Genomic DNA, 140424 nt, shown 5'->3' with positions numbered 1-140424 from the left:
TGGCTGCCATCGGAGGCCCAAACGCGCCCTACAAAATGACATCTGCCAAGTGGGCTCTTGAGTTTGGCTTCTTGGGGAAAAGTGCCTCTTTTCAAAGCCAACTTGCCTAACTAGCCCGCGGCCCGTGCTGGGCTTTAGACGACAAAAATTCCATAAGGACGAGGATTTCTCCCAGACCAAAGCTGCCCCCTCCTCCAAACCTGGCTGCCATCGGAGGACCAAACGCACCCCACAAAATGACACCTGCATTGAGGGTTCTTGAGTTTGGCTTCCTGGGGAAAAGTGCCTCCTTTCGGAGTCAACTTGCCTGCGGCCCATGAAGGGCTTTTGCCTACAAAAATTCCATAAGGACGAGGATTTCTCCCAGACCAAAGCTGCCCCCTCCTCCAAACCTGGCTGCCATCGGATGCCCAAACGTGCCCTACAAAATGACATCTGCCAAGTGGGCTCTTGAGTTTGGCTTCTTGGGTGGAAGTACCTCCTTTCAAAGCCAACTTGCCTGCGGCCCGTCCTGGGCTTTTGCCTACAAAAATTCCATAAGGACGAGGATTTCTCCCAGACCAAAGCTGCCCCCTCCTCCAAACCTGGCTGCCATCGGAGGCCCAAACGCGCCCTACAAAATGACATCTGCCAAGTGGGCTCTTGAGTTTGGCTTCTTGCGGAAAAGTGCCTCCTTTCAAAGCCAACTTGCCTAACTAGCCTGCGGCCCGTGCTGGGCTTTAGACTACAAAAATTCCATAAGGACGAGGATTTCTCCCAGACCAAAGCTGCCCCCTCCTCCAAACCTGGCTGCCATCAGAGGCCCAAACGCGCCCTACAAAATGACATCTGCCAAGTGGGCTCTTGAGTTTGGCTTCTTGGGGAAAAGTGCCTCCTTTCGGAGCCAACCTGCCTAACTTGCCTGCGGCCCGTCCTGGGCTTTTGCCTCCAAAAATTCCAGAATGACGAGGATTTCTCCCAGACCAAAGCTGCCCCCTCCTCCAAACCTGGCTGCCATCGGAGGCCCAAACGCGCCCCACAAAATGACACCTGCATTGAGGGTTCTTGAGTTTGGCTTCCTGGGGAAAAGTGCCTCCTTTCGGAGTCAACTTGCCTGCGGCCCATGCAGGGCTTTTGCCTACAAAAATTCCAGAAGGACGAGGATTTCTCCCAGACCAAAGCTGCCCCCTCCTCCAAACCTGGCTGCCATCGGAGGCCCAAACGTGCCCTACAAAATGACACCTGCCAAGTGGGCTCTTGAGTTTGGCTTCTTGGGTGGAAGTGCCTCCTTTCAAAGCCAACTTGCCTGCGGCCCGTCCTGGGCTTTTGCCTACAAAAATTCCATAAGGACGAGGATTTCTCCCAGACCAAAGCTGCCCCCTCCTCCAAACCTGGCTGCCATCGGAGGCCCAAACGCGCCCTACAAAATGACACCTGCCAAGTGGGCTCTTGAGTTTGGCTTCTTGGGTGGAAGTGCCTCCTTTCAAAGCCAACTTGCCTGCGGCCCGACCTGGGCTTTTGCCTACAAAAATTCCATAAGGACGAGGATTTCTCCCAGACCAAAGCTGCCCCCTCCTCCAAACCTGGCTGCCATCGGAGGCCCAAACGCGCCCTACAAAATGACATCTGCCAAGTGGGCTCTTGAGTTTGGCTTCTTGCGGAAAAGTGCCTCCTTTCAAAGCCAACTTGCCTAACTAGCCTGCGGCCCGTGCTGGGCTTTAGACTACAAAAATTCCATAAGGACGAGGATTTCTCCCAGACCAAAGCTGCCCCCTCCTCCAAACCTGGCTGCCATCAGAGGCCCAAACGCGCCCTACAAAATGACATCTGCCAAGTGGGCTCTTGAGTTTGGCTTCTTGGGGAAAAGTGCCTCCTTTCGGAGCCAACCTGCCTAACTTGCCTGCGGCCCGTCCTGGGCTTTTGCCTCCAAAAATTCCAGAATGACGAGGATTTCTCCCAGACCAAAGCTGCCCCCTCCTCCAAACCTGGCTGCCATCGGAGGCCCAAACGCGCCCCACAAAATGACACCTGCATTGAGGGTTCTTGAGTTTGGCTTCCTGGGGAAAAGTGCCTCCTTTCGGAGTCAACTTGCCTGCGGCCCATGCAGGGCTTTTGCCTACAAAAATTCCAGAAGGACGAGGATTTCTCCCAGACCAAAGCTGCCCCCTCCTCCAAACCTGGCTGCCATCGGAGGCCCAAACGTGCCCTACAAAATGACACCTGCCAAGTGGGCTCTTGAGTTTGGCTTCTTGGGTGGAAGTGCCTCCTTTCAAAGCCAACTTGCCTGCGGCCCGTCCTGGGCTTTTGCCTACAAAAATTCCATAAGGACGAGGATTTCTCCCAGACCAAAGCTGCCCCCTCCTCCAAACCTGGCTGCCATCGGAGGCCCAAACGCGCCCTACAAAATGACACCTGCCAAGTGGGCTCTTGAGTTTGGCTTCTTGGGTGGAAGTGCCTCCTTTCAAAGCCAACTTGCCTGCGGCCCGACCTGGGCTTTTGCCTACAAAAATTCCATAAGGACGAGGATTCCTCCCAGACCAAAGCTGCCCCCTCCTCCAAACCTGGCTGCCATCGGAGCCCCAAACGCGCCCTACAAAATGACATCTGCAAAGTGGGCTCTTGAGTTTGGCTTTCTGGGGAAAAGTGCCTCCTTTCGGAGTCAACTTGCCTGCGGCCCATGAAGGGCTTTTGCCTACAAAAATTCCATAAGGACGAGGATTTCTCCCAGACCAAAGCTGCCCCCTCCTCCAAACCTGGCTGCCATCGGATGCCCAAACGTGCCCTACAAAATGACATCTGCCAAGTGGGCTCTTGAGTTTGGCTTCTTGGGTGGAAGTACCTCCTTTCAAAGCCAACTTGCCTGCGGCCCGTGCTGGGCTTTAGACTACAAAAATTCCATAAGGACGAGGATTTCTCCCAGACCAAAGCTGCCCCCTCCTCCAAACCTGGCTGCCATCGGAGGCCCAAACGCGCCCTACAAAATGACTTCTGCCAAGTGGGCTCTTGAGTTTGGCTTCTTGGGGGAAAGTGCCTCCTTTCAAAGCCAACTTGCCTAACTAGCCTGCGGCCCGTGCTGGGCTTTAGACTACAAAAATTCCATAAGGACGAGGATTTCTCCCAGACCAAAGCTGCCCCCTCCTCCAAACCTGGCTGCCATCAGAGGCCCAAACGCGCCCTACAAAATGACATCTGCCAAGTGGGCTCTTGAGTTTGGCTTCTTGGGGAAAAGTGCCTCCTTTCGGAGCCAACTTGCCTAACTTGCCTGCGGCCCGTCCTGGGCTTTTGCCTCCAAAAATTCCAGAATGACGAGGATTTCTCCCAGACCAAAGCTGCCCCCTCCTCCAAACCTGGCTGCCATCGGAGGCCCAAACGCGCCCCACAAAATGACACCTGCATTGAGGGTTCTTGAGTTTGGCTTCCTGGGGAAAAGTGCCTCCTTTCGGAGTCAACTTGCCTGCGGCCCATGCAGGGCTTTTGCCTACAAAAATTCCAGAAGGACGAGGATTTCTCCCAGACCAAAGCTGCCCCCTCCTCCAAACCTGGCTGCCATCGGAGGCCCAAACGTGCCCTACAAAATGACACCTGCCAAGTGGGCTCTTGAGTTTGGCTTCTTGGGTGGAAGTGCCTCCTTTCAAAGCCAACTTGCCTGCGGCCCGTCCTGGGCTTTTGCCTACAAAAATTCCATAAGGACGAGGATTTCTCCCAGACCAAAGCTGCCCCCTCCTCCAAACCTGGCTGCCATCGGAGGCCCAAACGCGCCCTACAAAATGACATCTGCCAAGTGGGCTCTTGAGTTTGGCTTCTTGCGGAAAAGTGCCTCCTTTCAAAGCCAACTTGCCTAACTAGCCTGCGGCCCGTGCTGGGCATTAGACTACAAAAATTCCATAACGACGAGGATTTCTCCCAGACCAAAGCTGCCCCCTCCTCCAAACCTGGCTGCCATCAGAGGCCCAAACGCGCCCCATAAAATGACATCTGCCAAGTGGGCTCTTGAGTTTGGCTTCTTGGGGAAAAGTGCCTCCTTTCGGAGCCAACTTGCCTAACTTGCCTGCGGCCCGTCCTGGGCTTTTGCCTCCAAAAATTCCAGAAGGACGAGGATTTCTCCCAGGCCAAAGCTGCCCCCTCCTCCAAACCTGGCTGCCATCGGAGGCCCAAACGCGCCCTACAAAATGACATCTGCCAAGTGGGCTCTTGAGTTTGGCTTCTTGGGGAAAAAGTGCCTCCTTTCGGAGTCAACTTACCGGCGGCCCATGCAGGGCTTTTGCCTACAAAAATTCCATAAGGACGAGGATTTCTCCCAGACCAAAGCTGCCCCCTCCTCCAAACCTGGCTGCCATCGGAGGCCCAAACGTGCCCTACAAAATGACATCTGCCAAGTGGGCTCTTGAGTTTGGCTTCTTGGGGAAAAGTGACTCCTTTCAAAGCCAACTTGCCTGCGGCCCGTCCTGGGCTTTTGCCTCCAAAAATTCCATAAGGACAAGGATTTCTCCCAGACCAAAGCTGCCCCCTCCTCCAAACCTGGCTGCCATCGGAGGCCCAAACGCGCCCTACAAAATGACATCTGCCAAGTGGGCTCTTGAGTTTGGCATCTTGGGTGGAAGTACCTCCTTTCAAAGCCAACTTGCCTGCGGCCCGTCCTGGGCTTTTGCCTACAAAAATTCCATAAGGACGAGGATTTCTCCCAGACCAAAGCTGCCCCCTCCTCCAAACCTGGCTGCCATCGGAGGCCCAAACGCGCCCCACAAAATGACATCTGCATTGAGGGTTCTTGAGTTTGGCTTCTTGGGGAAAAGTGCCTCCTTTCGGAGCCAACTTGCCTAACTTGCCTGCGGCCCGTCCTGGGCTTTTGCTACAAAAATTCCATAAGGACGAGGATTTCTCCCAGACCAAAGCTGCCCCCTCCTCCAAACCTGGCTGCCATCGGAGGCCCAAACGCGCCCTACAAAATGACATCTGCATTGTGGGTTCTTGAGTTTGGCTTCTTGGGGAAAAGTGCCTCCTTTCAAAGCCAACTTGCCTAACTTGCCTGCGGCCCATGCGGGGCTTTTGCCTACAAAAATTCCATAAGGACGAGGATTTCTCCCAGAACAAAGCTGCCCCCTCCTCCAAACCTGGCTGCCATCGGAGGCCCAAACGCGCCCCACAAAATGACACCTGCATTGCGGGTTCTTGAGTTTGGCTTCCTGGGGAAAAGTGCCTCCTTTCGGAGTCAACTTGCCTGCGGCCCATGCAGGGCTTTTGCCTACAAAAATTCCAGAAGGACGAGGATTTCTCCCAGACCAAAGCTGCCCCCTCCTCCAAACCTGGCTGTCATCGGAGGCCCAAACGCGCCCTACAAAATGACATCTGCCAAGTGGGCTCTTGAGTTTGGCTTCTTGGGTGGAAGTACCTCCTTTCAAAGCCAACTTGCCTGCGGCCCGTCCTGGGCTTTTGACTACAAAAATTCCATAAGGACAAGGATTTCTCCCAGACCAAAGCTGCCCCCTCCTCCAAACCTGGCTGCCATCGGAGGCCCAAACGCGCCCTACAAAATGACACCTGCCAAGTGGGCTCTTGAGTTTGGCTTCTTGGGGAAAAGTGCCTCCTTTCGGAGTCAACTTGCCGGCGGCCCATGCAGGGCTTTTGAGTACAAAAATTCCATAAGGACGAGGATTTCTCCCAGACCAAAGCTGCCCCCTCCTCCAAACCTGGCTGCCATCGGAGGCCCAAACGCGCCCTACAAAATGACACCTGCCAAGTGGGCTCTTGAGTTTGGCTTCTTGGGGAAAAGTGACTCCTTTCAAAACCAACTTGCCTGCGTCCCGTCCCGGGCTTTTGCTACAAAAATTCCATAAGGACGAGGATTTCTCCCAGACCAAAGCTGCCCCCTCCTCCAAACCTGGCTGCCATCGGAGGCCCAAACGCGCCCTACAAAATGACATCTGCCAAGTGGGCTCTTGAGTTTGGCTTCTTGGGTGGAAGTGCCTCCTTTCAAAGCCAACTTGCCTGCGGCCCGTCCTGTGCTTTTGCCTACAAAAATTCCATAAGGACGAGGATTTCTCCCAGACCAAAGCTGCCCCCTCCTCCAAACCTGGCTGCCATCGGAGGCCCAAACGCGCCCTACAAAATGACATCTGCATTGTGGGCTCTTGAGTTTGGCTTCTTGCGGAAAAGTGCCTCCTTTCAAAGCCAACTTGCCTAACAATCCTGCAGCCCATTCTGGGCCTTTGCCTACAAAAATTCCATAAGGACGAGGATTTCTCCCAGACCAAAGCTGCCCCCTCCTCCAAACCTAGCTGCCATCGGTGGCCCAAACGCGCCCTACAAAATGACATCTGCCAAGTGGGCTCCTGAGTTTGGCTTCTTGGGGGAAAGTGCCTCCTTTCAAAGCCAACTTGCCTGCAGCCCGTGCTGGGCTTTAGACTACATAAATTCCATAAGGACGAGGATTTCTCCCAGACCAAAGCTGCCCCCTCCTCCAAACCTGGCTGCCATCGGAGGCCGAAACGCGCCCCACAAAATGACATCTGCATTGAGGGTTCTTGAGTTTGGCTTCTTGGGGAAAAGTGCCTCCTTTCGGAGCCAACTTGCCTAACTTGCCTGCGGCCCGTCCTGGGCTTTTGCTACAAAAATTCCATAAGGACGAGGATTTCTCCCAGACCAAAGCTGCCCCCTCCTCCAAACCTGGCTGCCATCGGAGGCCCAAACGCGCCCTACAAAATGACATCTGCATTGTGGGTTCTTGAGTTTGGCTTCTTGGGGAAAAGTGCCTCCTTTCAAAGCCAACTTGCCAAACTTGCCTGCGGCCCATGCGGGGTTTTTGCCTACAAAAATTCTATAAGGACGAGGATTTCTCCCAGACCAAAGCTGCCCCCTCCTCCAAACCTGGCTGCCATCGGAGGCCCAAACGCGCCCTACAAAATGACACCTGCCAAGTGGGCTCTTGAGTTTGGCTTCTTGGGGAAAAGTGACTCCTTTCAAAACCAACTTGCCCGCGTCCCGTCCCGGGCTTTTGCTACAAAAATTCCATAAGGACGAGGATTCCTCCCAGACCAAAGCTGCCCCCTCCTCCAAACCTGGCTGCCATCAGAGGCCTAAACGCACCCCACAAAATGACATCTGCCAAGTGGGCTCTTGAGTTTGGCTTCTTGGGGGAAAGTGCCTCCTTTCAAAGCCAACTTGCCTAACTAGCCTGCGGCCCGTGCTGGGCTTTAGACTACAAAAATTCCATAAGGACGAGGATTTCTCCCAGACCAAAGCTGCCCCCTCCTCCAAACCTGGCTGCCATCAGAGGCCTAAACGCGCCCCACAAAATGACATCTGCCAAGTGGGCTCTTGAGTTTGGCTTCTTGGGGAAAAGTGCCTCATTTCAGAGCCAACTTGCCTAACTTGCCTGCGGCCCGTCCTGGGCTTTTGCCTACAAAAATTCCATAAGGACGAGGATTTCTCCCAGACCAAAGCTGCCCCCTCCTCCAAACCTGGCTGCCATCGGAGGCCCAAACGCGCCCTACAAAATGACACCTGCATTGAGGGTTCTTGAGTTTGGCTTCCTGGGGAAAAGTGCCTCCTTTCGGAGTCAACTTGCCTGCGGCCCATGCAGGGCTTTTGCCTACAAAAATTCCAGAAGGACGAGGATTTCTCCCAGACCAAAGCTGCCCCCTCCTCCAAACCTGGCTGCCATCGGAGCCCCAAACGTGCCCTACAAAATGACAGCTGCCAAGTGGGCTCTTGAGTTTGGCTTCTTGGGTGGAAGTGCCTCCTTTCAAAGCCAACTTGCCTGCGGCCCGTCCTGGGCTTTTGCCTACAAAAATTCCATAAGGACGAGGATTCCTCCCAGACCAAAGCTGCCCCCTCCTCCAAACCTGGCTGCCATCGGAGGCCCAAACGCGCCCTACAAAATGACATCTGCCAAGTGGGCTCTTGAGTTTGGCTTTCTGGGGAAAAGTGCCTCCTTTCGGAGTCAACTTGCCTGCGGCCCATGAAGGGCTTTTGCCTACAAAAATTCCATAAGGACGAGGATTTCTCCCAGACCAAAGCTGCCCCCTCCTCCAAACCTGGCTGCCATCGGATGCCCAAACGTGCCCTACAAAATGACATCTGCCAGGTGGGCTCTTGAGTTTGGCTTCTGGGGTGGAAGTACCTCCTTTCAAAGCCAACTTGCCTGCGGCCCGTCCTGGGCTTTTGCCTACAAAAATTCCATAAGGACGAGGATTTCTCCCAGACCAAAGCTGCCCCCTCCTCCAAACCTGGCTGCCATCGGAGGCCCAAACGCGCCCTACAAAATGACTTCTGCCAAGTGGGCTCTTGAGTTTGGCTTCTTGGGGAAAAGTGCCTCCTTTCAAAGCCAACTTGCCTAACTAGCCTGCGGCCCGTGCTGGGCTTTAGACTACAAAAATTCCATAAGGACGAGGATTTCTCCCAGAAGAAAGCTGCCCCCTCCTCCAAACCTGGCTGCCATCGGAGGCCCAAACGCGCCCTACAAAATGTCACCTGCCAAGTGGGCTCTTGAGTTTGGCTTCTTGGGGAAAAGTGCCTCCGTTCGGAGCCAACTTGCCTAACTTGCCTGCGGCCCGTCCTGGGCTTTTGAGTACAAAAATTCCAGAAGGACGAGGATTTCTCCCAGACCAAAGCTGCCCCCTCCTCCAAACCTGGCTGCCATCGGAGGCCCAAACGCGCCCTACAAAATGACATCTGCCAAGTGGGCTCTTCATTTTGGCTTCTTGGGGAAAAGTGCCTCCTTTCAAAGCCAACTTGCCTAACTTGCCTGCGGCCCGTCCTGGGCTTTTGCCTACAAAAATTCGATAAGGACAAGGATTTCTCCCAGACCAAAGCTGCCCCCTCCTCCAAACCTGGCTGCCATCGGAGGCCCAAACGCGCCCTACAAAATGACATCTGCCAAGTGGGCTCTTGAGTTTGGCTTCTTGGGGAAAAGTGACTCCTTTCAAAACCAACTTGCCTGCATCCCGTCCCGGACTTTTGCTACAAAAATTCCATAAGGACGAGGATTCCTCCCAGACCAAAGCTGCCCCCTCCGCCAAACCTGGCTGCCATCGGAGGCCCAAACGCGCCCTACAAAATGACACCTGCCAAGTGGGCTCTTGAGTTTGGCTTCTTGGGGAAAAGTGACTCCTTTCTAAACCAACTTGCCTGCGTCCCGTCCCGGGCTTTTGCTACAAAAATTCCATAAGGACGAGGATTTCTCCCAGACCAAAGCTGCCCCCTCCTCCAAACCTGGCTGCCATCGGAGGCCCAAACGCGCCCTACAAAATGACATCTGCCAAGTGGGCTCTTGAGTTTGGCTTCTTGTGTGGAAGTGCCTCCTTTCAAAGCCAACTTGCCTGCGGCCCGTCCTGTGCTTTTGCCTACAAAAATTCCATAAGGACGAGGATTTCTCCCAGACCAAAGCTGCCCCCTCCTCCAAACCTGGCTGCCATCAGAGGCCCAAACGCGCCCTACAAAATGACATCTGCCAAGTGGGCTCTTGAGTTTGGCTTCTTGGGGAAAAGTGCCTCCTTTCAAAGCCAACTTGCCTAACTAGCCTGCAGCCCATTCTGGGCTTTTGCCTAAAAAAATTCCATAAGGACGAGGATTTCTCCCAGACCAAAGCTGCCCCCTCCTCCAAACCTATCTGCCATCGGTGGCCCAAACGCGCCCTACAAAATGACATCTGCCAAGTGGGCTCCTGAGTTTGGCTTCTTGGGGGAAAGTGCCTCCTTTCAAAGCCAACTTGCCTGCAGCCCGTGCTGGGCTTTAGACTACAAAAATTCCATAATGACGAGGATTTCTCCCAGACCAAAGCTGCCCCCTCCTCCAAACCTGGCTGCCATCGGAGGCCCAAACGCGCCCCACAAAATGACATCTGCATTGAGGTTTCTTGAGTTTGGCTTCTTGGGGAAAAGTGCCTCCTTTCGGAGCCAACTTGCCTAACTTGGCTGCGGCCCGTCCTGGGCTTTTGCCTACAAAAATTCCATAAGGACGAGGATTTCTCCCAGACCAAAGCTGCCCCCTCCTCCAAACCTGGCTGCCATCGGAGACCCAAACGCGCCCTACAAAATGACATCTGCATTGTGGGTTCTTGAGTTTGGCTTCTTGGGGAAAAGTGCCTCCTTTCAAAGCCAACTTGCCAAACTTCCCTGCGGCCCATGCGGGGTTTTTGCCTACAAAAATTCTATAAGGACGAGGATTTCTCCCAGACCAAAGCTGCCCCCTCCTCCAAACCTGGCTGCCATTGGAGGCCCAAACGCGCCCTACAAAATGACACCTGCCAAGTGGGCTCTTGAGTTTGGCTTCTTGGGGAAAAGTGACTCCTTTCAAAACCAACTTGCCTGCGTCCCGTCCCGGGCTTTTGCTACAAAAATTCCATAAGGACGAGGATTTCTCCCAGACCAAAGCTGCCCCCTCCTCCAAACCTGGCTGCCATCGGAGGCCCAAACGCGCCCTACAAAATGACATCTGCCAAGTGGGCTCTTGAGTTTGGCTTCTTGGGTGGAAGTGCCTCCTTTCAAAGCCAACTTGCCTGCGGCCCGTCCTGTGCTTTTGCCTACAAAAATTCCATAAGGACGAGGATTTCTCCCAGACCAAAGCTGCCCCCTCCTCCAAACCTGGCTGCCATCGGAGGCCCAAACGCGCCCTACAAAATGACATCTGCCAAGTGGGCTCTTGAGTTTGGCTTCTTGGGGAAAAGTGCCTCCTTTCAAAGCCAACTTGCCTAACAATCCTGCAGCCCATTCTGGGCTTTTGCCTACAAAAATTCCATAAGGACGAGGATTTCTCCCAGACCAAAGCTGCCCCCTCCTCCAAACCTAGCTGCCATCGGTGGCCCAAACGCGCCCTACAAAATGACATCTGCCAAGTGGGCTCCTGAGTTTGGCTTCTTGGGGGAAAGTGCCTCCTTTCAAAGCCAACTTGCCTGCAGCCCGTGCTGGGCTTTAGACTACAAAAATTCCATAAGGACGAGGATTTCTCCCAGACCAAAGCTGCCCCCTCCTCCAAACCTGGCTGCCATCGGAGGCCGAAACGCGCCCCACAAAATGACATCTGCATTGAGGGTTCTTGAGTTTGGCTTCTTGGGGAAAAGTGCCTCCTTTCGGAGCCAACTTGCCTAACTTGCCTGCGGCCCGTCCTGGGCTTTTGCTACAAAAATTCCATAAGGACGAGGATTTCTCCCAGACCAAAGCTGCCCCCTCCTCCAAACCTGGCTGCCATCGGAGGCCCAAACGCGCCCTACAAAATGACATCTGCATTGTGGGTTCTTGAGTTTGGCTTCTTGGGGAAAAGTGCCTCCTTTCAAAGCCAACTTGCCAAACTTGCCTGCGGCCCATGCGGGGTTTTTGCCTACAAAAATTCTATAAGGACGAGGATTTCTCCCAGACCAAAGCTGCCCCCTCCTCCAAACCTGGCTGCCATCGGAGGCCCAAACGCGCCCTACAAAATGACACCTGCCAAGTGGGCTCTTGAGTTTGGCTTCTTGGGGAAAAGTGACTCCTTTCAAAACCAACTTGCCCGCGTCCCGTCCCGGGCTTTTGCTACAAAAATTCCATAAGGACGAGGATTCCTCCCAGACCAAAGCTGCCCCCTCCTCCAAACCTGGCTGCCATCAGAGGCCTAAACGCGCCCCACAAAATGACATCTGCCAAGTGGGCTCTTGAGTTTGGCTTCTTGGGGGAAAGTGCCTCCTTTCAAAGCCAACTTGCCTAACTAGCCTGCGGCCCGTGCTGGGCTTTAGACTACAAAAATTCCATAAGGACGAGGATTTCTCCCAGACCAAAGCTGCCCCCTCCTCCAAACCTGGCTGCCATCAGAGGCCTAAACGCGCCCCACAAAATGACATCTGCCAAGTGGGCTCTTGAGTTTGGCTTCTTGGGGAAAAGTGCCTCATTTCAGAGCCAACTTGCCTAACTTGCCTGCGGCCCGTCCTGGGCTTTTGCCTACAAAAATTCCATAAGGACGAGGATTTCTCCCAGACCAAAGCTGCCCCCTCCTCCAAACCTGGCTGCCATCGGAGGCCCAAACGCGCCCTACAAAATGACACCTGCATTGAGGGTTCTTGAGTTTGGCTTCCTGGGGAAAAGTGCCTCCTTTCGGAGTCAACTTGCCGGCGGCCCATGCAGGGCTTTTGCCTACAAAAATTCCATAAGGACGAGGATTTCTCCCAGACCAAAGCTGCCCCCTCCTCCAAACCTGGCTGCCATCGGAGGCCCAAACGCGCCCTACAAAATGACACCTGCCAAGTGGGCTCTTGAGTTTGGCTTCTTGGGGAAAAGTGACTCCTTTCTAAACCAACTTGCCTGCGTCCCGTCCCGGGCTTTTGCTACAAAAATTCCATAAGGACGAGGATTTCTCCCAGACCAAAGCTGCCCCCTCCTCCAAACCTGGCTGCCATCGGAGGCCCAAACGCGCCCTACAAAATGACATCTGCCAAGTGGGCTCTTGAGTTTGGCTTCTTGTGTGGAAGTGCCTCCTTTCAAAGCCAACTTGCCTGCGGCCCGTCCTGTGCTTTTGCCTACAAAAATTCCATAAGGACGAGGATTTCTCCCAGACCAAAGCTGCCCCCTCCTCCAAACCTGGCTGCCATCAGAGGCCCAAACGCGCCCTACAAAATGACATCTGCCAAGTGGGCTCTTGAGTTTGGCTTCTTGGGGAAAAGTGCCTCCTTTCAAAGCCAACTTGCCTAACTAGCCTGCAGCCCATTCTGGGCTTTTGCCTAAAAAAATTCCATAAGGACGAGGATTTCTCCCAGACCAAAGCTGCCCCCTCCTCCAAACCTATCTGCCATCGGTGGCCCAAACGCGCCCTACAAAATGACATCTGCCAAGTGGGCTCCTGAGTTTGGCTTCTTGGGGGAAAGTGCCTCCTTTCAAAGCCAACTTGCCTGCAGCCCGTGCTGGGCTTTAGACTACAAAAATTCCATAATGACGAGGATTTCTCCCAGACCAAAGCTGCCCCCTCCTCCAAACCTGGCTGCCATCGGAGGCCCAAACGCGCCCCACAAAATGACATCTGCATTGAGGTTTCTTGAGTTTGGCTTCTTGGGGAAAAGTGCCTCCTTTCGGAGCCAACTTGCCTAACTTGGCTGCGGCCCGTCCTGGGCTTTTGCCTACAAAAATTCCATAAGGACGAGGATTTCTCCCAGACCAAAGCTGCCCCCTCCTCCAAACCTGGCTGCCATCGGAGGCCCAAACGCGCCCTACAAAATGACATCTGCATTGTGGGTTCTTGAGTTTGGCTTCTTGGGGAAAAGTGCCTCCTTTCAAAGCCAACTTGCCAAACTTGCCTGCGGCCCATGCGGGGTTTTTGCCTACAAAAATTCTATAAGGACGAGGATTTCTCCCAGACCAAAGCTGCCCCCTCCTCCAAACCTGGCTGCCATTGGAGGCCCAAACGCGCCCTACAAAATGACACCTGCCAAGTGGGCTCTTGAGTTTGGCTTCTTGGGGAAAAGTGACTCCTTTCAAAACCAACTTGCCTGCGTCCCGTCCCGGGCTTTTGCTACAAAAATTCCATAAGGACGAGGATTTCTCCCAGACCAAAGCTGCCCCCTCCTCCAAACCTGGCTGCCATCGGAGGCCCAAACGCGCCCTACAAAATGACATCTGCCAAGTGGGCTCTTGAGTTTGGCTTCTTGGGTGGAAGTGCCTCCTTTCAAAGCCAACTTGCCTGCGGCCCGTCCTGTGCTTTTGCCTACAAAAATTCCATAAGGACGAGGATTTCTCCCAGACCAAAGCTGCCCCCTCCTCCAAACCTGGCTGCCATCGGAGGCCCAAACGCGCCCTACAAAATGACATCTGCCAAGTGGGCTCTTGAGTTTGGCTTCTTGGGGAAAAGTGCCTCCTTTCAAAGCCAACTTGCCTAACAATCCTGCAGCCCATTCTGGGCTTTTGCCTACAAAAATTCCATAAGGACGAGGATTTCTCCCAGACCAAAGCTGCCCCCTCCTCCAAACCTAGCTGCCATCGGTGGCCCAAACGCGCCCTACAAAATGACATCTGCCAAGTGGGCTCCTGAGTTTGGCTTCTTGGGGGAAAGTGCCTCCTTTCAAAGCCAACTTGCCTGCAGCCCGTGCTGGGCTTTAGACTACAAAAATTCCATAAGGACGAGGATTTCTCCCAGACCAAAGCTGCCCCCTCCTCCAAACCTGGCTGCCATCGGAGGCCGAAACGCGCCCCACAAAATGACATCTGCATTGAGGGTTCTTGAGTTTGGCTTCTTGGGGAAAAGTGCCTCCTTTCGGAGCCAACTTGCCTAACTTGCCTGCGGCCCGTCCTGGGCTTTTGCTACAAAAATTCCATAAGGACGAGGATTTCTCCCAGACCAAAGCTGCCCCCTCCTCCAAACCTGGCTGCCATCAGAGGCCCAAACGCGCCCTACAAAATGACATCTGCATTGTGGGTTCTTGAGTTTGGCTTCTTGGGGAAAAGTGCCTCCTTTCAAAGCCAACTTGCCAAACTTGCCTGCGGCCCATGCGGGGTTTTTGCCTACAAAAATTCTATAAGGACGAGGATTTCTCCCAGACCAAAGCTGCCCCCTCCTCCAAACCTGGCTGCCATCGGAGGCCCAAACGCGCCCTACAAAATGACACCTGCCAAGTGGGCTCTTGAGTTTGGCTTCTTGGGGAAAAGTGACTCCTTTCAAAACCAACTTGCCCGCGTCCCGTCCCGGGCTTTTGCTACAAAAATTCCATAAGGACGAGGATTCCTCCCAGACCAAAGCTGCCCCCTCCTCCAAACCTGGCTGCCATCAGAGGCCTAAACGCGCCCCACAAAATGACATCTGCCAAGTGGGCTCTTGAGTTTGGCTTCTTGGGGGAAAGTGCCTCCTTTCAAAGCCAACTTGCCTAACTAGCCTGCGGCCCGTGCTGGGCTTTAGACTACAAAAATTCCATAAGGACGAGGATTTCTCCCAGACCAAAGCTGCCCCCTCCTCCAAACCTGGCTGCCATCAGAGGCCTAAACGCGCCCCACAAAATGACATCTGCCAAGTGGGCTCTTGAGTTTGGCTTCTTGGGGAAAAGTGCCTCATTTCAGAGCCAACTTGCCTAACTTGCCTGCGGCCCGTCCTGGGCTTTTGCCTACAAAAATTCCATAAGGACGAGGATTTCTCCCAGACCAAAGCTGCCCCCTCCTCCAAACCTGGCTGCCATCGGAGGCCCAAACGCGCCCTACAAAATGACACCTGCATTGAGGGTTCTTGAGTTTGGCTTCCTGGGGAAAAGTGCCTCCTTTCGGAGTCAACTTGCCTGCGGCCCATGCAGGGCTTTTGCCTACAAAAATTCCAGAAGGACGAGGATTTCTCCCAGACCAAAGCTGCCCCCTCCTCCAAACCTGGCTGCCATCGGAGCCCCAAACGTGCCCTACAAAATGACAGCTGCCAAGTGGGCTCTTGAGTTTGGCTTCTTGGGTGGAAGTGCCTCCTTTCAAAGCCAACTTGCCTGCGGCCCGTCCTGGGCTTTTGCCTACAAAAATTCCATAAGGACGAGGATTCCTCCCAGACCAAAGCTGCCCCCTCCTCCAAACCTGGCTGCCATCGGAGGCCCAAACGCGCCCTACAAAATGACATCTGCCAAGTGGGCTCTTGAGTTTGGCTTTCTGGGGAAAAGTGCCTCCTTTCGGAGTCAACTTGCCTGCGGCCCATGAAGGGCTTTTGCCTACAAAAATTCCATAAGGACGAGGATTTCTCCCAGACCAAAGCTGCCCCCTCCTCCAAACCTGGCTGCCATCGGATGCCCAAACGTGCCCTACAAAATGACATCTGCCAGGTGGGCTCTTGAGTTTGGCTTCTGGGGTGGAAGTACCTCCTTTCAAAGCCAACTTGCCTGCGGCCCGTCCTGGGCTTTTGCCTACAAAAATTCCATAAGGACGAGGATTTCTCCCAGACCAAAGCTGCCCCCTCCTCCAAACCTGGCTGCCATCGGAGGCCCAAACGCGCCCTACAAAATGACTTCTGCCAAGTGGGCTCTTGAGTTTGGCTTCTTGGGGGAAAGTGCCTCCTTTCAAAGCCAACTTGCCTAACTAGCCTGCGGCCCGTGCTGGGCTTTAGACTACAAAAATTCCATAAGGACGAGGATTTCTCCCAGAAGAAAGCTGCCCCCTCCTCCAAACCTGGCTGCCATCGGAGGCCCAAACGCGCCCTACAAAATGACACCTGCCAAGTGGGCTCTTGAGTTTGGCTTCTTGGGGAAAAGTGCCTCCGTTCGGAGCCAACTTGCCTAACTTGCCTGCGGCCCGTCCTGGGCTTTTGAGTACAAAAATTCCAGAAGGACGAGGATTTCTCCCAGACCAAAGCTGCCCCCTCCTCCAAACCTGGCTGCCATCGGAGGCCCAAACGCGCCCTACAAAATGACATCTGCCAAGTGGGCTCTTCATTTTGGCTTCTTGGGGAAAAGTGCCTCCTTTCAAAGCCAACTTGCCAAACTTGCCTGCGGCCCATGCGGGGTTTTTGCCTACAAAAATTCTATAAGGACGAGGATTTCTCCCAGACCAAAGCTGCCCCCTCCTCCAAACCTGGCTGCCATTGGAGGCCCAAACGCGCCCTACAAAATGACACCTGCCAAGTGGGCTCTTGAGTTTGGCTTCTTGGGGAAAAGTGACTCCTTTCAAAACCAACTTGCCTGCGTCCCGTCCCGGGCTTTTGCTACAAAAATTCCATAAGGACGAGGATTTCTCCCAGACCAAAGCTGCCCCCTCCTCCAAACCTGGCTGCCATCGGAGGCCCAAACGCGCCCTACAAAATGACATCTGCCAAGTGGGCTCTTGAGTTTGGCTTCTTGGGTGGAAGTGCCTCCTTTCAAAGCCAACTTGCCTGCGGCCCGTCCTGTGCTTTTGCCTACAAAAATTCCATAAGGACGAGGATTTCTCCCAGACCAAAGCTGCCCCCTCCTCCAAACCTGGCTGCCATCGGAGGCCCAAACGCGCCCTACAAAATGACATCTGCCAAGTGGGCTCTTGAGTTTGGCTTCTTGGGGAAAAGTGCCTCCTTTCAAAGCCAACTTGCCTAACAATCCTGCAGCCCATTCTGGGCTTTTGCCTACAAAAATTCCATAAGGACGAGGATTTCTCCCAGACCAAAGCTGCCCCCTCCTCCAAACCTAGCTGCCATCGGTGGCCCAAACGCGCCCTACAAAATGACATCTGCCAAGTGGGCTCCTGAGTTTGGCTTCTTGGGGGAAAGTGCCTCCTTTCAAAGCCAACTTGCCTGCAGCCCGTGCTGGGCTTTAGACTACAAAAATTCCATAAGGACGAGGATTTCTCCCAGACCAAAGCTGCCCCCTCCTCCAAACCTGGCTGCCATCGGAGGCCGAAACGCGCCCCACAAAATGACATCTGCATTGAGGGTTCTTGAGTTTGGCTTCTTGGGGAAAAGTGCCTCCTTTCGGAGCCAACTTGCCTAACTTGCCTGCGGCCCGTCCTGGGCTTTTGCTACAAAAATTCCATAAGGACGAGGATTTCTCCCAGACCAAAGCTGCCCCCTCCTCCAAACCTGGCTGCCATCAGAGGCCCAAACGCGCCCTACAAAATGACATCTGCATTGTGGGTTCTTGAGTTTGGCTTCTTGGGGAAAAGTGCCTCCTTTCAAAGCCAACTTGCCAAACTTGCCTGCGGCCCATGCGGGGTTTTTGCCTACAAAAATTCTATAAGGACGAGGATTTCTCCCAGACCAAAGCTGCCCCCTCCTCCAAACCTGGCTGCCATCGGAGGCCCAAACGCGCCCTACAAAATGACACCTGCCAAGTGGGCTCTTGAGTTTGGCTTCTTGGGGAAAAGTGACTCCTTTCAAAACCAACTTGCCCGCGTCCCGTCCCGGGCTTTTGCTACAAAAATTCCATAAGGACGAGGATTCCTCCCAGACCAAAGCTGCCCCCTCCTCCAAACCTGGCTGCCATCAGAGGCCTAAACGCGCCCCACAAAATGACATCTGCCAAGTGGGCTCTTGAGTTTGGCTTCTTGGGGGAAAGTGCCTCCTTTCAAAGCCAACTTGCCTAACTAGCCTGCGGCCCGTGCTGGGCTTTAGACTACAAAAATTCCATAAGGACGAGGATTTCTCCCAGACCAAAGCTGCCCCCTCCTCCAAACCTGGCTGCCATCAGAGGCCTAAACGCGCCCCACAAAATGACATCTGCCAAGTGGGCTCTTGAGTTTGGCTTCTTGGGGAAAAGTGCCTCATTTCAGAGCCAACTTGCCTAACTTGCCTGCGGCCCGTCCTGGGCTTTTGCCTACAAAAATTCCATAAGGACGAGGATTTCTCCCAGACCAAAGCTGCCCCCTCCTCCAAACCTGGCTGCCATCGGAGGCCCAAACGCGCCCTACAAAATGACACCTGCATTGAGGGTTCTTGAGTTTGGCTTCCTGGGGAAAAGTGCCTCCTTTCGGAGTCAACTTGCCTGCGGCCCATGCAGGGCTTTTGCCTACAAAAATTCCAGAAGGACGAGGATTTCTCCCAGACCAAAGCTGCCCCCTCCTCCAAACCTGGCTGCCATCGGAGCCCCAAACGTGCCCTACAAAATGACAGCTGCCAAGTGGGCTCTTGAGTTTGGCTTCTTGGGTGGAAGTGCCTCCTTTCAAAGCCAACTTGCCTGCGGCCCGTCCTGGGCTTTTGCCTACAAAAATTCCATAAGGACGAGGATTCCTCCCAGACCAAAGCTGCCCCCTCCTCCAAACCTGGCTGCCATCGGAGGCCCAAACGCGCCCTACAAAATGACATCTGCCAAGTGGGCTCTTGAGTTTGGCTTTCTGGGGAAAAGTGCCTCCTTTCGGAGTCAACTTGCCTGCGGCCCATGAAGGGCTTTTGCCTACAAAAATTCCATAAGGACGAGGATTTCTCCCAGACCAAAGCTGCCCCCTCCTCCAAACCTGGCTGCCATCGGATGCCCAAACGTGCCCTACAAAATGACATCTGCCAGGTGGGCTCTTGAGTTTGGCTTCTGGGGTGGAAGTACCTCCTTTCAAAGCCAACTTGCCTGCGGCCCGTCCTGGGCTTTTGCCTACAAAAATTCCATAAGGACGAGGATTTCTCCCAGACCAAAGCTGCCCCCTCCTCCAAACCTGGCTGCCATCGGAGGCCCAAACGCGCCCTACAAAATGACTTCTGCCAAGTGGGCTCTTGAGTTTGGCTTCTTGGGGGAAAGTGCCTCCTTTCAAAGCCAACTTGCCTAACTAGCCTGCGGCCCGTGCTGGGCTTTAGACTACAAAAATTCCATAAGGACGAGGATTTCTCCCAGAAGAAAGCTGCCCCCTCCTCCAAACCTGGCTGCCATCGGAGGCCCAAACGCGCCCTACAAAATGACACCTGCCAAGTGGGCTCTTGAGTTTGGCTTCTTGGGGAAAAGTGCCTCCGTTCGGAGCCAACTTGCCTAACTTGCCTGCGGCCCGTCCTGGGCTTTTGAGTACAAAAATTCCAGAAGGACGAGGATTTCTCCCAGACCAAAGCTGCCCCCTCCTCCAAACCTGGCTGCCATCGGAGGCCCAAACGCGCCCTACAAAATGACATCTGCCAAGTGGGCTCTTCATTTTGGCTTCTTGGGGAAAAGTGCCTCCTTTCAAAGCCAACTTGCCTAACTTGCCTGCGGCCCGTCCTGGGCTTTTGCCTACAAAAATTCGATAAGGACAAGGATTTCTCCCAGACCAAAGCTGCCCCCTCCTCCAAACCTGGCTGCCATCGGAGGCCCAAACGCGCCCTACAAAATGACATCTGCCAAGTGGGCTCTTGAGTTTGGCTTCTTGGGGAAAAGTGACTCCTTTCAAAACCAACTTGCCTGCATCCCGTCCCGGACTTTTGCTACAAAAATTCCATAAGGACGAGGATTCCTCCCAGACCAAAGCTGCCCCCTCCGCCAAACCTGGCTGCCATCGGAGGCCCAAACGCGCCCTACAAAATGACAGCTGCCAAGCGGGCTCTTGAGTTTGGCTTCTTGGGGAAAAGTGCCTCCTTTCGGAGTCAACTTGCCGGCGGCCCATGCAGGGCTTTTGCGTACAAAAATTCCATAAGGACGAGGATTTCTCCCAGACCAAAGCTGCCCCCTCCTCCAAACCTGGCTGCCATCGGAGGCCCAAACGCGCCCTACAAAATGACACCTGCCAAGTGGGCTCTTGAGTTTGGCTTCTTGGGGAAAAGTGACTCCTTTCTAAACCAACTTGCCTGCGTCCCGTCCCGGGCTTTTGCTACAAAAATTCCATAAGGACGACGATTTCTCCCAGACCAAAGCTGCCCCCTCCTCCAAACCTGGCTGCCATCGGAGGCCCAAACGCGCCCTACAAAATGACATCTGCCAAGTGGGCTCTTGAGTTTGGCTTCTTGTGTGGAAGTGCCTCCTTTCAAAGCCAACTTGCCTGCGGCCCGTCCTGTGCTTTTGCCTACAAAAATTCCATAAGGACGAGGATTTCTCCCAGACCAAAGCTGCCCCCTCCTCCAAACCTGGCTGCCATCAGAGGCCCAAACGCGCCCTACAAAATGACATCTGCCAAGTGGGCTCTTGAGTTTGGCTTCTTGGGGAAAAGTGCCTCCTTTCAAAGCCAACTTGCCTAACTAGCCTGCAGCCCATTCTGGGCTTTTGCCTAAAAAAATTCCATAAGGACGAGGATTTCTCCCAGACCAAAGCTGCCCCCTCCTCCAAACCTATCTGCCATCGGTGGCCCAAACGCGCCCTACAAAATGACATCTGCCAAGTGGGCTCCTGAGTTTGGCTTCTTGGGGGAAAGTGCCTCCTTTCAAAGCCAACTTGCCTGCAGCCCGTGCTGGGCTTTAGACTACAAAAATTCCATAATGACGAGGATTTCTCCCAGACCAAAGCTGCCCCCTCCTCCAAACCTGGCTGCCATCGGAGGCCCAAACGCGCCCCACAAAATGACATCTGCATTGAGGTTTCTTGAGTTTGGCTTCTTGGGGAAAAGTGCCTCCTTTCGGAGCCAACTTGCCTAACTTGGCTGCGGCCCGTCCTGGGCTTTTGCCTACAAAAATTCCATAAGGACGAGGATTTCTCCCAGACCAAAGCTGCCCCCTCCTCCAAACCTGGCTGCCATCGGAGGCCCAAACGCGCCCTACAAAATGACATCTGCATTGTGGGTTCTTGAGTTTGGCTTCTTGGGGAAAAGTGCCTCCTTTCAAAGCCAACTTGCCAAACTTGCCTGCGGCCCATGCGGGGTTTTTGCCTACAAAAATTCTATAAGGACGAGGATTTCTCCCAGACCAAAGCTGCCCCCTCCTCCAAACCTGGCTGCCATCGGAGGCCCAAACGCGCCCTACAAAATGACATCTGCCAAGTGGGCTCTTGAGTTTGGCTTCTTGGGGAAAAGTGACTCCTTTCAAAACCAACTTGCCTGCGTCCCGTCCCGGGCTTTTGCCTCCAAAAATTCCATAACGAAGAGGATTTCTCCCAGACCAAAGCTGCCCCCTCCTCCAAACCTGGCTGCCATCGGAGGCCCAAACGCGCCCTACAAAATGACACCTGCCAAGTGGGCTCTTGAGTTTGGCTTCCTGGGGAAAAGTGCCTCCTTTCGGAGTCAACTTGCCTGCAGCCCATGCAGGGCTTTTGCCGACAAAAATTCCATAAGGACGGGGATTTCTCCCAGACCAAAGCTGCCCCCTCCTCCAAACCTGGCTGCCATCGGAGGCCCAAACGCGCCCTACAAAATGACACCTGCCAAGTGGGCTCTTGAGTTTGGCTTCTTGGGGGAAAGTGCCTCCTTTCAAAGCCAACTTGCCTGCGGCCCGTCCTGGGCTTTTGAGTACAAAAATTCCATAAGGACGAGGATTTCTCCCAGACCAAAGCTGCCCCCTCCTCCAAACCTGGCTGCCATCAGAGGCCCAAACGCGCCCAACAAAAGGACATCTGCATTGTGGGTTCTTGAGTTTGGCTTCTTGGGGAAAAGTGCCTCCTTTCAAAGCCAACTTGCCTAACTTGCCTGCGGCCCGTCCTGGGCTTTTGCCTACAAAAATTCCAGAAGGACGAGGATTTCTCCCAGACCAAAGCTGCCCCCTCCTCCAAACCTGGCTGCCATCGGAGGCCCAAACGCGCCCTACAAAATGACATCTGCATTGTGGGTTCTTGAGTTTGGCTTCTTGGGGAAAAGTGCCTCCTTTCAAAGCCAACTTGCCTAACTTGCCTGCGGCCCATGCGGGGCTTTTGCCTACAAAAATTCTATAAGGACGAGGATTTCTCCCAGACCAAAGCTGCCCCCTCCTCCAAACCTGGCTGCCATCGGAGGCCCAAACGCGCCCCACAAAATGACACCTGCATTGAGGGTTCTTGAGTTTGGCTTCTTGGGGAAAAGTGCCTCCTTTCGGAGTCAACTTGCCAGCGGCCCATGCAGGGCTTTTGCCTACAAAAATTCCATAAGGACGAGGATTTCTCCCAGACCAAAGCTGCCCCCTCCTCCAAACCTGGCTGTCATCGGAGGCCCAAACGCGCCCTACAAAATGACATCTGCCAAGTGGGCTCTTGAGTTTGGCTTCTTGGGTGGAAGTACCTCCTTTCAAAGCCAACTTTCCTGCGGCCCGTCCTGGGCTTTTGACTACAAAAATTCCATAAGGACGAGGATTTCTCCCAGACCAAAGCTGCCCCCTCCTCCAAACCTGGCTGCCATCGGAGGCCCAAACGCGCCCTACAAAATGACATCTGCCAAGTGGGCTCTTGAGTTTGGCTTCTTGGGGAAAAGTGCCTCTTTTCAAAGCCAACTTGCCTAACTAGCCCGCGGCCCGTGCTGGGCTTTAGACGACAAAAATTCCATAAGGACGAGGATTTCTCCCAGACCAAAGCTGCCCCCTCCTCCAAACCTGGCTGCCATCGGAGGACCAAACGCGCCCCACAAAATGACACCTGCATTGAGGGTTCTTGAGTTTGGCTTCCTGGGGAAAAGTGCCTCCTTTCGGAGTCAACTTGCCTGCGGCCCATGAAGGGCTTTTGCCTACAAAAATTCCATAAGGACGAGGATTTCTCCCAGACCAAAGCTGCCCCCTCCTCCAAACCTGGCTGCCATCGGATGCCCAAACGTGCCCTACAAAATGACATCTGCCAAGTGGGCTCGTGAGTTTGGCTTATTGGGTGGAAGTACCTCCTTTCAAAGCCAACTTGCCTGCGGCCCGTCCTGGGCTTTTGCCTACAAAAATTCCATAAGGACGAGGATTTCTCCCAGACCAAAGCTGCCCCCTCCTCCAAACCTGGCTGCCATCGGAGGCCCAAACGCGCCCTACAAAATGACATCTGCCAAGTGGGCTCTTGAGTTTGGCTTCTTGCGGAAAAGTGCCTCCTTTCAAAGCCAACTTGCCTAACTAGCCTGCGGCCCGTGCTGGGCTTTAGACTACAAATATTCCATAAGGACGAGGATTTCTCCCAGACCAAAGCTGCCCCCTCCTCCAAACCTGGCTGCCATCGGAGGCCCAAACACGCCCCACAAAATGACACCTGCATTGAGGGTTCTTGAGTTTGGCTTCCTGGGGAAAAGTGCCTCCTTTCGGAGTCAACTTGCCTGCGGCCCATGCAGGGCTTTTGCCTACAAAAATTCCAGAAGGACGAGGATTTCTCCCAGACCAAAGCTGCCCCCTCCTCCAAACCTGGCTGCCATCGGAGGCCCAAACGTGCCCTACAAAATGACACCTGCCAAGTGGGCTCTTGAGTTTGGCTTCTTGGGTGGAAGTGCCTCCTTTCAAAGCCAACTTGCCTGCGGCCCGTCCTGGGCTTTTGCCTACAAAAATTCCATAAGGACGAGGATTTCTCCCAGACCAAAGCTGCCCCCTCCTCCAAACCTGGCTGCCATCGGAGGCCCAAACGCGCCCTACAAAATGACACCTGCCAAGTGGGCTCTTGAGTTTGGCTTCTTGGGTGGAAGTGCCTCCTTTCAAAGCCAACTTGCCTGCGGCCCGACCTGGGCTTTTGCCTACAAAAATTCCATAAGGACGAGGATTCCTCCCAGACCAAAGCTGCCCCCTCCTCCAAACCTGGCTGCCATCGGAGCCCCAAACGCGCCCTACAAAATGACATCTGCAAAGTGGGTTCTTGAGTTTGGCTTCTTGGGGAAAAGTGCCTCCTTTCAAAGCCAACTTGCCTAACTTGCCTGCGGCCCATGCGGGGCTTTTGCCTACAAAAATTCTATAAGGACGAGGATTTCTCCCAGACCAAAGCTGCCCCCTCCTCCAAACCTGGCTGCCATCGGAGGCCCAAACGCGCCCCACAAAATGACACCTGCATTGAGGGTTCTTGAGTTTGGCTTCTTGGGGAAAAGTGCCTCCTTTCGGAGTCAACTTGCCAGCGGCCCATGCAGGGCTTTTGCCTACAAAAATTCCATAAGGACGAGGATTTCTCCCAGACCAAAGCTGCCCCCTCCTCCAAACCTGGCTGTCATCGGAGGCCCAAACGCGCCCTACAAAATGACATCTGCCAAGTGGGCTCTTGAGTTTGGCTTCTTGGGTGGAAGTACCTCCTTTCAAAGCCAACTTTCCTGCGGCCCGTCCTGGGCTTTTGACTACAAAAATTCCATAAGGACGAGGATTTCTCCCAGACCAAAGCTGCCCCCTCCTCCAAACCTGGCTGCCATCGGAGGCCCAAACGCGCCCTACAAAATGACATCTGCCAAGTGGGCTCTTGAGTTTGGCTTCTTGGGGAAAAGTGCCTCTTTTCAAAGCCAACTTGCCTAACTAGCCCGCGGCCCGTGCTGGGCTTTAGACGACAAAAATTCCATAAGGACGAGGATTTCTCCCAGACCAAAGCTGCCCCCTCCTCCAAACCTGGCTGCCATCGGAGGACCAAACGCGCCCCACAAAATGACACCTGCATTGAGGGTTCTTGAGTTTGGCTTCCTGGGGAAAAGTGCCTCCTTTCGGAGTCAACTTGCCTGCGGCCCATGCAGGGCTTTTGTCTACAAAAATTCCAGAAGGACGAGGATTTCTCCCAGACCAAAGCTGCCCCCTCCTCCAAACCTGGCTGCCATCGGATGCCCAAACGTGCCCTACAAAATGACATCTGCCAAGTGGGCTCGTGAGTTTGGCTTATTGGGTGGAAGTACCTCCTTTCAAAGCCAACTTGCCTGCGGCCCGTCCTGGGCTTTTGCCTACAAAAATTCCATAAGGACGAGGATTTCTCCCAGACCAAAGCTGCCCCCTCCTCCAAACCTGGCTGCCATCGGAGGCCCAAACGCGCCCTACAAAATGACATCTGCCAAGTGGGCTCTTGAGTTTGGCTTCTTGCGGAAAAGTGCCTCCTTTCAAAGCCAACTTGCCTAACTAGCCTGCGGCCCGTGCTGGGCTTTAGACTACAAATATTCCATAAGGACGAGGATTTCTCCCAGACCAAAGCTGCCCCCTCCTCCAAACCTGGCTGCCATCGGAGGCCCAAACGCGCCCCACAAAATGACACCTGCATTGAGGGTTCTTGAGTTTGGCTTCCTGGGGAAAAGTGCCTCCTTTCGGAGTCAACTTGCCTGCGGCCCATGCAGGGCTTTTGCCTACAAAAATTCCAGAAGGACGAGGATTTCTCCCAGACCAAAGCTGCCCCCTCCTCCAAACCTGGCTGCCATCGGAGGCCCAAACGTGCCCTACAAAATGACACCTGCCAAGTGGGCTCTTGAGTTTGGCTTCTTGGGTGGAAGTGCCTCCTTTCAAAGCCAACTTGCCTGCGGCCCGTCCTGGGCTTTTGCTACAAAAATTCCATAAGGACGAGGATTTCTCCCAGACCAAAGCTGCCCCCTCCTCCAAACCTGGCTGCCATCGGAGGCCCAAACGCGCCCTACAAAATGACACCTGCCAAGTGGGCTCTTGAGTTTGGCTTCTTGGGTGGAAGTGCCTCCTTTCAAAGCCAACTTGCCTGCGGCCCGACCTGGGCTTTTGCCTACAAAAATTCCATAAGGACGAGGATTCCTCCCAGACCAAAGCTGCCCCCTCCTCCAAACCTGGCTGCCATCGGAGCCCCAAACGCGCCCTACAAAATGACATCTGCAAAGTGGGCTCTTGAGTTTGGCTTTCTGGGGAAAAGTGCCTCCTTTCGGAGTCAACTTGCCTGCGGCCCATGAAGGGCTTTTGCCTACAAAAATTCCATAAGGACGAGGATTTCTCCCAGACCAAAGCTGCCCCCTCCTCCAAACCTGGCTGCCATCGGATGCCCAAACGTGCCCTACAAAATGACATCTGCCAAGTGGGCTCTTGAGTTTGGCTTCTTGGGTGGAAGTACCTCCTTTCAAAGCCAACTTGCCTGCGGCCCGTGCTGGGCTTTAGACTACAAAAATTCCATAAGGACGAGGATTTCTCCCAGACCAAAGCTGCCCCCTCCTCCAAACCTGGCTGCCATCGGAGGCCCAAACGCGCCCTACAAAATGACTTCTGCCAAGTGGGCTCTTGAGTTTGGCTTCTTGGGGGAAAGTGCCTCCTTTCAAAGCCAACTTGCCTAACTAGCCTGCGGCCCGTGCTGGGCTTTAGACTACAAAAATTCCATAAGGACGAGGATTTCTCCCAGACCAAAGCTGCCCCCTCCTCCAAACCTGGCTGCCATCAGAGGCCCAAACGCGCCCTACAAAATGACATCTGCCAAGTGGGCTCTTGAGTTTGGCTTCTTGGGGAAAAGTGCCTCCTTTCGGAGCCAACTTGCCTAACTTGCCTGCGGCCCGTCCTGGGCTTTTGCCTCCAAAAATTCCAGAATGACGAGGATTTCTCCCAGACCAAAGCTGCCCCCTCCTCCAAACCTGGCTGCCATCGGAGGCCCAAACGCGCCCCACAAAATGACACCTGCATTGAGGGTTCTTGAGTTTGGCTTCCTGGGGAAAAGTGCCTCCTTTCAAAGCCAACTTGCCTGCGGCCCGTCCTGGGCTTTTGCCTACAAAAATTCCATAAGGACGAGGATTTCTCCCAGACCAAAGCTGCCCCCTCCTCCAAACCTGGCTGCCATCGGAGGCCCAAACGCGCCCTACAAAATGACATCTGCCAAGTGGGCTCTTGAGTTTGGCTTCTTGCGGAAAAGTGCCTCCTTTCAAAGCCAACTTGCCTAACTAGCCTGCGGCCCGTGCTGGGCATTAGACTACAAAAATTCCATAACGACGAGGATTTCTCCCAGACCAAAGCTGCCCCCTCCTCCAAACCTGGCTGCCATCAGAGGCCGAAAAGCGCCCCATAAAATGACATCTGCCAAGTGGGCTCTTGAGTTTGGCTTCTTGGGGAAAAGTGCCTCCTTTCGGAGCCAACTTGCCTAACTTGCCTGCGGCCCGTCCTGGGCTTTTGCTACAAAAATTCCAGAAGGACGAGGATTTCTCCCAGGCCAAAGCTGCCCCCTCCTCCAAACCTGGCTGCCATCGGAGGCCCAAACGCGCCCTACAAAATGACATCTGCCAAGTGGGCTCTTGAGTTTGGCTTCTTGGGGAAAAAGTGCCTCCTTTCAAAGCCAACTTGCCTGCGGCCCATGCAGGGCTTTTGCCTACAAAAATTCCATAAGGACGAGGATTTCTCCCAGACCAAAGCTGCCCCCTCCTCCAAACCTGGCTGCCATCGGAGGCCCAAACGTGCCCTACAAAATGACATCTGCCAAGTGGGCTCTTGAGTTTGGCTTCTTGGGGAAAAGTGACTCCTTTCAAAGCCAACTTGCCTGCGGCCCGTCCTGGGCTTTTGCCTCCAAAAATTCCATAAGGACAAGGATTTCTCCCAGACCAAAGCTGCCCCCTCCTCCAAACCTGGCTGCCATCGGAGGCCCAAACGCGCCCCACAAAATGACATCTGCCAAGTGGGCTCTTGAGTTTGGCATCTTGGGTGGAAGTACCTCCTTTCAAAGCCAACTTGCCTGCGGCCCGTCCTGGGCTTTTGCCTACAAAAATTCCATAAGGATGAGGATTTCTCCCAGACCAAAGCTGCCCCCTCCTCCAAACCTGGCTGCCATCGGAGGCCCAAACGCGCCCCACAAAATGACATCTGCATTGTGGGTTCTTGAGTTTGGCTTCTTGGGGAAAAGTGCCTCCTTTCAAAGCCAACTTGCCTAACTTGCCTGCGGCCCATGCGGGGCTTTTGCCTACAAAAATTCCATAAGGACGAGGATTTCTCCCAGAACAACGCTGCCCCCTCCTCCAAACCTGGCTGCCATCGGAGGCCCAAACGCGCCCCACAAAATGACACCTGCATTGCGGGTTCTTGAGTTTGGCTTCCTGGGGAAAAGTGCCTCCTTTCGGAGTCAACTTGCCTGCGGCCCATGCAGGGCTTTTGCCTACAAAAATTCCAGAAGGACGAGGATTTCTCCCAGACCAAAGCTGCCCCCTCCTCCAAACCTGGCTGTCATCGGAGGCCCAAACGCGCCCTACAAAATGACATCTGCCAAGTGGGCTCTTGAGTTTGGCTTCGTGGGTGGAAGTACCTCCTTTCAAAGCCAACTTGCCTGCGGCCCGTCCTGGGCTTTTGACTACAAAAATTCCATAAGGACGAGGATTTCTCCCAGACCAAAGCTGCCCCCTCCTCCAAACCTGGCTGCCATCGGAGGCCCAAACGCGCCCTACAAAATGACACCTGCCAAGTGGGCTCTTGAGTTTGGCTTCTTGGGGAAAAGTGCCTCCTTTCGGAGTCAACTTGCCGGCGGCCCATGCAGGGCTTTTGAGTACAAAAATTCCATAAGGACGAGGATTTCTCCCAGACCAAAGCTGCCCCCTCCTCCAAACCTGGCTGCCATCGGAGGCCCAAACGCGCCCTACAAAATGACACCTGCCAAGTGGGCTCTTGAGTTTGGCTTCTTGGGGAAAAGTGACTCCTTTCAAAACCAACTTGCCTGCGTCCCGTCCCGGGCTTTTGCTACAAAAATTCCATAAGGACGAGGATTTCTCCCAGACCAAAGCTGCCCCCTCCTCCAAACCTGGCTGCCATCGGAGGCCCAAACGCGCCCTACAAAATGACATCTGCCAAGTGGGCTCTTGAGTTTGGCTTCTTGGGTGGAAGTGCCTCCTTTCAAAGCCAACTTGCCTGCGGCCCGTCCTGTGCTTTTGCCTACAAAAATTCCATAAGGACGAGGATTTCTCCCAGACCAAAGCTGCCCCCTCCTCCAAACCTGGCTGCCATCGGAGGCCCAAACGCGCCCTACAAAATGACATCTGCCAAGTGGGCTCCTGAGTTTGGCTTCTTGGGGGAAAGTGCCTCCTTTCAAAGCCAACTTGCCTGCAGCCCGTGCTGGGCTTTTGCCTACAAAAATTCCATAAGGACGAGGATTTCTCCCAGACCAAAGCTGCCCCCTCCTCCAAACCTGGCTGCCATCGGAGGCCCAAACGCGCCCCACAAAATGACATCTGCATTGAGGGTTCTTGAGTTTGGCTTCTTGGGGAAAAGTGCCTCCTTTCGGAGCCAACTTGCCTAACTTGCCTGCGGCCCGTCCTGGGCTTTTGCTACAAAAATTCCATAAGGACGAGGATTTCTCCCAGACCAAAGCTGCCCCCTCCTCCAAACCTGGCTGCCATCGGAGGCCCAAACGCGCCCTACAAAATGACATCTGCATTGTGGGTTCTTGAGTTTGGCTTCTTGGGGAAAAGTGCCTCCTTTCAAAGCCAACTTGCCTAACTTGCCTGCGGCCCATGCGGGGTTTTTGCCTACAAAAATTCTATAAGGACGAGGATTTCTCCCAGACCAAAGCTGCCCCCTCCTCCAAACCTGGCTGCCATCGGAGGCCCAAACGCGCCCTACAAAATGACACCTGCCAAGTGGGCTCTTGAGTTTGGCTTCTTGGGGAAAAGTGACTCCTTTCAAAACCAACTTGCCTGCGTCCCGTCCCGGGCTTTTGCTACAAAAATTCCATAAGGACGAGGATTCCTCCCAGACCAAAGCTGCCCCCTCCTCCAAACCTGGCTGCCATCGGAGGCCCAAACGCGCCCTACAAAATGACATCTGCCAAGAGGGCTCTTGAGTTTGGCTTTCTGGGGAAAAGTGCCTCCTTTCGGAGTCAACTTGCCTGCGGCCCATGCAGGGCTTTTGCCGACAAAAATTCCATAAGGACGAGGATTTCTCCCAGACCAAAGCTGCCCCCTCCTCCAAACCTGGCTGCCATCGGAGGCCCAAACGTGCCCTACAAAATGACATCTGCCAAGTGGGCTCTTGAGTTTGGCTTCTTGGGTGGAAGTACCTCCTTTCAAAGCCAACTTGCCTGCGGCCCGTCCTGGGCTTTTGCCTACAAAAATTCCATAAGGACGAGGATTTCTCCCAGACCAAAGCTGCCCCCTCCTCCAAACCTGGCTGCCATCAGAGGCCCAAACGCGCCCTACAAAATGACATCTGCCAAGTGGGCTCTTGAGTTTGGCTTCTTGGGGGAAAGTGCCTCCTTTCAAAGCCAACTTGCCTAACTAGCCTGCGGCCCGTGCTGGGCTTTAGACTACAAAAATTCCATAAGGACGAGGATTTCTCCCAGACCAAAGCTGCCCCCTCCTCCAAACCTGGCTGCCATCAGAGGCCTAAACACGCCCCACAAAATGACATCTGCCAAGTGGGCTCTTGAGTTTGGCTTCTTGGGGAAAAGTGCCTCATTTCAGAGCCAACTTGCCTAACTTGCCTGCGGCCCGTCCTGGGCTTTTGCCTACAAAAATTCCATAAGGACGAGGATTTCTCCCAGACCAAAGCTGCCCCCTCCTCCTAACCTGGCTGCCATCGGAGGCCCAAACGCGCCCTACAAAATGACACCTGCATTGAGGGTTCTTGAGTTTGGCTTCCTGGGGAAAAGTGCCTCCTTTCGGAGTCAACTTGCCTGCGGCCCATGCAGGGCTTTTGCCTACAAAAATTCCAGAAGGACGAGGATTTCTCCCAGACCAAAGCTGCCCCCTCCTCCAAACCTGGCTGCCATCGGAGGCCCAAACGTGCCCTACAAAATGACACCTGCCAAGTGGGCTCTTGAGTTTGGCTTCTTGGGTGGAAGTGCCTCCTTTCAAAGCCAACTTGCCTGCGGCCCGTCCTGGGCTTTTGCCTACAAAAATTCCATAAGGACGAGGATTCCTCCCAGACCAAAGCTGCCCCCTCCTCCAAACCTGGCTGCCATCGGAGGCCCAAACGCGCCCTACAAAATGACATCTGCCAAGTGGGCTCTTGAGTTTGGCTTTCTGGGGAAAAGTGCCTCCTTTCGGAGTCAACTTGCCTGCGGCCCATGAAGGGCTTTTGCCTACAAAAATTCCATAAGGACGAGGATTTCTCCCAGACCAAAGCTGCCCCCTCCTCCAAACCTGGCTGCCATCGGATGCCCAAACGTGCCCTACAAAATGACATCTGCCAGGTGGGCTCTTGAGTTTGGCTTCTGGGGTGGAAGTACCTCCTTTCAAAGCCAACTTGCCTGCGGCCCGTCCTGGGCTTTTGCCTACAAAAATTCCATAAGGACGAGGATTTCTCCCAGACCAAAGCTGCCCCCTCCTCCAAACCTGGCTGCCATCGGAGGCCCAAACGCGCCCTACAAAATGACTTCTGCCAAGTGGGCTCTTGAGTTTGGCTTCTTGCGGAAAAGTGCCTCCTTTCAAAGCCAACTTGCCTAACTAGCCTGCGGCCCGTGCTGGGCTTTAGACTACAAAAATTCCATAAGGACGAGGATTTCTCCCAGAAGAAAGCTGCCCCCTCCTCCAAACCTGGCTGCCATCGGAGGCCCAAACGCGCCCTACAAAATGTCACCTGCCAAGTGGGCTCTTGAGTTTGGCTTCTTGGGGAAAAGTGCCTCCTTTCAAAGCCAACTTGCCTAACTTGCCTGCGGCCCGTCCTGGGCTTTTGCCTACAAAAATTCGATAAGGACAAGGATTTCTCCCAGACCAAAGCTGCCCCCTCCTCCAAACCTGGCTGCCATCGGAGGCCCAAACGCGCCCTACAAAATGACATCTGCCAAGTGGGCTCTTGAGTTTGGCTTCTTGGGGAAAAGTGACTCCTTTCAAAACCAACTTGCCTGCATCCCGTCCCGGACTTTTGCTACAAAAATTCCATAAGGACGAGGATTCCTCCCAGACCAAAGCTGCCCCCTCCGCCAAACCTGGCTGCCATCGGAGGCCCAAACGCGCCCTACAAAATGACAGCTGCCAAGCGGGCTCTTGAGTTTGGCTTCTTGGGGAAAAGTGCCTCCTTTCGGAGTCAACTTGCCGGCGGCCCATGCAGGGCTTTTGCGTACAAAAATTCCATAAGGACGAGGATTTCTCCCAGACCAAAGCTGCCCCCTCCTCCAAACCTGGCTGCCATCGGAGGCCCAAACGCGCCCTACAAAATGACACCTGCCAAGTGGGCTCTTGAGTTTGGCTTCTTGGGGAAAAGTGACTCCTTTCAAAACCAACTTGCCTGCGTCCCGTCCCGGGCTTTTGCTACAAAAATTCCATAAGGACGAGGATTTCTCCCAGACCAAAGCTGCCCCCTCCTCCAAACCTGGCTGCCATCGGAGGCCCAAACGCGCCCTACAAAATGACATCTGCCAAGTGGGCTCTTGAGTTTGGCTTCTTGTGTGGAAGTGCCTCCTTTCAAAGCCAACTTGCCTGCGGCCCGTCCTGTGCTTTTGCCTACAAAAATTCCATAAGGACGAGGATTTCTCCCAGACCAAAGCTGCCCTATCCTCCAAACCTGGCTGCCATCAGAGGCCCAAACGCGCCCTACAAAATGACATCTGCCAAGTGGGCTCTTGAGTTTGGCTTCTTGCGGAAAAGTGCCTCCTTTCAAAGCCAACTTGCCTAACTAGCCTGCAGCCCATTCTGGGCTTTTGCCTAAAAAAATTCCATAAGGACGAGGATTTCTCCCAGACCAAAGCTGCCCCCTCCTCCAAACCTAGCTGCCATCGGTGGCCCAAACGCGCCCTACAAAATGACATCTGCCAAGTGGGCTCCTGAGTTTGGCTTCTTGGGGGAAAGTGCCTCCTTTCGGAGTCAACTTGCCTGCAGCCCGTGCTGGGCTTTAGACTACAAAAATTCCATAATGACGAGGATTTCTCCCAGACCAAAGCTGCCCCCTCCTCCAAACCTGGCTGCCATCGGAGGCCCAAACGCGCCCCACAAAATGACATCTGCATTGAGGTTTCTTGAGTTTGGCTTCTTGGGGAAAAGTGCCTCCTTTCGGAGCCAACTTGCCTAACTTGGCTGCGGCCCGTCCTGGGCTTTTGCCTACAAAAATTCCATAAGGACGAGGATTTCTCCCAGACCAAAGCTGCCCCCTCCTCCAAACCTGGCTGCCATCGGAGGCCCAAACGCGCCCTACAAAATGACATCTGCATTGTGGGTTCTTGAGTTTGGCTTCTTGGGGAAAAGTGCCTCCTTTCAAAGCCAACTTGCCAAACTTGCCTGCGGCCCATGCGGAGTTTTTGCCTACAAAAATTCTATAAGGACGAGGATTTCTCCCAGACCAAAGCTGCCCCCTCCTCCAAACCTGGCTGCCATCGGAGGCCCAAACGCGCCCTACAAAATGACACCTGCCAAGTGGGCTCTTGAGTTTGGCTTCTTGGGGAAAAGTGACTCCTTTCAAAACCAACTTGCCTGCGTCCCGTCCCGGGATTTTGCCTCCAAAAATTCCATAAGGACGAGGATTTCTCCCAGACCAAAGCTGCCCCCTCCTCCAAACCTGGCTGCCATCGGATGCCCAAACGCGCCCTACAAAATGACATCTGCCAAGTGGGCTCTTGAGTTTGGCTTTCTGGGGAAAAGTGCCTCCTTTCGGAGTCAACTTGCCTGCGGCCCATGCAGGGCTTTCGCCTACAAAAATTCCATAAGGACGAGGATTTCTCCCAGACCAAAGCTGCCCCCTCCTCCAAACCTGGCTGCCATCGGAGGCCCAAACGTGCCCTACAAAATGACATCTGCCAAGTCGGCTCTTGAGTTTGGCTTCTTGGGTGGAAGTACCTCCTTTCAAAGCCAACTTGCCTGCGGCCCGTCCTGGGCTTTTGCCTACAAAAATTCCAGAAGGACGAGGATTTCTCCCAGACCAAAGCTGCCCCCTCCTCCAAACCTGGCTGCCATTGGAGGCCCAAACGCGCCCTACAAAATGACATCTGCCAAGTGGGCTCTTGAGTTTGGCTTCTTGGGGGAAAGTGCCTCCTTTCAAAGCCAACTTGCCTAACTAGCCTGCGGCCCGTGCTGGGCTTTTCCCTACAAAAATTCCATAAGGACGAGGATTTCTCCCAGACCAAAGCTGCCCCCTCCTCCAAACCTGGCTGCCATCAGAGACCTAAACGCGCCCCACAAAATGACATCTGCCAAGTGGGCTCTTCAGTTTGGCTTCTTGGGGAAAAGTGCCTCATTTCGGAGCCAACTTGCCTAACTTGCCTGCGGCCCGTCCTGGGCTTTTGCCTACAAAAATTCCATAAGGACGAGGATTTCTCCCAGACCAAAGCTGCCCCCTCCTCCAAACCTGGCTGCCATCGGAGGCCCAAACGCGCCCTACAAAATGACATCTGCCAAGTGGGCTCTTGAGTTTGGCATCTTGGGTGGAAGTACCTCCTTTCAAAGCCAACTTGCCTGCGGCCCGTCCTGGGCTTTTGCCTACAAAAATTCCATAAGGACGAGGATTTCTCCCAGACCAAAGCTGCCCCCTCCTCCAAACCTGGCTGCCATCGGAGGCCCAAATGCGCCCCACAAAATGACATCTGCATTGAGGGTTCTTGAGTTTGGCTTCTTGGGGAAAAGTGCCTCCTTTCGGAGCCAACTTGCCTAACTTACCTGCGGCCCGTCCTGGGCTTTTGCTACAAAAATTCCATAAGGACGAGGATTTCTCCCAGACCAAAGCTGCCCCCTCCTCCAAACCTGGCTGCCATCGGAGGCCCAAACGCGCCCCACAAAATGACATCTGCATTGTGGGTTCTTGAGTTTGGCTTCTTGGGGAAAAGTGCCTCCTTTCAAAGCCAACTTGCCTAACTTGCCTGCGGCCCATGCGGGGCTTTTGCCTACAAAAATTCCATAAGGACGAGGATTCCTCCCAGACCAAAGCTGCCCCCTCCTCCAAACCTGGCTGCCATCGGAGCCCCAAACGCGCCCTACAAAATGACATCTGCCAAGTGGGCTCTTGAGTTTGGCTTTCTGGGGAAAAGTGCCTCCTTTCGGAGTCAACCTGCCTGCGGGCCATGAAGGGCTTTTGCCTACAAAAATTCCATAAGGACGAGGATTTCTCCCAGACCAAAGCTGCCCCCTCCTCCAAACCTGGCTGCCATCGGATGCCCAAACGTGCCCTACAAAATGACATCTGCCAAGTGGGCTCTTGAGTTTGGCTTCTTGGGTGGAAGTACCTCCTTTCAAAGCCAACTTGCCTGCGGCCCGTCCTGGGCTTTTGCCTACAAAAATTCCATAAGGACGAGGATTTCTCCCAGACCAAAGCTGCCCCCTCCTCCAAACCTGGCTGCCATCGGAGGCCCAAACGCGCCCTACAAAATGACTTCTGCCAAGTGGGCTCTTGAGTTTGGCTTCTTGGGGAAAAGTGCCTCCTTTCGGAGCCAACTTGCCTAACTTGCCTGCGGCCCGTCCTGGGCTTTTGCCTCCAAAAATTCCAGAATGACGAGGATTTCTCCCAGACCAAAGCTGCCCCCTCCTCCAAACCTGGCTGCCATCGGAGGCCCAAACGCGCCCCACAAAATGACACCTGCATTGAGGGTTCTTGAGTTTGGCTTCCTGGGGAAAAGTGCCTCCTTTCGGAGTCAACTTGCCTGCGGCCCATGCAGGGCTTTTGCCTACAAAAATTCCAGAAGGACGAGGATTTCTCCCAGACCAAAGCTGCCCCCTCCTCCAAACCTGGCTGCCATCGGAGGCCCAAACGCGCCCTACAAAATGACATCTGCATTGTGGGTTCTTGAGTTTGGCTTCTTGGGGAAAAGTGCCTCCTTTCAAAGCCAACTTGCCTAACTTGCCTGCGGCCCATGCGGGGCTTTTGCCTACAAAAATTCTATAAGGACGAGGATTTCTCCCAGACCAAAGCTGCCCCCTCCTCCAAACCTGGCTGCCATCAGAGGCCCAAACGCGCCCCACAAAATGACACTTGCATTGAGGGTTCTTGAGTTTGGCTTCTTGGGGAAAAGTGCCTCCTTTCGGAGTCAACTTGCCTGCGGCCCATGCAGGGCTTTTGCCTACAAAAATTCCATAAGGACGAGGATTTCTCCCAGACCAAAGCTGCCCCCTCCTCCAAACCTGGCTGTCATCGGAGGCCCAAACGCGCCCTACAAAATGACATCTGCCAAGTGGGCTCTTGAGTTTGGCTTCTTGGGTGGAAGTGCCTCCTTTCAAAGCCAACTTTCCTGCGGCCCGTCCTGGGCTTTTGACTACAAAAATTCCATAAGGACGAGGATTTCTCCCAGACCAAAGCTGCCCCCTCCTCCAAACCTGGCTGCCATCGGAGGCCCAAACGCGCCCTACAAAATGACATCTGCCAAGTGGGCTCTTGAGTTTGGCTTCTTGGGGAAAAGTGCCTCCTTTCAAAGCCAACTTGCCTAACTAGCCCGCGGCCCGTGCTGGGCTTTAGACGACGAAAATTCCATAAGGACGAGGATTTCTCCCAGACCAAAGCTGCCCCCTCCTCCAAACCTGGCTGCCATCGGAGGACCAAACGCGCCCCACAAAATGACACCTGCATTGAGGGTTCTTGAGTTTGGCTTCCTGGGGAAAAGTGCCTCCTTTCGGAGTCAACTTGCCTGCGGCCCATGCAGGGCTTTTGCCTACAAAAATTCCATAAGGACGAGGATTTCTCCCAGACCAAAGCTGCCCCCTCCTCCAAACCTGGCTGCCATCGGAGGCCCAAACGCGCCCTACAAAATGACACCTGCCAAGTGGGCTCTTGAGTTTGGCTTCTTGGGTGGAAGTGCCTCCTTTCAAAGCCAACTTGCCTGCGGCCCGACCTGGGCTTTTGCCTACAAAAATTCCATAAGGACGAGGATTCCTCCCAGACCAAAGCTGCCCCCTCCTCCAAACCTGGCTGCCATCGGAGCCCCAAACGCGCCCTACAAAATGACATCTGCCAAGTGGGCTCTTGAGTTTGGCTTTCTGGGGAAAAGTGCCTCCTTTCGGAGTCAACTTGCCTGCGGCCCATGAAGGGCTTTTGCCTACAAAAATTCCATAAGGACGAGGATTTCTCCCAGACCAAAGCTGCCCCCTCCTCCAAACCTGGCTGCCATCGGAGGCCCAAACGCGCCCTACAAAATGACATCTGCCAAGTGGGCTCTTGAGTTTGGCTTCTTGGGTGGAAGTGCCTCCTTTCAAAGCCAACTTGCCTGCGGCCCGTCCTGGGCTTTTGCCTACAAAAATTCCATAAGGACGAGGATTTCTCCCAGACCAAAGCTGCCCCCTCCTCCAAACCTGGCTGCCATCGGAGGCCCAAACGCGCCCTACAAAATGACTTCTGCCAAGTGGGCTCTTGAGTTTGGCTTCTTGCGGAAAAGTGCCTCCTTTCAAAGCCAACTTGCCTAACTAGCCTGCGGCCCGTGCTGGGCTTTAGACTACAAAAATTCCATAAGGACGAGGATTTCTCCCAGACCAAAGCTGCCCCCTCCTCCAAACCTGGCTGCCATCAGAGGCCCAAACGCGCCCTACAAAATGACATCTGCCAAGTGGGCTCTTGAGTTTGGCTTCTTGGGGAAAAGTGCCTCCTTTCGGAGCCAACCTGCCTAACTTGCCTGCGGCCCGTCCTGGGCTTTTGCCTCCAAAAATTCCATAAGGACGAGGATTTCTCCCAGACCAAAGCTGCCCCCTCCTCCAAACCTGGCTGCCATCGGAGGACCAAACGCGCCCCACAAAATGACACCTGCATTGAGGGTTCTTGAGTTTGGCTTCCTGGGGAAAAGTGCCTCCTTTCGGAGTCAACTTGCCTGCGGCCCATGCAGGGCTTTTGCCTACAAAAATTCCAGAAGGACGAGGATTTCTCCCAGACCAAAGCTGCCCCCTCCTCCAAACCTGGCTGCCATCGGAGGCCCAAACGTGCCCTACAAAATGACACCTGCCAAGTGGGCTCTTGAGTTTGGCTTCTTGGGTGGAAGTGCCTCCTTTCAAAGCCAACTTGCCTGCGGCCCGTCCTGGGCTTTTGCCTACAAAAATTCCATAAGGACGAGGATTTCTCCCAGACCAAAGCTGCCCCCTCCTCCAAACCTGGCTGCCATCGGAGGCCCAAACGCGCCCTACAAAATGACATCTGCCAAGTGGGCTCTTGAGTTTGGCTTCTTGCGGAAAAGTGCCTCCTTTCAAAGCCAACTTGCCTAACTAGCCTGCGGCCCGTGCTGGGCATTAGACTACAAAAATTCCATAACGACGAGGATTTCTCCCAGACCAAAGCTGCCCCCTCCTCCAAACCTGGCTGCCATCAGAGGCCCAAACGCGCCCCACAAAATGACATCTGCCAAGTGGGCTCTTGAGTTTGGCTTCTTGGGGAAAAGTGCCTCCTTTCGGAGCCAACTTGCCTAACTTGCCTGCGGCCCGTCCTGGGCTTTTGCCTCCAAAAATTCCAGAAGGACGAGGATTTCTCCCAGGCCAAAGCTGCCCCCTCCTCCAAACCTGGCTGCCATCGGAGGCCCAAACGTGCCCTACAAAATGACACCTGCCAAGTGGGCTCTTGAGTTTGGCTTCCTGGGGAAAAGTGCCTCCTTTCGGAGTCAACTTGCCTGCGGCCCATGCAGGGCTTTTGCCTACAAAAATTCCATATGGACGGGGATTTCTCCCAGACCAAAGCTGCCCCCTCCTCCAAACCTGGCTGCCATCGGAGGCCCAAACGCGCCCTACAAAATGACACCTGCCAAGTGGGCTCTTGAGTTTGGCTTCTTGGGGGAAAGTGCCTCCTTTCAAAGCCAACTTGCCTGCGGCCCATGCGGGGCTTTGGCCTATAAAAATTCCATAAGGACGAGGATTTCTCCCAGACCAAAGCTGCCCCCTCCTCCAAACCTGGCTGCCATCGGAGGCCCAAACGCGCCCTACAAAATGACACCTGCCAAGTGGGCTCTTGAGTTTGGCTTCTTGGGTGGAAGTGCCTCCTTTCAAAGACAACTTGCCTGCGGCCCGACCTGGGCTTTTGCCTACAAAAATTCCATAAGGACGAGGATTCCTCCCAGACCAAAGCTGCCCCCTCCTCCAAACCTGGCTGCCATCGGAGCCCCAAACGCGCCCTACAAAATGACATCTGCAAAGTGGGCTCTTGAGTTTGGCTTTCTGGGGAAAAGTGCCTCCTTTCGGAGTCAACTTGCCTGCGGCCCATGAAGGGCTTTTGCCTACAAAAATTCCATAAGGACGAGGATTTCTCCCAGACCAAAGCTGCCCCCTCCTCCAAACCTGGCTGCCATCGGATGCCCAAACGTGCCCTACAAAATGACATCTGCCAAGTGGGCTCTTGAGTTTGGCTTCTTGGGGAAAAGTGCCTCCTTTCAAAGCCAACTTGCCTGCGGCCCGTGCTGGGCTTTAGACTACAAAAATTCCATAAGGACGAGGATTTCTCCCAGACCAAAGCTGCCCCCTCCTCCAAACCTGGCTGCCATCGGAGGCCCAAACGCGCCCTACAAAATGACTTCTGCCAAGTGGGCTCTTGAGTTTGGCTTCTTGCGGAAAAGTGCCTCCTTTCAAAGCCAACTTGCCTAACTAGCCTGCGGCCCGTGCTGGGCTTTAGACTACAAAAATTCCATAAGGACGAGGATTTCTCCCAGACCAAAGCTGCCCCCTCCTCCAAACCTGGCTGCCATCAGAGGCCCAAACGCGCCCTACAAAATGACATCTGCCAAGTGGGCTCTTGAGTTTGGCTTCTTGGGGAAAAGTGCCTCCTTTCGGAGCCAACTTGCCTAACTTGCCTGCGGCCCGTCCTGGGCTTTTGCCTCCAAAAATTCCAGAATGACGAGGATTTCTCCCAGACCAAAGCTGCCCCCTCCTCCAAACCTGGCTGCCATCGGAGGCCCAAACGCGCCCCACAAAATGACACCTGCATTGAGGGTTCTTGAGTTTGGCTTCCTGGGGAAAAGTGCCTCCTTTCGGAGTCAACTTGCCTGCGGCCCATGCAGGGCTTTTGCCTACAAAAATTCCAGAAGGACGAGGATTTCTCCCAGACCAAAGCTGCCCCCTCCTCCAAACCTGGCTGCCATCGGAGGCCCAAACGTGCCCTACAAAATGACACCTGCCAAGTGGGCTCTTGAGTTTGGCTTCTTGGGTGGAAGTGCCTCCTTTCAAAGCCAACTTGCCTGCGGCCCGTCCTGGGCTTTTGCCTACAAAAATTCCATAAGGACGAGGATTTCTCCCAGACCAAAGCTGCCCCCTCCTCCAAACCTGGCTGCCATCGGAGGCCCAAACGCGCCCTACAAAATGACATCTGCCAAGTGGGCTCTTGAGTTTGGCTTCTTGCGGAAAAGTGCCTCCTTTCAAAGCCAACTTGCCTAACTAGCCTGCGGCCCGTGCTGGGCATTAGACTACAAAAATTCCATAACGACGAGGATTTCTCCCAGACCAAAGCTGCCCCCTCCTCCAAACCTGGCTGCCATCAGAGGCCCAAACGCGCCCCACAAAATGACATCTGCCAAGTGGGCTCTTGAGTTTGGCTTCTTGGGGAAAAGTGCCTCCTTTCGGAGCCAACTTGCCTAACTTGCCTGCGGCCCGTCCTGGGCTTTTGCCTCCAAAAATTTCAGAAGGACGAGGATTTCTCCCAGGCCAAAGCTGCCCCCTCCTCCAAACCTGGCTGCCATCGGAGGCCCAAACGTGCCCTACAAAATGACACCTGCCAAGTGGGCTCTTGAGTTTGGCTTCCTGGGGAAAAGTGCCTCCTTTCGGAGTCAACTTGCCTGCGGCCCATGCAGGGCTTTTGCCGACAAAAATTCCATAAGGACGGGGATTTCTCCCAGACCAAAGCTGCCCCCTCCTCCAAACCTGGCTGCCATCGGAGGCCCAAACGTGCCCTACAAAATGACACCTGCCAAGTGGGCTCTTGAGTTTGGCTTCTTGGGGGAAAGTGCCTCCTTTCAAAGCCAACTTGCCTGCGGCCCGTCCTGGGCTTTTGCCTACAAAAATTCCATAAGGACGAGGATTTCTCCCAGACCAAAGCTGCCCCCTCCTCCAAACCTGGCTGCCATCAGAGGCCCAAACGCGCCCAATAAAAGGACATCTGCATTGTGGGTTCTTGAGTTTGGCTTCTTGGGGAAAAGTGCCTCCTTTCAAAGCCAACTTGCCTAACTTGCCTGCGGCCCGTCCTGGGCTTTTGCCTACAAAAATTCCATAAGGACGAGGATTTCTCCCAGACCAAAGCTGCCCCCTCCTCCAAACCTGGCTGCCATCGGAGGCCCAAACGCGCCCTACAAAATGACATCTGCCAAGTGGGCTCTTGAGTTTGGCTTCTTGGGGAAAAAGTGCCTCCTTTCGGAGTCAACTTACCGGCGGCCCATGCAGGGCTTTTGCCTACAAAAATTCCATAAGGACGAGGATTTCTCCCAGACCAAAGCTGCCCCCTCCTCCAAACCTGGCTGCCATCGGAGGCCCAAACGTGCCCTACAAAATGACATCTGCCAAGTGGGCTCTTGAGTTTGGCTTCTTGGGTGGAAGTGCCTCCTTTCAAAGCCAACTTGCCTGCGGCCCGTCCTGGGCTTTTGCCTCCAAAAATTCCATAAGGACAAGGATTTCTCCCAGACCAAAGCTGCCCCCTCCTCCAAACCTGGCTGCCATCGGAGGCCCAAACGCGCCCTACAAAATGACATCTGCCAAGTGGGCTCTTGAGTTTGGCATCTTGGGTGGAAGTACCTCCTTTCAAAGCCAACTTGCCTGCGGCCCGTCCTGGGCTTTTGCCTACAAAAATTCCATAAGAACGAGGATTTCTCCCAGACCAAAGCTGCCCCCTCCTCCAAACCTGGCTGCCATCGGAGGCCCAAACGCGCCCCACAAAATGACATCTGCATTGAGGGTTCTTGAGTTTGGCTTCTTGGGGAAAAGTGCCTCCTTTCGGAGCCAACTTGCCTAACTTACCTGCGGCCCGTCCTGGGCTTTTGCTACAAAAATTCCAGAAGGACGAGGATTTCTCCCAGACCAAAGCTGCCCCCTCCTCCAAACCTGGCTGCCATCGGAGGCCCAAACGCGCCCCACAAAATGACATCTGCATTGTGGGTTCTTGAGTTTGGCTTCTTGGGGAAAAGTGCCTCCTTTCAAAGCCAACTTGCCTAACTTGCCTGCGGCCCGTCCTGGGCTTTTGCCTACAAAAATTCCATAAGGACGAGGATTTCTCCCAGACCAAAGCTGCCCCCTCCTCCAAACCTGGCTGCCATCGGAGGCCCAAACGCGCCCCACAAAATGACACCTGCATTGCGGGTTCTTGAGTTTGGCTTCCTGGGGAAAAGTGCCTCCTTTCGGAGTCAACTTGCCTGCGGCCCATGCAGGGCTTTTGCCTACAAAAATTCCATAAGGACGAGGATTTCTCCCAGACCAAAGCTGCCCCCTCCTCCAAACCTGGCTGCCATCGGAGGCCCAAACGCGCCCTACAAAATGACATCTGCCAAGTGGGCTCTTGAGTTTGGCTTCCTGGGGAAAAGTGCCTCCTTTCGGAGCCAACTTGCCTAACTTACCTGCGGCCCGTCCTGGGCTTTTGCTACAAAAATTCCATAAGGACGAGGATTTCTCCCAGACCAAAGCTGCCCCCTCCTCCAAACCTGGCTGCCATCGGAGGCCCAAACGCGCCCTACAAAATGACATCTGCATTGTGGGTTCTTGAGTTTGGCTTCTTGGGGAAAAGTGCCTCCTTTCAAAGCCAACTTGCCTAACTTGCCTGCGGCCCATGCGGGGCTTTTGCCTACAAAAATTCTATAAGGACGAGGATTTCTCCCAGACCAAAGCTGCCCCCTCCTCCAAACCTGGCTGCCATCGGAGGCCCAAACGCGCCCCACAAAATGACACCTGCATTGAGGGTTCTTGAGTTTGGCTTCCTGGGGAAAAGTGCCTCCTTTCGGAGTCAACTTGCCTGCGACCCATGCAGGGCTTTTGCCTACAAAAATTCCATAAGGACGAGGATTTCTCCCAGACCAAAGCTGCCCCCTCCTCCAAACCTGGCTGTCATCGGAGGCCCAAACGCGCCCTACAAAATGACATCTGCCAAGTGGGCTCTTGAGTTTGGCTTCTTGGGTGGAAGTACCTCCTTTCAAAGCCAACTTGCCTGCGGCCCGTCCTGGGCTTTTGACTACAAAAATTCCATAAGGACGAGGATTTCTCCCAGACCAAAGCTGCCCCCTCCTCCAAACCTGGCTGCCATCGGAGGCCCAAACGCGCCCTACAAAATGACATCTGCCAAGTGGGCTCTTGAGTTTGGCTTCTTGGGGAAAAGTGCCTCCTTTCAAAGCCAACTTGCCTAACTAGCCTGCGGCCCGTGCTGGGCTTTAGACTACAAAAATTCCATAAGGACGAGGATTTCTCCCAGACCAAAGCTGCCCCCTCCTCCAAACCTGGCTGCCATCGGAGGACCAAACGCGCCCCACAAAATGACACCTGCATTGAGGGTTCTTGAGTTTGGCTTCCTGGGGAAAAGTGCCTCCTTTCGGAGTCAACTTGCCTGCGGCCCATGCAGGGCTTTTGCCTACAAAAATTCCAGAAGGACGAGGATTTCTCCCAGACCAAAGCTGCCCCCTCCTCCAAACCTGGCTGCCATCGGAGGCCCAAACGCGCCCTACAAAATGACACCTGCCAAGTGGGCTCTTGAGTTTGGCTTCTTGGGTGGAAGTGCCTCCTTTCAAAGCCAACTTGCCTGCGGCCCGTCCTGGGCTTTTGCCTACAAAAATTCCATAAGGACGAGGATTTCTCCCAGACCAAAGCTGCCCCCTCCTCCAAACCTGGCTGCCATCGGAGGCCCAAACGCGCCCTACAAAATGACATCTGCCAAGTGGGCTCTTGAGTTTGGCTTCTTGGGGAAAAGTGCCTCCTTTCAAAGCCAACTTGCCTAATTATCCTGCGGCCCGTGCTGGGCTTTAGACTACAAAAATTCCATAAGGACGAGGATTTCTCCCAGACCAAAGCTGCCCCCTCCTCCAAACCTGGCTGCCATCGGAGGCCCAAACGCGCCCCACAAAATGACATCTGCAGTGAGGGTTCTTGAGTTTGGCTTCTTGGGGAAAAGTGCCTCCTTTCGGAGCCAACTTGACTAACTTGCCTGCGGCCCGTCCTGGGCTTTTGCCTACAAAAATTCCAGAAGGACGAGGATTTCTCCCAGGCCAAAGCTGCCCCATCCTCCAAACCTGGCTGCCATCGGAGGCCCAAACGCGCCCTACAAAATGACACCTGCCAAGTGGGCTCTTGAATTTGGCTTCTTGGGGGAAAGTGCCTCCTTTCAAAGCCAACTTGCCTGCGGCCCGTCCTGGGCTTTTGCCTACAAAAATTCCATAAGGACGAGGATTTCTCCCAGACCAAAGCTGCCCCCTCCTCCAAACCTGCCTGCCATCGGAGGCCCAAACGCGCCCTACAAAATGACATCTGCCAAGTGGGCTCTTGAGTTTGGGTTCTTGGGGAAAAGTGCTTCCTTTCGGAGCCAACTTGCCTAACTTGCCTGCGGCCCGTCCTGGGCTTTTGAGTACAAAAATTCCATAAGGACGAGGATTTCTCCCAGACCAAAGCTGCCCCCTCCTCCAAACCTGGCTGCCATCGGAGGCCCAAACGCGCCCCACAAAATGACACCTGCCAAGTGGGCTCTTGAGTTTGGCTTCCTGGGGAAAAGTGCCTCCTTTCGGAGTCAACTTGCCTGCGGCCCATGCAGGGCTTTTGCCTACAAAAATTCCAGAAGGACGAGGATTTCTCCCAGACCAAAGCTGCCCCCTCCTCCAAAGCTAGCTGCCATCGGTGGCCCAAACGCGCCCTACAAAATGACATCTGCCAAGTGGGCTCCTGAGTTTGGCTTCTTGGGGGAAAGTGCCTCCTTTCAAAGCCAACTTGCCTGCAGCCCGTGCTGGGCTTTAGACTACAAAAATTCCATAAGGACGAGGATTTCTCCCAGACCAAAGCTGCCCCCTCCTCCAAACCTGGCTGCCATCGGAGGCCCAAACGCGCCCCACAAAATGACATCTGCATTGAGGGTTCTTGAGTTTGGCTTCTTGGGGAAAAGTGCCTCCTTTCGGAGCCAACTTGCCTAACTTGCCTGCGGCCCGTCCTGGGCTTTTGCCTCCAAAAATTCCATAAGGACGAGGATTTCTCCCAGACCAAAGCTGCCCCCTCCTCCAAACCTGGCTGCCATCGGAGGCCCAAACGCGCCCTACAAAATGACTTCTGCCAAGTGGGCTCTTGAGTTTGGCTTCTTGGGGAAAAGTGACTCCTTTCAAAACCAACTTGCCTGCGTCCCGTCCCGGGCTTTTGCTACAAAAATTCCATAAGGACGAGGATTTCTCCCAGACCAAAGCTGCCCCCTCCTCCAAACCTGGCTGCCATCGGAGGCCCAAACGCGCCCTACAAAATGACATCTGCCAAGTAGGCTCTTGAGTTTGGCTTTCTGGGGAAAAGTGCCTCCTTTCGGAGTCAACTTGCCTGCGGCCCGACCTGGGCTTTTGCCTACAAAAATTCCATAAGGACGAGGATTTCTCCCAGACCAAAGCTGCCCCCTCCTCCAAACCTGGCTGCCATCGGAGGCCCAAACGCGCCCTACAAAATGACATCTGCCAAGTGGGCTCTTGAGTTTGGCTTCTTGGGTGGAAGTACCTCCTTTCAAAGCCAACTTCCCTGCGGCCCGTCCTGGGCTTTTGCCTACAAAAATTCCATAAGGACGAGGATTTCTCCCAGACCAAAGCTGCCCCCTCCTCCAAACCTGGCTGCCATCGGAGGCCCAAATGCGCCCTACAAAATGACATCTGCCAAGTGGGCTCTTGAGTTTGGCTTCTTGGCGGAAAGTGCCTCCTTTCAAAGCCAACTTGCCTAACTAGCCTGCGGCCCGTGCTGGGCTTTAGACTACAAAAATTCCATAAGGACGAGGATTTCTCCCAGACCAAAGCTGCCCCCTCCTCCAAACCTGGCTGCCATCAGAGGCCCAAACGCGCCCCACAAAATGACATCTGCCATGTGGGCTCTTGAGTTTGGCTTCTTGGGGAAAAGTGCCTCCTTTCGGAGCCAACTTGCCTAACTTGCCTGCAGCCCGTCCTGGGCTTTTGCCTCCAAAAATTCCAGAATGACGAGGATTTCTCCCAGAACAAAGCTGCCCCCTCCTCCAAACCTGGCTGCCATCGGAGGCCCAAACGCGCCCCACAAAATGACACCTGCATTGAGGGTTCTTGAGTTTGGCTTCCTGGGGAAAAGTGCCTCCTTTCGGAGTCAACTTGCCTGCGGCCCATGCAGCGCTTTTGCCTACAAAAATTCCAGAAGGACGAGGATTTCTCCCAGACCAAAGCTGCCCCCTCCTCCAAACCTGGCTGCCATCGGAGGCCCAAACGCGCCCTACAAAAGGACATCTGCATTGTTGGTTCTTGAGTTTGGCTTCCTGAGGAAAAGTGCCTCCTTTCAAAGCCAACTTGCCTAACTTGCCTGCGGCCCGTCCTGGGCTTTTGCCTACAAAAATTCCATAAGGACGAGAATTTCTCCCAGACCAAAGCTGCCCCCTCCTCCAAACCTGGCTGCCATCGGAGGCCCAAACGCGCCCTACAAAATGACATCTGCATTGAGGGTTCTTGAGTTTGGCTTCTTGGGGAAAAGTGCCTCCTTTCGGAGTAAACTTGCCAGCGGCCCATGCAGGGCTTTTGCCTACAAAAATTCCATAAGGACGAGGATTTCTCCCAGACCAAAGCTGCCCCCTCCTCCAAACCTGGCTGCCATCGGAGGCCCAAACGTGCCCTACAAAATGACATCTGCCAAGTGGGCTCTTGAGTTTGGCTTCCTGGGGGAAAGTGCCTCCATTCAAAACCAACTTGCCTAACTAGCCTGCGGCCCGTGCTGGGCTTTAGACGACAAAAATTCCATAAGGACGAGGATTTCTCCCAGACCAAAGCTGCCCCCTCCTCCAAACCTGGCTGCCATCAGAGGCCCAAACGCGCCCCACAAAATGACATCTGCATTGAGGGTTCTTCAGTTTGGCTTCTTGGGGAAAAGTGCCTCCTTTCGGAGCCAACTTGCCTAACTTGCCTGCGGCCCGTCCTGGGCTTTTGCCTCCAAAAATTCCAGAAGGACGAGGATTTCTCCCAGACCAAAGCTGCCCCCTCCTCCAAACCTGGCTGCCATCGGAGGCCCAAACGCGCCCTACAAAATGACACCTGCCAAGTGGGCTCTTGAGTTTGGCTTCTTGGGGAAAAGTGCCTCCTTTCAAAGCCAACATGTCTAACTTGCCTGCGTCCCGTCCTGGGCTTTTGCCTACAAAAATTCCATAAGGACGAGGATTTCTCCCAGACCAAAGCTGCCCCCTCATCCAAACCTGGCTGCCATCGGAGGCCCAAACGCGCCCTACTGAATGACATCTGCATTGTGGGTTCTTGAGTTTGGCTTCTTTGGGAAAAGTGACTCCTTTCAAAACCAACTTGCCTGCGTCACGTCCCGGGCTTTTGCTACAAAAATTCCATAAGGACGAGGATTTCTCCCAGACCAAAGCTGCCCCCTCCTCCTAACCTGGCTGCCATCGGAGGCCCAAACGCGCCCTACAAAATGACATCTGCATTGAGGGTTCTTGAGTTTGGCTTCTTGGGGAAAAGTGCCTCCTTTCGGAGTAAACTTGCCAGCGGCCCATGCAGGGCTTTTGCCTACAAAAATTCCATAAGGACGAGGATTTCTCCCAGACCAAAGCTGCCCCCTCCTCCAAACCTGGCTGCCATCGGAGGCCCAAACGTGCCCTACAAAATGACATCTGCCAAGTGGGCTCTTGAGTTTGGCTTCCTGGGGGAAAGTGCCTCCATTCAAAACCAACTTGCCTAACTAGCCTGCGGCCCGTGCTGGGCTTTAGACGACAAAAATTCCATAAGGACGAGGATTTCTCCCAGACCAAAGCTGCCCCCTCCTCCAAACCTGGCTGCCATCAGAGGCCCAAACGCGCCCCACAAAATGACATCTGCATTGAGGGTTCTTCAGTTTGGCTTCTTGGGGAAAAGTGCCTCCTTTCGGAGCCAACTTGCCTAACTTGCCTGCGGCCCGTCCTGGGCTTTTGCCTCCAAAAATTCCAGAAGGACGAGGATTTCTCCCAGACCAAAGCTGCCCCCTCCTCCAAACCTGGCTGCCATCGGAGGCCCAAACGCGCCCTACAAAATGACACCTGCCAAGTGGGCTCTTGAGTTTGGCTTCTTGGGGAAAAGTGCCTCCTTTCAAAGCCAACATGTCTAACTTGCCTGCGTCCCGTCCTGGGCTTTTGCCTACAAAAATTCCATAAGGACGAGGATTTCTCCCAGACCAAAGCTGCCCCCTCCTCCAAACCTGGCTGCCATCGGAGGCCCAAACGCGCCCTACTGAATGACATCTGCATTGTGGGTTCTTGAGTTTGGCTTCTTTGGGAAAAGTGACTCCTTTCAAAACCAACTTGCCTGCGTCACGTCCCGGGCTTTTGCTACAAAAATTCCATAAGGACGAGGATTTCTCCCAGACCAAAGCTGCCCCCTCCTCCTAACCTGGCTGCCATCAGAGGCCCAAACGCGCCCTACAAAATGACACCTGCCAAGTGGGCTCTTGAGTTTGGCTTCTTGGGGAAAAGTGCCTCCATTCGGAGTCAACTTGCCTGCATCCGGTCCTGGGCTTTTGAGTACAAAAATTCCATAAGGACGAGGATTTCTCCCAGACCAAAGCTGCCCCCTCCTCCAAACCTGGCTGCCATCGGAGGCCCAAACGCGCCCTACAAAATGACACAAGCCAAGTGGGCTCTTGAGTTTGGCTTCTTGGGGAAAAGTGCCTCCTTTCGAAGCCAACTTGCCTGCGTCCCGTCCCGGGCTTTTGCCTACAAAAATTCCAGAAGGACGAGGATTTCTCCCAGACCAAAGCTGCCCCCTCCTCCAAACCTGGCTGCCATCGGAGGCCCAAACGCGCCCTACAAAATGACACCTGCCAAGTGGGCTCTTGAGTTTGGCTTCTTCGGGAAAAGTGCCTCCTTTCAAAGCCAACTTCCCTGCATCCGGTCCTGGGCTTTTGCCTCCAAAAATTCCATAAGGACGAGGATTTCTCCCAGACCAAAGCTGCCCCCTCCTCCAAACCTGGCTGCCATCGGAGGCCCAAACGCGCCCTACAAAAGGACATCTGCATTGTGGGTTCTTGAGTTTGGCTTCTTGGGGAAAAGTGCCTCCTTTCAAAGCCAACTTGCCTGCGGCCCGTCCTGGGCTTTTGCCTCCAAAAATTCCATAAGGACGAGGATTTCTCCCAGACCAAAGCTGCCCCCTCCTCCAAACCTGGCTGCCATCGGAGGCCCAAACGCGCCCTACAAAAGGAGATCTGCCAAGTGGGCTCTTGAGTTTGGGTTCTTGGGGAAAAGTGCTTCCTTTCGGAGCCAAAATGCCTAACTTGCCTGCGGCCCGTCCTGGGCTTTTGCCTACAAAAATTCCATAAGGACAAGGATTTCTCCCAGACCAAAGCTGCCCCCTCCTCCAAACCTGGCTGCCATCGGAGGCCCAAACGCGCCCTACAAAATGACATCTGCATTGAGGGTTCTTGAGTTTGGCTTCTTGGGGAAAAGTGCCTCCTTTCGGAGTCAACTTGCCAGCGGCCCGTCCTGGGCTTTTGCCTACAAAAATTCCATAAGGACGAGGATTTCTCCCAGACCAAAGCTGCCCCCTCCTCCAAACCTGGCTGCCATCGGAGGCCCAAATGTGCCCTACAAAATGACATCTGCATTGTGGGTTCTTGAGTTTGGCTTCCTGGGGGAAAGTGCCTCCATTCAAAGCCAACTTGCCTAACTAGCCTGCGGCCCGTGCTGGGCTTTAGACGACAAAAATTCCATAAGGACGAGGATTTCTCCCAGACCAAAGCTGCCCCCTCCTCCAAACCTGGCTGCCATCGGAGGCCCAAACGCGCCCTACAAAATGACATCTGCCAAGTGGGCTCTTGAGTTTGGCTTTCTGGGGAAAAGTGCCTCCTTTCGGAGTCAACTTGCCTGCGGCCCATGCGAAGCTTTTGCCTACAAAAATTCCATAAGGACGAGGATTTCTCCCAGACCAAAGCTGCCCCCTCCTCCAAACCTGGCTGCCATCGGATGCCCAAACGTGCCCTACAAAATGACATCTGCCAAGTGGGCTCTTGAGTTTGGCTTCTTGGGTGGAAGTACCTCCTTTCAAAGCCAACTTGCCTGCGGCCCGTCCTGGGCTTTTGCCTCCAAAAATTCCATAAGGACGAGGATTTCTCCCAGACCAAAGCTGCCCCCTCCTCCAAACCTGGCTGCCATCGGAGGCCCAAACGCGCCCTACAAAATGACTTCTGCCAAGTGGGCTCTTGAGTTTGGCTTCTTGGGGGAAAGTGCCTCCTTTCAAAGCCAACTTGCCTAACTAGCCTGCGGCCCGTGCTGGGCTTTAGACTACAAAAATTCCATAAGGACGAGGATTTCTCCCAGACCAAAGCTGCCCCCTCCTCCAAACCTGGCTGCCATCAGAGGCCCAAACGCGCCCTACAAAATGACATCTGCCAAGTGGGCTCTTGAGTTTGGCTTCTTGGGGAAAAGTGCCTCCTTTCGGAGCCAACTTGCCTAACTTGCCTGCGGCCCGTCCTGGGCTTTTGCCTCCAAAAATTCCAGAATGACGAGGATTTCTCCCAGACCAAAGCTGCCCCCTCCTCCAAACCTGGCTGCCATCGGAGGCCCAAACGCGCCCCACAAAATGACACCTGCATTGAGTGTTCTTGAGTTTGGCTTCCTGGGGAAAAGTGCCTCCTTTCGGAGTCAACTTGCCTGCGGCCCATGCGGGGCTTTTGCCTACAAAAATTCCAGAAGGACGAGGATTTCTCCCAGACCAAAGCTGCCCCCTCCTCCAAACCTGGCTGCCATCGGAGGCCCAAACGCGCCATACAAAATGACACCTGCCAAGTGGGCTCTTGAGTTTGGCTTCTTGGGTGGAAGTGCCTCCTTTCAAAGCCAACTTGCCTGCGGCCCGTCCTGGGCTTTTGCCTACAAAAATTCCATAAGGACGAGGATTTCTCCCAGACCAAAGCTGCCCCCTCCTCCAAACCTGGCTGCCATCGGAGGCCCAAACGCGCCCTACAAAATGACATCTGCCAAGTGGGCTCTTGAGTTTGGCTTCTTGCGGAAAAGTGCCTCCTTTCAAAGCCAACTTGCCTAACTAGCCTGCGGCCCGTGCTGGGCATTAGACTACAAAAATTCCATAAGGACGAGGATTTCTCCCAGACCAAAGCTGCCCCCTCCTCCAAACCTGGCTGCCATCAGAGGCCCAAACACGCCCCACAAAATGACACCTGCCAAGTGGGCTCTTGAGTTTGGCTTCTTGGGGAAAAGTGCCTCCTTTCGGAGCCAACTTGCCTAACTTGCCTGCGGCCCGTCCTGGGCTTTTGCCTCCAAAAATTCCATAAGGACGAGGATTTCTCCCAGACCAAAGCTGCCCCCTCCTCCAAACCTGGCTGCCATCGGAGGCCCAAACGTGGCCTACAAAATGACACCTGCATTGAGGGTTCTTGAGTTTGGCTTCCTGGGGAAAAGTGCCTCCTTTCGGAGTCAACTTGCCTGCGGCCCATGCAGGGCTTTTGCCGACAAAAATTCCATAAGGACGGGGATTTCTCCCAGACCAAAGCTGCCCCCTCCTCCAAACCTGGCTGCCATCGGAGGCCCAAATGCGCCCTACAAAATGACACCTGCCAAGTGGGCTCTTGAGTTTGGCTTCTTGGGGGAAAGTGCCTCCTTTCAAAGCCAACTTGCCTGCGGCCCGTCCTGGGCTTTTGAGTACAAAAATTCCATAAGGACGAGGATTTCTCCCAGACCAAAGCTGCCCCCTCCTCCAAACCTGGCTGCCATCAGAGGCCCAAACGCGCCCAACAAAAGGACATCTGCATTGTGGGTTCATGAGTTTGGCTTATTGGGGAAAAGTGCCTCCTTTCGGAGCCAACTTGCCTAACTTGCCTGCGGCCCGTCCTGGGCTTTTGCCTACAAAAATTCCATAAGGACGAGGATTTCTCAAAGACCAAAGCTGCCCCCTCCTCCAAACCTGGCTGCCATCGGAGGCCCAAACGCGCCCTACAAAATGACATCTGCCAAGTGGGCTCTTGAGTTTGGCTTCTTGGGGAAAAAGTGCCTCCTTTCGGAGTCAACTTACCGGCGGCCCATGCAGGGCTTTTGCCTACAAAAATTCCATAAGGACGAGGATTTCTCCCAGACCAAAGCTGCCCCCTCCTCCAAACCTGGCTGCCATCGGAGGCCCAAACGTGCCCTACAAAATGACATCTGCCAAGTGGGCTCTTGAGTTTGGCTTCTTGGGTGGAAGTGCCTCCTTTCAAAGCCAACTTGCCTGCGGCCCGTCCTGGGCTTTTGCCTACAAAAATTCCATAAGGACGAGGATTTCTCCCAGACCAAAGCTGCCCCCTCCTCCAAACCTGGCTGCCATCGGAGGCCCAAACGCGCCCTACAAAATGACATCTGCCAAGTCGGCTCTTGAGTTTGGCTTCTTGCGGAAAAGTGCCTCCTTTCAAAGCCAACTTGCCTAACAAGCCTGCAGCCCATTCTGGGCTTTTGCCTACAAAAATTCCATAAGGACGAGGATTTCTCCCAGACCAAAGCTGCCCCCTCCTCCAAACCTAGCTGCCATCGGTGGCCCAAACGCGCCCTACAAAATGACATCTGCCAAGTGGGCTCCTGAGTTTGGCTTCTTGGGGGAAAGTGCCTCCTTTCAAAGCCAACTTGCCTGCAGCCCGTGCTGGGCTTTAGACTACAAAAATTCCATAAGGACGAGGATTTCTCCCAGACCAAAGCTGCCCCCTCCTCCAAACCTGGCTGCCATCGGAGGAACAAACGCGCCCTACAAAATGACATCTGCCAAGTGGGCTCTTGAGTTTGGCTTCTTGGGGAAAAGTGCCTCCTTTCAAAGCCAACTTGCCAAACTTGCCTGCGGCCCATGCGGGGTTTTTGCCTACAAAAATTCTATAAGGACGAGGATTTCTCCCAGACCAAAGCTGCCCCCTCCTCCAAACCTGGCTGCCATCGGAGGCCCAAACGTGCCCTACAAAATGACACCTGCCAAGTGGGCTCTTGAGTTTGGCTTCTTGGGGAAAAGTGACTCCTTTCAAAACCAACTTGCCTGCGTCCCGTCCCGGGCTTTTGCTACAAAAATTCCATAAGGACGAGGATTCCTCCCAGACCAAAGCTGCCCCCTCTTCCAAACCTGGCTGCCATCGGAGGCCCAAACGCGCCCTACAAAATGACATCTGCAAAGTGGGCTCTTGAGTTTGGCTTTCTGGGGAAAAGTGCCTCCTTTCGGAGTCAACTTGCCTGCGGCCCATGCAGGGCTTTTGCCGACAAAAATTCCATAAGGACGAGGATTTCTCCCAGACCAAAGCTGCCCCCTCCTCCAAACCTGGCTGCCATCGGAGGCCCAAACGTGCCCTACAAAATGACATCTGCCAAGTGGGCTCTTGAGTTTGGCTTCTTGGGTGGAAGTACCTCCTTTCAAAGCCAACTTGCCTGCGGCCCGTCCTGGGCTTTTGCCTACAAAAATTCCATAAGGACGAGGATTTCTCCCAGACCAAAGCTGCCCCCTCCTCCAAACCTGGCTGCCATTGGAGGCCCAAACGCGCCCTACAAAATGACATCTGCCAAGTGGGCTCTTGAGTTTGGCTTCTTGGGGGAAAGTGCCTCCTTTCAAAGCCAACTTGCCTAACTAGCCTGCGGCCCGTGCTGGGCTTTAGACTACAAAAATTCCATAAGGACGAGGATTTCTCCCAGACCAAAGCTGCCCCCTCCTCCAAACCTGGCTGCCATCAGAGGCCCAAACGCGCCCCACAAAATGACATCTGCCAAGTGGGCTCTTCAGTTTGGCTTCTTGGGGAAAAGTGCCTCATTTCGGAGCCAACTTGCCTAACTTGCCTGCGGCCCGTCCTGGGCTTTTGCCTCCAAAAATTCCATAAGGACGAGGATTTCTCCCAGACCAAAGCTGCCCCCTCCTCCAAACCTGGCTGCCATCGGAGGCCCAAACGCGCCCCACAAAATGACACCTGCATTGAGGGTTCTTGAGTTTGGCTTCCTGGGGAAAAGTGCCTCCTTTCGGAGTCAACTTGCCAGCGGCCCATGCAGGGCTTTTGCCTACAAAAATTCCATAAGGACGAGGATTTCTCCCAGACCAAAGCTGCCCCCTCCTCCAAACCTGGCTGCCATCGGAGGCCCAAACATGCCCTACAAAATGACATCTGCCAAGTGGGCTCTTGAGTTTGGCTTCTTGGGTGGAAGTGCCTCCTTTCAAAGCCAACTTGCCTGCGGCCCGTCCTGGGCTTTTGCCTCCAAAAATTCCATAAGGACGAGGATTCCTCCCAGACCAAAGCTGCCCCCTCCTCCAAACCTGGCTGCCATCGGAGGCCCAAACGCGCCCTACAAAATGACATCTGCCAAGTGGGCTCTTGAGTTTGGCTTTCTGGGGAAAAGTGCCTCCTTTCGGAGTCAACTTGCCTGCGGCCCATGCGGGTCTTTTGCCTACAAAAATTCCATAAGGACGAGGATTTCTCCCAGACCAAAGCTGCCCCCTCCTCCAAACCTGGCTGCCATCGGATGCCCAAACGTGCCCTACAAAATGACATCTGCCAAGTGGGCTCTTGAGTTTGGCTTCTTGGGTGGAAGTACCTCCTTTCAAAGCCAACTTGCCTGCGGCCCGTCCTGGGCTTTTGCCTCCAAAAATTCCATAAGGACGAGGATTTCTCCCAGACCAAAGCTGCCCCCTCCTCCAAACCTGGCTGCCATCGGAGGACCAAACGCGCTCTACAAAATGACTTCTGCCAAGTGGGCTCTTGAGTTTGGCTTCTTGGGGGAAAGTGCCTCCTTTCAAAGCCAACTTGCCTAACTAGCCTGCGCCCCGTGCTGGGCTTTAGACTACAAAAATTCCATAAGGACGAGGATTTCTCCCAGACCAAAGCTGCCCCCTCCTCCAAACCTGGCTGCCATCAGAGGCCCAAACGCGCCCTACAAAATGACATCTGCCAAGTGGGCTCTTGAGTTTGGCTTCTTGGGGAAAAGTGCCTCCTTTCGGAGCCAACTTGCCTAACTTGCCTGCGGCCCGTCCTGGGCTTTTGCCTACAAAAATTCCAGAATGACGAGGATTTCTCCCAGACCAAAGCTGCCCCCTCCTCCAAACCTGGCTGCCATCGGAGGCCCAAACGCGCCCCACAAAATGACACCTGCATTGAGGGTTCTTGAGTTTGGCTTCCTGGGGAAAAGTGCCTCCTTTCGGAGTCAACTTGCCTGCGGCCCATGCAGGGCTTTTGCCTACAAAAATTCCAGAAGGACGAGGATTTCTCCCAGACCAAAGCTGCCCCCTCCTCCAAACCTGGCTGCCATCGGAGGCCCAAACGTGCCCTACAAAATGACATCTGCCAAGTGGGCTCTTGAGTTTGGCTTCTTGGGTGGAAGTGCCTCCTTTCAAAGCCAACTTGCCTGCGGCCCGTCCTGGGCTTTTGCCTACAAAAATTCCATAAGGACGAGGATTTCTCCCAGACCAAAGCTGCCCCCTCCTCCAAACCTGGCTGCCATCGGAGGCCCAAACGCGCCCTACAAAATGACATCTGCCAAGTGGGCTCTTGAGTTTGGCTTCTTGCGGAAAAGTGCCTCCTTTCAAAGCCAACTTGACTAACTAGCCTGCGGCCCGTGCTGGGCATTAGACTACAAAAATTCCATAAGGACGAGGATTTCTCCCAGACCAAAGCTGCCCCCTCCTCCAAACCTGGCTGCCATCAGAGGCCCAAACGCGCCCCACAAAATGACATCTGCCAAGTGGGCTCTTGAGTTTGGCTTCTTGGGGAAAAGTGCCTCCTTTCGGAGCCAACTTGCCTAACTTGCCTGCGGCCCGTCCTGGGCTTTTGCCTCCAAAAATTCCAGAAGGACGAGGATTTCTCCCAGGCCAAAGCTGCCCCCTCCTCCAAACCTGGCTGCCATCGGAGGCCCAAACGTGCCCTACAAAATGACACCTGCCAAGTGGGCTCTTGAGTTTGGCTTCCTGGGGAAAAGTGCCTCCTTTCGGAGTCAACTTGCCTGCGGCCCATGCAGGGCTTTTGCCGACAAAAATTCCATAAGGACGGGGATTTCTCCCAGACCAAAGCTGCCCCCTCCTCCAAACCTGGCTGCCATCGGAGGCCCAAACGCGCCCTACAAAATGACATCTGCCAAGTGGGCTCTTGAGTTTGGCTTCTTGGGGGAAAGTGCCTCCTTTCAAAGCCAACTTGCCTGCGGCCCGTCCTGGGCTTTTGAGTACAAAAATTCCATAAGGACGAGGATTTCTCCCAGACCAAAGCTGCCCCCTCCTCCAAACCTGGCTGCCATCAGAGGCCCAAACGCGCCCAACAAAAGGACATCTGCATTGTGGGTTCTTGAGTTTGGCTTCTTGGGGAAAAGTGCCTCCTTTCAAAGCCAACTTGCCAAACTTGCCGGCGGCCCGTCCTGGGCTTTTGCCTACAAAAATTCCATAAGGACGAGGATTTCTCCCAGACCAAAGCTGCCCCCTCCTCCAAACCTGGCTGCCATCGGAGGCCCAAACGCGCCCTACAAAATGACATCTGCCAAGTGGGCTCTTGAGTTTGGCTTCTTGGGGAAAAAGTGCCTCCTTTCGGAGTCAACTTACCGGCGGCCCATGCAGGGCTTTTGCCTACAAAAATTCCATAAGGACGAGGATTTCTCCCAGACCAAAGCTGCCCCCTCCTCCAAACCTGGCTGCCATCGGAGGCCCAAACGTGCCCTACAAAATGACATCTGCCAAGTGGGCTCTTGAGTTTGGCTTCTTGGGTGGAAGTGCCTCCTTTCAAAGCCAACTTGCCTGCGGCCCGTCCTGGGCTTTTGCCTCCAAAAATTCCATAAGGACGAGGATTTCTCCCAGACCAAAGCTGCCCACTCCTCCAAACCTGGCTGCCATCGGAGGCCCAAACGCGCCCTACAAAATGACATCTGCCAAGTGGGCTCTTGAGTTTGGCATCTTGGGTGGAAGTACCTCCTTTCAAAGCCAACTTGCCTGCGGCCGGTCCTGGGCTTTTGCCTACAAAAATTCCATAAGGACGAGGATTTCTCCCAGACCAAAGCTGCCCCCTCCTCCAAACCTGGCTGCCATCGGAGGACCAAACGCGCCCCACAAAATGACATCTGCATTGAGGGTTCTTGAGTTTGGCTTCTTGGGGAAAAGTGCCTCCTTTCGGAGCCAACTTGCCTAACTTACCTGCGGCCCGTCCTGGGCTTTTGCTACAAAAATTCCATAAGGACGAGGATTTCTCCCAGACCAAAGCTGCCCCCTCCTCCAAACCTGGCTGCCATCGGAGGCCCAAACGCGCCCCACAAAATGACATCTGCATTGTGGGTTCTTGAGTTTGGCTTCTTGGGGAAAAGTGCCTCCTTTCAAAGCCAACTTGCCTAACTTGCCTGCGGCCCATGCGGGGCTTTTGCCTACAAAAATTCCATAAGGACGAGGATTTCTCCCAGAACAAAGCTGCCCCCTCCTCCAAACCTGGCTGCCATCGGAGGCCCAAACGCGCCCCACAAAATGACACCTGCATTGAGGGTTCTTGAGTTTGGCTTCCTGGGGAAAAGTGCCTCCTTTCGGAGTCAACTTGCCTGCGGCCCATGCAGGGCTTTTGCCTACAAAAATTCCAGAAGGACGAGGATTTCTCCCAGACCAAAGCTGCCCCCTCCTCCAAACCTGGCTGTCATCGGAGGCCCAAACGCGCCCTACAAAATGACATCTGCCAAGTGGGCTCTTGAGTTTGGCTTCTTGGGTGGAAGTACCTCCTTTCAAAGCCAACTTGCCTGCGGCCCGTCCTGGGCTTTTGCCTACAAAAATTCCATAAGGACGAGGATTTCTCCCAGACCAAAGCTGCCCCCTCCTCCAAACCTGGCTGCCATCGGAGGACCAAACGCGCCCTACAAAATGACATCTGCCAAGTGGACTCTTGAGTTTGGCTTCTTTGGGAAAAGTGCCTCCTTTCAAAGCCAACTTGCCTAACTTACCTGCGGCCCGTGCTGGGCTTTTGCTACAAAAATTCCATAAGGACGAGGATTTCTCCCAGACCAAAGCTGCCCCCACCTCCAAACCTGGCTGCCATCGGAGGCCCAAACGCGCCCTACAAAATGACATCTGCATTGTGGGTTCTTGAGTTTGGCTTCTTGGGGAAAAGTGCCTCCTTTCAAAGCCAACTTGCCTGCGGCCCGTCCTGGGCTTTTGCCTACAAAAATTCCATAAGGACGAGGATTTCTCCCAGACCAAAGCTGCCCCCTCCTCCAAACCTGGCTGCCATCGGAGGCCCAAACGCGCCCTACAAAATGACATCTGCCAAGTGGGCTCTTGAGTTTGGCTTCTTGCGGAAAAGTGCCTCCTTTCAAAGCCAACTTGACTAACTAGCCTGCGGCCCGTGCTGGGCATTAGACTACAAAAATTCCATAAGGACGAGGATTTCTCCCAGACCAAAGCTGCCCCCTCCTCCAAACCTGGCTGCCATCGGAGGCCCAAACGCGCCCCACAAAATGACATCTGCATTGAGGGTTCTTGAGTTTGGCTTCTTGGGGAAAAGTGCCTCCTTTCGGAGCCAACTTGCCTAACTTGCCTGCGGCCCGTCCTGGGCTTTTGCCTCCAAAAATTCCAGAAGGACGAGGATTTCTCCCAGGCCAAAGCTGCCCCCTCCTCCAAACCTGGCTGCCATCGGAGGCCCAAACGTGCCCTACAAAATGACACCTGCCAAGTGGGCTCTTGAGTTTGGCTTCCTGGGGAAAAGTGCCTCCTTTCGGAGTCAACTTGCCTGCGGCCCATGCAGGGCTTTTGCCGACAAAAATTCCATAAGGACGGGGATTTCTCCCAGACCAAAGCTGCCCCCTCCTCCAAACCTGGCTGCCATCGGAGGCCCAAACGCGCCCTACAAAATGACATCTGCCAAGTGGGCTCTTGAGTTTGGCTTCTTGGGGGAAAGTGCCTCCTTTCAAAGCCAACTTGCCTGCGGCCCGTCCTGGGCTTTTGCCTACAAAAATTCCATAAGGACGAGGATTTCTCCCAGACCAAAGCTGCCCCCTCCTCCAAACCTGGCTGCCATCAGAGGCCCAAACGCGCCCAACAAAAGGACATCTGCATTGTGGGTTCTTGAGTTTGGCTTCTTGGGGAAAAGTGCCTCCATTCAAAGCCAACTTGCCAAACTTGCCTGCGGCCCGTCCTGGGCTTTTGCCTACAAAAATTCCATAAGGACGAGGATTTCTCCCAGACCAAAGCTGCCCCCTCCTCCAAACCTGGCTGCCATCGGAGGCCCAAACGCGCCCTACAAAATGACATCTGCCAAGTGGGCTCTTGAGTTTGGCTTCTTGGGGAAAAAGTGCCTCCTTTCGGAGTCAACTTACCGGCGGCCCATGCAGGGCTTTTGCCTACAAAAATTCCATAAGGACGAGGATTTCTCCCAGACCAAAGCTGCCCCCTCCTCCAAACCTGGCTGCCATCGGAGGCCCAAACGTGCCCTACAAAATGACATCTGCCAAGTGGGCTCTTGAGTTTGGCTTCTTGGGTGGAAGTGCCTCCTTTCAAAGCCAACTTGCCTGCGGCCCGTCCTGGGCTTTTGCCTCCAAAAATTCCATAAGGACGAGGATTTCTCCCAGACCAAAGCTGCCCCCTCCTCCAAACCTGGCTGCCATCGGAGGCCCAAACGCGCCCTACAAAATGACATCTGCCAAGTGGGCTCTTGAGTTTGGCATCTTGGGTGGAAGTACCTCCTTTCAAAGCCAACTTGCCTGCGGCCGGTCCTGGGCTTTTGCCTACAAAAATTCCATAAGGACGAGGATTTCTCCCAGACCAAAGCTGCCCCCTCCTCCAAACCTGGCTGCCATCGGAGGCCCAAACGCGCCCCACAAAATGACATCTGCATTGAGGGTTCTTGAGTTTGGCTTCTTGGGGAAAAGTGCCTCCTTTCGGAGCCAACTTGCCTAACTTACCTGCGGCCCGTCCTGGGCTTTTGCTACAAAAATTCCATAAGGACGAGGATTTCTCCCAGACCAAAGCTGCCCCCTCCTCCAAACCTGGCTGCCATCGGAGGCCCAAACGCGCCCCACAAAATGACATCTGCATTGTGGGTTCTTGAGTTTGGCTTCTTGGGGAAAAGTGCCTCCTTTCAAAGCCAACTTGCCTAACTTGCCTGCGGCCCATGCGGGGCTTTTGCCTACAAAAATTCCATAAGGACGAGGATTTCTCCCAGAACAAAGCTGCCCCCTCCTCCAAACCTGGCTGCCATCGGAGGCCCAAACGCGCCCCACAAAATGACACCTGCATTGAGGGTTCTTGAGTTTGGCTTCCTGGGGAAAAGTGCCTCCTTTCGGAGTCAACTTGCCTGCGGCCCATGCAGGGCTTTTGCCTACAAAAATTCCAGAAGGACGAGGATTTCTCCCAGACCAAAGCTGCCCCCTCCTCCAAACCTGGCTGTCATCGGAGGCCCAAACGCGCCCTACAAAATGACATCTGCCAAGTGGGCTCTTGAGTTTGGCTTCTTGGGTGGAAGTACCTCCTTTCAAAGCCAACTTGCCTGCGGCCCGTCCTGGGCTTTTGCCTACAAAAATTCCATAAGGACGAGGATTTCTCCCAGACCAAAGCTGCCCCCTCCTCCAAACCTGGCTGCCATCGGAGGACCAAACGCGCCCTACAAAATGACATCTGCCAAGTGGACTCTTGAGTTTGGCTTCTTGGGGAAAAGTGCCTCCTTTCAAAGCCAACTTGCCTAACTTACCTGCGGCCCGTCCTGGGCTTTTGCTACAAAAATTCCATAAGGACGAGGATTTCTCCCAGACCAAAGCTGCCCCCACCTCCAAACCTGGCTGCCATCGGAGGCCCAAACGCGCCCTACAAAATGACATCTGCATTGTGGGTTCTTGAGTTTGGCTTCTTGGGGAAAAGTGCCTCCTTTCAAAGCCAACTTGCCTAACTTGCCTGCGGCCCATGCGGGGCTTTTGCCTACAAAAATTCTATAAGCACGAGGATTTCTCCCAGACCAAAGCTGCCCCCTCCTCCAAACCTGGCTGCCATCAGAGGCCCAAACGCGCCCCACAAAATGACATCTGCCAAGTGGGCTCTTGAGTTTGGCTTCTTGGGGAAAAGTGCCTCCTTTCGGAGCAAACTTGCCTAACTTGCCTGCGGCCCGTCCTGGGCTTTTGCCTCCAAAAATTCCAGAAGGACGAGGATTTCTCCCAGGCCAAAGCTGCCCCCTCCTCCAAACCTGGCTGCCATCGGAGGCCCAAACGTGCCCTACAAAATGACACCTGCCAAGTGGGCTCTTGAGTTTGGCTTCCTGGGGAAAAGTGCCTCCTTTCGGAGTCAACTTGCCTGCGGCCCATGCAGGGCTTTTGCCGACAAAAATTCCATAAGGACGGGGATTTCTCCCAGACCAAAGCTGCCCCCTCCTCCAAACCTGGCTGCCATCGGAGGCCCAAACGCGCCCTACAAAATGACATCTGCCAAGTGGGCTCTTGAGTTTGGCTTCTTGGGGGAAAGTGCCTCCTTTCAAAGCCAACTTGCCTGCGGCCCGTCCTGGGCTTTTGAGTACAAAAATTCCATAAGGACGAGGATTTCTCCCAGACCAAAGCTGCCCCCTCCTCCAAACCTGGCTGCCATCAGAGGCCCAAACGCGCCCAACAAAAGGACATCTGCATTGTGGGTTCTTGAGTTTGGCTTCTTGGGGAAAAGTGCCTCCTTTCAAAGCCAACTTGCCAAACTTGCCGGCGGCCCGTCCTGGGCTTTTGCCTACAAAAATTCCATAAGGACGAGGATTTCTCCCAGACCAAAGCTGCCCCCTCCTCCAAACCTGGCTGCCATCGGAGGCCCAAACGCGCCCTACAAAATGACATCTGCCAAGTGGGCTCTTGAGTTTGGCTTCTTGGGGAAAAAGTGCCTCCTTTCGGAGTCAACTTACCGGCGGCCCATGCAGGGCTTTTGCCTACAAAAATTCCATAAGGACGAGGATTTCTCCCAGACCAAAGCTGCCCCCTCCTCCAAACCTGGCTGCCATCGGAGGCCCAAACGTGCCCTACAAAATGACATCTGCCAAGTGGGCTCTTGAGTTTGGCTTCTTGGGTGGAAGTGCCTCCTTTCAAAGCCAACTTGCCTGCGGCCCGTCCTGGGCTTTTGCCTCCAAAAATTCCATAAGGACGAGGATTTCTCCCAGACCAAAGCTGCCCCCTCCTCCAAACCTGGCTGCCATCGGAGGCCCAAACGCGCCCTACAAAATGACATCTGCCAAGTGGGCTCTTGAGTTTGGCATCTTGGGTGGAAGTACCTCCTTTCAAAGCCAACTTGCCTGCGGCCGGTCCTGGGCTTTTGCCTACAAAAATTCCATAAGGACGAGGATTTCTCCCAGACCAAAGCTGCCCCCTCCTCCAAACCTGGCTGCCATCGGAGGCCCAAACGCGCCCCACAAAATGACATCTGCATTGAGGGTTCTTGAGTTTGGCTTCTTGGGGAAAAGTGCCTCCTTTCGGAGCCAACTTGCCTAACTTACCTGCGGCCCGTCCTGGGCTTTTGCTACAAAAATTCCATAAGGACGAGGATTTCTCCCAGACCAAAGCTGCCCCCTCCTCCAAACCTGGCTGCCATCGGAGGCCCAAACGCGCCCCACAAAATGACATCTGCATTGTGGGTTCTTGAGTTTGGCTTCTTGGGGAAAAGTGCCTCCTTTCAAAGCCAACTTGCCTAACTTGCCGCGGCCCATGAGGGGCTTTTGCCTACAAAAATTCCATAAGGACGAGGATTTCTCCCAGACCAAAGCTGCCCCCTCCTCCAAACCTGGCTGCCATCGGAGGCCCAAACGCGCCCCACAAAATGACACCTGCATTGAGGGTTCTTGAGTTTGGCTTCCTGGGGAAAAGTGCCTCCTTTCGGAGTCAACTTGCCTGCGGCCCATGCAGGGCTTTTGCCTACAAAAATTCCAGAAGGACGAGGATTTCTCCCAGAACAAAGCTGCCCCCTCCTCCAAACCTGGCTGTCATCGGAGGCCCAAACGCGCCCTACAAAATGACATCTGCCAAGTGGGCTCTTGAGTTTGGCTTCTTGGGTGGAAGTACCTCCTTTCAAAGCCAACTTGCCTGCGGCCCGTCCTGGGCTTTTGCCTACAAAAATTCCATAAGGACGAGGATTTCTCCCAGACCAAAGCTGCCCCCTCCTCCAAACCTGGCTGCCATCGGAGGACCAAACGCGCCCTACAAAATGACATCTGCCAAGTGGACTCTTGAGTTTGGCTTCTTGGGGAAAAGTGCCTCCTTTCAAAGCCAACTTGCCTAAATTACCTGCGGCCCGTCCTGGGCTTTTGCTACAAAAATTCCATAAGGACGAGGATTTCTACCAGACCAAAGCTGCCCCCACCTCCAAACCTGGCTGCCATCGGAGGCCCAAACGCGCCCTACAAAATGACATCTGCATTGTGGGTTCTTGAGTTTGGCTTCTTGGGGAAAAGTGCCTCCTTTCAAAGCCAACTTGCCTAACTTGCCTGCGGCCCATGCGGGGCTTTTGCCTACAAAAATTCTATAAGGACGAGGATTTCTCCCAGACCAAAGCTGCCCCCTCCTCCAAACCTGGCTGCCATCGGAGGCCCAAACGCGCCCTACAAAATGACATCTGCCAAGTGGGCTCTTGAGTTTGGCTTCTTGGGGGAAAGTGCCTCCCTTCAAAGCCAACTTGCCTGCGGCCCGTCCTGGGCTTTTGAGTACAAAAATTCCATAAGGACGAGGATTTCTCCCAGACCAAAGCTGCCCCCTCCTCCAAACCTGGCTGCCATCAGAGGCCCAAACGCGCCCAACAAAAGGACATCTGCATTGTGGGTTCTTGAGTTTGGCTTCTTGGGGAAAAGTGCCTCCTTTCAAAGCCAACTTGCCAAACTTGCCTGCGGCCCGTCCTGGGCTTTTGCCTACAAAAATTCCATAAGGACGAGGATTTCTCCCAGACCAAAGCTGCCCCCTCCTCCAAACCTGGCTGCCATCGGAGGCCCAAACGCGCCCTACAAAATGACATCTGCCAAGTGGGCTCTTGAGTTTGGCTTCTTGGGGAAAAAGTGCCTCCTTTCGGAGTCAACTTACCGGCGGCCCATGCAGGGCTTTTGCCTACAAAAATTCCATAAGGACGAGGATTTCTCCCAGACCAAAGCTGCCCCCTCCTCCAAACCTGGCTGCCATCGGAGGCCCAAACGTGCCCTACAAAATGACATCTGCCAAGTGGGCTCTTGAGTTTGGCTTCTTGGGTGGAAGTGCCTCCTTTCAAAGCCAACTTGCCTGTGGCCCGTCCTGGGCTTTTGCCTCCAAAAATTCCATAAGGACGAGGATTTCTCCCAGACCAAAGCTGCCCCCTCCTCCAAACCTGGCTGCCATCGGAGGCCCAAACGCGCCCTACAAAATGACATCTGCCAAGTGGGCTCTTGAGTTTGGCATCTTGGGTGGAAGTACCTCCTTTCAAAGCCAACTTGCCTGCGGCCCGTGCTGGGCTTTTGCCTACAAAAATTCCATAAGGACGAGGATTTCTCCCAGACCAAAGCTGCCCCCTCCTCCAAACCTGGCTGCCATCGGAGGCCCAAACGCGCCCCACAAAATGACATCTGCATTGAGGGTTCTTGAGTTTGGCTTCTTGGGGAAAAGTGCCTCCTTTCGGAGCCAACTTGCCTAACTTACCTGCGGCCCGTCCTGGGCTTTTGCTACAAAAATTCCATAAGGACGAGGATTTCTCCCAGACCAAAGCTGCCCCCTCCTCCAAACCTGGCTGCCATCGGAGGCCCAAACGCGCCCCACAAAATGACATCTGCATTGTGGGTTCTTGAGTTTGGCTTCTTGGGGAAAAGTGCCTCCTTTCAAAGCCAACTTGCCTAACTTGCCTGCGGCCCATGCGGTGCTTTTGCCTACAAAAATTCCATAAGGACGAGGATTTCTCCCAGAACAAAGCTGCCCCCTCCTCCAAACCTGGCTGCCATCGGAGGCCCAAACGCGCCCCACAAAATGACACCTGCATTGAGGGTTCTTGAGTTTGGCTTCCTGGGGAAAAGTGCCTCCTTTCGGAGTCAACTTGCCTGCGGCCCATGCAGGGCTTTTGCCTACAAAATTCCAGAAGGACGAGGATTTCTCCCAGACCAAAGCTGCCCCCTCCTCCAAACCTGGCTGTCATCGGAGGCCCAAACGCGCCCTACAAAATGACATCTGCCAAGTGGGCTCTTGAGTTTGGCTTCTTGGGTGGAAGTACCTCCTTTCAAAGCCAACTTGCCTGCGGCCCGTCCTGGGCTTTTGCCTACAAAAATTCCATAAGGACGAGGATTTCTCCCAGACCAAAGCTGCCCCCTCCTCCAAACCTGGCTGCCATCGGAGGACCAAACGCGCCCTACAAAATGACATCTGCCAAGTGGACTCTTGAGTTTGGCTTCTTGGGGAAAAGTGCCTCCTTTCAAAGCCAACTTGCCTAACTTACCTGCGGCCCGTCCTGGGCTTTTGCTACAAAAATTCCATAAGGACGAGGATTTCTCCCAGACCAAAGCTGCCCCCTCCTCCAAACCTGGCTGCCATCGGAGGCCCAAACGCGCCCTACAAAATGACATCTGCATTGTGGGTTCTTGAGTTTGGCTTCTTGGGGAAAAGTGCCTCCTTTCGGAGCCAACTTGCCTAACTTGCCTGCGGCCCATGCGGGGCTTTTGCCTACAAAAATTCTATAAGGACGAGGATTTCTCCCAGACCAAAGCTGCCACCTCCTCCAAACCTGGCTGCCATCGGAGGCCCAAACGCGCCCCACAAAATGACACCTGCATTGAGGGTTCTTGAGTTTGGCTTCCTGGGGAAAAGTGCCTCCTTTCGGAGTCAACTTGCCTGCGGCCCGTCCTGGGCTTTTGCCTACAAAAATTCCATAAGGACGAGGATTTCTCCCAGACCAAAGCTGCCCCCTCCTCCAAACCTGGCTGTCATCGGAGGCCCAAACGCGCCCTACAAAATGACATCTGCCAAGTGGGCTCTTGAGTTTGGCTTCTTGGGTGGAAGTACCTCCTTTCAAAGCCAACTTGCCTGCGGCCCGTCCTGGGCTTTTGACTACAAAAATTCCATAAGGACGAGGATTTCTCCCAGACCAAAGCTGCCCCCTCCTCCAAACCTGGCTGCCATCGGAGGCCCAAACGCGCCCTACAAAATGACATCTGCCAAGTGGGCTCTTGAGTTTGGCTTCTTGGGGAAAAGTGCCTCCTTTCAAAGCCAACTTGCCTAACTAGCCTGCGGCCCGTGCTGGGCTTTAGACTACAAAAATTCCATAAGGACGAGGATTTCTCCCAGACCAAAGCTGCCCCCTCCTCCAAACCTGGCTGCCATCGGAGGCCCAAACGCGCCCCACAAAATGACACCTGCATTGAGGGTTCTTGAGTTTGGCTTCCTGGGGAAAAGTGCCTCCTTTCGGAGTCAACTTGCCTGCGGCCCATGCAGGGCTTTTGCCTACAAAAATTCCAGAAGGACGAGGATTTCTCCCAGACCAAAGCTGCCCCCTCCTCCAAACCTGGCTGCCATCGGAGGCCCAAACGCGCCCTACAAAATGACATCTGCATTGTGGGTTCTTGAGTTTGGCTTCTTGGGGAAAAGTGCCTCCTTTCAAAGCCAACTTGCCTAACTAGCCTGCGGCCCGTGCTGGGCTTTAGACTACAAAAATTCCATAAGGACGAGGATTTCTCCCAGACCAAAGCTGCCCCCTCCTCCAAACCTGGCTGCCATCGGAGGCCCAAACGTGCCCCACAAAATGACATCTGCATTGAGGGTTCTTGAGTTTGGCTTCTTGGGGAAAAGTGCCTCCTTTCGGAGCCAACTTGCCTAACTTGCCTGCGGCCCGTCCTGGGCTTTTGCCTACAAAAATTCCAGAAGGACGAGGATTTCTCCCAGGCCAAAGCTGCCCCCTCCTCCAAACCTGGCTGCCATCGGAGGCCCAAACGCGCCCTACAAAATGACACTTGCCAAGTGGGCTCTTGAATTTGGCTTCTTGGGGGAAAGTGCCGCCTTTCAAAGCCAACTTGCCTGCGTCCCGTCCTGGGCTTTTGAGTACAAAAATTCCATAAGGACGAGGATTTCTCCCAGACCAAAGCTGCCCCCTCCTCCAAACCTGCCTGCCATCGGAGGCCCAAACGCGCCCTACAAAATGACATCTGCCAAGTGGGCTCTTGAGTTTGGGTTCTTGGGGAAAATTGCTTCCTTTCGGAGCCAACTTGCCTAACTTGCCTGCGGCCCGTCCTGGGCTTTTGAGTACAAAAATTCCATAAGGATGAGGATTTCTCCCAGACCAAAGCTGCCCCCTCCTCCAAACCTGGCTGCCATCGGAGGCCCAAACGTGCCCTACAAAATGACATCTGCCAAGTCGGCTCTTGAGTTTGGCTTCTTGGGTGGAAGTACCTCCTTTCAAAGCCAACTTGCCTGCGGCCCGTCCTGGGCTTTTGCCTACAAAAATTCCATAAGGACGAGGATTTCTCCCAGACCAAAGCTGCCCCCTCCTCCAAACCTGGCTGCCATTGGAGGCCCAAACGCGCCCTACAAAATGACATCTGCCAAGTGGGCTCTTGAGTTTGGCTTCTTGGGGGAAAGTGCCTCCTTTCAAAGCCAACTTGCCTAACTAGCCTGCGGCCCGTGCTGGGCTTTAGACTACAAAAATTCCATAAGGACGAGGATTTCTCCCAGACCAAAGCTGCCCCCTCCTCCAAACCTGGCTGCCATCAGAGGCCCAAACGCGCCCCACAAAATGACATTTGCCAAGTGGGCTCTTCAGTTTGGCTTCTTGGGGAAAAGTGCCTCATTTCGGAGCCAACTTGCCTAACTTGCCTGCGGCCCGTCCTGGGCTTTTGCCTACAAAAATTCCATAAGGACGAGGATTTCTCCCAGACCAAAGCTGCCCCCTCCTCCAAACCTGGCTGCCATCGGAGGCCCAAACGCGCCCCACAAAATGACACCTGCATTGAGGGTTCTTGAGTTTGGCTTCCTGGGGAAAAGTGCCTCCTTTCGGAGTCAACTTGCCTGCGGCCCATGCAGGGCTTTTGCCTACAAAAATTCCATAAGGACGAGGATTCCTCCCAGACCAAAGCTGCCCCCTCCTCCAAACCTGGCTGCCATCGGAGGCCCAAACGCGCCCTACAAAATGACATCTGCCAAGTGGGCTCTTGAGTTTGGCTTTCTGGGGAAAAGTGCCTCCTTTCGGAGTCAACTTGCCTGCGGCCCATGCGGGGCTTTTGCCTACAAAAATTCCATAAGGACGAGGATTTCTCCCAGACCAAAGCTGCCCCCTCCTCCAAACCTGGCTGCCATCGGATGCCCAAACGTGCCCTACAAAATGACATCTGCCAAGTGGGCTCTTGAGTTTGGCTTCTTGGGTGGAAGTACCTCCTTTCAAAGCCAACTTGCCTGCGGCCCGTCCTGGGCTTTTGCCTCCAAAAATTCCATAAGGACGAGGATTTCTCCCAGACCAAAGCTGCCCCCTCCTCCAAACCTGGCTGCCATCGGAGGCCCAAACGCGCCCTACAAAATGACACCTGCCAAGTGGGCTCTTGAGTTTGGCTTCTTGGGGGAAAGTGCCTCCTTTCAAAGCCAACTTGCCTAACTAGCCTGCGGCCCGTGCTGGGCTTTAGACTACAAAAATTCCATAAGGACGAGGATTTCTCCCAGACCAAAGCTGCCCCCTCCTCCAAACCTGGCTGCCATCAGAGGCCCAAACGCGCCCTACAAAATGACATCTGCCAAGTGGGCTCTTGAGTTTGGCTTCTTGGGGAAAAGTGCCTCCTTTCGGAGCCAACTTGCCTAACTTGCCTGCGGCCCGTCCTGGGCTTTTGCCTCCAAAAATTCCAGAATGACGAGGATTTCTCCCAGACCAAAGCTGCCCCCTCCTCCAAACCTGGCTGCCATCGGAGGCCCAAACGCGCCCCACAAAATGACACCTGCATTGAGGGTTCTTGAGTTTGGCTTCCTGGGGAAAAGTGCCTCCTTTCGGAGTCAACTTGCCTGCGGCCCATGCGGGGCTTTTGCCTACAAAAATTCCAGAAGGACGAGGATTTCTCCCAGACCAAAGCTGCCCCCTCCTCCAAACCTGGCTGCCATCGGAGGCCCAAACGTGCCCTACAAAATGACAGCTGCCAAGTGGGCTCTTGAGTTTGGCTTCTTGGGGAAAAGTGCCTCCTTTCAAAGCCAACTTGCCTGCGGCCCGTGCTGGGCTTTTGCCTACAAAAATTCCATAAGGACGAGGATTTCTCCCAGACCAAAGCTGCCCCCTCCTCCAAACCTGGCTGCCATCGGAGGCCCAAACGCGCCCTACAAAATGACATCTGCCAAGTGGGCTCTTGAGTTTGGCTTCTTGCGGAAAAGTGCCTCCTTTCAAAGCCAACTTGACTAACTAGCCTGCGGCCCGTGCTGGGCATTAGACTACAAAAATTCCATAAGGACGAGGATTTCTCCCAGACCAAAGCTGCCCCCTCCTCCAAACCTGGCTGCCATCAGAGGCCCAAACGCGCCCCACAAAATGACATCTGCCAAGTGGGCTCTTGAGTTTGGCTTCTTGGGGAAAAGTGCCTCCTTTCGGAGCCAACTTGCCTAACTTGCCTGCGGCCCGTCCTGGGCTTTTGCCTCCAAAAATTCCAGAAGGACGAGGATTTCTCCCAGGCCAAAGCTGCCCCCTCCTCCAAACCTGGCTGCCATCGGAGGCCCAAACGTGCCCTACAAAATGACACCTGCCAAGTGGGCTCTTGAGTTTGGCTTCCTGGGGAAAAGTGCCTCCTTTCGGAGTCAACTTGCCTGCGGCCCATGCAGGGCTTTTGCCGACAAAAATTCCATAAGGACGGGGATTTCTCCCAGACCAAAGCTGCCCCCTCCTCCAAACCTGGCTGCCATCGGAGGCCCAAACGCGCCCTATAAAATGACATCTGCCAAGTGGGCTCTTGAGTTTGGCTTCTTGGGGGAAAGTGCCTCCTTTCAAAGCCAACTTGCCTGCGGCCCGTCCTGGGCTTTTGAGTACAAAAATTCCATAAGGACGAGGATTTCTCCCAGACCAAAGCTGCCCCCTCCTCCAAACCTGGCTGCCATCAGAGGCCCAAACGCGCCCTACAAAAGGACATCTGCATTGTGGGTTCTTGAGTTTGGCTTCTTGGGGAAAAGTGCCTCCTTTCAAAGCCAACTTGCCAAACTTGCCTGCGGCCCGTCCTGGGCTTTTGCCTACAAAAATTCCATAAGGACGAGGATTTCTCCCAGACCAAAGCTGCCCCCTCCTCCAAACCTGGCTGCCATCGGAGGCCCAAACACGCCCTACAAAATGACATCTGCCAAGTGGGCTCTTGTGTTTGGCTTCTTGGGGAAAAAGTGCCTCCTTTCGGAGTCAACTTACCGGCGGCCCATGCAGGGCTTTTGCCTACAAAAATTCCATAAGGACGAGGATTTCTCCCAGACCAAAGCTGCCCCCTCCTCCAAACCTGGCTGCCATCGGAGGCCCAAACGTGCCCTACAAAATGACATCTGCCAAGTGGGCTCTTGAGTTTGGCTTCTTGGGTGGAAGTGCCTCCTTTCAAAGCCAACTTGCCTGCGGCCCGTCCTGGGCTTTTGAGTACAAAAATTCCATAAGGACGAGGATTTCTCCCAGACCAAAGCTGCCCCCTCCTCCAAACCTGGCTGCCATCGGAGGCCCAAACGCGCCCCACAAAATGACATCTGCATTGTGGGTTCTTGAGTTTGGCTTCTTGGGGAAAAGTGCCTCCTTTCAAAGCCAACTTGCCTAACTTGCCTGCGGCCCATGCGGGGCTTTCGCCTACAAAAATTCCATAAGGACGAGGATTTCTCCCAGAACAAAGCTGCCCCCTCCTCCAAACCTGGCTGCCATCGGAGGCCCAAACGCGCCCCACAAAATGACACCTGCATTGAGGGTTCTTGAGTTTGGCTTCCTGGGGAAAAGTGCCTCCTTTCGGAGTCAACTTGCCTGCGGCCCATGCAGGGCTTTTGCCTACAAAAATTCCAGAAGGACGAGGATTTCTCCCAGACCAAAGCTGCCCCCTCCTCCAAACCTGGCTGCCATCGGAGGCCCAAACGCGCCCTACAAAATGACATCTGCCAAGTGGGCTCTTGAGTTTGGCTTCTTGGGTGGAAGTACCTCCTTTCAAAGCCAACTTGCCTGCGGCCCGTCCTGGGCTTTTGCCTACAAAAATTCCATAAGGACGAGGATTTCTCCCAGACCAAAGCTGCCCCCTCCTCCAAACCTGGCTGCCATCGGAGGACCAAACGCGCCCTACAAAATGACATCTGCCAAGTGGACTCTTGAGTTTGGCTTCTTGGGGAAAAGTGCCTCCTTTCAAAGCCAACTTGCCTAAATTACCTGCGGCCCGTCCTGGGCTTTTGCTACAAAAATTCCATAAGGACGAGGATTTCTCCCAGACCAAAGCTGCCCCCTCCTCCAAACCTGGCTGCCATCGGAGGCCCAAACGCGCCCTACAAAATGACATCTGCATTGTGGGTTCTTGAGTTTGGCTTCTTGGGGAAAAGTGCCTCCTTTCAAAGCCAACTTGCCTAACTTGCCTGCGGCCCATGCGGGGCTTTTGCCTACAAAAATTCTATAAGGACGAGGATTTCTCCCAGACCAAAGCTGCCCCCTCCTCCAAACCTGGCTGCCATCGGAGGCCCAAACGCGCCCCACAAAATGACACCTGCATTGAGGGTTCTTGAGTTTGGCTTCCTGGGGAAAAGTGCCTCCTTTCGGAGTCAACTTGCCTGCGGCCCCTGCAGGGCTTTTGCCTACAAAAATTCCAGAAGGACGAGGATTTCTCCCAGACCAAAGCTGCCCCCTCCTCCAAACCTGGCTGTCATCGGAGGCCCAAACGCGCCCTACAAAATGACATCTGCCAAGTGGGCTCTTGAGTTTGGCTTCTTGGGTGGAAGTACCTCCTTTCAAAGCCAACTTGCCTGCGGCCCGTCCTGGGCTTTTGACTACAAAAATTCCATAAGGACGAGGATTTCTCCCAGACCAAAGCTGCCCCCTCCTCCAAACCTGGCTGCCATCGGAGGACCAAACGCGCCCTACAAAATGACATCTGCCAAGTGGACTCTTGAGTTTGGCTTCTTGGGGAAAAGTGCCTCCTTTCAAAGCCAACTTGCCTAACTTACCTGCGGCCCGTCCTGGGCTTTTGCTACAAAAATTCCATAAGGACGAGGATTTCTCCCAGACCAAAGCTGCCCCCTCCTCCAAACCTGGCTGCCATCGGAGGCCCAAACGCGCCCTACAAAATGACAACTGCATTGTGGGTTCTTGAGTTTGGCTTCTTGGGGAAAAGTGCCTCCTTTCAAAGCCAACTTGCCTAACTTGCCTGCGGCCCATGCGGGGCTTTTGCCTACAAAAATTCTATAAGGACGAGGATTTCTCCCAGACCAAAGCTGCCCCCTCCTCCAAACCTGGCTGCCATCGGAGGCCCAAACGCGCCCTACAAAATGACACCTGCATTGAGGGTTCTTGAGTTTGGCTTCCTGGGGAAAAGTGCCTCCTTTCGGAGTCAACTTGCCTGCGGCCCATGCAGGGCTTTTGCCTACAAAAATTCCATAAGGACGAGGATTTCTCCCAGACCAAAGCTGCCCCCTCCTCCAAACCTGGCTGTCATCGGAGGCCCAAACGCGCCCTACAAAATGACACCTGCCAAGTGGGCTCTTGAGTTTGGCTTCTTGGGTGGAAGTACCTCCTTTCAAAGCCAACTTGCCTGCGGCCCGTGCTGGGCATTAGACTACAAAAATTCCATAAGGACGAGGATTTCTCCCAGACCAAAGCTGCCCCCTCCTCCAAACCTGGCTGCCATCGGAGGCCCAAACGCGCCCTACAAAATGACATCTGCCAAGTGGGCTCTTGAGTTTGGCTTCTTGGGGAAAAGTGCCTCCTTTCAAAGCCAACTTGCCTAACTAGCCTGCGGCCCGTGCTGGGCTTTAGACTACAAAAATTCCATAAGGACGAGGATTTCTCCCAGACCAAAGCTGCCCCCTCCTCCAAACCTGGCTGCCATCGGAGGACCAAACGCGCCCCACAAAATGACACCTGCATTGAGGGTTCTTGAGTTTGGCTTCCTGGGGAAAAGTGCCTCCTTTCGGAGTCAACTTGCCTGCGGCCCATGAAGGGCTTTTGCCTACAAAAATTCCAGAAGGACGAGGATTTCTCCCAGACCAAAGCTGCCCCCTCCTCCAAACCTGGCTGCCATCGGAGGCCCAAACGCGCCCTACAAAATGACACCTGCCAAGTGGGCTCTTGAGTTTGGCTTCTTGGGTGGAAGTGCCTCCTTTCAAAGCCAACTTGCCTGCGGCCCGTCCTGGGCTTTTGCCTACAAAAATTCCATAAGGACGAGGATTTCTCCCAGACCAAAGCTGCCCCCTCCTCCAAACCTGGCTGCCATCGGAGGCCCAAACGCGCCCTACAAAATGACATCTGCCAAGTGGGCTCTTGAGTTTGGCTTCTTGCGGAAAAGTGCCTCCTTTCAAAGCCAACTTGCCTAACTATCCTGCGGCCCGTGCTGGGCTTTAGACTACAAAAATTCCATAAGGACGAGGATTTCTCCCAGACCAAAGCTGCCCCCTCCTCCAAACCTGGCTGCCATCAGAGGCCCAAACGCGCCCCACAAAATGACATCTGCATTGAGGGTTCTTGAGTTTGGCTTCTTGGGGAAAAGTGCCTCCTTTCGGAGCCAACTTGCCTAACTTGCCTGCGGCCCGTCCTGGGCTTTTGCCTACAAAAATTCCAGAAGGACGAGGATTTCTCCCAGGCCAAAGCTGCCCCCTCCTCCAAACCTGGCTGCCATCGGAGGCCCAAACGCGCCCTACAAAATGACATCTGCCAAGTGGGCTCTTGAGTTTGGGTTCTTGGGGAAAAGTGCTTCCTTTCGGAGCCAACTTGCCTAACTTGCCTGCGGCCCGTCCTGGGCTTTTGAGTACAAAAATTCCATAAGGATGAGGATTTCTCCCAGACCAAAGCTGCCCCCTCCTCCAAACCTGGCTGCCATCGGAGGCCCAAACGTGCCCTACAAAATGACATCTGCCAAGTGGGCTCTTGAGTTTGGCTTCTTGGGTGGAAGTACCTCCTTTCAAAGACAACTTGCCTGCGGCCCGTCCTGGGCTTTTGCCTACAAAAATTCCATAAGGACGAGGATTTCTCCCAGACCAAAGCTGCCCCCTCCTCCAAACCTGGCTGCCATTGGAGGCCCAAACGCGCCCTACAAAATGACATCTGCCAAGTGGGCTCTTGAGTTTGGCTTCTTGGGGGAAAGTGCCTCCTTTCAAAGCCAACTTGCCTAACTAGCCTGCGGCCCGTGCTGGGCTTTAGACTACAAAAATTCCATAAGGACGAGGATTTCTCCCAGACCAAAGCTGCCCCCTCCTCCAAACCTGCCTGCCATCAGAGGCCCAAACGCGCCCCACAAAATGACATCTGCCAAGTGGGCTCTTCAGTTTGGCTTCTTGGGGAAAAGTGCCTCATTTCGGAGCCAACTTGCCTAACTTGCCTGCGGCCCGTCCCGGGCTTTTGCCTACAAAAATTCCAGAATGACGAGGATTTCTCCCAGACCAAAGCTGCCCCCTCCTCCAAACCTGGCTGCCATCGGAGGCCCAAACGCGCCCCACAAAATGACACCTGCATTGAGGGTTCTTGAGTTTGGCTTCCTGGGGAAAAGTGCCTCCTTTCGGAGTCAACTTGCCTGCGGCCCATGCAGGGCTTTTGCCTACAAAAATTCCATAAGGACGAGGATTTCTCCCAGACCAAAGCTGCCCCCTCCTCCAAACCTGGCTGCCATCGGAGGCCCAAACATGCCCTACAAAATGACAGCTGCCAAGTGGGCTCTTGAGTTTGGCTTCTTGGGTGGAAGTGCCTCCTTTCAAAGCCAACTTGCCTGCGGCCCGTCCTGGGCTTTTGCCTACAAAAATTCCATAAGGACGAGGATCCCTCCCAGACCAAAGCTGCCCCCTCCTCCAAACCTGGCTGCCATCGGAGGCCCAAACGCGCCCTACAAAATGACATCTGCCAAGTGGGCTCTTGAGTTTGGCTTTCTCGGGAAAAGTGCCTCCTTTCGGAGTTAACTTGCCTGCGGCCCATGCGGGGCTTTTGCCTACAAAAATTCCATAAGGACGAGGATTTCTCCCAGACCAAAGCTGCCCCCTCCTCCAAACCTGGCTGCCATCGGATGCCCAAACGTGCCCTACAAAATGACATCTGCCAAGTGGGCTCTTGAGTTTGGCTTCTTGGGAGGAAGTACCTCCTTTCAAAGCCAACTTGCCTGCGGCCCGTGCTGGGCTTTTGCCTACAAAAATTCCATAAGGACGAGGATTTCTCCCAGACCAAAGCTGCCCCCTCCTCCAAACCTGGCTGCCATCGGAGGCCCAAACGCGCCCTACAAAATGACTTCTGCCAAGTGGGCTCTTGAGTTTGGCTTCTTGGGGGAAAGTGCCTCCTTTCAAAGCCAACTTGCCTAACTAGCCTGCGGCCCGTGCTGGGCTTTAGACTACAAAAATTCCATAAGGACGAGGATTTCTCCCAGACCAAAGCTGCCCCCTCCTCCAAACCTGGCTGCCATCAGAGGCCCAAACGCGCCCTACAAAATGACATCTGCCAAGTGGGCTCTTGAGTTTGGCTTCTTGGGGAAAAGTTCCTCCTTTCGGAGCCAACTTGCCTAACTTGCCTGCGGCCCGTCCTGGGCTTTTGCCTCCAAAAATTCCAGAATGACGAGGATTTCTCCCAGACCAAAGCTGCCCCCTCCTCCAAACCTGGCTGCCATCGGAGGCCCAAACGCGCCCCACAAAATGACACCTGCATTGAGGGTTCTTGAGTTTGGCTTCCTGGGGAAAAGTGCCTCCTTTCGGAGTCAACTTGCCTGCGGCCCATGCGGGGCTTTTGCCTACAAAAATTCCATAAGGACGAGGATTTCTCCCAGACCAAAGCTGCCCCCTCCTCCAAACCTGGCTGCCATTGGAGGCCCAAACGCGCCCTACAAAATGACATCTGCCAAGTGGGCTCTTGAGTTTGGCTTCTTGGGTGGAAGTGCCTCCTTTCAAAGCCAACTTGCCTGCGGCCCGTCCTGGGCTTTTGCCTACAAAAATTCCATAAGGACGAGGATTTCTCCCAGACCAAAGCTGCCCCCTCCTCCAAACCTGGCTGCCATCGGAGGCCCAAACGCGCCCTACAAAATGACATCTGCCAAGTGGGCTCTTGAGTTTGGCTTCTTGCGGAAAAGTGCCTCCTTTCAAAGCCAACTTGACTAACTAGCCTGCGGCCCGTGCTGGGCATTAGACTACAAAAATTCCATAAGGACGAGGATTTCTCCCAGACCAAAGCTGCCCCCTCCTCCAAACCTGGCTGCCATCGGAGGCCCAAACGTGCCCTACAAAATGACACCTGCCAAGTGGGCTCTTGAGTTTGGCTTCCTGGGGAAAAGTGCCTCCTTTCGGAGTCAACTTGCCTGCGGCCCATGCAGGGCTTTTGCCGACAAAAATTCCATATGGACGGGGATTTCTCCCAGACCAAAGCTGCCCCCTCCTCCAAACCTGGCTGCCATCGGAGGCCCAAACGCGCCCTACAAAATGACATCTGCCAAGTGGGCTCTTGAGTTTGGCTTCTTGGGGGAAAGTGCCTCCTTTCAAAGCCAACTTGCCTGCGGCCCGTCCTGGGCTTTTGAGTACAAAAATTCCATAAGGACGAGGATTTCTCCCAGACCAAAGCTGCCCCCTCCTCCAAACCTGGCTGCCATCGGAGGCCCAAACGCGCCCTACAAAATGACATCTGCCAAGTGGGCTCTTGAGTTTGGGTTCTTGGGGAAAAGTGCTTCCTTTCGGAGCCAACTTGCCTAACTTGCCTGCGGCCCGTCCTGGGCTTTTGAGTACAAAAATTCCATAAGGATGAGGATTTCTCCCAGACCAAAGCTGCCCCCTCCTCCAAACCTGGCTGCCATCGGAGGCCCAAACGTGCCCTACAAAATGACATCTGCCAAGTGGGCTCTTGAGTTTGGCTTCTTGGGTGGAAGTGCCTCCTTTCAAAGCCAACTTGCCTGCGGCCCGTCCTGGGCTTTTGCCTACAAAAATTCCATAAGGACGAGGATTTCTCCCAGACCAAAGCTGCCCCCTCCTCCAAACCTGGCTGCCATTGGAGGCCCAAACGCGCCCTACAAAATGACATCTGCCAAGTGGGCTCTTGAGTTTGGCTTCTTGGGGGAAAGTGCCTCCTTTCAAAGCCAACTTGCCTAACTAGCCTGCGGCCCGTGCTGGGCTTTAGACTACAAAAATTCCATAAGGACGAGGATTTCTCCCAGACCAAAGCTGCCCCCTCCTCCAAACCTGCCTGCCATCAGAGGCCCAAACGCGCCCCACAAAATGACATCTGCCAAGTGGGCTCTTCAGTTTGGCTTCTTGGGGAAAAGTGCCTCATTTCGGAGCCAACTTGCCTAACTTGCCTGCGGCCCGTCCCGGGCTTTTGCCTACAAAAATTCCAGAATGACGAGGATTTCTCCCAGACCAAAGCTGCCCCCTCCTCCAAACCTGGCTGCCATCGGAGGCCCAAACGCGCCCCACAAAATGACACCTGCATTGAGGGTTCTTGAGTTTGGCTTCCTGGGGAAAAGTGCCTCCTTTCGGAGTCAACTTGCCTGCGGCCCATGCAGGGCTTTTGCCTACAAAAATTCCATAAGGACGAGGATTTCTCCCAGACCAAAGCTGCCCCCTCCTCCAAACCTGGCTGCCATCGGAGGCCCAAACATGCCCTACAAAATGACAGCTGCCAAGTGGGCTCTTGAGTTTGGCTTCTTGGGTGGAAGTGCCTCCTTTCAAAGCCAACTTGCCTGCGGCCCGTCCTGGGCTTTTGCCTACAAAAATTCCATAAGGACGAGGATCCCTCCCAGACCAAAGCTGCCCCCTCCTCCAAACCTGGCTGCCATCGGAGGCCCAAACGCGCCCTACAAAATGACATCTGCCAAGTGGGCTCTTGAGTTTGGCTTTCTCGGGAAAAGTGCCTCCTTTCGGAGTCAACTTGCCTGCGGCCCATGCGGGGCTTTTGCCTACAAAAATTCCATAAGGACGAGGATTTCTCCCAGACCAAAGCTGCCCCCTCCTCCAAACCTGGCTGCCATCGGATGCCCAAACGTGCCCTACAAAATGACACATGCCAAGTGGGCTCTTGAGTTTGGCTTCTTGGGAGGAAGTACCTCCTTTCAAAGCCAACTTGCCTGCGGCCCGTGCTGGGCTTTTGCCTCCAAAAATTCCATAAGGACGAGGATTTCTCCCAGACCAAAGCTGCCCCCTCCTCCAAACCTGGCTGCCATCGGAGGCCCAAACGCGCCCTACAAAATGACTTCTGCCAAGTGGGCTCTTGAGTTTGGCTTCTTGGGGGAAAGTGCCTCCTTTCAAAGCCAACTTGCCTAACTAGCCTGCGGCCCGTGCTGGGCTTTAGACTACAAAAATTCCATAAGGACGAGGATTTCTCCCAGACCAAAGCTGCCCCCTCCTCCAAACCTGGCTGCCATCAGAGGCCCAAACGCGCCCTACAAAATGACATCTGCCAAGTGGGCTCTTGAGTTTGGCTTCTTGGGGAAAAGTTCCTCCTTTCGGAGCCAACTTGCCTAACTTGCCTGCGGCCCGTCCTGGGCTTTTGCCTCCAAAAATTCCAGAATGACGAGGATTTCTCCCAGACCAAAGCTGCCCCCTCCTCCAAACCTGGCTGCCATCGGAGGCCCAAACGCGCCCCACAAAATGACACCTGCATTGAGGGTTCTTGAGTTTGGCTTCCTGGGGAAAAGTGCCTCCTTTCGGAGTCAACTTGCCTGCGGCCCATGCGGGGCTTTTGCCTACAAAAATTCCATAAGGACGAGGATTTCTCCCAGACCAAAGCTGCCCCCTCCTCCAAACCTGGCTGCCATTGGAGGCCCAAACGCGCCCTACAAAATGACATCTGCCAAGTGGGCTCTTGAGTTTGGCTTCTTGGGTGGAAGTGCCTCCTTTCAAAGCCAACTTGCCTGCGGCCCGTCCTGGGCTTTTGCCTACAAAAATTCCATAAGGACGAGGATTTCTCCCAGACCAAAGCTGCCCCCTCCTCCAAACCTGGCTGCCATCGGAGGCCCAAACGCGCCCTACAAAATGACATCTGCCAAGTGGGCTCTTGAGTTTGGCTTCTTGCGGAAAAGTGCCTCCTTTCAAAGCCAACTTGCCTAACTAGCCTGCGGCCCGTGCTGGGCATTAGACTACAAAAATTCCATAAGGACGAGGATTTCTCCCAGACCAAAGCTGCCCCCTCCTCCAAACCTGGCTGCCATCAGAGGCCCAAACGCGCCCCACAAAATGACAGCTGCCAAGTGGGCTCTTGAGTTTGGCTTCTTGGGTGGAAGTGCCTCCTTTCAAAGCCAACTTGCCTGCGGCCCGTCCTGGGCTTTTGCCTACAAAAATTCCATAAGGACGAGGATTTCTCCCAGACCAAAGCTGCCCCCTCCTCCAAACCTGGCTGCCATTGGAGGCCCAAACGCGCCCTACAAAATGACATCTGCCAAGTGGGCTCTTGAGTTTGGCTTCTTGGGTGGAAGTGCCTCCTTTCAAAGCCAACTTGCCTGCGGCCCGTCCTGGGCTTTTGCCTACAAAAATTCCATAAGGACGAGGATTTCTCCCAGACCAAAGCTGCCCCCTCCTCCAAACCTGGCTGCCATTGGAGGCCCAAACGCGCCCTACAAAATGACATCTGCCAAGTGGGCTCTTGAGTTTGGCTTCTTGGGTGGAAGTGCCTCCTTTCAAAGCCAACTTGCCTGCGGCCCGTCCTGGGCTTTTGCCTACAAAAATTCCATAAGGACGAGGATTTCTCCCAGACCAAAGCTGCCCCCTCCTCCAAACCTGGCTGCCATCGGAGGCCCAAACGCGCCCTACAAAATGACATCTGCCAAGTGGGCTCTTGAGTTTGGCTTCTTGCGGAAAAGTGCCTCCTTTCAAAGCCAACTTGACTAACTAGCCTGCGGCCCGTGCTGGGCATTAGACTACAAAAATTCCATAAGGACGAGGATTTCTCCCAGGCCAAAGCTGCCCCCTCCTCCAAACCTGGCTGCCATCGGAGGCCCAAACGTGCCCTACAAAATGACACCTGCCAAGTGGGCTCTTGAGTTTGGCTTCCTGGGGAAAAGTGCCTCCTTTCGGAGTCAACTTGCCTGCGGCCCATGCAGGGCTTTTGCCGACAAAAATTCCATATGGACGGGGATTTCTCCCAGACCAAAGCTGCCCCCTCCTCCAAACCTGGCTGCCATCGGAGGCCCAAACGCGCCCTACAAAATGACATCTGCCAAGTGGGCTCTTGAGTTTGGCTTCTTGGGGGAAAGTGCCTCCTTTCAAAGCCAACTTGCCTGCGGCCCGTCCTGGGCTTTTGAGTACAAAAATTCCATAAGGACGAGGATTTCTCCCAGACCAAAGCTGCCCCCTCCTCCAAACCTGGCTGCCATCGGAGGCCCAAACGCGCCCAACAAAAGGACATCTGCATTGTGGGTTCTTGAGTTTGGCTTCTTGGGGAAAAGTGCCTCCTTTCAAAGCCAACTTGCCAAACTTGCCTGCGGCCCGTCCTGGGCTTTTGCCTACAAAAATTCCATAAGGACGAGGATTTCTCCCAGACCAAAGCTGCCCCCTCCTCCAAACCTGGCTGCCATCGGAGGCCCAAACGCGCCCCACAAAATGACATCTGCATTGTGGGTTCTTGAGTTTGGCTTCTTGGGGAAAAGTGCCTCCTTTCAAAGCCAACTTGCCTAACTTGCCTGCGGCCCGTCTTGGGCTTTTGCCTACAAAAATTCCATAAGGACGAGGATTTCTCCCAGACCAAAGCTGCCCCCTCCTCCAAACCTGGCTGCCATCAGAGGCCCAAACGCGCCCTACAAAATGACATCTGCCAAGTGGGCTCTTGAGTTTGGCTTCTTGGGTGGAAGTACCTCCTTTCAAAGCCAACTTGCCTAACTTGCCTGCGGCCCGTCCTGGGCTTTTGCCTCCAAAAATTCCAGAATGACGAGGATTTCTCCCAGACCAAAGCTGCCCCCTCCTCCAAACCTGGCTGCCATCGGAGGCCCAAACGCGCCCCACAAAATGACACCTGCATTGAGGGTTCTTGAGTTTGGCTTCCTGGGGAAAAGTGCCTCCTTTCGGAGTCAACATGCCTGCGGCCCATGCGGGGCTTTTGCCTACAAAAATTCCAGAAGGACGAGGATTTCTCCCAGACCAAAGCTGCCCCCTCCTCCAAACCTGGCTGCCATCGGAGGCCCAAACGTGCCCTACAAAATGACAGCTGCCAAGTGGGCTCTTGAGTTTGGCTTCTTGGGTGGAAGTGCCTCCTTTCAAAGCCAACTTGCCTGCGGCCCGTCCTGGGCTTTTGCCTACAAAAATTCCATAAGGACGAGGATTTCTCCCAGACCAAAGCTGCCCCCTCCTCCAAACCTGGCTGCCATTGGAGGCCCAAACGCGCCCTACAATATGACATCTGCCAAGTGGGCTCTTGAGTTTGGCTTCTTGGGTGGAAGTGCCTCCTTTCAAAGCCAACTTGCCTGCGGCCCGTCCTGGGCTTTTGCCTACAAAAATTCCATAAGGACGAGGATTTCTCCCAGACCAAAGCTGCCCCCTCCTCCAAACCTGGCTGCCATCGGAGGCCCAAACGCGCCCTACAAAATGACATCTGCCAAGTGGGCTCTTGAGTTTGGCTTCTTGCGGAAAAGTGCCTCCTTTCAAAGCCAACTTGACTAACTAGCCTGCGGCCCGTGCTGGGCATTAGACTACAAAAATTCCATAAGGACGAGGATTTCTCCCAGACCAAAGCTGCCCCCTCCTCCAAACCTGGCTGCCATCAGAGGCCCAAACGCGCCCCACAAAATGACATCTGCCAAGTGGGCTCTTGAGTTTGGCTTCTTGGGGAAAAGTGCCTCCTTTCGGAGTCAACTTGCCTAACTTGCCTGCGGCCCGTCCTGGGCTTTTGCCTACAAAAATTCCAGAAGGACGAGGATTTCTCCCAGGCCAAAGCTGCCCCCTCCTCCAAACCTGGCTGCCATCGGAGGCCCAAACGTGCCCTACAAAATGACACCTGCCAAGTGGGCTCTTGAGTTTGGCTTCCTGGGGAAAAGTGCCTCCTTTCGGAGTCAACTTGCCTGCGGCCCATGCAGGGCTTTTGCCGACAAAAATTCCATAAGGACGGGGATTTCTCCCAGACCAAAGCTGCCCCCTCCTCCAAACCTGGCTGCCATCGGAGGCCCAAACGCGCCCTACGAAATGACATCTGCCAAGTGGGCTCTTGAGTTTGGCTTCTTGGGGGAAAGTGCCTCCTTTCAAAGCCAACTTGCCTGCGGCCCGTCCTGGGCTTTTGAGTACAAAAATTCCATAAGGACGAGGATTTCTCCCAGACCAAAGCTGCCCCCTCCTCCAAACCTGGCTGCCATCAGAGGCCCAAACGCGCCCAACAAAAGGACATCTGCATTGTGGGTTCTTGAGTTTGGCTTCTTGGGGAAAAGTGCCTCCTTTCAAAGCCAACTTGCCAAACTTGCCTGCGGCCCGTCCTGGGCTTTTGCCTACAAAAATTCCATAAGGACGAGGATTTCTCCCAGACCAAAGCTGCCCCCTCCTCCAAACCTGGCTGCCATCGGAGGCCCAAACGCGCCCTACAAAATGACATCTGCCAAGTGGGCTCTTGAGTTTGGCTTCTTGCGGAAAAGTGCCTCCTTTCAAAGCCAACTTGCCTAACTAGCCTGCGGCCCGTGCTGGGCTTTAGACTACAAAAATTCCATAAGGACGAGGATTTCTCCCAGACCAAAGCTGCCCCCTCCTCCAAACCTGGCTGCCATCAGAGGCCCAAACGCGCCCCACAAAATGACATCTGCATTGAGGGTTCTTGAGTTTGGCTTCTTGGGGAAAAGTGCCTCCTTTCGGAGCCAACTTGCCTAACTTGCCTGCGGCCCGTACTGGGCTTTTGCCTACAAAAATTCCAGAAGGACGAGGATTTCTCCCAGGCCAAAGCTGCCCCCTCCTCCAAACCTGGCTGCCATCGGAGGCCCAAACGCGCCCTACAAAATGACACTTGCCAAGTGGGCTCTTGAATTTGGCTTCTTGGGGGAAAGTGCCTCCTTTCAAAGCCAACTTGCCTGCGGCCCGTCCTGGGCTTTTGAGTACAAAAATTCCATAAGGACGAGGATTTCTCCCAGACCAAAGCTGCCCCCTCCTCCAAACCTGGCTGCCATCGGAGGCCCAAACGCGCCCTACAAAATGACATCTGCCAAGTGGGCTCTTGAGTTTGGGTTCTTGGGGAAAAGTGCTTCCTTTCGGAGCCAACTTGCCTAACTTGCCTGCGGCCCGTCCTGGGCTTTTGAGTACAAAAATTCCATAAGGATGAGGATTTCTCCCAGGCCAAAGCTGCCCCCTCCTCCAAACCTGGCTGCCATCGGAGGCCCAAACGTGCCCTACAAAATGACATCTGCCAAGTGGGCTCTTGAGTTTGGCTTCTTGGGTGGAAGTACCTCCTTTCAAAGCCAACTTGCCTGCGGCCCGTCCTGGGCTTTTGCCTACAAAAATTCCATAAGGACGAGGATTTCTCCCAGACCAAAGCTGCCCCCTCCTCCAAACCTGGCTGCCATTGGAGGCCCAAACGCGCCCTACAAAATGACATCTGCCAAGTGGGCTCTTGAGTTTGGCTTCTTGGGGGAAAGTGCCTCCTTTCAAAGCCAACTTGCCTAACTAGCCTGCGGCCCGTGCTGGGCTTTAGACTACAAAAATTCCATAAGGACGAGGATTTCTCCCAGACCAAAGCTGCCCCCTCCTCCAAACCTGCCTGCCATCAGAGGCCCAAACGCGCCCCACAAAATGACATCTGCCAAGTGGGCTCTTCAGTTTGGCTTCTTGGGGAAAAGTGCCTCATTTCGGAGCCAACTTGCCTAACTTGCCTGCGGCCCGTCCTGGGCTTTTGCCTACAAAAATTCCATAAGGACGAGGATTTCTCCCAGACCAAAGCTGCCCCCTCCTCCAAACCTGGCTGCCATCGGAGGCCCAAACGCGCCCTACAAAATGACATCTGCCAAGTGGGCTCTTGAGTTTGGCTTTCTGGGGAAAAGTGCCTCCTTTCGGAGTCAACTTGCCTGCGGCCCATGCGGGGCTTTTGCCTACAAAAATTCCATAAGGACGAGGATTTCTCCCAGACCAAAGCTGCCCCCTCCTCCAAACCTGGCTGCCATCGGATGCCCAAACGTGCCCTACAAAATGACATCTGCCAAGTGGGCTCTTGAGTTTGGCTTCTTGGGAGGAAGTACCTCCTTTCAAAGCCAACTTGCCTGCGGCCCGTCCTGGGCTTTTGCCTCCAAAAATTCCATAAGGACGAGGATTTCTCCCAGACCAAAGCTGCCCCCTCCTCCAAACCTGGCTGCCATCGGAGGCCCAAACGCGCCCTACAAAATGACTTCTGCCAAGTGGGCTCTTGAGTTTGGCTTCTTGGGGGAAAGTGCCTCCTTTCAAAGCCAACTTGCCTAACTAGCCTGCGGCCCGTGCTGGGCTTTAGACTACAAAAATTCCATAAGGACGAGGATTTCTCCCAGACCAAAGCTGCCCCCTCCTCCAAACCTGGCTGCCATCAGAGGCCCAAACGCGCCCTACAAAATGACATCTGCCAAGTGGGCTCTTGAGTTTGGCTTCTTGGGGAAAAGTTCCTCATTTCGGAGCCAACTTGCCTAACTTGCCTGCGGCCCGTCCTGGGCTTTTGCCTCCAAAAATTCCAGAATGACGAGGATTTCTCCCAGACCAAAGCTGCCCCCTCCTCCAAACCTGGCTGCCATCGGAGGCCCAAACGCGCCCCACAAAATGACACCTGCATTGAGGGTTCTTGAGTTTGGCTTCCTGGGGAAAAGTGCCTCCTTTCGGAGTCAACTTGCCTGCGGCCCATGCGGGGCTTTTGCCTACAAAAATTCCATAAGGACGAGGATTTCTCCCAGACCAAAGCTGCCCCCTCCTCCAAACCTGGCTGCCATTGGAGGCCCAAACGCGCCCTACAAAATGACATCTGCCAAGTGGGCTCTTGAGTTTGGCTTCTTGGGTGGAAGTGCCTCCTTTCAAAGCCAACTTGCCTGCGGCCCGTCCTGGGCTTTTGCCTACAAAAATTCCATAAGGACGAGGATTTCTCCCAGACCAAAGCTGCCCCCTCCTCCAAACCTGGCTGCCATCGGAGGCCCAAACGCGCCCTACAAAATGACATCTGCCAAGTGGGCTCTTGAGTTTGGCTTCTTGCGGAAAAGTGCCTCCTTTCAAAGCCAACTTGACTAACTAGCCTGTGGCCCGTGCTGGGCATTAGACTACAAAAATTCCATAAGGACGAGGATTTCTCCCAGACCAAAGCTGCCCCCTCCTCCAAACCTGGCTGCCATCAGAGGCCCAAACGCGCCCCACAAAATGACATCTGCCAAGTGGGCTCTTGAGTTTGGCTTCTTGGGTGGAAGTGCCTCCTTTCAAAGCCAACTTGCCTGCGGCCCGTCCTGGGCTTTTGCCTACAAAAATTCCATAAGGACGAGGATTTCTCCCAGACCAAAGCTGCCCCCTCCTCCAAACCTGGCTGCCATCGGAGGCCCAAACGCGCCCTACAAAATGACATCTGCCAAGTGGGCTCTTGAGTTTGGCTTCTTGGGTGGAAGTGCCTCCTTTCAAAGCCAACTTGCCTGCGGCCCGTCCTGGGCTTTTGCCTACAAAAATTCCATAAGGACGAGGATTTCTCCCAGACCAAAGCTGCCCCCTCCTCCAAACCTGGCTGCCATTGGAGGCCCAAACGCGCCCTACAAAATGACATCTGCCAAGTGGGCTCTTGAGTTTGGCTTCTTGGGTGGAAGTGCCTCCTTTCAAAGCCAACTTGCCTGCGGCCCGTCCTGGGCTTTTGCCTACAAAAATTCCATAAGGACGAGGATTTCTCCCAGACCAAAGCTGCTCCCTCCTCCAAACCTGGCTGCCATCGGAGGCCCAAACGCGCCCTACAAAATGACATCTGCCAAGTGGGCTCTTGAGTTTGGCTTCTTGCGGAAAAGTGCCTCCTTTCAAAGCCAACTTGACTAACTAGCCTGCGGCCCGTGCTGGGCATTAGACTACAAAAATTCCATAAGGACGAGGATTTCTCCCAGGCCAAAGCTGCCCCCTCCTCCAAACCTGGCTGCCATCGGAGGCCCAAACGTGCCCTACAAAATGACACCTGCCAAGTGGGCTCTTGAGTTTGGCTTCCTGGGGAAAAGTGCCTCCTTTCGGAGTCAACTTGCCTGCGGCCCATGCAGGGCTTTTGCCGACAAAAATTCCATATGGACGGGGATTTCTCCCAGACCAAAGCTGCCCCCTCCTCCAAACCTGGCTGCCATCGGAGGCCCAAACGCGCCCTACAAAATGACATCTGCCAAGTGGGCTCTTGAGTTTGGCTTCTTGGGGGAAAGTGCCTCCTTTCAAAGCCAACTTGCCTGCGGCCCGTCCTGGGCTTTTGAGTACAAAAATTCCATAAGGACGAGGATTTCTCCCAGACCAAAGCTGCCCCCTCCTCCAAACCTGGCTGCCATCAGAGGCCCAAACGCGCCCAACAAAAGGACATCTGCATTGTGGGTTCTTGAGTTTGGCTTCTTGGGGAAAAGTGCCTCCTTTCAAAGCCAACTTGCCAAACTTGCCTGCGGCCCGTCCTGGGCTTTTGCCTACAAAAATTCCATAAGGACGAGGATTTCTCCCAGACCAAAGCTGCCCCCTCCTCCAAACCTGGCTGCCATCGGAGGCCCAAACGCGCCCCACAAAATGACATCTGCATTGTGGGTTCTTGAGTTTGGCTTCTTGGGGAAAAGTGCCACCTTTCAAAGCCAACTTGCCTAACTTGCCTGCGGCCCGTCTTGGGCTTTTGCCTACAAAAATTCCATAAGGACGAGGATTTCTCCCAGACCAAAGCTGCCCCCTCCTCCAAACCTGGCTGCCATCAGAGGCCCAAACGCGCCCTACAAAATGACATCTGCCAAGTGGGCTCTTGAGTTTGGCTTCTTGGGTGGAAGTACCTCCTTTCAAAGCCAACTTGCCTAACTTGCCTGCGGCCCGTCCTGGGCTTTTGTCTCCAAAAATTCCAGAATGACGAGGATTTCTCCCAGACCAAAGCTGCCCCCTCCTCCAAACCTGGCTGCCATCGGAGGCCCAAACGCGCCCCACAAAATGACACCTGCATTGAGGATTCTTGAGTTTGGCTTCCTCGGGAAAAGTGCCTCCTTTCAAAGCCAACTTGCCTGCGGCCCATGCAGGGCTTTTGCCGACAAAAATTCCATAAGGACGAGGATTTCTCCCAGACCAAAGCTGCCCCCTCCTCCAAACCTGGCTGCCATCAGAGGCCCAAACGCGCCCAACAAAAGGACATCTGCATTGTGGGTTCTTGAGTTTGGCTTCTTGGGGAAAAGTGCCTCCTTTCAAAGCCAACTTGCCAAACTTGCCTGCGGCCCGTCCTGGGCTTTTGCCTACAAAAATTCCATAAGGACGAGGATTTCTCCCAGACCAAAGCTGCCCCCTCCTCCAAACCTGGCTGCCATCGGAGGCCCAAACGCGCCCCACAAAATGACATCTGCATTGTGGGTTCTTGAGTTTGGCTTCTTGGGGAAAAGTGCCTCCTTTCAAAGCCAACTTGCCTAACTTGCCTGCGGCCCGTCTTGGGCTTTTGCCTACAAAAATTCCATAAGGACGAGGATTTCTCCCAGACCAAAGCTGCCCCCTCCTCCAAACCTGGCTGCCATCAGAGGCCCAAACGCGCCCTACAAAATGACATCTGCCAAGTGGGCTCTTGAGTTTGGCTTCTTGGGTGGAAGTACCTCCTTTCAAAGCCAACTTGCCTAACTTGCCTGCGGCCCGTCCTGGGCTTTTGCCTCCAAAAATTCCATAAGGACGAGGATTTCTCCCAGACCAAAGCTGCCCCCTCCTCCAAACCTGGCTGCCATCGGAGGCCCAAACGCGCCCTACAAAATGACATCTGCCAAGTGGGCTCTTGAGTTTGGCTTCTTGCGAAAAGTGCCACCTTTCAAAGCCAACTTGACTAACTAGCCTGCGGCCCGTGCTGGGCATTAGACTACAAAAATTCCATAAGGACGAGGATTTCTCCCAGACCAAAGCTGCCCCCTCCTCCAAACCTGGCTGCCATCAGAGGCCCAAACGCGCCCCACAAAATGACATCTGCCAAGTGGGCTCTTGAGTTTGGCTTCTTGGGGAAAAGTGCCTCCTTTCGGAGTCAACTTGCCTAACTTGCCTGCGGCCCGTCCTGGGCTTTTGCCTCCAAAAATTCCAGAAGGACGAGGATTTCTCCCAGGCCAAAGCTGCCCCCTCCTCCAAACCTGGCTGCCATCGGAGGCCCAAACGTGCCCTACAAAATGACACCTGCCAAGTGGGCTCTTGAGTTTGGCTTCCTGGGGAAAAGTGCCTCCTTTCGGAGTCAACTTGCCTGCGGCCCATGCAGGGCTTTTGCCGACAAAAATTCCATAAGGACGGGGATTTCTCCCAGACCAAAGCTGCCCCCTCCTCCAAACCTGGCTGCCATCGGAGGCCCAAACGCGCCCTACAAAATGACATCTGCCAAGTGGGCTCTTGAGTTTGGCTTCTTGGGGGAAAGTGCCTCCTTTCAAAGCCAACTTGCCTGCGGCCCGTCCTGGGCTTTTGAGTACAAAAATTCCATAAGGACGAGGATTTCTCCCAGACCAAAGCTGCCCCCTCCTCCAAACCTGGCTGCCATCAGAGGCCCAAACGCGCCCAACAAAAGGACATCTGCATTGTGGGTTCTTGAGTTTGGCTTCTTGGGGAAAAGTGCCTCCTTTCAAAGCCAACTTGCCAAACTTGCCTGCGGCCCGTCCTGGGCTTTTGCCTACAAAAATTCCATAAGGACGAGGATTTCTCCCAGACCAAAGCTGCCCCCTCCTCCAAACCTGGCTGCCATCGGAGGCCCAAACGCGCCCTACAAAATGACATCTGCCAAGTGGGCTCTTGAGTTTGGCTTCTTGGGGAAAAAGTGCCTCCTTTCGGAGTCAACTTACCGGCGGCCCATGCAGGGCTTTTGCCTACAAAAATTCCATAAGGACGAGGATTTCTCCCAGACCAAAGCTGCCCCCTCCTCCAAACCTGGCTGCCATCGGAGGCCCAAACGTGCCCTACAAAATGACATCTGCCAAGTGGGCTCTTGAGTTTGGCTTCTTGGGTGGAAGTGCCTCCTTTCAAAGCCAACTTGCCTGCGGCCTGTCCTGGGCTTTTGCCTCCAAAAATTCCATAAGGACGAGGATTTCTCCCAGACCAAAGCTGCCCCCTCCTCCAAACCTGGCTGCCATCGGAGGCCCAAACGCGCCCTACAAAATGACATCTGCCAAGTGGGCTCTTGAGTTTGGCATCTTGGGTGGAAGTACCTCCTTTCAAAGCCAACTTGCCTGCGGCCCGTCCTGGGCTTTTGCCTCCAAATATTCCATAAGGACGAGGATTTCTCCCAGACCAAAGCTGCCCCCTCCTCCAAACCTGGCTGCCATCGGAGGCCCAAACGCGCCCCACAAAATGACATCTGCATTGAGGGTTCTTGAGTTTGGCTTCTTGGGGAAAAGTGCCTCCTTTCGGAGCCAACTTGCCTAACTTACCTGCGGCCCGTCCTGGGCTTTTGCTACAAAAATTCCATAAGGACGAGGATTTCTCCCAGACCAAAGCTGCCCCCTCCTCCAAACCTGGCTGCCATCGGAGGCCCAAACGCGCCCCACAAAATGACATCTGCATTGAGGGTTCTTGAGTTTGGCTTCTTGGGGAAAAGTGCCTCCTTTCGGAGCCAACTTGCCTAACTTACCTGCGGCCCGTCCTGGGCTTTTGCTACAAAAATTCCATAAGGACGAGGATTTCTCCCAGACCAAAGCTGCCCCCTCCTCCAAACCTGGCTGCCATCGGAGGCCCAAACGCGCCCCACAAAATGACATCTGCATTGTGGGTTCTTGAGTTTGGCTTCTTGGGGAAAAGTGCCTCCTTTCAAAGCCAACTTGCCTAACTTGCCTGCGGCCCGTCGTGGGCTTTTGCCTACAAAAATTCCATAAGGACGAGGATTTCTCCCAGACCAAAGCTGCCCCCTCCTCCAAACCTGGCTGCCATCAGAGGCCCAAATGCGCCCTACAAAATGACATCTGCCAAGTGGGCTCTTGAGTTTGGCTTCTTGGGTGGAAGTACCTCCTTTCAAAGCCAACTTGCCTAACTTGCCTGCGGCCCATGCGGGGCTTTTGCCTACAAAAATTCCAGAAGGACGAGGATTTCTCCCAGACCAAAGCTGCCCCCTCCTCCAAACCTGGCTGCCATCGGAGGCCCAAACGCGCCCCACAAAATGACACCTGCATTGAGGGTTCTTGAGTTTGGCTTCCTGGGGAAAAGTGCCTCCTTTCGGAGTCAACTTGCCTGCGGCCCATGCGGGGCTTTTGCCTACAAAAATTCCAGAAGGACGAGGATTTCTCCCAGACCAAAGCTGCCCCCTCCTCCAAACCTGGCTGCCATCGGAGGCCCAAACGTGCCCTACAAAATGACAGCTGCCAAGTGGGCTCTTGAGTTTGGCTTCTTGGGTGGAAGTGCCTCCTTTCAAAGCCAACTTGCCTGCGGCCCGTCCTGGGCTTTTGCCGACAAAAATTCCATAAGGACGAGGATTTCTCCCAGACCAAAGCTGCCCCCTCCTCCAAACCTGGCTGCCATTGGAGGCCCAAACGCGCCCTACAAAATGACATCTGCCAAGTGGGCTCTTGAGTTTGGCTTCTTGCGGAAAAGTGCCTCCTTTCAAAGCCAACTTGACTAACTAGCCTGCGGCCCGTGCTGGGCATTAGACTACAAAAATTCCATAAGGACGAGGATTTCTCCCAGACCAAAGCTGCCCCCTCCTCCAAACCTGGCTGCCATCAGAGGCCCAAACGCGCCCTACAAAAGGACATCTGCATTGTGGGTTCTTGAGTTTGGCTTCTTGGGGAAAAGTGCCTCCTTTCAAAGCCAACTTGCAAAACTTGCCTGCGGCCCATGCAGGGCTTTTGCCTACAAAAATTCCATAAGGACGAGGATTTCTCCCAGACCAAAGCTGCCCCCTCCTCCAAACCTGGCTGCCATCGGAGGCCCAAACGCGCCCTACAAAATGACATCTGCCAAGTGGGCTCTTGAGTTTGGCTTCTTGGGCAAAAAGTGCCTCCTTTCGGAGTCAACTTACCGGCGGCCCATGCGGGGCTTTTGCCTACAAAAATTCCATAAGGACGAGGATTTCTCCCAGACCAAAGCTGCCCCCTCCTCCAAACCTGGCTGTCATCGGAGGCCCAAACGCGCCCTACAAAATGACATCTGCCAAGTGGGCTCTTGAGTTTGGCTTCTTGGGTGGAAGTGCCTCCTTTCAAAGCCAACTTGCCTGCGGCCCGTCCTGGGCTTTTGACTACAAAAATTCCATAAGGACGAGGATTTCTCCCAGACCAAAGCTGCCCCCTCCTCCAAACCTGGCTGCCATCGGAGGACCAAACGCGCCCTACAAAATGACATCTGCCAAGTGGGCTCTTGAGTTTGGCTTCTTGGGGAAAAGTGCCTCCTTTCAAAGCCAACTTGCCTAACTTACCTGCGGCCCGTCCTGGGCTTTTGCTACAAAAATTTCATAAGGACGAGGATTTCTCCCAGACCAAAGCTGCCCCCTCCTCCAAACCTGGCTGCCATCGGAGGCCCAAACGCGCCCTACAAAATGACATCTGCATTGTGGGTTCTTGAGTTTGGCTTCTTGGGGAAAAGTGCCTCCTTTCAAAGCCAACTTGCCTAACTTGCCTGCGGCCCATGCGGGGCTTTTGCCTACAAAAATTCTATAAGGACGAGGATTTCTCCCATTCCAAAGCTGCCCCCTCCTCCAAACCTGGCTGCCATCGGAGGCCCAAACGTGCCCTACAAAATGACACCTGCCAAGTGGGCTCTTGAGTTTGGCTTCCTGGGGAAAAGTGCCTCCTTTCGGAGTCAACTTGCCTGCGGCCCATGCAGGGCTTTTGCCGACAAAAATTCCATATGGACGGGGATTTCTCCCAGACCAAAGCTGCCCCCTCCTCCAAACCTGGCTGCCATCGGAGGCCCAAACGCGCCCTACAAAATGACATCTGCCAAGTGGGCTCTTGAGTTTGGCTTCTTGGGGGAAAGTGCCTCCTTTCAAAGCCAACTTGCCTGCGGCCCGTCCTGGGCTTTTGAGTACAAAAATTCCATAAGGACGAGGATTTCTCCCAGACCAAAGCTGCCCCCTCCTCCAAACCTGGCTGCCATCAGAGGCCCAAACGCGCCCAACAAAAGGACATCTGCATTGTGGGTTCTTGAGTTTGGCTTCTTGGGGAAAAGTGCCTCCTTTCAAAGCCAACTTGCCAAACTTGCCTGCGGCCCGTCCTGGGCTTTTGCCTACAAAAATTCCATAAGGACGAGGATTTCTCCCAGACCAAAGCTGCCCCCTCCTCCAAACCTGGCTGCCATCGGAGGCCCAAACGCGCCCCACAAAATGACATCTGCATTGTGGGTTCTTGAGTTTGGCTTCTTGGGGAAAAGTGCCTCCTTTCAAAGCCAACTTGCCTAACTTGCCTGCGGCCCGTCTTGGGCTTTTGCCTACAAAAATTCCATAAGGACGAGGATTTCTCCCAGACCAAAGCTGCCCCCTCCTCCAAACCTGGCTGCCATCAGAGGCCCAAACGCGCCCTACAAAATGACATCTGCCAAGTGGGCTCCTGAGTTTGGCTTCTTGGGTGGAAGTACCTCCTTTCAAAGCCAACTTGCCTAACTTGCCTGCGGCCCGTCCTGGGCTTTTGCCTCCAAAAATTCCAGAATGACGAGGATTTCTCCCAGACCAAAGCTGCCCCCTCCTCCAAACCTGGCTGCCATCGGAGGCCCAAACGCGCCCCACAAAATGACACCTGCATTGAGGGTTCTTGAGTTTGGCTTCCTGGGGAAAAGTGCCTCCTTTCGGAGTCAACATGCCTGCGGCCCATGCGGGGCTTTTGCCTACAAAAATTCCAGAAGGACGAGGATTTCTCCCAGACCAAAGCTGCCCCCTCCTCCAAACCTGGCTGCCATCGGAGGCCCAAACGTGCCCTACAAAATGACAGCTGCCAAGTGGGCTCTTGAGTTTGGCTTCTTGGGTGGAAGTGCCTCCTTTCAAAGCCAACTTGCCTGCGGCCCGTCCTGGGCTTTTGCCTACAAAAATTCCATAAGGACGAGGATTTCTCCCAGACCAAAGCTGCCCCCTCCTCCAAACCTGGCTGCCATTGGAGGCCCAAACGCGCCCTACAAAATGACATCTGCCAAGTGGGCTCTTGAGTTTGGCTTCTTGGGTGGAAGTGCCTCCTTTCAAAGCCAACTTGCCTGCGGCCCGTCCTGGGCTTTTGCCTACAAAAATTCCATAAGGACGAGGATTTCTCCCAGACCAAAGCTGCCCCCTCCTCCAAACCTGGCTGCCATCGGAGGCCCAAACGCGCCCTACAAAATGACATCTGCCAAGTGGGCTCTTGAGTTTGGCTTCTTGCGGAAAAGTGCCTCCTTTCAAAGCCAACTTGACTAACTAGCCTGCGGCCCGTGCTGGGCATTAGACTACAAAAATTCCATAAGGACGAGGATTTCTCCCAGACCAAAGCTGCCCCCTCCTCCAAACCTGGCTGCCATCAGAGGCCCAAACGCGCCCCACAAAATGACACCTGCCAAGTGGGCTCTTGAGTTTGGCTTCTTGGGGAAAAGTGCCTCCTTTCGGAGTCAACTTGCCTAACTTGCCTGCGGCCCGTCCTGGGCTTTTGCCTACAAAAATTCCAGAAGGACGAGGATTTCTCCCAGGCCAAAGCTGCCCCCTCCTCCAAACCTGGCTGCCATCGGAGGCCCAAACGTGCCCTACAAAATGACACCTGCCAAGTGGGCTCTTGAGTTTGGCTTCCTGGGGAAAAGTGCCTCCTTTCGGAGTCAACTTGCCTGCGGCCCATGCAGGGCTTTTGCCGACAAAAATTCCATAAGGACGGGGATTTCTCCCAGACCAAAGCTGCCCCCTCCTCCAAACCTGGCTGCCATCGGAGGCCCAAACGCGCCCTACAAAATGACATCTGCCAAGTGGGCTCTTGAGTTTGGCTTCTTGGGGAAAAAGTGCCTCCTTTCGGAGTCAACTTACCGGCGGCCCATGCAGGGCTTTTGCCTACAAAAATTCCATAAGGACGAGGATTTCTCCCAGACCAAAGCTGCCCCCTCCTCCAAACCTGGCTGCCATCGGAGGCCCAAACGCGCCCTACAAAATGACACAAGCCAAGTGGGCTCTTGAGTTTGGCTTCTTGGGTGGAAGTGCCTCCTTTCAAAGCCAACTTGCCTGCGGCCTGTCCTGGGCTTTTGCCTCCAAAAATTCCATAAGGACGAGGATTTCTCCCAGACCAAAGCTGCACCCTCCTCCAAACCTGGCTGCCATCGGAGGCCCAAACGCGCCCTACAAAATGACATCTGCCAAGTGGGCTCTTGAGTTTGGCATCTTGGGTGGAAGTACCTCCTTTCAAAGCCAACTTGCCTGCGGCCCGTCCTGGGCTTTTGCCTCCAAATATTCCATAAGGACGAGGATTTCTCCCAGACCAAAGCTGCCCCCTCCTCCAAACCTGGCTGCCATCGGAGGCCCAAACGCGCCCCACAAAATGACATCTGCATTGAGGGTTCTTGAGTTTGGCTTCTTGGGGAAAAGTGCCTCCTTTCGGAGCCAACTTGCCTAACTTACCTGCAGCCCGTCCTGGGCTTTTGCTACAAAAATTCCATAAGGACGAGGATTTCTCCCAGACCAAAGCTGCCCCCTCCTCCAAACCTGGCTGCCATCGGAGGCCCAAACGCGCCCCACAAAATGACATCTGCATTGAGGGTTCTTGAGTTTGGCTTCTTGGGGAAAAGTGCCTCCTTTCGGAGCCAACTTGCCTAACTTACCTGCGGCCCGTCCTGGGCTTTTGCTACAAAAATTCCATAAGGACGAGGATTTCTCCCAGACCAAAGCTGCCCCCTCCTCCAAACCTGGCTGCCATCGGAGGCCCAAACGCGCCCCACAAAATGACATCTGCATTGTGGGTTCTTGAGTTTGGCTTCTTGGGGAAAAGTGCCTCCTTTCAAAGCCAACTTGCCTAACTTGCCTGCGGCCCGTCTTGGGCTTTTGCCTACAAAAATTCCATAAGGACGAGGATTTCTCCCAGACCAAAGCTGCCCCCTCCTCCAAACCTGGCTGCCATCAGAGGCCCAAATGCGCCCTACAAAATGACATCTGCCAAGTGGGCTCTTGAGTTTGGCTTCTTGGGTGGAAGTACCTCCTTTCAAAGCCAACTTGCCTAACTTGCCTGCGGCCCATGCGGGGCTTTTGCCTACAAAAATTCCAGAAGGACGAGGATTTCTCCCAGACCAAAGCTGCCCCCTCCTCCAAACCTGGCTGCCATCGGAGGCCCAAACGCGCCCCACAAAATGACACCTGCATTGAGGGTTCTTGAGTTTGGCTTCCTGGGGAAAAGTGCCTCCTTTCGGAGTCAACTTGCCTGCGGCCCATGCAGGGCTTTTGCCTACAAAAATTCCATAAGGACGAGGATTTCTCCCAGACCAAAGCTGCCCCCTCCTCCAAACCTGGCTGCCATCGGAGGCCCAAACGTGCCCTACAAAATGACAGCTGCCAAGTGGGCTCTTGAGTTTGGCTTCTTGGGTGGAAGTGCCTCCTTTCAAAGCCAACTTGCCTGCGGCCCGTCCTGGGCTTTTGCCTACAAAAATTCCATAAGGACGAGGATTTCTCCCAGACCAAAGCTGCCCCCTCCTCCAAACCTGGCTGCCATTGGAGGCCCAAACGCGCCCTACAAAATGACATCTGCCAAGTGGGCTCTTGAGTTTGGCTTCTTGCGGAAAAGTGCCTCCTTTCAAAGCCAACTTGACTAACTAGCCTGCGGCCCGTGCTGGGCATTAGACTACAAAAATTCCATAAGGACGAGGATTTCTCCCAGACCAAAGCTGCCCCCTCCTCCAAACCTGGCTGCCATCAGAGGCCCAAACGCGCCCCACAAAATGACATCTGCCAAGTGGGCTCTTGAGTTTGGCTTCTTGGGGAAAAGTGCCTCCTTTCGGAGTCAACTTGCCTAACTTGCCTGCGGCCCGTCCTGGGCTTTTGCCTCCAAAAATTCCAGAAGGACGAGGATTTCTCCCAGGCCAAAGCTGCCCCCTCCTCCAAACCTGGCTGCCATCGGAGGCCCAAACGTGCCCTACAAAATGACACCTGCCAAGTGGGCTCTTGAGTTTGGCTTCCTGGGGAAAAGTGCCTCCTTTCGGAGTCAACTTGCCTGCGGCCCATGCAGGGCTTTTGCCGACAAATATTCCATAAGGACGGGGATTTCTCCCAGACCAAAGCTGCCCCCTCCTCCAAACCTGGCTGCCATCGGAGGCCCAAACGCGCCCTACAAAATGTCACCTGCCAAGTGGGCTCTTGAGTTTGGCTTCTTGGGGGAAAGTGCCTCCTTTCAAAGCCAACTTGCCTGCGGCCCGTCCTGGGCTTTTGAGTACAAAAATTCCATAAGGACGAGGATTTCTCCCAGACCAAAGCTGCCCCCTCCTCCAAACCTGGCTGCCATCAGAGGCCCAAACGCGCCCAACAAAAGGACATCTGCATTGTGGGTTCTTGAGTTTGGCTTCTTGGGGAAAAGTGCCTCCTTTCAAAGCCAACTTGCCAAACTTGCCTGCGGCCCATGCAGGGCTTTTGCCTACAAAAATTCCATAAGGACGAGGATTTCTCCCAGACCAAAGCTGCCCCCTCCTCCAAACCTGGCTGCCATCGGAGGCCCAAACGCGCCCTACAAAATGACATCTGCCAAGTGGGCTCTTGAGTTTGGCTTCTTGGGCAAAAAGTGCCTCCTTTCGGAGTCAACTTACCGGCGGCCCTTGCAGGGCTTTTGCCTACAAAAATTCCATAAGGACGAGGATTTCTCCCAGACCAAAGCTGCCCCCTCCTCCAAACCTGGCTGCCATCGGAGGCCCAAACGTGCCCTACAAAATGACATCTGCCAAGTGGGCTCTTGAGTTTGGCTTCTTGGGTGGAAGTGCCTCCTTTCAAAGCCAACTTGCCTGCGGCCCGTCCTGGGCTTTTGCCTCCAAAAATTCCATAAGGACGAGGATTTCTCCCAGACCAAAGCTGCCCCCTCCTCCAAACCTGGCTGCCATCGGAGGCCCAAACGCGCCCTACAAAATGACATCTGCCAAGTGGGCTCTTGAGTTTGGCATCTTGGGTGGAAGTACCTCCTTTCAAAGACAACTTGCCTGCGGCCCGTCCTGGGCTTTTGCCTACAAAAATTCCATAAGGACGAGGATTTCTCCCATTCCAAAGCTGCCCCCTCCTCCAAACCTGGCTGCCATCGGAGGCCCAAACGCGCCCCACAAAATGACATCTGCATTGAGGGTTCTTGAGTTTGGCTTCTTGGGGAAAAGTGCCTCCTTTCGGAGCCAACTTGCCTAACTTACCTGCGGCCCGTCCTGGGCTTTTGCTACAAAAATTCCATAAGGACGAGGATTTCTCCCAGACCAAAGCTGCCCCCTCCTCCAAACCTGGCTGCCATCGGAGGCCCAAACGCGCCCCACAAAAGGACATCTGCATTGTGGGTTCTTGAGTTTGGCTTCTTGGGGAAAAGTGCCTCCTTTCAAAGCCAACTTGCCTAACTTGCCTGCGGCCCATGCGGGGCTTTTGCCTACAAAAATTCCATAAGGACGAGGATTTCTCCCAGAACAAAGCTGCCCCCTCCTCCAAACCTGGCTGCCATCGGAGGCCCAAACGCGCCCCACAAAATGACACCTGCATTGAGGGTTCTTGAGTTTGGCTTCCTGGGGAAAGTGCCTCCTTTCGGAGTCAACTTGCCTGCGGCCCATGCTGGGCTTTTGCCTACAAAAATTCCAGAAGGACGAGGATTTCTCCCAGACCAAAGCTGCCCCCTCCTCCAAACCTGGCTGTCATCGGAGGCCCAAACGCGCCCTACAAAATGACATCTGCCAAGTGGGCTCTTGAGTTTGGCTTCTTGGGTGGAAGTGCCTCCTTTCAAAGCCAACTTGCCTGCGGCCCGTCCTGGGCTTTTGACTACAAAAATTCCATAAGGACGAGGATTTCTCCCAGACCAAAGCTGCCCCCTCCTCCAAACCTGGCTGCCATCGGAGGACCAAACGCGCCCTACAAAATGACATCTGCCAAGTGGGCTCTTGAGTTTGGCTTCTTGGGGAAAAGTGCCTCCTTTCAAAGCCAACTTGCCTAACTTACCTGCGGCCCGTCCTGGGCTTTTGCTACAAAAATTTCATAAGGACGAGGATTTCTCCCAGACCAAAGCTGCCCCCTCCTCCAAACCTGGCTGCCATCGGAGGCCCAAACGCGCCCTACAAAATGACATCTGCATTGTGGGTTCTTGAGTTTGGCTTCTTGGGGAAAAGTGCCTCCTTTCAAAGCCAACTTGCCTAACTTGCCTGCGGCCCATGCGGGGCTTTTGCCTACAAAAATTCTATAAGGACGAGGATTTCTCCCAGACCAAAGCTGCCCCCTCCTCCAAACCTGGCTGCCATCGGAGGCCCAAACGCGCCCCACAAAATGACACCTGCCAAGTGGGCTCTTGAGTTTGGCTTCCTGGGGAAAAGTGCCTCCTTTCGGAGTCAACTTGCCTGCGGCCCATGCAGGGCTTTTGCCTACAAAAATTCCATAAGGACGAGGATTTCTCCCAGACCAAAGCTGCCCCCTCCTCCAAACCTGGCTGTCATCGGAGGCCCAAACGCGCCCTACAAAATGACATCTGCCAAGTGGGCTCTTGAGTTTGGCTTCTTGGGTGGAAGTACCTCCTTTCAAAGCCAACTTGCCTGCGGCCCTTCCTGGGCTTTTGACTACAAAAATTCCATAAGGACGAGGATTTCTCCCAGACCAAAGCTGCCCCCTCCTCCAAACCTGGCTGCCATCGGATGCCCAAACGCGCCCTACAAAATGACATCTGCCAAGTGGGCTCTTGAGTTTGGCTTCTTGGGGAAAAGTGCCTCCTTTCAAAGCCAACTTGCCTAACTAGCCTGCGGCCCGTCCTGGGCTTTAGACTACAAAAATTCCATAAGGACGAGGATTTCTCCCAGACCAATGCTGCCCCCTCCTCCAAACCTGGCTGCCATCGGAGGACCAAACGCGCCCCACAAAATGACACCTGCATTGAGGGTTCTTGAGTTTGGCTTCCTGGGGAAAAGTGCCTCCTTTCGGAGTCAACTTGCCTGCGGCCCATGCAGGGCTTTTGCCTACAAAAATTCCAGAAGGACGAGGATTTCTCCCAGAACAAAGCTGCCCCCTCCTCCAAACCTGGCTGCCATCGGAGGCCCAAACGCGCCCTACAAAATGACACCTGCCAAGTGGGCTCTTGAGTTTGGCTTCTTGGGTGGAAGTGCCTCCTTTCAAAGCCAACTTGCCTGCGGCCCGTCCTGGGCTTTTGCCTACAAAAATTCCATAAGGACGAGGATTTCTCCCAGACCAAAGCTGCCCCCTCCTCCAAACCTGGCTGCCATCAGAGGCCCAAACGCGCCCAACAAAAGGACATCTGCATTGTGGGTTCTTGAGTTTGGCTTCTTGGGGAAAAGTGCCTCCTTTCAAAGCCAACTTGCCAAACTTGCCTGCGGCCCATGCAGGGCTTTTGCCTACAAAAATTCCAGAAGGACGAGGATTTCTCCCAGACCAAAGCTGCCCCCTCCTCCAAACCTGGCTGCCATCGGAGGTCCAAACGCGCCCTACAAAATGACATCTGCCAAGTGGGCTCTTGAGTTTGGCTTCTTGGGCAAAAAGTGCCTCCTTTCGGAGTCAACTTACCGGCGGCCCATGCAGGGCTTTTGCCTCCAAAAATTCCATAAGGACGAGGATTTCTCCCAGACCAAAGCTGCCCCCTCCTCCAAACCTGGCTGCCATCGGAGGCCCAAACGCGCCCTACAAAATGACATCTGCCAAGTGGGCTCTTGAGTTTGGCATCTTGGGTGGAAGTACCTCCTTTCAAAGCCAACTTGCCTGCGGCCCGTCCTGGGCTTTTGCCTACAAAAATTCCATAAGGACGAGGATTTCTCCCATTCCAAAGCTGCCCCCTCCTCCAAACCTGGCTGCCATCGGAGGCCCAAACGCGCCCCACAAAATGACATCTGCATTGAGGGTTCTTGAGTTTGGCTTCTTGGGGAAAAGTGCCTCCTTTCGGAGCCAACTTGCCTAACTTACCTGCGGCCCGTCCTGGGCTTTTGCTACAAAAATTCCATAAGGACGAGGATTTCTCCCAGACCAAAGCTGCCCCCTCCTCCAAACCTGGCTGCCATCGGAGGCCCAAACGCGCCCCACAAAAGGACATCTGCATTGTGGGTTCTTGAGTTTGGCTTCTTGGGGAAAAGTGCCTCCTTTCAAAGCCAACTTGCCTAACTTGCCTGCGGCCCATGCGGGGCTTTTGCCTACAAAAATTCCATAAGGACGAGGATTTCTCCCAGAACAAAGCTGCCCCCTCCTCCAAACCTGGCTGCCATCGGAGGCCCAAACGCGCCCCACAAAATGACACCTGCATTGAGGGTTCTTGAGTTTGGCTTCCTAGGGAAAAGTGCCTCCTTTCGGAGTCAACTTGCCTGCGGCCCATGCAGGGCTTTTGCCTACAAAAATTCCATAAGGACGAGGATTTCTCCCAGACCAAAGCTGCCCCCTCCTCCAAACCTGGCTGCCATCGGAGGCCCAAACGCGCCCTACAAAATGACATCTGCCAAGTGGGCTCTTGAGTTTGGCTTCTTGGGCAAAAAGTGCCTCCTTTCGGAGTCAACTTACCGGCGGCCCATGCAGGGCTTTTGCCTCCAAAAATTCCATAAGGACGAGGATTTCTCCCAGACCAAAGCTGCCCCCTCCTCCAAACCTGGCTGCCATCGGAGGCCCAAACGCGCCCTACAAAATGACATCTGCCAAGTGGGCTCTTGAGTTTGGCATCTTGGGTGGAAGTACCTCCTTTCAAAGCCAACTTGCCTGCGGCCCGTCCTGGGCTTTTGACTACAAAAATTCCATAAGGACGAGGATTTCTCCCAGACCAAAGCTGCCCCCTCCTCCAAACCTGGCTGCCATCGGAGGACCAAACGCGCCCTACAAAATGACATCTGCCAAGTGGACTCTTGAGTTTGGCTTCTTGGGGAAAAGTGCCTCCTTTCAAAGCCAACTTGCCTAACTTACCTGCGGCCCGTCCTGGGCTTTTGCTACAAAAATTCCATAAGGACGAGGATTTCTCCCAGACCAAAGCTGCCCCCTCCTCCAAACCTGGCTGCCATCGGAGGCCCAAACGCGCCCTACAAAATGACATCTGCATTGTGGGTTCTTGAGTTTGGCTTCTTGGGGAAAAGTGCCTCCTTTCAAAGCCAACTTGCCTAACTTGCCTGCGGCCCATGCGGGGCTTTTGCCTACAAAAATTCTATAAGGACGAGGATTTCTCCCAGACCAAAGCTGCCCCCTCCTCCAAACCTGGCTGCCATCGGAGGCCCAAACGCGCCTCACAAAATGACACCTGCATTGAGGGTTCTTGAGTTTGGCTTCCTGGGGAAAAGTGCCTCCTTTCGGAGTCAACTTGCCTGCGGCCCATGCAGGGCTTTTGCCTACAAAAATTCCATAAGGACGAGGATTTCTCCCAGACCAAAGCTGCCCCCTCCTCCAAACCTGGCTGTCATCGGAGGCCCAAACGCGCCCTACAAAATGACATCTGCCAAGTGGGCTCTTGAGTTTGGCTTCTTGGGTGGAAGTACCTCCTTTCAAAGCCAACTTGCCTGCGGCCCGTCCTGGGCTTTTGACTACAAAAATTCCATAAGGACGAGGATTTCTCCCAGACCAAAGCTGCCCCCTCCTCCAAACCTGGCTGCCATCGGATGCCCAAACGCGCCCTACAAAATGACATCTGCCAAGTGGGCTCTTGAGTTTGGCTTCTTGGGGAAAAGTGCCTCCTTTCAAAGCCAACTTGCCTAACTAGCCTGCGGCCCGTCCTGGGCTTTAGACTACAAAAATTCCATAAGGACGAGGATTTCTCCCAGACCAAAGCTGCCCCCTCCTCCAAACCTGGCTGCCATCGGAGGCCCAAACGCGCCCCACAAAATGACACCTGCATTGAGGGTTCTTGAGTTTGGCTTCCTGGGGAAAAGTGCCTCCTTTCGGAGTCAACTTACCTGCGGCCCATGCAGGGCTTTTGCCTACAAAAATTCCATAAGGACGAGGATTTCTCCCAGACCAAAGCTGCCCCCTCCTCCAAACCTGGCTGCCATCGGAGGCCCAAACGCGCCCCACAAAATGACATCTGCATTGAGGGTTCTTGAGTTTGGCTTCTTGGGGAAAAGTGCCTCCTTTCGGAGCCAACTTGCCTAACTTACCTGCGGCCCGTCCTGGGCTTTTGCTACAAAAATTCCATAAGGACGAGGATTTCTCCCAGACCAAAGCTGCCCCCTCCTCCAAACCTGGCTGCCATCGGAGGCCCAAACGCGCCCCACAAAATGACATCTGCATTGTGGGTTCTTGAGTTTGGCTTCTTGGGGAAAAGTGCCTCCTTTCAAAGCCAACTTGCCTAACTTGCCTGCGGCCCATGCGGGGCTTTTGCCTACAAAAATTCTATAAGGACGAGGATTTCTCCCAGACCAAAGCTGCCCCCTCCTCCAAACCTGGCTGCCATCGGAGGCCCAAACGCGCCCCACAAAATGACACCTGCATTGAGGGTTCTTGAGTTTGGCTTCCTGGGGAAAAGTGCCTCCTTTCGGAGTCAACTTGCCTGCGGCCCATGCAGGGCTTTTGCCTACAAAAATTCCATAAGGACGAGGATTTCTCCCAGACCAAAGCTGCCCCCTCCTCCAAACCTGGCTGTCATCGGAGGCCCAAACGCGCCCTACAAAATGACATCTGCCAAGTGGGCTCTTGAGTTTGGCTTCTTGGGTGGAAGTACCTCCTTTCAAAGCCAACTTGCCTGCGGCCCGTCCTGGGCTTTTGACTACAAAAATTCCATAAGGACGAGGATTTCTCCCAGACCAAAGCTGCCCCCTCCTCCAAACCTGGCTGCCATCGGATGCCCAAACGCGCCCTACAAAATGACATCTGCCAAGTGGGCTCTTGAGTTTGGCTTCTTGGGGAAAAGTGCCTCCTTTCAAAGCCAACTTGCCTAACTAGCCTGCGGCCCGTCCTGGGCTTTAGACTACAAAAATTCCATAAGGACGAGGATTTCTCCCAGACCAAAGCTGCCCCCTCCTCCAAACCTGGCTGCCATCGGAGGACCAAACGCGCCCCACAAAATGACACCTGCATTGAGGGTTCTTGAGTTTGGCTTCCTGGGGAAAAGTGCCTCCTTTCGGAGTCAACTTGCCTGCGGCCCATGCAGGGCTTTTGCCTACAAAAATTCCATAAGGACGAGGATTTCTCCCATTCCAAAGCTGCCCCCTCCTCCAAACCTGGCTGCCATCGGAGGCCCAAACGCGCCCCACAAAATGACATCTGCATTGAGGGTTCTTGAGTTTGGCTTCTTGGGGAAAAGTGCCTCCTTTCGGAGCCAACTTGCCTAACTTACCTGCGGCCCGTCCTGGGCTTTTGCTACAAAAATTCCATAAGGACGAGGATTTCTCCCAGACCAAAGCTGCCCCCTCCTCCAAACCTGGCTGCCATCGGAGGCCCAAACGCGCCCCACAAAAGGACATCTGCATTGTGGGTTCTTGAGTTTGGCTTCTTGGGGAAAAGTGCCTCCTTTCAAAGCCAACTTGCCTAACTTACCTGCGGCCCGTCCTGGGCTTTTGCTACAAAAATTCCATAAGTACGAGGATTTCTCCCAGACCAAAGCTGCCCCCTCCTCCAAACCTGGCTGCCATCGGAGGCCCAAACGCGCCCTACAAAATGACATCTGCATTGTGGGTTCTTGAGTTTGGCTTCTTGGGGAAAAGTGCCTCCTTTCAAAGCCAACTTGCCTAACTTGCCTGCGGCCCATGCGGGGCTTTTGCCTACAAAAATTCTATAAGGACGAGGATTTCTCCCAGACCAAAGCTGCCCCCTCCTCCAAACCTGGCTGCCATCGGAGGCCCAAACGCGCCCCACAAAATGACACCTGCATTGAGGGTTCTTGAGTTTGGCTTCCTGGGGAAAAGTGCCTCCTTTCGGAGTCAACTTGCCTGCGGCCCATGCAGGGCTTTTGCCTACAAAAATTCCATAAGGACGAGGATTTCTCCCAGACCAAAGCTGCCCCCTCCTCCAAACCTGGCTGTCATCGGAGGCCCAAACGCGCCCTACAAAATGACATCTGCCAAGTGGGCTCTTGAGTTTGGCTTCTTGGGTGGAAGTACCTCCTTTCAAAGCCAACTTGCCTGCGGCCCGTCCTGGGCTTTTGCTACAAAAATTCCATAAGGACGAGGATTTCTCCCAGACCAAAGCTGCCCCCTCCTCCAAACCTGGCTGCCATCGGAGGCCCAAACGCGCCCTACAAAATGACATCTGCATTGTGGGTTCTTGAGTTTGGCTTCTTGGGGAAAAGTGCCTCCTTTCAAAGCCAACTTGCCTAACTTGCCTGCGGCCCATGCGGGGCTTTTGCCTACAAAAATTCTATAAGGACGAGGATTTCTCCCAGACCAAAGCTGCCCCCTCCTCCAAACCTGGCTGCCATCGGAGGCCCAAACGCGCCCCACAAAATGACACCTGCATTGAGGGTTCTTGAGTTTGGCTTCCTGGGGAAAAGTGCCTCCTTTCGGAGTCAACTTGCCTGCGGCCCATGCAGGGCTTTTGCCTACAAAAATTCCATAAGGACGAGGATTTCTCCCAGACCAAAGCTGCCCCCTCCTCCAAACCTGGCTGTCATCGGAGGCCCAAACGCGCCCTACAAAATGACATCTGCCAAGTGGGCTCTTGAGTTTGGCTTCTTGGGTGGAAGTACCTCCTTTCAAAGCCAACTTGCCTGCGGCCCGTCCTGGGCTTTTGACTACAAAAATTCCATAAGGACGAGGATTTCTCCCAGACCAAAGCTGCCCCCTCCTCCAAACCTGGCTGCCATCGGATGCCCAAACGCGCCCTACAATTGACATCTGCCAAGTGGGCTCTTGAGTTTGGCTTCTTGGGGAAAAGTGCCTCCTTTCAAAGCCAACTTGCCTAACTAGCCTGCGGCCCGTCCTGGGCTTTAGACTACAAAAATTCCATAAGGACGAGGATTACTCCCAGACCAAAGCTGCCCCCTCCTCCAAACCTGGCTGCCATCGGAGGACCAAACGCGCCCCACAAAATGACACCTGCATTGAGGGTTCTTGAGTTTGGCTTCCTGGGGAAAAGTGCCTCCTTTCGGAGTCAACTTGCCTGCGGCCCATGCAGGGCTTTTGCCTACAAAAATTCCATAAGGACGAGGATTTCTCCCATTCCAAAGCTGCCCCCTCCTCCAAACCTGGCTGCCATCGGAGGCCCAAACGCGCCCCACAAAATGACATCTGCATTGAGGGTTCTTGAGTTTGGCTTCTTGGGGAAAAGTGCCTCCTTTCGGAGCCAACTTGCCTGCAGCCCGTCCTGGGCTTTTGCCTACAAAAATTCCATAAGGACGAGGATTTCTCCCAGACCAAAGCTGCCCCCTCCTCCAAACCTGGCTGCCATCAGAGGCCCAAAGGCGCCCCACAAAATGACATCTGCATTGAGGGTTCTTGAGTTTGGCTTCTTGGGGAAAAGTGCCTCCTTTCGGAGCCAACTTGCCTAACTTGCCTGCGGCCCGTCCTGGGCTTTTGCCTACAAAAATTCCAGAAGGATGAGGATTTCTCCCAGGCCAAAGCTGCCCCCTCCTCCAAACCTGGCTGCCATCGGAGGCCCAAACGCGCCCTACAAAATGACACTTGCCAAGTGGGCTCTAGAATTTGGCTTCTTGGGGGAAAGTGCCTCCTTTCAAAGCCAACTTGCCTGCGGCCCGTCCTGGGCTTTTGAGTACAAAAATTCCATAAGGACGAGGATTTCTCCCAGACCAAAGCTGCCCCCTCCTCCAAACCTGGCTGCCATCGGAGGCCCAAACGCGCCCCACAAAATGACACCTGCCAAGTGGGCTCTTGAGTTTGGTTTCCTGGGGAAAAGTGCCTCCTTTCGGAGTCAACTTGCCTGCGGCCCATGCAGGGCTTTTGCCTACAAAAATTCCATAAGGACGAGGATTTCTCCCAGACCAAAGCTGCCCCCTCCTCCAAACCTAGCTGCCATCGGTGGCCCAAACGCGCCCTACAAAATGACATCTGCCAAGTGGGCTCCTGAGTTTGGCTTCTTGGGGGAAAGTGCCTCCTTTCAAAGCCAACTTGCCTGCAGCCCGTGCTGGGCTTTAGACTACAAAAATTCCATAAGGATGAGGATTTCTCCCAGACCAAAGCTGCCCCCTCCTCCAAACCTGGCTGCCATCGGAGGCCCAAACGCGCCCCACAAAATGACATCTGCATTGAGGGTTCTTGAGTTTGGCTTCTTGGGGAAAAGTGCCTCCTTTCGGAGCCAACTTGCCTAACTTGCCTGCGGCCCGTCCTGGGCTTTTGCCTCCAAAAATTCCATAAGGACGAGGATTTCTCCCAGACCAAAGCTGCCCCCTCCTCCAAACCTGGCTGCCATCGGAGGCCCAAACGCGCCCTACAAAATGACATCGGCATTGTGGGTTCTTGAGTTTGGCTTCTTGGGGAAAAGTGCCTCCTTTCAAAGCCAACATGCCTAACTTGCCTGCGGCCCGTCTTGGGCTTTTGCCTACAAAAATTCCATAAGGACGAGGATTTCTCCCAGACCAAAGCTGCCCCCTCCTCCAAACCTGGCTGCCATCGGAGGCCCAAACGTGCCCTACAAAATGACACCTGCCAAGTGGGCTCTTGAGTTTGGCTTCTTGGGGAAAAGTGACTCCTTTCAAAACCAACTTGCCTGCGTCCCGTCCCGGGCTTTTGCTACAAAAATTCCATAAAGACGAGCATTTCTCCCAGACCAAAGCTGCCCCCTCCTCCAAACCTGGCTGCCATCGGAGGCCCAAACGCGCCCTACATAATGACATCTGCCAAGTAGGCTCTTGAGTTTGGCTTTCTGGGGAAAAGTGCCTCCTTTCGGAGTCAACTTGCCTGCGGCCCATGCAGGGCTTTTGCCTACAAAAATTCCATAAGGACGAGGATTTCTCCCAGACCAAAGCTGCCCCCTCCTCCAAACCTGGCTGCCATCGGAGGCCCAAACGTGCCCTACAAAATGACATCTGCCAAGTGGGCTCTTGAGTTTGGCTTCTTGGGTGGAAGTACCTCCTTTCAAAGCCAACTTGCCTGCGGCCCATGCGGGGCTTTTGCCTACAAAAATTCCATAAGGACGAGGATTTCTCCCAGACCAAAGCTGCCCCCTCCTCCAAACCTGGCTGCCATCGGAGGCCCAAACGCGCCCTACAAAATGACATCTGCCAAGTGGGCTCTTGAGTTTGGCTTCTTGGCGGAAAGTGCCTCCTTTCAAAGCCAACTTGCCTAACTAGCCTGCGGCCCGTGCTGGGCTTTAGACTACAAAAATTCCATAAGGACGAGGATTTCTCCCAGACCAAAGCTGCCCCCTCCTCCAAACCTGGCTGCCATCAGAGGCCCAAACGCGCCCCACAAAATGACATCTGCCATGTGGGCTCTTGAGTTTGGCTTCTTGGGGAAAAGTGCCTCCTTTCGGAGCCAACTTGCCTAACTTGCCTGCAGCCCGTCCTGGGCTTTTGCCTACAAAAATTCCAGAATGACGAGGATTTCTCCCAGACCAAAGCTGCCCCCTCCTCCAAACCTGGCTGCCATCGGAGGCCCAAACGCGCCCCACAAAATGACACCTGCATTGAGGGTTCTTGAGTTTGGCTTCCTGGGGAAAAGTGCCTCCTTTCGGAGCCAACTTGCCTGCGGCCCGTCCTGGGCTTTTGCCTACAAAAATTCCAGAAGGACGAGGATTTCTCCCAGACCAAAGCTGCCCCCTCCTCCAAACCTGGCTGCCATCGGAGGCCCAAACGCGCTCTACAAAAGGACATCTGCATTGTTGGTTCTTGAGTTTGGCTTCCTGAGGAAAAGTGCCTCCTTTCAAAGCCAACTTGCCTAACTTGCCTGCGGCCCGTCCTGGGCTTTTGCCTACAAAAATTCCATAAGGACGAGAATTTCTCCCAGACCAAAGCTGCCCCCTCCTCCAAACCTGGCTGCCATCGGAGGCCCAAACGCGCCCTACAAAATGACATCTGCATTGAGGGTTCTTGAGTTTGGCTTCTTGGGGAAAAGTGCCTCCTTTCGGAGTCAACTTGCCAGCGGCCCATGCAGGGCTTTTGCCTACAAAAATTCCATAAGGACGAGGATTTCTCCCAGACCAAAGCTGCCCCCTCCTCCAAACCTGGCTGCCATCGGAGGCCCAAACGTGCCCTACAAAATGACATCTGCCAAGTGGGCTCTTGAGTTTGGCTTCCTGGGGGAAAGTGCCTCCATTCAAAGCCAACTTGCCTAACTAGCCTGCGGCCCGTGCTGGGGTTTAGACGACAAAAATTCCATAAGGACGAGGATTTCTCCCAGACCAAAGCTGCCCCCTCCTCCAAACCTGGCTGCCATCAGAGGCCCAAACGCGCCCCACAAAATGACATCTGCATTGAGGGTTCTTGAGTTTGGCTTCTTGGGGAAAAGTGCCTCCTTTCGGAGCCAACTTGCCTAACTTGCCTGCGGCCCGTCCTGGGCTTTTGCCTCCAAAAATTCCAGAAGGACGAGGATTTCTCCCAGACCAAAGCTGCCCCCTCCTCCAAACCTGGCTGCCATCGGAGGCCCAAACGCGCCCTACAAAATGACACAAGCCAAGTGGGCTCTTGAGTTTGGCTTCTTGCGGAAAAGTGCCTCCATTCGGAGTCAACTTGCCTGCATCCGGTCCTGGGCTTTTGAGTACAAAAATTCCATAAGGACGAGGATTTCTCCCAGACCAAAGCTGCCCCCTCCTCCAAACCTGGCTGCCATCGGAGGCCCAAACGTGCCCTACAAAATGACATCTGCATTGTGGGTTCTTGAGTTTGGCTTCTTGGGGAAAAGTGCCTCCTTTCAAAGCCAACATGTCTAACTTGCCTGCGTCCCGTCCTGGGCTTTTGAGTACAAAAATTCCATAAGGACGAGGATTTCTCCCAGACCAAAGCTGCCCCCTCCTCCAAACCTGGCTGCCATCGGAGGCCCAAACGCGCCCTACAAAATGACATCTGCATTGTGGGTTCTTGAGTTTGGCTTCTTTGGGAAAAGTGACTCCTTTCAAAACCAACTTGCCTGCGTCACGTCCCGGGCTTTTGCTACAAAAATTCCAGAAGGACGAGGATTTCTCCCAGACCAAAGCTGCCCCCTCCTCCTAACCTGGCTGCCATCAGAGGCCCAAACGCGCCCTACAAAATGACACCTGCCAAGTGGGCTCTTGAGTTTGGCTTCTTGGGGAAAAGTGCCTCCATTCGGAGTCAACTTGCCTGCATCCGGTCCTGGGCTTTTGAGTACAAAAATTCCATAAGGACGAGGATTTCTCCCTGACCAAAGCTGCCCCCTCCTCCAAACCTGGCTGCCATCGGAGGCCCAAACGTGCCCTACAAAATGACATCTGCATTGTGGGTTCTTGAGTTTGGCTTCTTGGGGAAAAGTGCCTCCAATCGGAGCCAACATGCCTAACTTGCCTGCGGCCCATGCGGGGCTTTTGCCTACAAAAATTCCATAAGGACGAGGATTTCTCCCAGACCAAAGCTGCCCCCTCCTCCAAACCTGGCTGCCATCGGAGGCCCAAACGCGCCCTACAAAATGACACAAGCCAAGTGGGCTCTTGAGTTTGGCTTCTTGGGGAAAAGTGCCTCCTTTCGAAGCCAACTTGCCTGCGTCCCGTCCCGGGCTTTTGCCTACAAAAATTCCATAAGGACGAGGATTTCTCCCAGACCAAAGCTGCCCCCTCCTCCAAACCTGGCTGCCATCGGAGGCCCAAACGCGCCCTACAAAATGACACCTGCCAAGTGGGCTCTTGAGTTTGGCTTCTTGGGGAAAAGTGCCTCCTTTCAAAGCCAACTTCCCTGCATCCGGTCCTGGGCTTTTGCCTCCAAAAATTCCATAAGGACGAGGATTTCTCCCAGACCAAAGCTGCCCCCTCCTCCAAACCTGGCTGCCATCAGAGGCCCAAACACGCCCTACAAAATGACACCTGCCAAGTGGGCTCTTGAGTTCGGCTTCTTGGGGAAAAGTGCCTCCTTTCGGAACCAACTTGCCTAACTTGCCTGCGGCCCATTCAGGGCTTTTGCCTACAAATATTCCATTAGGACGAGGATTTCTCCCAGACCAAAGCTGCCCCCTCCTCCAAACCTGGCTGCCATCAGAGGCCCAAACGCGCCATACAAAATGACACCTGCCAAGTGGGCTCTTGAGTTTGGCTTCTTGGGGAAAAATGCCTCCATTCAGGGTCAACTTGACTGCAGCCCGTCCTGGGTTTTTGAGTACAAAAATTCCATAAGGACGAGGATTTCTCCCAGACCAAAGCTGCCCCCTCCTCCAAACCTGGCTGCCATCGGAGGCCCAAACGCGCCCTACAAAAGGACATCTGCATTGTTGGTTCTTGAGTTTGGCTTCCTGAGGAAAAGTGCCTCCTTTCAAAGCCAACTTGCCTAACTTGCCTGCGGCCCGTCCTGGGCTTTTGCCTACTAAATTCAATAAGGACAAGGATTTCTCCCTGACCAAAGCTGCCCCCTCCTCCAAACCTGGCTGCCATCGGAGGCCCAAACGCGCCCTACAAAATGACATCTGCATTGAGGGTTCTTGAGTTTGGCTTCTTGGGGAAAAGTGCCTCCTTTCGGAGTCAACTTGCCTGCGGCCCGTCCTGGGCTTTTGCCTACAAAAATTCCATAAGGACGAGGATTTCTCCCAGACCAAAGCTGCCCCCTCCTCCAAACCTGGCTGCCATCGGAGGCCCAAATGTGCCCTACAAAATGACATCTGCCAAGTGGGCTCTTGAGTTTGGCTTCCTGGGGGAAAGTGCCTCCATTCAAAGCCAACTTGCCTAACTAGCCTGCGGCCCGTGCTGGGCTTTAGACGACAAAAATTCCATAAGGACGAGGATTTCTCCCAGACCAAAGCTGCCCCCTCCTCCAAACCTGGCTGCCATCAGAGGCCCAAACGCGCCCCACAAAATGACATCTGCATTGAGGGTTCTTGAGTTTGGCTTCTTGGGGAAAAGTGCCTCCTTTCAAAGCCAACTTGCCTAACTTGCCTGCGGCCCGTCCTGGGCTTTTGCCTCCAAAAATTCCAGAAGGACGAGGATTTCTCCCAGACCAAAGCTGCCCCCTCCTCCAAACCTGGCTGCCATCGGAGGCCCAAACGTGCCCTACAAAATGACATCTGCCAAGTGGGCTCTTGAGTTTGGCTTCTTGGGTGGAAGTGCCTCCTTTCAAAGCCAACTTGCCTGCGGCCCGTGCTGGGCTTTTGCCTCCAAAAATTCCATAAGGACGAGGATTTCTCCCAGACCAAAGCTGCCCCCTCCTCCAAACCTGGCTGCCATCGGAGGCCCAAACGCGCCCTGCAAAATGACACCTGCCAAGTGGGCTCTTGAGTTTGGCTTCTTGGGGAAAAGTGCCTCCTTTCAAAGCCAACTTGCCTGCACCCGGTCCTGGGCTTTTGCCTACAAAAATTCCATAAGGATGAGGATTTCTCCCAGACCAAAGCTGCCCCCTCCTCCAAACCTGGCTGCCATCGGAGGCCCAAACGCGCCCTACAAATTGACACCTGCCAACTGGGCTCTTGAGTTTGGCTTCTTGGGGAAAAGTGCCTCCATTCGGAGCCAACTTGCCTGCAGCCCGTCCTGGGCTTTTGCCTACAAAAATTCCATAAGGACGAGGATTTCTCCCAGACCAAAGCTGCCCCCTCCTCCAAACCTGGCTGCCATCAGAGGCCCAAACGCGCCCCACAAAATGACATCTGCATTGAGGGTTCTTGAGTTTGGCTTCTTGGGGAAAAGTGCCTCCTTTCAAAGCCAACTTGCCTAACTTGCCTGCGGCCCGTCCTGGGCTTTTGCCTCCAAAAATTCCAGAAGGACGAGGATTTCTCCCAGACCAAAGCTGCACCCTCCTCCAAACCTGGCTGCCATCGGAGGCCCAAACGCGCCCTACAAAATGACACAAGCCAAGTGGGCTCTTGAGTTTGGCTTCTTGGGGAAAAGTGCCTCCTTTCGAAGCCAACTTGCCTGCGTCCCGTCCCGGGCTTTTGCCTACAAATATTCCATAAGGACGAGGATTTCTCCCAGACCAAAGCTGCCCCCTCCTCCAAACCTGGCTGCCATCGGAGGCCCAAACGCGCCCTACAAAATGACACCTGCCAAGTGGGCTCTTGAGTTTGGCTTCTTGGGGAAAAGTGCCTCCTTTCAAAGCCAACATGTCTAACTTGCCTGCGTCCCGTCCTGGGCTTTTGCCTACAAAAATTCCATAAGGACGAGGATCTCCCAGACCAAAGCTTCCCCCTCCTCCAAACCTGGCTGCCATCGGAGGCCCAAACGCGCCCTACAAAATGACATCTGCATTGAGGGTTCTTGAGTTTGGCTTCTTTGGGAAAAGTGACTCCATTCAAAACCAACTTGCCTGCGTCACGTCCCGGGCTTTTGCTACAAAAATTCCATAAGGACGAGGATTTCTCCCAGACCAAAGCTGCCCCCTCCTCCTAACCTGGCTGCCATCAGAGGCCCAAACGCGCCCTACAAAATGACATCTGCCAAGTGGGCTCTTGAGTTTGGCTTCTTGGGGAAAAGTGCCTCCATTCGGGGTCAACTTGCCTGCATCCGGTCCTGGGCTTTTGAGTACAAAAATTCCATAAGGACGAGGATTTCTCCCAGACCAAAGCTGCCCCCTCCTCCAAACCTGGCTGCCATCGGAGGCCCAAACGTGCCCTACAAAATGACATCTGCATTGTGGGTTCTTGAGTTTGGCTTCTTGGGGAAAAGTGCCTCCAATCGGAGCCAACATGCCTAACTTGCCTGCGGCCCATCCTGGGCTTTTGCCTACAAAAATTCCATAAGGACGAGGATTTCTCCCAGAACAAAGCTGCCCCCTCCTCCAAACCTGGCTGCCATCGGAGGCCCAAACGCGCCCTACAAAATGACACAAGCCAAGTGGGCTCTTGAGTTTGGCTTCTTGGGGAAAAGTGCCTCCTTTCGAAGCCAACTTGCCTGCGTCCCGTCCCGGGCTTTTGCCTACAAAAATTCCATATGGACGAGGATTTCTCCCAGACCAAAGCTGCCCCCTCCTCCAAACCTGGCTGCCATGGGAGGCCCAAACGCGCCCTACAAAATGACACCTGCCAAGTGGGCTCTTGAGTTTGGCTTCTTGGGGAAAAGTGCCTCCTTTCAAAGCCAACTTCCCTGCATCCGGTCCTGGGCTTTTGCCTCCAAAAATTCCATAAGGACGAGGATTTCTCCCAGACCAAAGCTGCCCCCTCCTCCAAACCTGGCTGCCATCAGAGGCCCAAACGCGCCCTACAAAATGACACCTGCCAAGTGGGCTCTTGAGTTTGGCTTCTTGGGGAAAAGTGCCTCCTTTCGGAACCAACTTGCCTAACTTGCCTGCGGCCCATTCAGGGCTTTTGCCTACAAAAATTCCATAAGGACGAGGATTTCTCCCAGACCAAAGCTGCCCCATCCTCCAAACCTGGCTGCCATCAGAGGCCCAAACGCGCCATACAAAATGACATCTGCCAAGTGGGCTCTTGAGTTTGGCTTCTTGGGGAAAAATGCCTCCATTCAGGGTCAACTTGACTGCAGCCCGTCCTGGGTTTTTGAGTACAAAAATTCCATAAGGACGAGGATTTCTCCCAGACCAAAGCTGCCCCCTCCTCCAAACCTGGCTGCCATCGGAGGCCCAAACGTGCCCTACAAAATGACATCTGCCAAGTGGGCTCTTGAGTTTGGCTTCTTGGGTGGAAGTGCCTCCTTTCAAAGCCAACTTGCCTGCGGCCCGTGCTGGGCTTTTGCCTCCAAAAATTCCATAAGGACGAGGATTTCTCCCAGACCAAAGCTGCCCCCTCCTCCAAACCTGGCTGCCATCGGAGGCCCAAACGCGCCCTGCAAAATGACACCTGCCAAGTGGGCTCTTGAGTTTGGCTTCTTGGGGAAAAGTGCCTCCTTTCAAAGCCAACTTGCCTGCACCCGGTCCTGGGCTTTTGCCTACAAAAATTCCATAAGGATGAGGATTTCTCCCAGACCAAAGCTGCCCCCTCCTCCAAACCTGGCTGCCATCGGAGGCCCAAACGCGCCCTACAAATTGACACCTGCCAACTGGGCTCTTGAGTTTGGCTTCTTGGGGAAAAGTGCCTCCATTCGGAGCCAACTTGCCTGCAGCCCGTCCTGGGCTTTTGCCTACAAAAATTCCATAAGGACGAGGATTTCTCCCAGACCAAAGCTGCCCCCTCCTCCAAACCTGGCTGCCATCGGAGGCCCAAAAGCGCCCTACAAAATGACACCTGCCAAGTGGGCTCTTGAGTTTGGCTTCTTGGGGAAAAGTGCCTCCTTTAGGAGCCAACTTGCCTAACTTCCCTGCGGCCCCTGCTGGGCTTTAGACTACAAAATTTCCAGAAGGACGAGGATTTCTCCCAGACCAAAGCTGCCCCCTCCTCCAAACCTGGCTGCCATCGGAGGCCCAAACGCGCCCTACAAAATGACATCTGCCAAGTGGGCTCTTGAGTTTGGCTTCTTGGGGAAAAGTGCCTCCATTTTGAGCCAACTTGCCTGCGGCCCGTCCTGGGCTTTTGAGTACAAAAATTCCATAAGGATGAGGATTTCTCCCAGACCAAAGCTGCCCCCTCCTCCAAACCTGGCTGCCATCGGAGGCCCAAACGCGCCCCACAAAATGACACCTGCCAAGTGGGCTCTTGAGTTTGGCTTCCTGGGGAAAAGTGCCTCCTTTCGGAGTCAACTTGCCTGCGGCCCATGCAGGGCTTTTGCCTAAAAAAATTCCATAAGGACGAGGATTTCTCCCAGACCAAAGCTGCCCCCTCCTCCAAACCTAGCTGCCATCGGTGGCCCAAACGCGCCCTACAAAATGACACAAGCCAAGTGGGCTCCTGAGTTTGGCTTCTTGGGGGAAAGTGCCTCCTTTCGGAGCCAACTTGCCTGCAGCCCGTGCTGGGCTTTAGACTACAAAAATTCCATAAGGATGGGGATTTCTCCCAGACCAAAGCTGCCCCCTCCTCCAAACCTGGCTGCCATCGGAGGCCCAAACGCGCCCCACAAAATGACATCTGCATTGAGGGTTCTTGAGTTTGGCTTCTTGGGGAAAAGTGCCTCCTTTCGGAGCCAACTTGCCTAACTTGCCTGCGGCCCGTCCTGGGCTTTTGCCTCCAAAAATTCCATAAGGACGAGGATTTCTCCCAGACCAAAGCTGCCCTCTCCTCCAAACCTGGCTGCCATCGGAGGCCCAAACGCGCCCTACAAAATGACATCGGCATTGTGGGTTCTTGAGTTTGGCTTCTTGGGTGGAAGTGCCTCCTTTCAAAGCCAACATGCCTAACTTGCCTGCGGCACGTCTTGGGCTTTTGCCTACAAAAATTCCATAAGGACGAGGATTTCTCCCAGACCAAAGCTGCCCCCTCCTCCAAACCTGGCTGCCATCGGAGGCCCAAACGCGCCCTACAAAATGACATCTGCCAAGTAGGCTCTTGAGTTTGGCTTTCTGGGGAAAAGTGCCTCCTTTCGGAGTCAACTTGCCTGCGGCCCATGCAGGGCTTTTGCCTACAAAAATTCCATAAGGACGAGGATTTCTCCCAGACCAAAGCTGCCCCCTCCTCCAAACCTGGCTGCCATCGGAGGCCCAAACGTGCCCTACAAAATGACATCTGCCAAGTGGGCTCTTGAGTTTGGCTTCTTGGGTGGAAGTACCTCCTTTGAAAGCCAACTTGCCTGCGGCCCGTCCTGGGCTTTTGCCTACAAAAATTCCATAAGGACGAGGATTTCTCCCAGACCAAAGCTGCCCCCTCCTCCAAACCTGGCTGCCATCGGAGGCCCAAACGCGCCCTACAAAATGACATCTGCCAAGTGGGCTCTTGAGTTTGGCTTCTTGGCGGAAAGTGCCTCCTTTCAAAGCCAACTTGCCTAACTAGCCTGCGGCCCGTGCTGGGCTTTAGACTACAAAAATTCCATAAGGACGAGGATTTCTCCCAGACCAAAGCTGCCCCCTCCTCCAAACCTGGCTGCCATCAGAGGCCCAAACGCGCCCCACAAAATGACATCTGCCATGTGGGCTCTTGAGTTTGGCTTCTTGGGGAAAAGTGCCTCCTTTCGGAGCCAACTTGCCTAACTTGCCTGCAGCCCGTCCTGGGCTTTTGCCTCCAAAAATTCCAGAATGACGAGGATTTCTCCCAGACCAAAGCTGCCCCCTCCTCCAAACCTGGCTGCCATCGGAGGCCCAAACGCGCCCCACAAAATGACACCTGCATTGAGGGTTCTTGAGTTTGGCTTCTTGGGGAAAAGTGCCTCCTTTCGGAGTCAACTTGCCTGCGGCCCGTCCTGGGCTTTTGCCTACAAAAATTCCAGAAGGACGAGGATTTCTCCCAGACCAAAGCTGCCCCCTCCTCCAAACCTGGCTGCCATCGGAGGCCCAAACGCGCCCTACAAAAGGACATCTGCATTGTTGGTTCTTGAGTTTGGCTTCCTGAGGAAAAGTGCCTCCTTTCAAAGCCAACTTGCCTAACTTGCCTGCGGCCCGTCCTGGGCTTTTGCCTACAAAAATTCCATAAGGACGAGAATTTCTCCCAGACCAAAGCTGCCCCCTCCTCCAAACCTGGCTGCCATCGGAGGCCCAAACGCGCCCTACAAAATGACATCTGCATTGAGGGTTCTTGAGTTTGGCTTCTTGGGGAAAAGTGCCTCCTTTCGGAGTCAACTTGCCAGCGGCCCATGCAGGGCTTTTGCCTACAAAAATTCCATAAGGACGAGGATTTCTCCCAGACCAAAGCTGCCCCCTCCTCCAAACCTGGCTGCCATCGGAGGCCCAAACGTGCCCTACAAAATGACACCTGCCAAGTGGGCTCTTGAGTTTGGCTTCCTGGGGGAAAGTGCCTCCATTCAAAGCCAACTTGCCTAACTAGCCTGCGGCCCGTGCTGGGGTTTAGACGACAAAAATTCCATAAGGACGAGGATTTCTCCCAGACCAAAGCTGCCCCCTCCTCCAAACCTGGCTGCCATCAGAGGCCCAAACGCGCCCCACAAAATGACATCTGCATTGAGGGTTCTTGAGTTTGGCTTCTTGGGGAAAAGTGCCTCCTTTCGGAGCCAACTTGCCTAACTTGCCTGCGGCCCGTCCTGGACTTTTGCCTACAAAAATTCCAGAAGGACGAGGATTTCTCCCAGACCAAAGCTGCCCCCTCCTCCAAACCTGGCTGCCATCGGAGGCCCAAACGCGCCCTACAAAATGACACAAGCCAAGTGGGCTCTTGAGTTTGGCTTCTTGGGGAAAAGTGCCTCCATTCGGAGTCAACTTGCCTGCATCCGGTCCTGGGCTTTTGCCTCCAAAAATTCCATAAGGACGAGGATTTCTCCCAGACCAAAGCTGCCCCCTCCTCCAAACCTGGCTGCCATCGGAGGCCCAAACGTGCCCCACAAAATGACATCTGCATTGTGGGTTCTTGAGTTTGGCTTCTTGGGGAAAAGTGCCTCCTTTCAAAGCCAACATGTCTAACTTGCCTGCGTCCCGTCCTGGGCTTTTGCCTACAAAAATTCCATAAGGACGAGGATTTCTCCCAGACCAAAGCTGCCCCCTCCTCCAAACCTGGCTGCCATCGGAGGCCCAAACGCGCCCTACAAAATGACATCTGCATTGTGGGTTCTTGAGTTTGGCTTCTTTGGGAAAAGTGACTCCTTTCAAAACCAACTTGCCTGCGTCACGTCCCGGGCTTTTGCTACAAAAATTCCATAAGGACGAGGATTTCTCCCAGACCAAAGCTGCCCCCTCCTCCTAACCTGGCTGCCATCAGAGGCCCAAACGCGCCCTACAAAATGACACCTGCCAAGTGGGCTCTTGAGTTTGGCTTCTTGGGGAAAAGTGCCTCCATTCGGAGTCAACTTGCCTGCATCCGGTCCTGGGCTTTTGAGTACAAAAATTCCATAAGGACGAGGATTTCTCCCTGACCAAAGCTGCCCCCTCCTCCAAACCTGGCTGCCATCGGAGGCCCAAACGTGCCCTACAAAATGACATCTGCATTGTGGGTTCTTGAGTTTGGCTTCTTGGGGAAAAGTGCCTCCAATCGGAGCCAACATGCCTAACTTGCCTGCGGCCCATGCGGGGCTTTTGCCTACAAAAATTCCATAAGGACGAGGATTTCTCCCAGACCAAAGCTGCCCCCTCCTCCAAACCTGGCTGCCATCGGAGGCCCAAACGCGCCCTACAAAATGACACAAGCCAAGTGGGCTCTTGAGTTTGGCTTCTTGGGGAAAAGTGCCTCCTTTCGAAGCCAACTTGCCTGCGTCCCGTCCCGGGCTTTTGCCTACAAAAATTCCATAAGGACGAGGATTTCTCCCAGACCAAAGCTGCCCCCTCCTCCAAACCTGGCTGCCATCGGAGGCCCAAACGCGCCCTACAAAATGACACCTGCCAAGTGGGCTCTTGAGTTTGGCTTCTTGGGGAAAAGTGCCTCCTTTCAAAGCCAACTTCCCTGCATCCGGTCCTGGGCTTTTGCCTCCAAAAATTCCATAAGGACGAGGATTTCTCCCAGACCAAAGCTGCCCCCTCCTCCAAACCTGGCTGCCATCAGAGGCCCAAACGCGCCCTACAAAATGACACCTGCCAAGTGGGCTCTTGAGTTCGGCTTCTTGGGGAAAAGTGCCTCCTTTCGGAACCAACTTGCCTAACTTGCCTGCGGCCCATTCAGGGCTTTTGCCTACAAATATTCCATTAGGACGAGGATTTCTCCCAGACCAAAGCTGCCCCATCCTCCAAACCTGGCTGCCATCAGAGGCCCAAACGCGCCATACAAAATGACACCTGCCAAGTGGGCTCTTGAGTTTGGCTTCTTGGGGAAAAATGCCTCCATTCAGGGTCAACTTGACTGCAGCCCGTCCTGGGTTTTTGAGTACAAAAATTCCATAAGGACGAGGATTTCTCCCAGACCAAAGCTGCCCCCTCCTCCAAACCTGGCTGCCATCGGAGGCCCAAACGCGCCCTACAAAAGGACATCTGCATTGTTGGTTCTTGAGTTTGGCTTCCTGAGGAAAAGTGCCTCCTTTCAAAGCCAACTTGCCTAACTTGCCTGCGGCCCGTGCTGGGCTTTTGCCTACTAAATTCAATAAGGACAAGGATTTCTCCCTGACCAAAGCTGCCCCCTCCTCCAAACCTGGCTGCCATCGGAGGCCCAAACGCGCCCTACAAAATGACATCTGCATTGAGGGTTCTTGAGTTTGGCTTCTTGGGGAAAAGTGCCTCCTTTTGGAGTCAACTTGCCAGCGGCCCATGCAGGGCTTTTGCCTACAAAAATTCCATAAGGACGAGGATTTCTCCCAGACCAAAGCTGCCCCCTCCTCCAAACCTGGCTGCCATCGGAGGCCCAAATGTGCCCTACAAAATGACATCTGCCAAGTGGGCTCTTGAGTTTGGCTTCCTGGGGGAAAGTGCCTCCATTCAAAGCCAACTTGCCTAACTAGCCTGCGGCCCGTGCTGGGCTTTAGACGACAAAAATTCCATAAGGACGAGGATTTCTCCCAGACCAAAGCTGCCCCCTCCTCCAAACCTGGCTGCCATCAGAGGCCCAAACGCGCCCCACAAAATGACATCTGCATTGAGGGTTCTTGAGTTTGGCTTCTTGGGGAAAAGTGCCTCCTTTCAAAGCCAACTTGCCTAACTTGCCTGCGGCCCGTCCTGGGCTTTTGCCTCCAAAAATTCCAGAAGGACGAGGATTTCTCCCAGACCAGAGCTGCACCCTCCTCCAAACCTGGCTGCCATCGGAGGCCCAAACGCGCCCTACAAAATGACACAAGCCAAGTGGGCTCTTGAGTTTGGCTTCTTGGGGAAAAGTGCCTCCTTTCAAAGCCAACATGTCTAACTTGCCTGCGTCCCGTCCTGGGCTTTTGCCTACAAAAATTCCATAAGGACGAGGATCTCCCAGACCAAAGCTGCCCCCTCCTCCAAACCTGGCTGCCATCGGAGGCCCAAACGCGCCCTACAAAATGACATCTGCATTGTGGGTTCTTGAGTTTGGCTTCTTTGGGAAAAGTGACTCCATTCAAAACCAACTTGCCTGCGTCACGTCCCGGGCTTTTGCTACAAAAATTCCATAAGGACGAGGATTTCTCCCAGACCAAAGCTGCCCCCTCCTCCTAACCTGGCTGCCATCAGAGGCCCAAACGCGCCCTACAAAATGACATCTGCCTAGTGGGCTCTTGAGTTTGGCTTCTTGGGGAAAAGTGCCTCCATTCGGGGTCAACTTGCCTGCATCCGGTCCTGGGCTTTTGAGTACAAAAATTCCATAAGGACGAGGATTTCTCCCAGACCAAAGCTGCCCCCTCCTCCAAACCTGGCTGCCATCGGAGGCCCAAACGTGCCCTACAAAATGACATCTGCATTGTGGGTTCTTGAGTTTGGCTTCTTGGGGAAAAGTGCCTCCAATCGGAGCCAACATGCCTAACTTGCCTGCGGCCCATCCTGGGCTTTTGCCTACAAAAATTCCATAAGGACGAGGATTTCTCCCAGAACAAAGCTGCCCCCTCCTCCAAACCTGGCTGCCATCGGAGGCCCAAACGCGCCCTACAAAATGACACAAGCCAAGTGGGCTCTTGAGTTTGGCTTCTTGGGGAAAAGTGCCTCCTTTCGAAGCCAACTTGCCTGCGTCCCGTCCCGGGCTTTTGCCTACAAAAATTCCATATGGACGAGGATTTCTCCCAGACCAAAGCTGCCCCCTCCTCCAAACCTGGCTGCCATGGGAGGCCCAAACGCGCCCTACAAAATGACACCTGCCAAGTGGGCTCTTGAGTTTGGCTTCTTGGGGAAAAGTGCCTCCTTTCAAAGCCAACTTCCCTGCATCCGGTCCTGGGCTTTTGCCTCCAAAAATTCCATAAGGACGAGGATTTCTCCCAGACCAAAGCTGCCCCCTCCTCCAAACCTGGCTGCCATCAGAGGCCCAAACGCGCCCTACAAAATGACACCTGCCAAGTGGGCTCTTGAGTTTGGCTTCTTGGGGAAAAGTGCCTCCTTTCGGAACCAACTTGCCTAACTTGCCTGCGGCCCATTCAGGGCTTTTGCCTACAAAAATTCCATAAGGACGAGGATTTCTCCCAGACCAAAGCTGCCCCATCCTCCAAACCTGGCTGCCATCAGAGGCCCAAACGCGCCATACAAAATGACATCTGCCAAGTGGGCTCTTGAGTTTGGCTTCTTGGGGAAAAATGCCTCCATTCAGGGTCAACTTGACTGCAGCCCGTCCTGGGTTTTTGAGTACAAAAATTCCATAAGGACGAGGATTTCTCCCAGACCAAAGCTGCCCCCTCCTCCAAACCTGGCTGCCATCGGAGGCCCAAACGCGCCCTACAAAATGACATCTGCATTGTGGGTTCTTGAGTTTGGCTTCTTGGGGAAAAGTGCCTCCTTTCAAAGCCAACTTCCCTGCGGCCCGTGCTGGGCTTTTGCCTCCAAAAATTCCATAAGGACGAGGATTTCTCCCAGACCAAAGCTGCCCCCTCCTCCAAACCTGGCTGCCATCGGAGGCCCAAACGCGCCCTGCAAAATGACACCTGCCAAGTGGGCTCTTGAGTTTGGCTTCTTGGGGAAAAGTGCCTCCTTTCAAAGCCAACTTGCCTGCACCCGGTCCTGGGCTTTTGCCTACAAAAATTCCATAAGGATGAGGATTTCTCCCAGACCAAAGCTGCCCCCTCCTCCAAACCTGGCTGCCATCGGAGGCCCAAACGCGCCCTACAAATTGACACCTGCCAACTGGGCTCTTGAGTTTGGCTTCTTGGGGAAAAGTGCCTCCCTTCGGAGCCAACTTGCCTGCAGCCCGTCCTGGGCTTTTGCCTACAAAAATTCCATAAGGACGAGGATTTCTCCCAGACCAAAGCTGCCCCCTCCTCCAAACCTGGCTGCCATCGGAGGCCCAAAAGCGCCCTACAAAATGACACCTGCCAAGTGGGCTCTTGAGTTTGGCTTCTTGGGGAAAAGTGCCTCCTTTAGGAGCCAACTTGCCTAACTTCCCTGCGGCCCCTGCTGGGCTTTAGACTACAAAATTTCCAGAAGGACGAGGATTTCTCCCAGACCAAAGCTGCCCCCTCCTCCAAACCTGGCTGCCATCGGAGGCCCAAACGCGCCCTACAAAATGACATCTGCCAAGTGGGCTCTTGAGTTTGGCTTCTTGGGGAAAAGTGCCTCCATTTTGAGCCAACTTGCCTGCGGCCCGTCCTGGGCTTTTGCCTACAAAAATTCCATAAGGACGAGAATTTCTCCCAGACCAAAGCTGCCCCCTCCTCCAAACCTGGCTGCCATCGGAGGCCCAAACGCGCCCTACAAAATGACATCTGCCAAGTGGGCTCTTGAGTTTGGCTTCTTGCAGAAAAGTGCCTCCTTTCGAAGCCAACTTGCCTGCGTCCCGTCCCGGGCTTTTGCTACAAAAATTCCATAAGGACGAGGATTTCTCCCAGACCAAAGCTGCCCCCTCCTCCAAACCTGGCTGCCATCGGAGGCCCAAACGCGCCCTACAAAATGACATCTGCCAAGTGGGCTCTTGAGTTTGGCTTCTTGGGGAAAAGTGCCTCCTTTCAAAGCCAACATGCCTAACTTTCCTGCGGCCCGTCCTGGGTTTTGCCTCCAAAAATTCCATAAGGACGAGGATTTCTCCCAGACCAAAGCTGCCCCCTCCTCCAAACCTGGCTGCCATCGGAGGCCCAAACGCGCCCTACAAAATGACATCTGCCAAGTGGGCTCTTGAGTTTGGCTTCTTGGGGAAAAGTGACTCCTTTCAAAACCAACTTGCCTGCGTCAGGTCCTGGGCTTTGGCTACAAAAATTCCATAAGGACGAGGATTTCTCCCAGACCAAAGCTGCCCCCTCCTCCAAACCTGGCTACCATCGGAGGCCCAAACGTGCCCTACAAAATGACACCTGCCAAGTGGGCTCTTGAGTTTGGCTTCCTGGGGAAAAGTGCCTCCTTTCGGAGTCAACTTGCCTGCGGACCATGCAGGGCTTTTGCCGACAAAAATTCCATAAGGACGGGGATTTCTCCCAGACCAAAGCTGCCCCGTCCTCCAAACCTGGCTGCCATCAGAGGCCCAAACGCGACCAATAAAAGGACATCTGCATTGTGGGTTCTTGAGTTTGGCTTCTTGGGGAAAAGTGCCTCCTTTCAAAGCCAACTTGCCTAACTTGCCTGCGGCCCGTGCTGGGCTTTTGTCTCCAAAAATTCCATAAGGACGAGGATTTCTCCCAGACCAAAGCTGCCCCCTCCACCAAACCTGGCTGCCATCGGAGGCCCAAACGCGCCCTACAAAATGACATCTGCCAAGTGGGCTCTTGAGTTTGGCTTCTTGGGGAAAAAGTGCCTCCTTTCGGAGTCAACTTACCGGCGGCCCATGCAGGGCTTTTGCCTACAAAAATTCCATAAGGACGAGGATTTCTCCCAGACCAAAGCTGCCCCCTCCTCCAAACCTGGCTGCCATCGGAGGCCCAAACGTGCCCTACAAAATGACATCTGCCAAGTGGGCTCTTGAGTTTGGCATCTTGGGTGGAAGTACCTCCTTTCAAAGCCAACTTCCCTGCGGCCCGTTCTGGGCTTTTGCCTACAAAAATTCCATAAGGACGAGGATTTCTCCCAGACCAAAGCTGCCCCCTCCTCCAAACCTGGCTGCCATCGGAGGCCCAAACGCGCCCCACAAAATGACATCTGCATTGAGGGTTCTTGAGTTTGGCTTCTTGGGGAAAAGTGCCTCCTTTCGGAGCCAACTTGCCTAACTTACCTGCGGCCCGTCCTGGGCTTTTGCTACAAAAATTCCAGAAGGACGAGGATTTCTCCCAGACCAAAGCTGCCCCCTCCTCCAAACCTGTCTGCCATCGGAGGCCCAAACGCGCCCCACAAAATGACATCTGCATTGTGGGTTCTTGAGTTTGGCTTCTTGGGGAAAAGTGCCTCCTTTCAAAGCCAACTTGCCTATCTTGCCTGCGGCCCATGCGGGGCTTTTGCCTACAAAAATTCCATAAGGACGAGGATTTCTCCCAGACCAAAGCTGCCCCCTCCTCCAAACCTGGCTGCCATCGGAGGCCCAAACGCGCCCCACAAAATGACACCTGCATTGAGGGTTCTTGAGTTTGGCTTCCTGGGGAAAAGTGCCTCCTTTCGGAGTCAACTTGCCTGCGGCCCATGCAGGGCTTTTGCCTACAAAAATTCCATAAGGACGAGGATTTCTCCCAGACCAAAGCTGCCCCCTCCTCCAAACCTGGCTGCCATCGGAGGCCCAAATGTGCCCTACAAAATGACATCTGCCAAGTGGGCTCTTGAGTTTGGCTTCCTGGGGGAAAGTGCCTCCATTCAAAGCCAACTTGCCTAACTAGCCTGCGGCCCGTGCTGGGCTTTAGACTACAAAAATTCCATAAGGACGAGGATTTCTCCCAGACCAAAGCTGCCCCCTCCTCCAAACCTGGCTGCCATCAGAGGCCCAAACGCGCCCCACAAAATGACATCTGCATTGAGGGTTCTTGAGTTTGGCTTCTTGGGGAAAAGTGCCTCCTTTCGGAGCCAACTTGCCTAACTTGCCTGCGGCCCGTCCTGGGCTTTTGCCTCCAAAAATTCCAGAAGGACGAGGATTTCTCCCAGACCAAAGCTGCACCCTCCTCCAAACCTGGCTGCCATCGGAGGCCCAAACGCGCCCTACAAAATGACACAAGCCAAGTGGGCTCTTGAGTTTGGCTTCTTGGGGAAAAGTGCCTCCTTTCGAAGCCAACTTGCCTGCGGCCCGTCCCGGGCTTTTGCCTACAAATATTCCATAAGGACGAGGATTTCTCCCAGACCAAAGCTGCCCCCTCCTCCAAACCTGGCTGCCATCGGAGGCCCAAACGCGCCCTACAAAATGACATCTGCATTGTGGGTTCTTGAGTTTGGCTTCTTTGGGAAAAGTGACTCCATTCAAAACCAACTTGCCTGCGTCACGTCCCGGGCTTTTGCTACAAAAATTCCATAAGGACGAGGATTTCTCCCAGACCAAAGCTGCCCCCTCCTCCAAACCTGGCTGCCATCAGAGGCCCAAACGCGCCCTACAAAATGACATCTGCCAAGTGGGCTCTTGAGTTTGGCTTCTTGGGGAAAAGTGCCTCCATTCGGGGTCAACTTGCCTGCATCCGGTCCTGGGCTTTTGAGTACAAAAATTCCATAAGGACGAGGATTTCTCCCAGACCAAAGCTGCCCCCTCCTCCAAACCTGGCTGCCATCGGAGGCCCAAACGTGCCCTACAAAATGACATCTGCATTGTGGGTTCTTGAGTTTGGCTTCTTGGGGAAAAGTGCCTCCAATCGGAGCCAACATGCCTAACTTGCCTGCGGCCCATCCTGGGCTTTTGCCTACAAAAATTCCATAAGGACGAGGATTTCTCCCAGAACAAAGCTGCCCCCTCCTCCAAACCTGGCTGCCATCGGAGGCCCAAACGCGCCCTACAAAATGACACAAGCCAAGTGGGCTCTTGAGTTTGGCTTCTTGGGGAAAAGTGCCTCCTTTCGAAGCCAACTTGCCTGCGTCCCGTCCCGGGCTTTTGCCTACAAAAATTCCATATGGACGAGGATTTCTCCCAGACCAAAGCTGCCCCCTCCTCCAAACCTGGCTGCCATGGGAGGCCCAAACGCGCCCTACAAAATGACACCTGCCAAGTGGGCTCTTGAGTTTGACTTCTGGGGGAAAAGTGCCTCCTTTCAAAGCCAACTTCCCTGCATCCGGTCCTGGGCTTTTGCCTCCAAAAATTCCATAAGGACGAGGATTTCTCCCAGACCAAAGCTGCCCCCTCCTCCAAACCTGGCTGCCATCAGAGGCCCAAACGCGCCCTACAAAATGATACCTGCCAAGTGGGCTCTTGAGTTTGGCTTCTTGGGGAAAAGTGCCTCCTTTCGGAACCAACTTGCCTAACTTGCCTGCGGCCCATTCAGGGCTTTTGCCTACAAATATTCCAAAAGGACGAGGATTTCTCCCAGACCAAAGCTGCCCCCTCCTCCAAACCTGGCTGTCATCGGAGGCCCAAACGCGCCCTACAAATGACATCTGCCAAGTGGGCTCTTGAGTTTGGCTTCTTGGGTGGAAGTACCTCCTTTCAAAGCCAACTTGCCTGCGGCCCGTCCTGGGCTTTTGACTACAAAAATTCCATAAGGACGAGGATTTCTCCCAGACCAAAGCTGCCCCCTCCTCCAAACCTGGCTGCCATCGGAGGCCCAAACGCGCCCTACAAAATGACATCTGCCAAGTGGGCTCTTGAGTTTGGCTTCTTGGGGAAAAGTGCCTCCTTTCAAAGCCAACTTGCCTAACTAGCCTGCGGCCCGTGCTGGGCTTTAGACTACAAAAATTCCATAAGGACGAGGATTTCTCCCAGACCAAAGCTGCCCCCTCCTCCAAATCTGGCTGCCATCGGAGGCCCAAACGCGCCCCACAAAATGACACCTGCATTGAGGGTTCTTGAGTTTGGCTTCCTGGGGAAAAGTGCCTTCTTTCGGAGTCAACTTGCCTGCGGCCCATGCAGGGCTTTTGCCTACAAAAATTCCAGAAGGACGAGGATTTCTCCCAGACCAAAGCTGCCCCCTCCTCCAAACCTGGCTGCCATCGGAGGCCCAAACGCGCCCTACAAAATGACACCTGCCAAGTGGGCTCTTGAGTTTGGCTTCTTGGGTGGAAGTGCCTCCTTTCGGAGTCAACTTGCCTGCGGCCCATGCAGGGCTTCTGCCTACAAAAATTCCATAAGGACGAGGATTTCTCCCAGACCAAAGCTGCCCCCTCCTCCAAACCTGGCTGCCATCGGAGGCCCAAACGCGCCCTACAAAATGACATCTGCCAAGTGGGCTCTTGAGTTTGGCTTCTTGCGGAAAAGTGCCTCCTTTCAAAGCCAACTTGCCTAACTATCCTGCGGCCTGTGCTGGGCTGTAGACTACAAAAATTCCATAAGGACGAGGATTTCTCCCAGACCAAAGCTGCCCCCTCCTCCAAACCTGGCTGCCATCGGAGGCCCAAATGTGCCCTACAAAATGACATCTGCCAAGTGGGCTCTTGAGTTTGGCTTCCTGGGGGAAAGTGCCTCCATTCAAAGCCAACTTGCCTAACTAGCCTGCGGCCCGTGCTGGGCTTTAGACTACAAAAATTCCATAAGGACGAGGATTTCTCCCAGACCAAAGCTGCCCCCTCCTCCAAACCTGGCTGCCATCAGAGGCCCAAACGCGCCCCACAAAATGACATTTGCATTGAGGGTTCTTGAGTTTGGCTTCTTGGGGAAAAGTGCCTCCTTTCAAAGCCAACTTGCCTAACTTGCCTGCGGCCCGTCCTGGGCTTTTGCCTCCAAAAATTCCAGAAGGACGAGGATTTCTCCCAGACCAAAGCTGCACCCTCCTCCAAACCTGGCTGCCATCGGAGGCCCAAACGCGCCCTACAAAATGACACAAGCCAAGTGGGCTCTTGAGTTTGGCTTCTTGGGGAAAAGTGCCTCCTTTCGAAGCCAACTTGCCTGCGTCCCGTCCCGGGCTTTTGCCTACAAATATTCCATAAGGACGAGGATTTCTCCCAGACCAAAGCTGCCCCCTCCTCCAAACCTGGCTGCCATCGGAGGCCCAAACGCGCCCTACAAAATGACACCTGCCAAGTGGGCTCTTGAGTTTGGCTTCTTGGGGAAAAGTGCCTCCTTTCAAAGCCAACATGTCTAACTTGCCTGCGTCCCGTCCTGGGCTTTTGCCTACAAAAATTCCAGAAGGACGAGGATTTCTCCCAGACCAAAGCTGCCCCCTCCTCCAAACCTGGCTGCCATCGGAGGCCCAAACGCGCCCTACAAAATGACATCTGCATTGTGGGTTCTTGAGTTTGGCTTCTTTGGGAAAAGTGACTCCATTCAAAACCAACTTGCCTGCGTCACGTCCCGGGCTTTTGCTACAAAAATTCCATAAGGACGAGGATTTCTCCCAGACCAAAGCTGCCCCCTCCTCCTAACCTGGCTGCCATCAGAGGCCCAAACGCGCCCTACAAAATGATACCTGCCAAGTGGGCTCTTGAGTTTGGCTTCTTGGGGAAAAGTGCCTCCTTTCGGAACCAACTTGCCTAACTTGCCTGCGGCCCATTCAGGGCTTTTGCCTACAAATATTCCAAAAGGACGAGGATTTCTCCCAGACCAAAGCTGCCCCATCCTCCAAACCTGGCTGCCATCAGAGGCCCAAACGCGCCATACAAAATGACATCTGCCAAGTGGGCTCTTGAGTTTGGCTTCTTGGGGAAAAATGCCTCCATTCAGGGTCAACTTGACTGCAGCCCGTCCTGGGTTTTTGAGTACAAAAATTCCATAAGGACGAGGATTTCTCCCAGACCAAAGCTGCCCCCTCCTCCAAACCTGGCTGCCATCGGAGGCCCAAACGCGCCCTGCAAAATGACACCTGCCAAGTGGGCTCTTGAGTTTGGCTTCTTGGGGAAAAGTGCCTCCTTTCAAAGCCAACTTGCCTGCACCCGGTCCTGGGCTTTTGCCTACAAAAATTCCATAAGGATGAGGATTTCTCCCAGACCAAAGCTGCCCCCTCCTCCAAACCTGGCTGCCATCGGAGGCCCAAACGCGCCCTACAAATTGACACCTGCCAACTGGGCTCTTGAGTTTGGCTTCTTGGGGAAAAGTGCCTCCATTCGGAGCCAACTTGCCTGCAGCCCGTCCTGGGCTTTTGCCTACAAAAATTCCATAAGGACGAGGATTTCTCCCAGACCAAAGCTGCCCCCTCCTCCAAACCTGGCTGCCATCGGAGGCCCAAAAGCGCCCTACAAAATGACACCTGCCAAGTGGGCTCTTGAGTTTGGCTTCTTGGGGAAAAGTGCCTCCTTTAGGAGCCAACTTGCCTAACTTCCCTGCGGCCCCTGCTGGGCTTTAGACTACAAAATTTCCAGAAGGACGAGGATTTCTCCCAGACCAAAGCTGCCCCCTCCTCCAAACCTGGCTGCCATCGGAGGCCCAAACGCGCCCTACAAAATGACATCTGCCAAGTGGGCTCTTGAGTTTGGCTTCTTGGGGAAAAGTGCCTCCATTTTGAGCCAACTTGCCTGCGGCCCGTCCTGGGCTTTTGCCTACAAAAATTCCATAAGGACGAGAATTTCTCCCAGACCAAAGCTGCCCCCTCCTCCAAACCTGGCTGCCATCGGAGGCCCAAACGCGCCCTACAAAATGACATCTGCCAAGTGGGCTCTTGAGTTTGGCTTCTTGCGGAAAAGTGCCTCCTTTCGAAGCCAACTTGCCTGCGTCCCGTCCCGGGCTTTTGCTACAAAAATTCCATAAGGACGAGGATTTCTCCCAGACCAAAGCTGCCCCCTCCTCCAAACCTGGCTGCCATCCTACACCAAAACGCGCCCTACAAAATGACACCTGCCAAGTGGGCTCTTGAGTTTGGCTTCTTGGGGAAAGTTCTTCCTTTCAAAGCCAACTTGCCTGCGTCCCATCCCGGGCTTTTGCTACAAAAATTCCATAAGGACGAGGATTTCTCCCAGACCAAAGGTGCCCCCTCCTCCAAACCTGGCTGCCATCGGAGGCCCAAACGCGCCCTACAAAATGACATCTGCCAAGTGGGCTTTTGAGTTTGGCTTCTTGGGGAACAGTGCCTCCTTTCAAAGCCAACATGCCTAACTTTCCTGCGGCCCGTCCTGGGTTTTGCCTCCAAAAATTCCATAAGGACGAGGATTTCTCCCAGACCAAAGCTGCCCCCTCCTCCAAACCTGGCTGCCATCGGAGGCCCAAACGCGCCCTACAAATGACATCTGCCAAGTGGGCTCTTGAGTTTGGCTTCTTGGGGAAAAGTGACTCCTTTCAAAACCAACTTGCCTGCGTCAGGTCCTGGGCTTTGGCTACAAAAATTCCATAAGGACGAGGATTTCTCCCAGACCAAAGCTGCCCCCTCCTCCAAACCTGGCTGCCATCGGAGGCCCAAACGTGCCCTACAAAATGACACCTGCCAAGTGGGCTCTTGAGTTTGGCTTCCTGGGGAAAAGTGACTCCTTTCGGAGTCAACTTGCCTGCGGCCCATGCAGGGCTTTTGCCGACAAAAATTCCATAAGGACGGGGATTTCTCCCAGACCAAAGCTGCCCCCTCCTCCAAACCTGGCTGCCATCGGAGGCCCAAACGCGCCCTACGAAATGACACCTGCCAAGTGGGATCTTGAGTTTGGCTTCTTGGGGGAAAGTGCCTCCTTTCAAAGCCAACTTGCCTGCGGCCCGTCCTGGGCTTTTGAGTACAAAAATTCCATAAGGACGAGGATTTCTCCCAGACCAAAGCTGCCCCCTCCTCCAAACCTGGCTGCCATCAGAGGCCCAAACGCGCCCAACAAAAGGACATCTGCATTGTGGGTTCTTGAGTTTGGCTTCTTGGGGAAAAGTGCCTCCTTTCAAAGCCAACTTGCCTAACTTGCCTGCGGCCCGTCCTGGGCTTTTGCCTACAAAAATTCCATAAGGACGAGGATTTCTCCCAGACCAAAGCTGCCCCCTCCTCCAAACCTGGCTGCCATCGGAGGCCCAAACGCGCCCTACAAAATGACATCTGCCAAGTGGGCTCTTGAGTTTGGCTTCTTGGGGGAAAAGTGCCTACTTTCGGAGTCAACTTACCGGCGGCCCATGCAGGGCTTTTGCCTACAAAAATTCCATAAGGACGAGGATTTCTCCCAGACCAAAGCTGCCCCCTCCTCCAAACCTGGCTGCCATCGGAGGCCCAAACGTGCCCTACAAAATGACATCTGCCAAGTGGGCTCTTGAGTTTGGCTTCTTGGGTGGAAGTGCCTCCTTTCAAAGCCAACTTGCCTGCGGCCCGTCCTGGGCTTTTGCCTCCAAAAATTCCATAAGGACGAGGATTTCTCCCAGACCAAAGCTGCCCCCTCCTCCAAACCTGGCTGCCATCGGAGGCCCAAACGCGCCCTACAAAATGACATCTGCCAAGTGGGCTCTTGAGTTTGGCATCTTGGGTGGAAGTACCTCCTTTCAAAGCCAACTTCCCTGCGGCCCGTTCTGGGCTTTTGCCTACAAAAATTCCATAAGGACGAGGATTTCTCCCAGACCAAAGCTGCCCCCTCCTCCAAACCTGGCTGCCATCGGAGGCCCAAACGCGCCCCACAAAATGACATCTGCATTGAGGGTTCTTGAGTTTGGCTTCTTGGGGAAAAGTGCCTCCTTTCGGAGCCAACTTGCCTAACTTACCTGCGGCCCGTCCTGGGCTTTTGCTACAAAAATTCCATAAGGACGAGGATTTCTCCCAGACCAAAGCTGCCCCCTCCTCCAAACCTGGCTGCCATCGGAGGCCCAAACGCGCCCCACAAAATCACATCTGCATTGTGGGTTCTTGAGTTTGGCTTCTTGGGGAAAAGTGCCTCCTTTCAAAGCCAACTTGCCTAACTTGCCTGCGGCCCATGCGGGGCTTTTGACTACAAAAATTCCATAAGGACGAGGATTTCTCCCAGACCAAAGCTGCCCCCTCCTCCAAACCTGGCTGCCATCGGAGGCCCAAACGCGCCCCACAAAATGACACCTGCATTGAGGGTTCTTGAGTTTGGCTTCCTGGGGAAAAGTGCCTCCTTTCGGAGTCAACTTGCCTGCGGCCCATGCAGGGCTTTTGCCTACAAAAATTCCATAAGGACGAGGATTTCTCACAGACCAAAGCTGCCCCCTCCTCCAAACCTGGCTGCCATCGGAGGCCCAAACGCGCCCTACAAATGACATCTGCCAAGTGGGCTCTTGAGTTTGGCTTCTTGGGTGGAAGTACCTCCTTTCAAAGCCAACTTGCCTGCGGCCCGTCCTGGGCTTTTGACTACAAAAATTCCATAAGGACGAGGATTTCTCCCAGACCAAAGCTGCCCCCTCCTCCAAACCTGGCTGCCATCGGAGGCCCAAACGCGCCCTACAAAATGACATCTGCCAAGTGGGCTCTTGAGTTTGGCTTCTTGGGGAAAAGTGCCTCCTTTCAAAGCCAACTTGCCTAACTAGCCTGCGGCCCGTGCTGGGCTTTAGACTACAAAAATTCCATAAGGACGAGGATTTCTCCCAGACCAAAGCTGCCCCCTCCTCCAAACCTGGCTGCCATCGGAGGCCCAAACGCGCCCCACAAAATGACACCTGCATTGAGGGTTCTTGAGTTTGGCTTCCTGGGGAAAAGTGCCTCCTTTCGGAGTCAACTTGCCTGCGGCCCATGCAGGGCTTTTGCCTACAAAAATTCCAGAAGGACGAGGATTTCTCCCAGACCAAAGCTGCCCCCTCCTCCAAACCTGGCTGCCATCGGAGGGCCAAACGCGCCCTACAAAATGACACCTGCCAAGTGGGCTCTTGAGTTTGGCTTCTTGGGTGGAAGTGCCTCCTTTCGGAGTCAACTTGCCTGCGGCCCATGCAGGGCTTCTGCCTACAAAAATTCCATAAGGACGAGGATTTCTCCCAGACCAAAGCTGCCCCCTACTCCAAACCTGGCTGCCATCGGAGGCCCAAACGCGCCCTACAAAATGACATCTGCCAAGTGGGCTCTTGAGTTTGGCTTCTTGCGGAAAAGTGCCTCCTTTCAAAGCCAACTTGCCTAACTAGCCTGCGGCCTGTGCTGGGCTTTAGACTACAAAAATTCCATAAGGACGAGGATTTCTCCCAGACCAAAGCTGCCCCCTCCTCCAAACCTGGCTGCCATCAGAGGCCCAAACGCGCCCCACAAAATGACATCTGCATTGAGGGTTCTTGAGTTTGGCTTCTTGGGGAAAAGTGCCTCCTTTCGGAGCGAACTTGCCTAACTTGCCTGCGGCCCGTCCTGGGCTTTTGCCTCCAAAAATTCCATAAGGACGAGGATTTCTCCCAGACCAAAGCTGCCCCCTCCTCCAAACCTGGCTGCCATCGGAGGCCCAAACGCGCCCTACAAAATGACACCTGCCAAGTGGGCTCTTGAATTTGGCTTCTTGGGGAAAAGTGCCTCCTTTCGGAGCCAACTTGCCTAACTTGCCTGCAGCCCGTCCTGGGCTTGTGCCTCCAAAAATTCCAGAATGACGAGGATTTCTCCCAGACCAAAGCTGCCCCCTCCTCCAAACCTGGCTGCCATCGGAGGCCCAAACGCGCCCTACAAAATGACACAAGCCAAGTGGGCTCTTGAGTTTGGCTTCTTGGGGAAAAGTGACTCCTTTCAAAACCAACTTGCCTGCGTCCCGCCCCGGGCTTTTGCTACAAAAATTCCATAAGGACGAGCATTTCTCCCAGACCAAAGCTGCCCCCTCCTCCAAACCTGGCTGCCATCGGAGGCCCAAATGCGCCCCACAAAATGACACCTGCCAAGTGGGCTCTTGAGTTTGGCTTTCTGGGGAAAAGTGCCTCCTTTCGGAGTCAACTTGCCTGCGGCCCATGCAGGGCTTTTGCCTACAAAAATTCCAGAAGGACGAGGATTTCTCCCAGACCAAAGCTGCCCCCTCCTCCAAACCTGGCTGCCATCGGTGGCCCAAACGCGCCCTACAAAATGACATCTGCCAAGTGGGCTCTTGAGTTTGGCTTCTTGGCGGAAAGTGCCTCCTTTCAAAGCCAACTTGCCTAACTAGCCTGCGGCCCGTTCTGGGCTTTAGACTACAAAAATTCCATAAGGACGAGGATTTCTCCCAGACCAAAGCTGCCCCCTCCTCCAAACCTGGCTGCCATCAGAGGCCCAAACGCGCCCCACAAAATGACATCTGCCATGTGGGCTCTTGAGTTTGGCTTCTTGGGGAAAAGTGCCTCCTTTCGGAGCCAACTTGCCTAACTTGCCTGCAGCCCGTCCTGGGCTTTTGCCTCCAAAAATTCCAGAATGACGAGGATTTCTCCCAGACCAAAGCTGCCCCCTCCTCCAAACCTGGCTGCCATCGGAGGCCCAAACGCGCCCCACAAAATGACACCTGCATTGAGGGTTCTTGAGTTTGGCTTCCTGGGGAAAAGTGCCTCCTTTCGGAGTCAACTTGCCTGCGGCCCGTCCTGGGCTTTTGCCTCCAAAAATTCCATAAGGACGAGGATTTCTCCCAGACCAAAGCTGCCCCCTCCTCCAAACCTGGCTGCCATCGGAGGCCCAAACGCGCCCTACAAAAGGACATCTGCATTGTTGGTTCTTGAGTTTGCCTTCCTGAGGAAAAGTGCCTCCTTTCAAAGCCAACTTGCCTAACTTGCCTGCGGCCCGTCCTGGGCTTTTGCCTACAAAAATTCCATAAGGACAAGGATTTCTCCCAGACCAAAGCTGCCCCCTCCTCCAAACCTGGCTGCCATCGGAGGCCCAAACGCGCCCTACAAAATGACATCTGCATTGAGGGTTCTTGAGTTTGGCTTCTTGGGGAAAAGTGCCTCCTTTCGGAGTCAACTTGCCTGCGGCCCATGCAGGGCTTTTGCCTACAAAAATTCCATAAGGACGAGGATTTCTCCCAGACCAAAGCTGCCCCCTCCTCCAAACCTGGCTGCCATCGGAGGCCCAAACGTGCCCTACAAAATGACATCTGCCAAGTGGGCTCTTGAGTTTGGCTTCCTGGGGAAAAGTGCCTCCATTCAAAGCCAACTTCCCTAACTGGCCTGCGGCCCGTGCTGGGCTTTAGACGACAAAAATTCCATAAGGACGAGGATTTCTCCCAGACCAAAGCTGCCCCCTCCTCCAAACCTGGCTGCCATCAGAGGCCCTAACGCGCCCCACAAAATGACATCTGCATTGAGGGTTCTTGAGTTTGGCTTCTTGGGGAAAAGTGCCTCCTTTCGGAGCCAACTTGCCTAACTTGCCTGCGGCCCGTCCTGGGCTTTTGCCTCCAAAAATTCCAGAAGGACGAGGATTTCTCCCAGACCAAAGCTGCCCCCTCCTCCAAACCTGGCTGCCATCGGAGGCCCAAACGCGCCCTACAAAATGACACCTGCCAAGTGGGCTCTTGAGTTTGGCTTCTTGGGGAAAAGTGCCTCCTTTCGAAGCCAACTTGCCTGCGTCCCGTCCCGGGCTTTTGCCTACAAATATTCCATAAGGACGAGGATTTCTCCCAGACCAAAGCTGCCCCCTCCTCCAAACCTGGCTGCCATCGGAGGCCCAAACGCGCCCTACAAAATGACACCTGCCAAGTGGGCTCTTGAGTTTGGCTTCTTGGGGAAAAGTGCCTCCTTTCAAAGCCAACATGTCTAACTTGCCTGTGTCCCGTCCTGGGCTTTTGCCTACAAAAATTCCATAAGGACGAGGATTTCTCCCAGACCAAAGCTGCCCCCTCCTCCAAACCTGGCTGCCATCGGAGGCCCAAACGCGCCCTACAAAATGACATCTGCATTGTGGGTTCTTGAGTTTGGCTTCTTTGGGAAAAGTGACTCCTTTCAAAACCAACTTGCCTGCGTCACGTCCCGGGCTTTTGCTACAAAAATTCCATAAGGACGAGGATTTCTCCCAGACCAAAGCTGCCCCCTCCTCCAAACCTGGCTGCCATCGGAGGCCCAAACGTGCCCTACAAAATGACATCTGCATTGTGGGTTCTTGAGTTTGGCTTCTTGGGGAAAAGTGCCTCCAATCGGATCCAACATGCCTAACTTGCCTGCGGCCCATCCTGGGCTTTTGCCTACAAAAATTTCATAAGGACGAGAATTTCTCCCAGACCAAAGCTGCCCCCTCCTCCAAACCTGGCTGCCATCGGAGGCCCAAACGCGCCCTACAAAATGACACAAGCCAAGTGGGCTCTTGAGTTTGGCTTCTTGGGGAAAAGTGCCTCCTTTCGAAGCCAACTTGCCTGCGTCCCGTCCCGGGCTTTTGCCTAAAAAAATTCCATATGGACGAGGATTTCTCCCAGACCAAAGCTGCCCCCTCCTCCAAACCTGGCTGCCATCGGAGGCCCAAACGCGCCCTACAAAATGACATCTGCCAAGTGGGCTCTTGAGTTTGGCTTCTTGGGGAAAAGTGCCTCCTTTCAAAGCCAACTTCCCTGCATCCGGTCCTGGGCTTTTGCCTCCAAAAATTCCAGAATGACGAGGATTTCTCCCAGACCAAAGCTGCCCCCTCCTCCAAACCTGGCTGCCATCAGAGGCCCAAACGCGCCCTACAAAATGACACCTGCCAAGTGGGCTCTTGAGTTTGGCTTCTTGGGGAAAAATGCCTCCATTCAGGGTCAACTTGACTGCAGCCCGTCCTGGGTTTTTGAGTACAAAAATTCCATAAGGACGAGGATTTCTCCCAGACCAAAGCTGCCCCCTCCTCCAAACCTGGCTGCCATCGGAGGCCCAAACGCGCCCTACAAAATGACATCTGCATTGAGGGTTCTTGAGTTTGGCTTCTTGGGGAAAAGTGCCTCCTTTCAAAGCCAACTTGCCTGCGGCCCGTGCTGGGCTTTAGACGACAAAAATTCCATAAGGACGAGGATTTCTCCCAGACCAAAGCTGCCCCCTCCTCCAAACCTGGCTGCCATCGGAGGCCCAAACGCGCCCTACAAAATGACATCTGCCAAGTGGGCTCTTGAGTTTGGCTTCTTGGGGAAAAGTGCTTCCTTTCGGAGCCAAAATGCCTAACTTGCCTGCGGCCCGTCCTGGGCTTTTGAGTACAAAAATTCCATAAGGACGAGGATTTCTCCCAGACCAAAGCTGCCCCCTCCTCCAAACCTGGCTGCCATCGGAGGCCCAAACGTGCCCTACAAAACGACATCTGCATTGTTGGTTCTTGAGTTTGGCTTCCTGAGGAAAAGTGCCTCCTTTCAAAGCCAACTTGCCTAACTTGCCTGCGGCCCGTCCTGGGCTTTTGCCTACAAAAATTCCATAAGAACGAGGATTTCTCCCAGACCAAAGCTGCCCCCTCCTCCAAACCTGGCTGCCATCGGAGGCCCAAACGCGCCCCACAAAATGACATCTGCATTGAGGGTTCTTGAGTTTGGCTTCTTGGGGAAAAGTGCCTCCTTTCGGAGCCAACTTGCCAGCGGCCCATGCAGGGCATTTGCCTACAAAAATTCCATAAGGACGAGGATTTCTCCCAGACCAAAGCTGCCCCCTCCTCCAAACCTGGCTGCCATCGGAGGCCCAAACGCGCCCTACAAAATGACATCTGCCAAGTGGGCTCTTGAGTTTGGCTTCCTGGGGGAAAGTGCCTCCATTCAAAGCCAACTTGCCTAACTAGCCTGCGGCCCGTGCTGGGCTTTAGACGACAAAAATTCCATAAGGACGAGGATTTCTCCCAGACCAAAGCTGCCCCCTCCTCCAAACCTGGCTGCCATCGGAGGCCCAAACGCGCCCCACAAAATGACATCTGCATTGTGGGTTCTTGAGTTTGGCTTCTTGGGGAAAAGTGCCTCCTTTCAAAGCCAACTTGCCTAACTTGCCTGCGGCCCATGCGGGGCTTTTGAGTACAAAAATTCCATAAGGACGAGGATTTCTCCCAGACCAAAGCTGCCCCCTCCTCCAAACCTGGCTGCCATCGGAGGCCCAAACGCGCCCCACAAAATGACACCTGCATTGAGGGTTCTTGAGTTTGGCTTCCTGGGGAAAAGTGCCTCCTTTCGGAGTCAACTTGCCTGCGGCCCATGCAGGGCTTTTGCCTACAAAAATTCCATAAGGACGAGGATTTCTCCCAGACCAAAGCTGCCCCCTCCTCCAAACCTGGCTGTCATCGGAGGCCCAAACGCGCCCTACAAAATGACACCTGCCAAGTGGGCTCTTGAGTTTGGCTTCTTGGGTGGAAGTACCTCCTTTCAAAGCCAACTTGCCTGCGGCCCGTGCTGGGCTTTTGCCTACAAAAATTCCATAAGGACGAGGATTTCTCCCAGACCAAAGCTGCCCCCTCCTCCAAACCTGGCTGCCATCGGAGGCCCAAACGCGCCCTACAAAATGACATCTGCCAAGTGGGCTCTTGAGTTTGGCTTCTTGGGGAAAAGTGCCTCCTTTCGGAGCCAACTTGCCTAACTTACCTGCGGCCCGTCCTGGGCTTTTGCTACAAAAATTCCATAAGGACGAGGATTTCTCCCAGACCAAAGCTGCCCCCTCCTCCAAACCTGGCTGCCATCGGAGGCCCAAACGCGCCCTACAAAATGACATCTGCATTGTGGGTTCTTGAGTTTGGCTTCTTGGGGAAAAGTGCCTCCTTTCAAAGCCAACTTGCCTAACTTGCCTGCGGCCCATGCGGGGCTTTTGCCTACAAAAATTCTATAAGGACGAGGATTTCTCCCAGACCAAAGCTGCCCCCTCCTCCAAACCTGGCTGCCATCGGAGGCCCAAACGCGCCCCACAAAATGACACCTGCATTGAGGGTTCTTGAGTTTGGCTTCCTGGGGAAAAGTGCCTCCTTTCGGAGTCAACTTGCCTGCGGCCCATGCAGGGCTTTTGCCTACAAAAATTCCATAAGGACGAGGATTTCTCCCAGACCAAAGCTGCCCCCTCCTCCAAACCTGGCTGTCATCGGAGGCCCAAACACGCCCTACAAAATGACACAAGCCAAGTGGGCTCTTGAGTTTGGCTTCTTGGGTGGAAGTACCTCCTTTCAAAGCCAACTTGCCTGCGGCCCGTCCTGGGCTTTTGACTACAAAAATTCCATAAGGACGAGGATTTCTCCCAGACCAAAGCTGCCCCCTCCTCCAAACCTGGCTGCCATCGGAGGCCCAAACGCGCCCTACAAAATGACATCTGCCAAGTGGGCTCTTGAGTTTGGCTTCTTGGGGAAAAGTGCCTCCTTTCAAAGCCAACTTGCCTAACTAGCCTGCGGCCCGTGCTGGGCTTTAGACTACAAAAATTCCATAAGGACGAGGATTTCTCCCAGACCAAAGCTGCCCTCTCCTCCATACCTGGCTGCCATCGGAGGACCAAACGCGCCCCACAAAATGACACCTGCATTGAGGGTTCTTGAGTTTGGCTTCCTGGGGAAAAGTGCCTCCTTTCGGAGTCAACTTGTCTGCGGCCCATGCAGGGCTTTTGCCTACAAAAATTCCAGAAGGACGAGGATTTCTCCCAGACCAAAGCTGCCCCCTCCTCCAAACCTGGCTGCCATCGGAGGCCCAAACGCGCCCTACAAAATGACATCTGCCAAGTGGGCTCTTGAGTTTGGCTTCTTGCGGAAAAGTGCCTCCTTTCAAAGCCAACTTGCCTAACTATCCTGCGGCCCGTGCTGGGCTTTAGACTACAAAAATTCCATAAGGACGAGGATTTCTCCCAGACCAAAGCTGCCCCCTCCTCCAAACCTGGCTGCCATCGGAGGCCCAAACGCGCCCCACAAAATGACACCTGCCAAGTGGGCTCTTGAGTTTGGCTTCCTGGGGTAAAGTGCCTACTTTCGGAGTCAACTTGCCTGCGGCCCATGCAGGGCTTTTGCCTACAAAAATTCCATAAGGACGAGGATTTCTCCCAGACCAAAGCTGCCCCATCCTCCAAACCTGGCTGCCATCGGAGGCCCAAACGCGCCCTACAAAATGACACCTGCCAAGTGGGCTCTTGAGTTTGGCTTCTTGGGGAAAAGTGACTCCTTTCAAAACCAACTTGCCTGCGTCCCGTCCCGGGCTTTTGCTACAAAAATTCCATAAGGACGAGCATTTCTCCCAGACCAAAGCTGCCCCCTCCTCCTAACCTGGCTGCCATCGGAGGCCCAAACGCGCCCTACAAAATGACATCTGCCAAGTAGGCTCTTGAGTTTGGCTTTCTGGGGAAAAGTGCCTCCTTTCGGAGTCAACTTGCCTGCGGCCCATGCAGGGCTTTTGCCTACAAAAATTCCATAAGGACGAGGATTTCTCCCAGACCAAAGCTGCCCCCTCCTCCAAACCTGGCTGCCATCGGAGGCCCAAATGTGCCCTACAAAATGACATCTGCCAAGTGGGCTCTTGAGTTTGGCTTCTTGGGTGGAAGTACCTCCTTTCAAAGCCAACTTGCCTGCGGCCCGTGCTGGGCTTTAGACTACAAAAATTCCATAAGGACGAGGATTTCTCCCAGACCAAAGCTGCCCCCTCCTCCAAACCTGGCTGCCATCGGAGGCCCAAACGCGCCCTACAAAATGACATCTGCCAAGTGGGCTCTTGAGTTTGGCTTCTTGGCGGAAAGTGCCTCCTTTCAAAGCCAACTTGCCTAACTAGCCTGCGGCCCGTGCTGGGCTTTAGACGACAAAAATTCCATAAGGACGAGGATTTCTCCCAGACCAAAGCTGCCCCCTCCTCCAAACCTGGCTGCCATCAGAGGCCCAAACGCGCCCCACAAAATGACATCTGCATTGAGGGTTCTTGAGTTTGGCTTCTTGGGGAAAAGTGCCTCCTTTCGGAGCCAACTTGCCTAACTTGCCTGCAGCCCGTCCTGGGCTTTTGCCTCCAGAAATTCCATAAGGACGAGGATTTCTCCCAGACCAAAGCTGCCCCCTCCTCCAAACCTGGCTGCCATCGGAGGCCCAAACGCGCCCTACAAAATGACACAAGCCAAGTGGGCTCTTGAGTTTGGCTGCTTGGGGAAAAGTGCCTCCTTTCGGAGTCAACTTGCCAGCGGCCCATGCAGGGCTTTTACCTACAAAAATTCCATAAGGACGAGGATTTCTCCCAGACCAAAGCTGCCCCCTCCTCCAAACCTGGCTGCCATCGGAGGCCCAAACGT

Source organism: Cinclus cinclus, chromosome 27 (genome assembly GCF_963662255.1).
Source record: "Cinclus cinclus chromosome 27, bCinCin1.1, whole genome shotgun sequence".
Classification (NCBI taxonomy): Eukaryota; Metazoa; Chordata; class Aves; order Passeriformes; family Cinclidae; genus Cinclus; species Cinclus cinclus.
The sequence above is the reverse complement of the archived record's forward strand: the minus strand, read 5'-3'. Positions refer to the sequence as shown.